We start from the raw sequence: 143,259 nt of genomic DNA on the forward strand, positions 1-143,259 counted from the left end.
CTAAGAAAATATTGTAAACAACTAAAAACTTTGGCAGGATTTGAGTAACACTTGTAATGTACTATAAACTAAGATGAAAATGGATTATTTTAAGAAAAATGGGGAAAATATATGATGCAGTTGAAAAAGAAAGGAAATGGAAACCATGGAAGGCTGGAGGGAAGTCCAAGGATTTAGGGAATCCTAAATGTCGATGATCATGTCCATTGTTTGAATTTAAATGTGTAGTGTAAAGCTGAATTAAAAAGTATTTAAAAAAACCTCTAAAGGTCATCATCCTTATGGAAACTTTGAACCTACCCTGAGCCCCATTGATACCTCCCTCCTGTATGTGTATGGCTGATTTGCTTACATTAGCAACAACACTTACAACCTGAGCATTGGATATAGAAGGAATGGCATAGCACTCATCACAACACTGCTTTTGAAAATGAATGCTTGCCACAAAGGCTGCTCCATTGCAGCAAATGGGGCATTGCCCCACCAACCTCATTCTTCCCTCAACCAGCCCCCAACTGCCTGCCTTCTTGCACCTAGTCCAGGGGATGGCACTGCTTATGGCAGCTTCCTTCTCCTTATTATCAGTCTTCCCAGTTGTAGAACATAACATGGAGGCGGATGGGGACCACAGCAGAATTGACTAGCTCTGCTCATCATTGGCTTTGGCTCCACCTCCTGTTGGGATCTCTTCCCCATGAGTTCCAAAAGTCCTTGATCTCCGATAATCCCTTTTGTGTTCATGGATGAAGCAAAGCAAGTTCTGTGTGTAAAATTTAACCTACTGCAGAAAGTAAAAAAAAAGTATTGATTGCTTGGCCCACTTTTTCTACTGCCCTTCCCCAGGCTGAAGTTTACTCAGAAAGAGAGTGGCCATCAAGCGGATAACGTTTCCCACCCCTGACACAAAGAAAGCATGCAATTGCATTAGTTGTAATAAACTAAGGCACATTTCTTAAGGACCTAGATTTTGATAAAAAATGTATCCAAAAGACAGCCCATTGGGGGGCATATTTAATATTCAGGTAATTCCAACTACACTGATGCCCTGATCCACAGTTTTTTATATATATATAATTTCCAAAAAATATATATTGCTTTTCCAAACATTTTAAACAGACAAACAAACAAACATAGATCTCAGCTGTATTGATCCAATCTTAGTAACATTGTTAAGTGACTTCCTCAAATCCCCCTGGCTGAGTTTCAGTGTATATCATTGTAACAGTTTTCCAAAACCTATTTCCTCATAAAATAAACTTAATCACTTAACATCTTTCTTTCTTTTCATTTTATCTTTAAACATATTATTCTCTAACATCACGTATTTAAATCCTAAGTAAGCCTATCTGATATTTGCAAGTTTTTTCCAATTACATTATCTTAGCGTATTTAAGTAAATAGTCTTTGAATTTCATCCATTCCTCCTGGTACTCCTCCTCCTTCTGGTTGCGGACTCTTCCAGCCAGGGGGACAAGCTCTGGAAAGTCCATAATCTTCATTGATCCACAGTTATAATCCAGATTCACACCCAGCATTACAGCACTATTGAGGATCATGACACAGGACAGGTGTGATCCTACTTCCACCTCTTCCCCATCCCCGCTTCTGTGCCTAACAGTAAGTTGGGAGATGGGAATTTAAAGAGGGTCTCAGATAATGTTTTTGGCATGTGGCCAAGGTGTGAAGAGAAAGTGGACCCCCCTGAGCTGACAGACCCACCCTATCATCTGGTCCAGAAACGGGTCCCTAGAACTCAGTAGGCATAAGCTCACCACAATGCTTTGATTAGTGGAATTAGTACACCAAGAAAGAACTAAACAACTGTTCCATTTCCCATGTCTGACATGACTCCAGTGCTATTGGGAAGAAGAGAGAATTTCATTTATTGGTTTATAGTCTTGTTAAAATATCAACAAAACATGAGATCACCATAACCTTTGCAAACACAGCACACGAGTACAATTTTGAAAGGTTGACAAAGCACATAATATGGATAATTACAAGGAGCGTTTGTTTCTTTTTGCATTGTCCACTTGGGGACATTTTGAAGATTAGAATATATAAACCCATGCCATTAAAAAGAGAGAGAATATTACAGAGACTCATCAGCACTTCTTCTAAAACTTCCTTGGTGAAAAGCCAGTGTTGTAGAGTGGTTAGAGCAGACCTCCCTGACCTGGTTCCATGAAGAGGATTTGGACTGCAATTCCCATCAGCCCCGGCCAATACAGTGCTCCAGTTGGAGTGGGTTTAGAGCATGATGCTTACACTGCGGATACCTGGATTTAAATTCCCACTCAATCCTAAAGTTCAGCAGATGACTTTAAAATGGGAGACCTCCCAGCAGAAAGAAAAAACACTGCATGGGTGATTTATATACCTGATGGGGAACTGTTACACTTTTCCTAAGTGCCTGGGAGTCTGTCCCTTTTTTCTTCTTGTGACTAGTGACTTCCCATACGCTGTTATCTAAGTGTGCCACTTACCCCAAGTCACACAGGAGCTCAAGAAACAGCAGAAATGGAAGGCCAGTTCTTGGAGGGAAATGAATATGACAAAAGTTATTGGCTTGTATCCATCAGTTCTATTCAGAGTAAACCCATGGAAAGCTATGAATATGACTAACTGAGGTCCAAGAATTTCAATGGTTCTGTTCTGAGTAGAACTGCATCTAACTGATTCAGCACATGAAGAAGACCAGAAAATATGGTGGTACACAGCCCTCCCAATCTTCCCTGTGCTTTCAATCCTTGGGGCTTCCAATTATGCCACCCCACCCTGGGCAAACCTGGAGACCATCACCATACCTCAATTCTATTCCTGAATTCGTTCACGGGCAGAATTTAAGGTAAAAAAAAATCCACCTCTAATCCCCCTAACATTCACTGTGAGAGGAAAGATCACAGTGGACCCAGGCTTTTGCAGACATGGATACTTGAACTACCTGATAAACTTAAAGAAAATAGAAGAGTTCAAATCACTCATTGGAAAAAGAAATTGTCAGTTTCTTCCAAATTCGTCTTAGGGCTCTGTGAACTTCTTGGTTTCTCAAGCTGTAGATGAGAGGGTTGAGCAAAGGAGTCAAGACTGTATAGAAAATGGAGAAGACTTTATTGAGGTCTCTCAGGGTCGGGGTGTCCGGCAGCATGTAGACAATGATTAAATCACTATAAAATAGGCAGACAACAATTAAATGAGAGGAGCAGGTTGAAAAGGCCTTTTTCCTTCCAGTGGTGGATGGGATCTTTAAGATGGTGGTGATGATGCAAGCGTAAGACGTGAGAGTCAATAGAAACGGGATGACGACAAAAATGAAATTAAAGAAAAGGACGAGGAATTCAATCATGCTTGTGTCACTGCATGACTTTTTTTCCAATGGGAAATAATCACATAAGTAATGATCTATGACACGGGGTTCGCAGAAGGATAGCTGAACCATGAAAATCAGCACAATGCTATTAGCCATCAAACCATTTACCCATGCTCCCGCCATGAGCTGAAAACATAGTTTTCTATGCATAATAGTGGCATAGAGCAAAGGACTGCATATTGCCAGGTAGCGGTCATAGGACATTACTGCCAAGAGAAACGTTTCTATCGCTACACAGCAGCCAAAGAAATAAAACTGGGCTATGCATCCACTAACAGAAATGTAACCGACACCAGTTAGTAAATCGGCCAACATTTTGGGCACGATGATTGAGCTATAGCAAGTCTCCAGGCAAGACAAATTCCCCAGGAAGAAGTACATGGGGGTGTGCAGGTGCTGATCTGCCCAAACCAGAAAAAAGATCAGCAGGTTCCCAGCTGTTGTCGCAATATAAACCATCAGGAAGAGCAAGAAAAGAAAAGGCTGCAGCTCAGGGAGATTCCCAAATCCCAAGAGGATGAATTCCGTGATGACTGTTTGGTTTCCTTCTTTTATATCCAACATTGTCTTTTTATCCAACAAATGTCACACCAACTTTAAAATCTAACCGGGAGGACATACGTTTTAGTGTAGGAGAAATATCAAGAACATTTTGTACATGAGCTCCTATTGTAACTGTGCAGTGTATTTTGAGTTAGGTTAGTCAATTTTGTTCCCCGCACTAGGAATGAAGCTATGGAATGTGATTGGTCTGAAGGTCACAACTTAGTTTAAATATGAAAGACCTGCAGTTGAAATCAACAATTGAAAGTGCAGGCATTCTGAGCTTGTTCCCTAGGCAAGGAGAAGGGCATTTATATCTACAACAAACTGTTGCAGTGTGGAATTCTCCTGTTCCGTGTTCTACCCGGCCATGCCATGCCTCGTTTCAGGATACTGAATTCCCTCCCCATGGTTTCCCATTCACCATCACCAATAGGCAGTCAGCATTCTAAGGCCACTGAATGAGTCCGGTCAAATATAAGGAGAGAATATATTTATTTACCCTTATTATCAGGTTAAAGTACATTCCAAGGTGTCATAGAATGAAGTCAGTGACTTCGAACCAAATTTAAGGATTATATTCTGTCCTACTCAGAGCAGACCCAGGGAAACCATGGACTTGGTTGTGCCCATTCCAGTGGCTCTACTGAGGGAATGATTTAGTTGGATATATTTCAATATTACTGGGACTTCATTCCCATATAAATCATTGGGTCTTAGTTAAATCATGATTGCGTTTTTCATGGATTTCAAAGAGCAACTTAGTCTAGAATAGATACAATCCATTATGATGATAAAAATAACATTAAAGAGCTGGATGTTCATGATAAATCATCATTCATGCACTCTATATGACATGGTATATTTTTTTCAAAAAATAAGCTCAGCCTCTTTAATTGGGATAAAAAGGGAGGAGAGCAACACGGTAAACTACATTAGCTTGAGAGCATAGTCTTCACTTTTTTTCTTTACTGACAGTCAATTTAAAAATCATTGAATTAATGAATTTGTTTCCCTTAAAGTTAAAGAGGGCATTGAAAGATGGTACAATGCTGCCAAGAATAGCAGTGTTCTAGAACTTACCTGTAGTAAGTCACTGTCACAATCACAGATGTCCCAGGATTCATTAGCACCATTTCTCCAAATCCTTTATAAAGAAACTGACATCTTCTCACCTATGGTGAATGAGTATTCATAATATAGCTTCCCATAAGCACTTAAAGGAAATGATCCTGGGAGAGTGGCTGCTAATTTGCTGGCTTTCTGAACTGTATGAATGATGCAACCAGCCTCCTAAACCCAAGAGAGATACCTAGGTTATTTACCGTTCCATGGGATTTCTACATTGCCCAAAGCCTAGTACTTCTGAGGGCTGGGCTTAAAATGTCCAGGTAATTAATTCTGGTAGTTCAAAATGTCTGATTTATACAGGGAAAAGGAGTTAGTATACCTGATCAGGCTGTAAGTGGAACTCTTAGTCAGGGACCATAGAACTGTGTCTTCTGTTTGAAAATTAAGATCTCCCTTTAAAATCTTATATCACTGTGACTACAGTATGTCTCACTCCTTTCTTGGTCCATGTTCTAGCAAAGCTATGGAGTTGAACCTTGAGATCAGAGAGTGAAAAGGGAATTCTAGTGGAGCTATGAGCGTCCCAACAATTGAAAATCTGTAGTGCACTACAGCACTATTAAGGATCGTGACATAGGACAGGTGTGATCCAACTTCTACCTCTTCCCCCACTCCACTTCTGTGCCTAACAGTAAGTTGGGAGAGGGGAATTTAAAGAGGGTTTCAGATAATGTTTTTGGCATGTGGCCCAGGTGTGAAGAGAAAGTGGACCCCCCCCCCCCTGAGCTGACAGACCCACCCTATCATCTGGTCCAAAAACGGGTTCCTAGAGCTCAGTGGGCATAAACTCACCACAGTGCTTCAATTAGTGGAATTAGTACTACTACACCACATCATACTCATTTCTTATTTGTATGAACTCAATTTTTTAGTGTGGCTTCCCCTGCACTTTAGAACTCCAAGCAGGTTCCTTCTGTGTACTCTTGTCAGTACCTGCTAAAAACATTCTTATTTAGACAAGCCTACCCAGATGCTTAGAAAATTGAGGTAATTTTAAACTGCTTTAGTATTTTAACTTTTGTGTGTTTAAGGTTGCAATTTTTTCTCGAGTTTATTGCTTGATCATTTCTGGAATCTGCTTTGAGGTTTTCGACAAACAAGTGGCATGTACATTTTATGAAATAAATAAATGTAATGAAATAATTGGGCTACTTAATTGTGCAGGTCCCCAATATGTAGCCATAATAGCTCCTTTCAGGCGTGGCACTGAACACATGGACATCATGGAGTCAGGGTTGGTAGGGATATTCCTGAGGCCCAATGGCCCAGCAGGCTGGGAATTTATCCTTGCCCTGGACACCCGGCCAAGCAACGCTATTGGTCAGTTGGTCTTGTGCTTAGGGGAACACCCTCTAATTCCTGCCATCATTGGCCAATTTGGTGGCAGGAGGACGATCTAGCCTGCAATCTAGCCAGTTCACAGAGGAGACCCGGGGTACACTTGCAAAGCTGCCCATCCAAGAAGAGGTAAACATACTTCCTGTTTCTCTCTCCACACATTCAGTGTATAGACGGAAAGGAAATGGTTTAAAAGGGGTACAGACAGCAGGGGATCTCCTTTAAATCAATGGTACTTGAGATTACAAAAAGCCAATGCATGCAAGTGTTCTTTTTCACACTATGTCACTGATTGTGTCAGGTGTGTATGTCATGCATAATATAATCAATGTATTAGAAGGCAGGGTCAAACACACAAGGGAATAGCTACTTGTATGAAGGGGAAGACTGAACTTGCTCCTCATATACAAATTTAAATAGTTGCAGATACTCCAGTCTAACTGGAATGGAGGGAAAGATGATTGAGAGCTAAATGATTATTACATGTAAACAAGACATGATGCTCACATCAGAAGTAAAGGATTCTGGAAAGAAATTTGCTTACACCTATGGAGGATAGCAAACAGAAGTGTCTCCTCCACAAGGGCAGAGCTGCAATGCTAGATTCCTGGCAGCTGCTTACTGGGAGGGGTAGAGATGAGGTTGGCAGAGGTTTATTCAGTGCAGGTGCATGGGCAGAACAAACTCTCCGCCACTTCACCACATCCTCCTGTCCTTCCTTGTAGGTAGCAGCAACACCATTTTCAGGAGGCTAGCATTGTGGCTCCACCAGGTGAATCACTTCTGATAGCAAAAAAATGTGTTGGAAAAGGAATGATACTGTTTGCCTCACCAGCATATTCCATCTCAGGTTTGCAAAAAATAAAAATAAAGACACACACACCCTTCTTTATATGTGACTGTGGCAGGCATGAATATACCAGCACTTTAATTTGTCTCATACCCACATATGCACAACCCTTCACACTTTGATTTATTTATTTATTTTGGCATAATTTCTATACACTTTCCTATTTATAAAATAATGCTTGCAACAAAAAGATGGGACCAATAATCAGCTAAGAACTACTATATACAAGTTGTCTATAAAGCCAAACCTACAACACTGGAAAAGCTATCTGCCATTACCAAGGAGGCAATCCAATGTGAATGCCTTTTGGGCATTACAACAGTATTAAGTAGGGTAATGTGTGTGTGATTTTTTCCCAAAGGAAAAAATAACATCCTCAACGAGGAGCAAAATCAACTTCTAGATAAACAAGCATATTAAACGATGGCCCTGCATTCTTTCCCAAATGCAACATTTAGTAAATGTTTTTCTGAAGGCTTCCTTGACCTCTCTATTTCTCAGGCTGTATATCAGGGGATTGAAGAAAGGTGTCAGGACTGTATAGAAGAGAGAGAAGACTTTGTTGAGGTCTCGCAGGGCATCTGTTTTGGGCAACATGTAGACAATCATGATTGTGCCATAGAAAATGGACACCACAGTGAGGTGTGAGGAACAGGTCGAGAAGGCTTTCTGCCTCCCACTGGTGGAGGGGATTCTCACAATGGTAGATATGATATAGACATAAGATGTCAGGGTCAACAAGAAGGGAGGCAAGGAACATACCGCAGCCAGGAAGGTGGTTAAAAGTTCAATCACTTGTGTGTCGCTACATGAGAGCTTTAATATTGGATTGAAATCGCAAAAGAAGTGGCTGATTTCACTGCGGCCACAGAACCTTAGCTGGTGCATTAAATATATAGTCACGTTAATAGCCAATGAACCGCTGATCCAAGATGCAGCTATTAGCTGGAGGCAAACTCTGCCATTCATCAGTACCGTATAGAGCAGTGGCTTACAAATTGCCACATACCTATCGTAGGACATTGCTGCTAGGAGATAACATTCTGAGGCTGCCAAGAAGCCAAAGAAGTAATATTGGATCATGCATCCAGTTACAGAAATGGTTCTTGGACCTCCATCAGAGAGATTGGCCAGCATCATGGGAAGGATGTTGGAGCTGTAGCAGGTCTCCAGGCAGGACAGGTTTCCCAGGAAGAAGTACATGGGGGTGTGAAGGTGGCGATCAGCCACAACAAGCACGACAATGAGAATATTCCCAAGCATGGTCACAATGTAGATCACTAAGAAGAGCAGGAAGAGAGGAAACCGAAGCTCTCCTAGATCTCCAAATCCCAGCAGAAGGAATTCAGTGAGGACTGTTTGATTTCTCAATTCTGCTTTTGCCATTGTATTAGCTTCACACCTGGAAAGATTAGATAAACTCTACTTCAGATGGGTGGAAAGGATTAATATACAATAGCCCTTTTCATCTGCACCCATAAGATTTAGATGTTGGCAGTTATACAGCAGGTATTAAACTAGAGAGAGGTAGAGAGAAGAGGATGGGAGGAGGTTTTCCAGGACAACTTTTCAAGTCATAAGTAAACACAGCTAGAGGGTTCAAACAAATCTTTTTCCTCTCCATCACTAGGATTTTTTAACAGGACCTAGGTTGACCATGATGCACATTATCCTTAATAATATATTTGCTTTTTAATTCTTCATTAATAGTAGCAAATACTAGGGATGGACAAACCTCACAATTTCAATTTCTCTTAGTTTTTCTTTTCTGTCTTATACTTGGTTCACATTTCCACACCGTGAAAACATTCACACAATTTTATTTTGTGCACATTTCACCTAACATACACTTGCCTGCACACAAGGCAACCAATCTAGAATGAGGCTGCCAGACTGATGACTGGGAGCGGCCACCAGGACCGTATAGCACCAGTCCTAAATGATCTATATTATCTCCCATTACATTTCCGAGCACAATTCAAAGTGTTGGTGCTAACCTTTAAAGCCCTAAATGGCCCTTGGCCCTGTATACCTGAAAAAACATCTCCACCCTCATCGTTCAGCCCAGTCATTGAATTCCAGGTCTGAGCATCTTCTGGCGGTTCTTTCACTGCGAGAAGTGAAGTTACAGGAAACCAGGCGGAAGGCCTTCTTGGTAGTTGCACCCACTCTGTGAAACACCCTCCCATCAGATGTCAAAGAGATGAACATTTATCTGGCATCTGAAGGCAGCCTGTATAGGGAAGTTTTTAATGTTTGGTGCTTTAATTTGCTGGAAGCAACTCAGAGTGGCTGGGGCAACCCAGTCAAATGGGTGGCATATAAATTATTATTATTATTATTATTATTATTATTATTATTATTATTAAGTCACAGGTTTAATCCCCATACATGACAACTGCTTATTCCTGCATTGCAGGAGGTTGGATTAGATTATCCTCAGGGTCCCTTCCAACTCTACAGTTCTATTATTCTATTATTTTATTTATGACACCTACATTTGTCCTTATGTACAAATGGCTTTTAATGCCCATTGTGCCTTTAGAGTTTCAATCCAAGCACATGGCAACCTCTTGCCAGCCATGTCCAGATGCTTCTGTTTCTTTCTTTTTTTTCCCCCCTTCCTCCTATCTCATTCTTACACATCAATGGAAAAGCCATTGGTTTGCTTACCTTATTCCTCATTATCGCTGTTTTCATGTCTCAGTTGACTGTAGTGTGTTTGCTTTGATTAATAACATTTTTAAAAATGTATAGATTGCAACATGCCCATAGTGCTGGAATTCAATTTACTTCTTCTGCTGTATCTCTGTTCTGAAAACAGCCTCTTCTCATTTTCCCCATCTTATTCCTGACCTCAGTTCATTCTTGAAATTAAAAAAGGCATTTTTGTTTTCAGTGTTTCTTCTCTCCATATATATTCCATCAGAATGATTATCCTTCTTGGTGCATTGCATCTCTCTCTTCCCACAGGGAAATCACAGTCTCCTTTGACATCATTTTAGTAATAGGTGTTTTAATGCTAGAAGCAGCAAACTACCGGTACTTATGTACTTAAGCATATTGCAATTAAACTACTGACTTCAAAGCTTGCTCTTTTTTAAAGAATATCATATAGGAACATAGAAAGCTGCCTCATAATGAGTCAGGCCATTGGTCAATTCAGTATTGTTTGTACTGACAGAAGCTCCCAAGGGTTTAAGGCAGAGAGATGCCATGCAATGAATCTAGGACCTTCTCTACTCTAGGAAGATGCTCTGTCACTGAGCTATGGCCCTTCCCCTTTGAGTTTCCCTGGAAGAAATCAGCAGTAAGCAAACAGAGTAAACAATGGCTCAAAACAGAAAGAGGCAAATTAATGTATTTTATGCTCTACTGTAAGTGGGCTTACAGGAATGTGCATACTGGAATTTGTCCTCACTTTGTACACATCATAGTGTGGCTGTGGCAGCATAAGTTGTTGAACCATGGGAGGGAAGAGAGTTGTGTGAATGAGCTAACCCTGTGCCCCTCCTTGTAAAATTATTGAAATGTATGAAACTGAAAATCATAATTAATATTATAATAAAAAATATAGTGGTACCTTGGGTTACGAACTTAATTCGTTCTGGAGGTCTGTTCTTAACCCGAAACCATTCTTAAGCTGAGGTGTGCTTTCGCTAATGGGGCCTCCCATTGCCGCCACACCGCCGGCGTGCAGTTTCTGTTCTCATCATGGGGCAAAGTTCTCAACCCGAGGTACTACTTCTGGGTTAGCGGAGTTTGTAACCCAAAGTGTTTGTAACCTGAAGCGTTTGTAACCCAAGGTACCACTGTAATAATTTTATGACAGAATAAAAAAAGGAAAGGACCCCTGACAGTTAAGTCCATTTGCAGACGACTCTGGGGTTGCGACACTCATCTTGCTTTACAGGCCGAGGGAGCCGGCGTTTGTCCACAGACAGTTTTTCTGGGTCATGTGGTCAGCATGACTAAGCTGCTTCTGGCGGAATGGAACACCGAAAGCAGAGCAGCGCACGGAAATGCCATTTACCTTCCCGCCTATTTATCTACTTGCCCCCCCTTTTTTGACATGCTTTCGAACTGCTAGGTTGGCAGGAGCTGGGACCAAGCAACTGGAGCTCACCCCATTGCAGGGATTTGAACCACCAACCTTCTGATCGGCAAGCCCAAGAGGCTCAGTGATTTAGACCACAGTCCACCTGCATCCAAAACACAGTACAAAACACAAGTACACACAACATACTGTGCAATAGTTCCTATCTCTGTGCGGTTCTGTGTCCTTGTTCATCATCAGTGAAATGGGTACCTTCATTTGTACAAGGAATTAAATGGAATGGAAACCAATGTGAGAACATGTTTTTCCCTGCTGCAGACTATAGGGACAAAACAATATAGTAAGGTAAAGGTAAAGGTACCCCTGCCCATATGGGCTAGTCTTGACAGACTCTAGGGTTGTGCGCCCATCTCACTTAAGAGGCCAGGGGCCAGCACTGTCCGGAGACACTTCTGGGTCATGTGGTCAGCTTGACATCACTGCTCTGGCGAGCCAGCGCAGCACACGGAACGCCGTTTACCTTCCCGCTAGTAAGCGGTCCCTATTTATCTACTGGACCATAAAGAAGGCTGATCGCCGAAGAATTGATGCTTTTGAATTATGGTGCTGGAGAAGACTCTTGAGAGTCCCATGGACTGCAAGAAGATCAAACGCATCCATTCTGAAGGAAATCAGCCCTGAGTGCTCACTGGAAGGACAGATCGTGAAGTTGAGGCTCCAGTACTTTGGCCACCTCATGAGAAGAGAAGACTCCCTGGAGAAGACACTGATGCTGGGAAAGATGGAGGGCACAAGGAGAAGGGGGCGACAGAGGACGAGATGGTTGGATAGTGTTTTCAAGGTTACCAGCATGAGTCTGACCAAACTGCGGGAAGTAGTGGAGGACAGAGGTGCCTGGCGTGCTCTGGTCCATGGGGTCACGAAGAGTCGGACACGACTAAACGACTAAACAACAACAAAATTTATCTACTTGCACCCGAGGGTGCTTTCGAACTGCTAGGTTGGCAGGCACTGGGACCGAGCGACAGGAGCGCACCCCGCTGCGGGGATTCGAACCGCCGACCTTTCGATTGGCAAGTCCTAGGCGCTGAGGCTTTAACCCACAGCGCCACCCACGTCCCTAACAATGTAGTATGATGGGGTAATTAAGCCCTCCTCATCAAGGGTTTCATAAGCTGGGCCAACTCATTTCCTCCCCAAGCTTTCCCCTAAAGTTTGTTATCCTTATGGAAACTTTGAACTTACCCTGAGCCCATTGATACCTCCCTCCTGAATGTGTGTGGCTGATTTGCTTACGTTAGCAACATTGGCCTGAGAATTGGCCATTGAAGGAATGGCATAGCACTCAACACAACACTGTTTTTGAAAATGAACGCTTGCCACGAAGGCTGCTCCATTGCAGCAAATGGGGCACTGCCCCACCAACCTCATTCTTCCCTCAACCAGCCCCCAACTGCCTGCCTTCTTGCACCTAGTCCAGGGAAAGGCACTGCTTATGGCAGCTTCCTTCTCCTTATTATCAGTCTTCCCAGTTGTAGAACATAACAGGGAGGCGGATGGGGACCAGAGCAGAATTAATTGGCTCTGCTCATCATTGGCTCTGACTCCACCTCCTGTTGGGATCTCTTCCCCATGAGTTCCAAAAGTCATCAGCCACCAATGTTCATTTGAAAATGTCATTTAGAACAACAGTGACGACAACAACAAAAATACTACTTCCTCATTCACAGTTAAATAGTGTCCAGGGGATAACCAGCCTTCCTCTGGAAAAGATATTAAAAAACATGGAGCAGAGCATTTAGAAATACAAGCATTCAAAGCTGCTCGATTCAATATCTGCACAAACCAAAAGAGGAAGTATTTACCACCTTCTTCTTGGGGAAAAAACCCATACGGTAAAGGAATAAGCCATTATCGCTAGTTTGATATCATAACAGTAGGTAAGAAACATTTCATTAACTGTCTCATACAGGAGTGTGATGTAAGAAGATAATGAACACTGTTGGAAACAGGATGCTGGATGAGGTGGGTTTTTGGTCTGGCCCAGCAGGGTGTCCTGTGTGTGTTTATCCTCTTATAAATGTCATATTTATTTCTCTCGAAAGCGTTTTCACATCAATGTTTTCCAGTACTGTTACCATAAAGACCATCGACCCAGCCTTTCTTTTGCTGTTGTCAGTAAAATTGCATTTTTCTTTTCTTTTTTATCTTTTCATTCTCTATTTGTAGCTACCTGCACTGAAAGCATGTTTAATGTTTTGTTTGATTTATGGCAGATGCATTCCATGAGTAGCATCCGAGAGAAAAACCAAACGATCATAACGCATTTCGTCCTGCTGGGGTTTAGCGATCTCCAGGATCTGCAGATATTCACCTTCCTGATCTTTCTGTCCATCTACCTTGTGACCATGGCTGGGAATATCCTCATTGTTGTTCTAGTCATTTCTGACCAGCACCTTCACACACCCATGTACTTCTTTGTGGGTAACCTATCCTGCTTAGAGACCTGCTACAGCTCAACCATTCTGCCAAGAATGCTAGCCAGCCTGCTATCCGGGGACAGAACCATTTCTGCAAAAGGATGCATGCTGCAGTTCTGGCTCTTTGCATTTCTAGCAGCAACAGAATGTTATCTCCTGGCGGTGATGTCTTATGATCGCTATCTTGCGGTTTGCAAACCGCTGCACTATGCAGCCCTTATGGACAACCGTCTCTGTGTCCAGTTAGTGCTCATATCTTGGCTAAGTGGCTCGTTAGTAGTCACCACAATTACACTAACAATGGCACAGTTCAGTTTTTGTGCTCCATACGAAATAGACCATTTCTTTTGTGATTTCATGCCATTGATACAACACCTCTGCAGCGGTGCCCATTTTCTTCTGTTGTCCAGTTTCATCACTACCTCTGTGTTTACCTTTCCACCATTTCTGCTGACCATTGCTTCGTACATTTACATCATCACTGCAATTCTGAGAATCCCATCTGCCACGGGGAGGAAGAAAGCCTTTTCCACCTGTTCCTCCCACCTCTCTGTAGTCACTATCTTTTACGGGGCATTAATAGTAGTGTACATGTTCCCAAATACAGACACGCTGAGCCAAATGAACAAAGTCTTCTCTCTCTTCTACACAGTCTTTACACCTCTGATCAATCCTCTGATATACAGCTTGAGGAACAAGGAGGTGAGCAAGTCTCTGAAAAGAGCCATCGACAAATGCGTGCCAACACAAAAGCTCACAATAATTTCTCATTAAAGTAAATGGGTGTGTGAGACACAGGGCACTTACACACAGTGGTTTATTGTAGATGTGGTGCTTCTCATGCAAGCATTTTTTCCCCAGCATCCACATGATTTTATCCTCACCAAAATGCCATGCCATATGCCCTCCATTTAATCTGTATTTACAGCTTCCATGTTTGTTTTTGTTTTGTTTTTTGTTACCTAATGGGCCTGAGTTTAAATGGGATTCTGATACATCTGGATTAAATTGGAAAATAATATTAGATGGTTTTTTAAAATAAAATAAAATATTGGGTTACAAAAATACCTGCATTATCTCTTTTTCAGGTCATAGAGCCATTTTACTTACCAGTTGCATTCAGTGTGAGACATTAATGTTGCATACAGTGTGATGTTGGGGGGAAAGAGAAAGGGGAGAGAGTGAGAGTAGTTCCATTGAAATTAATGAGCCTGAGTTAGTCATGGTGATTAATTTCAATGGGGGTCCTCAGAATAAAAAATAGATGAATGCAATCCACTGCTTTTTAAACCTCTCATTATTCTGTCTGCAAAAGAGGTCCTTGAAACTTTCGTGTCTGCATAATGACGAAAGGTAACGTCTCATTTCCACTGTGGATTATACTTCACCTCTGGTCTTTTGCTGTATGAAGGAAGCCTGGGGAGATTTGTTTCCCTCCCTATGTAACTTAAATTAAGCAAAGTAAAAATCAATGGGGAGTTTTGCATCCTTAACTAAACCTTTGAGAACTACTTGCTCAACATGATGTCTTATAACTTCCAGGAGACACTATACTGCAGCCTTCACCAATGGCTGGGGCTAATGAGAACTGTAGTCCAAAAGACCTGGCAGGAACCACATTGAATAAGGCTACTTTACAGCTAACAAGAAGTAGATCTTCCCTGTTCTGTTCATTCTTTGGGGTAGATTTGAATGATCCTTCACACACACACTCCAATCTGTTCAGGAAGAGATTGCTCAAAGCTCTTCCTCTTCCACCCAGCACCACTTCTGCTTCTATGCATGGGTACAAATTGTCTGACAACATGTGTTTTAACTGTGCAATCTCTCTCAGCATGATCCACTCTACAGTGTAGCTGTGAAGATACATTTGTATGTGTTTGGGTGGGTGCCTTGAGTCTGCTAAATTACTGGGTATAGTGGGTGTTGGTGTTTAATCACTGCTTGGAGTATTGAGATTGGCTGCCACACACTGAATTTAGAGGTGTCAAAATACAGGCCAACCAGTTTTTCCATTCTCAGGAAATCATCATGGAGAACAAAAGGAAGTTAATGGGAGATTAACCAAGCAGATACTCTGTGTCAGACAGTAGATGGGTGTGAGAGATAGCAGAGACAAAGCAGAGTTGGCTAGCATGTGGGCTAGAGAGAAAAAGTGTCAATCGGTTAAAGCCAGCAAGCTGAGCAGTGAGCCATGTTTGATTTGAGCTGGACAGTGAGCCATGTTTCATTTCTTTTTTGATCCAAGGCTGAATCAATGGGAGAAACTGGACCCTATTGGAGTGCAATGCTTTGAACCCCTCCATCATAGGCTCAGGTTGCATATATGTGTAAATAAGCCATACATAATAAATACACTACAGTCTCCGCTATGCTTCATTTCCAAAGGAAACACAAACCCTGACTAAGTGTCTGGACCCCTGCAATTTTGCACTACTCTGAGATTAGGGTGGCATGTAACGCACACACACAGTCACCTTGAGTTGCATGGATGAACAATGAGATAGAGATAAGATAGACTGATGGTTAGAATCCAATGGTCAGCAGCAGCTTGCAAATCACTGCAAAACCACGTGAGAGAAACTGAAGACACTTTGCCAAGATGCCAAAAGATGTTTTATGCACTGCATTTTTGTTAGATCATTTTAGGTATATAAAAGTAATTAAATTGTTGTAACACTGATAACACAGCTGACAAGTGGGGCTTAAATCTTGCTCAGTTTGCTGGAAAGAGATGCATAGAGCCATAGCAGGGGGATCCCTTTTTGCCAAGCTAGGTGAAGGAAAGCAGGGACTTCTCCATGCCCCTGATAAGAATTTGGCCCATTGAACCAAAAAATATTCCACAGCTCTAAGGGATAAAAATCCATGACTTCTGATGGAGACTTGCAAACCACCTTGCAAACCACTCATCAAAGTTTTATTCTCGTTGGAGCTTTGAAAAGAACCTTGGCTGCATGAATAAAATGGACCCAGGATGGTTCAGATACTCAATCATAGATATAAGACCAATGATGATGTTTCATTTTTATCCCACCTTTATCATGCTATAGCACAAGAATGACCATCAAATAGTGCAGCAACAAACACTGTTGTTGTTGACCTCCATCTATCTCAGGAGACAATGGAGGAGTGTGCCTTTGTGGGTGAAGCCAAACTGTTGGAGAATCACAGTGTCTGCTGTGGCTGTAGAGACTGATACATGAGAGACGTGTTTTGTTGCAGCTGGGGCAGATGAAGGAATCTGGTCGTGCTACTGCATTGTGGAAGAACTGATAAAACAGTCCAGTACAGACCCACAACTACTGCACTATTATTATTAAATCAACAACATGCTGCAGAATACACCAGTCTGGTGAGGCCCAAAGATTACTTGTAAGCTGCAGCCTACATCAACAATATGACCCTCATTCTATGTTTTGTTGAGGTGCACAGAATCACCACCCACTGGCGCACGAAGGTGGGGGGCGGAGGGAGCGGTCAGCCCAAGGTGCCATTCCTGGGGGGTGCCATGGCAGCAGGGCCCTCCCCGGATGCCCACCACTCGCCGTGCACCCTGGGAAGCACGATGCATGCCCCCCGCCCCACGACGTGCAACATGTGCCCCCCCACGATGTGCGCCAGTGACACCCGTGCCTGTTCGCCACTCCGGGTGCCAGAGCATGTCACTCCGCCACGGTTACCACCACCACAACAAACTTTTCTGCTAATTTGAAAGTTCCATACTGAAAAAGGCTTGAGAAGAATCAGAAGGATGAGGCAGGATCTTGGATTGTCCTTTCTTGATCCTTTTCATGATCTTCATCTCTGCTGTATTCTTTGGGCAGGATGTTTCCATGCTTTCCATTATCTAACCTTTTCAGCGCCCTGGAAGCTACAAGGCAATGAGGATCTGCGGGGAAAGAAGAAGCGAAATGTTAGATGCATGATTTATTTATTTATTTGGTCTCTTTGTTATTCATTGGTGTGTTGAAAGTTTGAAAGAATGCTTAGACAGAGGAGGAATTTTTTCACCAGAAGACCAGAGTGTCTGAATGAATTCCTGGAGGACAGAGCAGAGCTGACTGTACTATGAGGCAACAGGAGGCAGCCACATTGGATGACAGAATCTGGGCATCAGGAAAGAGTATTTTTTATCTTCAGTTTCTTAAATTTACTATAACCTACCAAGACAATTTCTGTGGTGAAAGACTGTGCTACATGATATACACACACACTTGCCAACTAAGAATAATGCTCCATGCATCTGATAGAGTCAAGTTTATGAAAACTCATGCCATAATTAATTTGTCATTCCTTAAAATGTCTCAGGACTCTTAGCTGTTTCTGTTTTTGCTGTAGCAGGCTACTGCTCTTATACTGTAACTACATTTTTATCCAATACCCCATTATTATTACTTTTTATTCCAAATGGTTTAAATTATAAATACAGCTCAAAAGTATTTTCCAAATGTTGGTATCCAGTTTCCTTGTCATATTCTGAAATAAGCACTGTATAATTATTCAAGTCTCATCTCCAAAACATAGCATTTCATCGATTTCTATCCTTTTCTGAACTTTGCTGTCTGATTCTGTTTTGAGACATGCACAGCTTGGGAATAAGATACCGGAACCAGGCACAGCTGTAAGCAATCTGGATCCAATAGCTGGGATATTGGAAGCACGCTGGGCTTCTCAATTAATTTCTTGCATAAGAAGAACTCTGCTGAGTCAAATCAAAAGCCTATCAAATCAAAAGTTTCCCAAAGCAGCCAACCAGATGATTTCATGTTCTTACCTGCAGGGTCACAGTAAGCCCTTTCCTGAGTCACATCAGTTTTAGACTTCCCAACAACTACTAAAAATGAAAGAAAGAGAATAATAATAATAATAATAATAATAATAATAAATAAGAGATATTCAAAGGGAAAGAGCTGTAATTTCTGCCTTATCATCTTAATGTACAAGATGGATTGAAACAGTTAAAAATAACTTTATTATTTTTTTTGGCTTCTGGTTATGATGGCAACAGGCCAGGCAGCCAGCTCCGGAGCTTCACAGATTTTAATTGAGGTTTAATTGATTTTCACTCCTTTTAAACCAAGCATTTTATTAACTATCAACTGTTCTTTTAATCTGGAAGCTGGGGAGCAGAAGAATGTGGAGCTGTGAGATAATAAATAATTAACAAGCTTGGAGCTTATCTGTTCTGTCAGCATCCCATTCAGCAAGTGGAAGCAAGGAAGGTGGCTGAATTTGACACTGTAACTATTAAGATTTTAACTTAGCCTTTTGAACCTAAAATGTCATCCAGAGGCAAGAAAAGAATCCAAATCAGTACCAGTAATGATACTGGGGCTCATAAATCCAGTAATTTTATATAAAATATTTTAACCTGCTTTTCATTCCAAGATCTCAGGGTGAGGAACAATAAAACCTCATCGCTGGCTGGGAGCAGCAGCACGTCCCTTAAATTACCATGAACTCATAATAGAAGGAAAACAAATAAGCATTAGTTTGGGGTGTCCTTCAGATGTTGTTGGGCTCGAAATCTTATCTTCTCCAGCCAACATTGCCAATGCTCAGGGATGATATGAGTTGTATCCCAACAACTTCTTGGGGGGGGGGGTGTCATAGGTTGCTTAGACACCCTAATACACATATCACTGTAGGTCAGTACATAATGCTATTTTTGTGCCTCTGCCTTCTTTCTAGGCTTATGCCATATCTTGCTGGTCTTAATTAGACCAGCGGTTACCATCTGCTGCTTGTTGCTTTGCTTTACTTCCACTTTGGTAGTGCAGAAGGTTCTGAACCATGAAGCTGGCTATCATGGACAGGCTTACTAGTATCAGCACAGTAGCTCCATTTTCCGTCTTTGTCATAGCTGCTTGTTGTTGCACACCAAAACTTCCTGGGCATGACTTCTTCATCTGTGCAAGTATAGAACGTCCTCCCGTTGTAAACAAAGGGGAACACACAGGGCTTTCCATGAGAGTTGCCGCCATGCTCTGTTTGGAGACAAGAAATATATGAGGCAAATATTATGACACCAGTTTAATGGAGAGTCTATGTGCTTCACAACACACTGGGACAAGCATATTTCAGCATATTTAGGACTGCACTGAATTATGACTGCAAAGTTTCATTGGTGTTTTGGCATAATAAGCAGCAGAGTGATATGGATTCATAGTTGCACCCAATATTCATAAATGGCTAAGCTGGGAGGACCATTACACACAATATTCTCCAAGAGATGGCTGATGTTCTCCAAATTCTCCAAAGGTTCAGGCTGAAGTTGAAAAATAATTTCTTCAAAAATTGACCAGACTTTTTTCCCTGAGAAAATAGGTAATACCTCATGTATCTTCTGCTAACTCCTTGGATATGTTAACTGCAATTCCTAAAAGATGTAGTTGTAAACAAGTCATAGAAACTAATGGTAATCTTATTACTTCTGCCAGAGATAAATTAGCATACAAATGAAAGAATATGGAAGATCTGCAGATAGATATCTGCTTAAAATGCCTGTTGGGTACATGTTACAATGAAGCTCAAAACACTGCGGCCTGGTTCCCACAAAAAGCAAACAGTAAGCCTGTTTCTTGGCTGTACCACTGCAGAGTAATTGAGCCCAAATTACATCATACTAAAATTAACCAAAGTCATTCAGCAAATTGCAGAAACCAGACTTGCATAGAAAGTTCCATTCTTGGGCAAGCTGTCTGAACTTGCATTGGATTCTCAAACCAAGGTGTTTCTGGATGATACAAATCTAGATATAATTAATTGAGTCCCTCTCTCGAATGGCTGTCTGCAACACTGCAAACACCACTTGTTTTCCAAAAATATTTTGGATAGGTCACACCACCAGCCTAATCTGTCTGTTAATTGTCTTGATGCAGCTCTTATTCTATTCATAGAATTAGCTTTTGTTTAATATATTTTTATCACATTGTTTCACATTGTTTTGAAATATATAATGTAAATTTACTGTGATGGTGATTACTACAACCACTACTACAACAACTGAATTGTGGTGCTTGGCAGCACAGAAATACATTTGCGACGTACAGGAACTCGTCTGCTCGTCCTGTAGGGTTTGAGCTTGTTTTGTTTCACCTCTTGTGGGTGAAACAAGAGGAGAGGAGCTTCAAAACTAAGAAGAGGAGAGCAGTTCTATGCACACTTCGCAGATCACTTTGCTCTGCAGTAGAGGGCCTACTGAAGATACCCTTTCATCAGGACTTCCTTTCCATATGGTATAGAAACCAGGCCTTTAGGGTAGTGATACCTATCCTTTGGAACTCTTCTCTTGTTAAATATTGGACTGTTGTCTTTCTGCTGCCTATTGAAGTGATTGTCTTTATCCCGGTCTGCATCTGTATCAAAACGTGTCACTATTGGTCTCCAGAGCCATAGCAGTCACTGTAAGTTCTCCCAATGGTTTGACTTCACCCCTGAAGTCATGGTCTCTGCCATGGTCTCCCGAGACAGACAAATGCCAACAATAACAATCTGCATTAGATTTCAAATTGTTCTTATATATAGGGGGGGGGGATTAATTATTTGTATAAATGACATTGTACATACGGAATTCTTTTTTTTAATTATTTTTATTGTGAAATTGCTTCAAGATCTTTTTAGGGAAGCTGCCCTGATGGGCAGAGTATAAATAATATTAGTAGTAGTCGTAGTAGTAGTAATTCAAAAATGAAGTCAAATAAATAAATCCCATTGAACTCAGTAGAATTTACTTCTTAGTAAATATGTGTGTGTGTGAGCATACGCTTCCTTCACTGAGATTTTCAAACTCTGGTGATGTGCTTACCTGTCTCATAGCAAGACTTCCAATGGTGGTCTTTGTCATAGGAACTGGTTGTAGCACACCACAACCAATGGAACCTGGATCCATCCTTGGTGCAGGTATGATATGTCTTGTTATTATAGATAAATGGGAAGACACAGGATGAAACGTCTGAAACAGTTAAAGAAAACGGGTAAAGACCATTGTGATTTAAATTTAGTAGATCATATTATTTTAATGTTGTTTTCCACAACTTTGTAGCCTACAAAAAGAGTATGGTGTTGAATTCCAGATATTAAAGAATTTTTGTAATTCTTGAACGTCAGTATCATTTATACTGAACACTGAATAATTCCTTCCTCTTCAAAAACTGGGGGGGGGGGGCACCATGAAACATGCAATGTAAACTTAGGAAGTCATAAGCGTTTGGGGGGGGTGGAGTTCACTGACTTTAGGAAGATAAGAAGCTGTTATACTGAGACAGACCACTGTTGCATCTAGATCAGCACTGACTAGTAGTCTCTCTCTCAAGGATTTCAGATGCAGGTTTCTCCCAGTTCTACCTGGAGATACTGGAAACTGGACCCAGAACATTCTGCATACAAATCAGATGCTTTACAGCTGAGCTATGACCCTTCCCAAATGACATTTCTCACAATTAATTAATATTGGAGCTGTGGGATAGTAAGCAGCATTTGTGTACCAATATATACAATGATATTGTGGACCTGGGAAAGGTATGGGAAAGTGCCTGCAAAATGATCCTTGGGGAGGGGGGACTCCTAAGTGTTTGGAGACCTTGAGGGAGAGAGAATAAACATTATGTATAATGTGGAAACACAGGATAGAGAGCAGTTTTAAATCTCTCCTTTATAATGCTACATAATACTCAGAGACACCCAATGAAAGTGATTGGCAGGAGTTTCAGGACAGATAAAATATTGTATCATTATATCAACCATAACTAATTTTACAAGGTGATAGCCATTAACTTCAATGACTTTGACAGGAGGAAAGCAGCACCAACTACTCTTAGCCATAACAATTAAATGCTTTCCGTCTGTGTTCCACTGTATACCAGTTGTTGGGGAGTACATGGATGGGGAAAAGGGGTTCTCTGCATGCGCCACCCATTGCCTTAAGAAAAACAATCGCCTGACCAAAACTGAATGGAGTATGCTGAATCAGACTTGGACTGATCCAGCAGTGGTGATTTTATGTTTTCATGCACTATCATTTGCAAATGACCAAAATAAAAAGTCTAATGTCATGCAGCCTTCTGCCTTATCAGGTCTCTTTGCCACCCCCTTCTGCCATGAAGGGGGAACTTCATGTGGGGCACTGGCATGGCACTGTCCTCACAGTGACTGCTGCTTTTTAGTCCTTCTCCTCTTCAGTCACTTCTCGCTCAAGAAGGCAGTGGGTGGGGATGAGAAGAAGCAGAGCAGAGCGTATACCTATATGGGCCACCAAAGGAACTGGAAGGAATGTGTCAAGAAGATACAACATGGTTCCTCAGAAGCCACAGCTGTCAGGCTCAGTAGCAAAAGAGACATTGCCTCATCAGCCCATAGCACAACTATTCAGCATTACATAACACTTCCTGCTCAGTATTGCCCTGATTCTTCTTTAAACTTTGCCCACTGGACTTGTTCCACAGCCCAGGCAAGGAAAGCATCTTCTGTACCTCGCACAAATGCTTCTTTTCCACTTCTACCCTATATATATTAACAGTACAATCCTATGCAATCTTACTCAATAGTAAACCTCACTAAATCCCCCAATAAACAGATGAGAACATGATGTTGCTCTTTAAATAAAAAAAAAAGATTTCGATACTCCATACAACTCAATGCCACCAGGAAAAAAAATCATTGTTTCTGAGTCAACATGTTCCCCACAGCTTCTCTCACAGGACAAGAGCTTCCAATCTTAAAGTAATGAAGCAGGAAAGAATAAAACAGAAGAAGGGAGATAGTTCCTGCTGTGCAGTGTTGGGGAGGCAGAAGGAAATTCTTACCTGGACGTGCTGAACTGAAGGGTAACAGGACCCAGGTACAAACTAGGAGTTGAGTGATGAACCACATAGTTGCTGATCACTCCAGAGTTTGAAATCCCTGTGCTTCTTTGTGGTGTCCTCTTTTTAGCACAGTCTCCACACACCCTTAATTATGGTTGCAAAACACTGCACTCCATAAATAGCCATGACACTCATACCAGACAAAGGAATCTCAAATACTAAATACTGGGACAAGAAACTCAAAATAGGTGTGTATGTGCCAATCAGCTGGGCTAGGCCATTTTTTTCCCCTTTCCTGTATCCCTGCACTGCTTTGGCATGAGATTTCCCACATACGTAATACTTCTGAAATTACAGTGAGCAAATCATTGGTGTTAGGTCTGAGCTATAATTAATTGCTAGCTGCAAAACCCTGAAGGCAACACCTCAGCTTCAGAAGAACTTCACTGTCATTCTGAATTGGCTGTTCTGAGAGTGGGGAGTAGGGCCTTTTTAAAAAAACTGGAACTCGCCAGAACTGAGTTCCAGCACCTCCCAGGTGGGCTCCATTGCCAATTTAAGAGAACAAGGGAGATGTTCCTTGTGAGTTCCAGTACCTCTTTTTCTAGAAAAATAGCACTGGTGGGGGGTGTTATATTCCGGACACACTGACTTTCCACACTCCCTTCAAAGACCTCTATCATTGCTGAAAATTATTAGCAGTTCCAAGACATGTAACCATGGGTGTAGCCAGGGGGATGGGGGTTAGCTGCCACTCCTAAATTAAGTAAACAAAAACACTTAACTGAAATTAGATATAATCAGAATATTTGAAATTGACATGCTTGCAGAGGTCACTTGGATGATGTTGTGGCACATTCTAACAACGCAGCTGGCAACACAACAGAGAGATACGGCATGGTTTCCACGAACTCATGGAAATATTTTCTGTTTCCATAAAATAAAAAAAAAGACTCTGCTTGTCTCTAGGGTTGGCATATTTCAAAAAGTAAAAACCAGGACACCAACAAAGTTGTTGAGCTTTTTTGCTTATGAAAGCACCGGAATTGTTGAGCAAAGAAACCGTGATTTTTTGATTGGTGTATCTCTCTTGCTCAGCCATGCGCCACTTGTACCGTATAGCGGTCATTCAGTACCTTGCAAAGAATAGAAATCTGGCTAAGGTCAACAGTGGCAGGGGAGTGTCTCAATGGGCTATGCTTACTGAGTGTGTACAGAAAATTTTTCAGCAAATCCAAGAAAACTTGTTCTATAACAAGCAATGCAATGATTGCAACAAGCTCGACATAATTAGAGTGAACTCAGTTCCCTCAACAACCCATTAATTAAAAACAGGAACTGGGTCCAATTTTGTTCTCAGAGCACCCTAGTGGAATGAAGTGAAGCTTGGAAAAGCAAACAGCATGAGAGATTTGTGTCCAGTTCTGTAAAAGTGTCTGGGATTTCAAATAACTTACTTTTAAAAAACTTTTTCCCCCCAAAATGAACAATTTCCTGCCCCGGTAATGCAGGCTTCTCTGAAACCATATTACTGACTCATGCAACAGTTCCAGGTAATCTTGTTGATCAACATCAAACTAATTCTTGTTATTAATCTAAGGGCTGTGTCACATATTACATTTTGTAAATGCACATTTAAAATGTTTTACATTCATATATACAAACATAAAGTAGGAATGCAATAAACATATGAGTCATAACCTGGGAGCCAGGATTAGCATGGTTCCCAGTTAACAATAAACTCAATATGCCATAAATTCTATGAAATGTTCTTTCTATTCATGATGCTTGGTCACAAATATGTGCAAATGAGAAACTATTATGCATACTGTGCATATGCTATTTTGTGCCACCAACATTTCTCATAAAGTGAAATTAGATGTAAATGTTGAGGTTTTTTATCAAATGAACCCATTTCAATCAAGGTTTAGGCCTGGTTTTGGCACAGGAACTGCTTTGATCACCCTATATGATGACCTCTGTCAGGAGAGAGATAGGGGAAATGTGTCTCTGTTAATTCTCATTGACCTCTCAGTGGCCTTCAATACCATCAACCATGATATCCTTCTGGAGTGGCTGTCCGAGTTAGGAGTGGATGACAGTATCAGTTTGCATTTCTTAGTACAGAAAGTATTGATCTGATGTGTAGAGATCTTTCCTGTTCTAATTAATTCAAGAGGCTTCTGGAAGCTTCTCAGTGTGAAAGAAACAAGCAGAAGGTTCCTGATGTTTGGGTTACTCCTTCAGAGAAGCTGAGCTTCAACTGGCTTCAACTGGTTCTGTTATCTCTTTCTGTCAAGGTCATGCTTTGGATGTTTGGGTGAAGTGTGTGATAGAACACACAAACTCTCACATATACAACCAGCCACATGTACATATTTTCATTCATCCTATGAAGACTATGCAATCTCATTGATGCAATTGTTTCTCCCGCACTTGTCATATTTCATAGTGATCACTCATTGTACATTTTTTTATGCTGCCCAGCAAACTAGAAGAAATGTTTTACTTTTGTAGCACAAAGATACAGTTTGACAAAGATTAATAATCTCCCACTGCCACATCTTATTTATTTGTAGGCCACCTCACAGGCTATAGCCCTCCCAAAGCAGATATATATATATATACGGTAAGTCACAGGATCATCATTCTTCTAAATTGTTTGCAGCACAATCCACTTAGCAAGGCTTCTTGTCGGCACACCCAATGACCTTTCTTTTACCCATCCACCTTTTGTGATCCAAACTGGATAACTGGAATCACTGACATTCATCGCCGCCACCTGGTTGAACTCCTGGAAAACGAGAACAGAGTAGTCAAAATACCATTGATGTTGAACAGTTCCAATGAAACTTATAGCCCAAATGATTAAAAAATGGAAAGGATTCTTCCAACTATCAAGTCCTGGGAAGTACAACAGATTTACTTCATAACATATATCTAGAACAAACCTGTGGACTCAGACACTGTGACCCAGAATTCTCTCCCCATGCTAAACATCAGTGACTCATCATAGCATTGCCTTTTAGCACTTCCACACCTTGCATTAGAGTCATATTGCAAGCACCATACATCAAGTTTTCAGCACCCATGGAGATTGGGCTTTTTCCAGATCCATTCCCGTTTGATCAACTAACGTCTACTGAATGCTCCGTACGCACTGTACAATGTCAACTCATTTCTGCAAATGTTAGTCATGTTCAGAGTAGACCCACTGAAATTAATGGGCATGGCTAATTTCAGTGGGTATACTCAGAGTACATGTTAGTGGGATATGACCCACTGCACTTCTGGGTGCATTTATACATAAAATCTTGAACAATGAAGAGAGTTTTGGCACTGTTAGCAAAAAACCATAGCCCACAAACAATCATGTCACCACAAGGGCGAAATTGCATGCCATGGTGACAGGTCCGCAATAAAACAAAGGAATAGGGGTGCCATCTGAAGTATCAAATGGGCAGGCAAGCAGGGCTTGCTAAATCAAACTAAAATTTCAGTCAGCTAGCAGCATTTTCTGGTCTTGACTGTGTGCCAAAATGTGACAGGCAGTGAGCCACATATACCTGAATTGGGTGGAAGTCAACCTATTCTTTTCTTTGATTTGGAGTCTGGTTGGAGGGTGTGACTTAACGACGCATCACACTTCTTTCTTTGATTTAGCAACCAAAATATCTACCTCAACACCCTTTGAAACACAATACAACATCAAACATTAAAAACTTCCTTGAACAGGGCTGCCTTCAGGTGTTATCTAAACTTAGTAGCACACTACCATTAGCATCATCTTACTTGTGTCAGCGCAGTAGCTCCACTTCTTGCCCTTATCATAGTTGCCTGTTGTTGCACACCAGAACCTGCCATGATCAGAATCCTCATTGGTGCAGGTAAAGAATTTCCGGCCCTTGTAGGTGAAGGGGAAGACACAGGCCTGGCCATTGGAGTTCCCTTCATATTCTACAGATGCAGGGAATACAAAAATAAGAAGGATCAAAAAGGAAAAAGTGTTTTAAAATTATGTATTGAAGAAGTGGACAAAGGCCAATCACTCAGGGACTGAGCAACCTTTCTAGGGTTGCCATATGTCCTCTTTTTCTAGGACATGTCCTCTTTTTCAAGATTAAAATTTCTGTCCTGGCAGATTTTTAAAATTTGGCAAAATGTCCAGGTTTTTTTGGTTTGGTTTTTTTGTTTACAGTAACCCAGGAATTTTTTTATAGTGCATTAGACTCAGATTTAAGGCACCCAGCTAAGCTAGGCTGCAGCAGAGAGTCACAACAGAGCAGAATTTTAAACTAGCTATATACTGTATAAATCCCTTCTTTTGTGGCTGAACTAAAAGGACACTGGCTCAGCTACAAGATCTTGGAGAAGGAGTCTGGGAGAGCAACAGTTAACATCCCCCTGCCCTTAAGGAGAGTCCGTATGTACACGTCAAATAGTTTAATAAATTGTTCTGTGCACATTTATGTTCACAAAGATGTGGACATGAGCTGAAATACTTACATGTGCCAAGTGAGGTAGCAATATGTATTATTATTATTATTATTTTGTTGTTGAAAGTTAAGAACATTGCTACTAGCAATATATCACAGCTTCTATAGCCTATATATAGTAGGGTATTTAAAATGAGAGTTGTCATAGCGATCGGTAGCTAAAAGTAGAAGTTGGCAAATGTGTCCTCTTTTTTGCTCTTCAAAATATGGCAACCCTAAAAGCTCAGACTATACTTTTGATTTCCATAATCGACTTCAAATGGTGGGTAGTGTTTTCGTTTAAACTATATGTAAATTCTCAGGTGGCGTGTCCATATTTGGTTCCAAGCCAACATTTCCCCAAGCATTTCTATCCCATGTTCTGTTTTCAGTCCTTTTTGTTCAGATGTTGCATGAGTCTACAAAACAATCAGATTGCAGCCCCCGTTATTTCCTCCTTAGGGGTAGGAGGAGACCACCAGTGCCCCCTATTCACCGAGAAGCCACTATAGAGGCAGCATTGAGGAGGCTGCCGAAGAGAGAGCAGATCTAGCCTCCAAGGAGCGCACCGCAGACATTGCTGCCCCTGGGGTGGCAGCAATGGACAGCATATTCATTGGAAGCTAGATTTCCTGCCCCTCTGGATCCTGCCACCTGAGGCAGTCACTTCAGCTTCCTTCATGGGTGGGCTAGTCCTGGCCTGGGTACAAGTACAGCACAAGCAATGGGGCTTCTGTAAATTGAAAATAAGGCCTAGTGATGGTTCAAAATTAATGGTGAACTTAAAGATACTTCATATGCAGATATAATATTATTATTATTATCCTTATTAGGGTTTTTTTGCCCCAATCAATCCCATATAGCAATCCCTAGTACAGTGGTACCTCGGGTTACATACGCTTCAGGTTACCCACTCCGCTAACCCAGAAATAGTGCTTCAGGTTAAGAACTTTGCTTCAGGATAAGAACAGAAATCGGGCTCCGGCGGCGCGGCAGCAGCGGGAGGCCCCATTAGCTAAAGTGGTGCTTCAGGTTAAGAACAGTTTCAGGTTAAGAACAGACCTCTGGAACGAATTAAGTACTTAACCTGAGGTACCACTGTAAACCACTGTTTTACATCTATACCAAACTTCCATGGAATAAGTTCCCTTATTCCTGAAAATAGTTGACAAGTTTCCTGCCACAACATGGCCTACCTTGAAGGGAACATGCCTTCCATTTACTGTCTTTGTCATAGTTCGCAGTTGTGGCACACCACAGCGTGTTATCTCCAGATCCATCCATGGTGCAGGCAGAGTAGGATTTCCCTTTGAAAACGAAGGGGAAGGTGCAAGGGCGTGGTTCTGAGGAAGAAATAAAAGGTTTGGGAATTGAAAAACTACATTAAGAGGGATTAGTGGGAAATGCACGGTAAGAAGAAAGCTGACTCAAGGTCCATATGCAATAGTTTTGCTGTTTCCAGACTCATGAGCACATGAGCCAGCATTGAAGGCAGAAGACCAAACTCTAGATGCATCCGAAAGTATTACCAAAATCATATCTTGAATGTACATCCTACACACCCCTGATTTTTCTCCATAAATGTACACCATGTAGGCTCCCACCAATGTGAATATTTAATTCTGAATAAAATTGCCAAAGAGGAGAAGATGTTTCCAGTCCATCACACAAAACAACCTTGTCTCTCTTCTGACCCACCCACCTCCTCTTATATGTTCCCCAATGGTAAAACAAAGGTATCTGACTTTTCTCTCTGGATTTCACCCCCTACCTGAAGGATTGCAGTAAGTCCATTTGGGGTTTGTATCGTAATTGCTGGTGAGGGAGCACCAGAGCTTTCCAGTAGATGCCCCACTTGTTGTGCATAATGAGTAGGATTTGCCTTTGTAGATGAAAGGAAAGACGCACGGCCCCTGAGAATTGGCAGAAAGTCCTGCAGAAAGGTGGAGACAGAGGGATGGTCATCTCATACAACAGGGGTTCCCTAATCCTGTCATTAATGTCCTATTTCCTATCCATTTTCTCTGTCCCACAACACATTCAAAATTACCAAACTAGAGACTAGATATTAAAAGCAGACTTGTAAATCAGCACTAATTCCTCTAGAAAGGTTCAGTAATTCTATGCCAGCCCCCTTTCTGTGGGCACAGTGAATTTGCTACATTTCTTGAGTTATTTTGCTCTACTCACACGATTCTCTGGTATTCATTGTGATCAAGAATATTTGCTTTAAAATATGAAACAGTGAAAAAAGGGCTCTGATGACTAATACATATTGATTGGTGGTTGAATTTTATTTTTATTTTATTTTCTGGTGTTGGTTTGAACCATGTTCACCTATTTCAAAAGATTGTATTTGTTTTGAACATTTTCTAATGCCAATCCACCTTCTCAACTTTACTTTTAAAAATCAATAAATATTAATTTTTAAGAATAATATTTGGGTTGATCTATGGGAGAGAGGGAGGATTGTGTCTTTGGTCAGCCCCCTCCATCTCCATGACATGAGTCACAAGACGTAGGGTGGATCTACACACAGGGGGGGAAATGCTATAAATAAGTAATAAATCAAATCATTATAACAAAAGAAAAAACATTATTTAAAACTGGATAGAAAAGTTTTGTGCTCTACAGTGCCATCTGGTGTTGGATGTTTATAACACATTTAAAACGCGGGGTTTTTGCTAATGTAGCTGAGTCCTATAATATTCCTTTTTCTATAACTTCTATCGTACCACTTATTCTCATATAAGCTCACAAAGCTATTATATACTGTGCACCAAGCCATTATATCATGTGTGACTAGTGGTTCATCTAACTAATCCTTTTTTCACTGTTCTGAAGACTATTTACTCAGTTCTCTATGGTCCTATCCAAACCTGTCATTTCAGATGTGTTGGCCTGAACCTAGAACTGTGCTCATGAATTCTAAGAATAAGCAAACTTTTCATAAGAAGATAGAAAGCTGACATAGGCTGGATCAACACACAGGGGGGGAACGCTATAAGTAAGTCATAAATTAAATCGTTATAACAAAAGAAAAGAAACTCTATGTGAAATTGCACAGATAAAGTTTTGTGCTCTACAGAGCCAACTGGTGTCACATGTTTATAACGTAGTTATAGCGTTGTAACATGAGTAATGTTACAACGCCATAACTGAGTCAGACGCTAGATCCATCTAGCTTAGTGTTATCTATTCTGACTGGCAAGGACTCTCTTCCAGCCCTACCTGGAGATTCTGGGGAATGAAATTTTGATGTTTTGCATGCAAAGCAAGTGCTCTCAACGTGGGGCCTTCCAGGTGTTTCACATCAGTCTGTCCCCAACAAGTATGGCTACTGGTCAGTGGTGATGGGAACTGCAGTTTAAAATGTCTGGAGGGCACCGGATTGGGGAATACTGAACTTCCCTCTCACTCTCCTTGGCCTACAAAGTGCCTTGACTAATTATTCACCCAGCCAACCACTCCTGTTATTCCAGGCCCCTGCATTATGCTCACTGGTATCGGCACAGTAGCTCCATTTCTCGTCCTTGTCATAGCTCCCTGTTGTCGCACACCAGAAGTTCCCTTTCTGCGAATCTAGATTGGTGCAGGTATAGAAGGTTTGGTTCTTGTACGCATAGGGGAAGACACAGGCTCGTCCACCATCATTACCTCCATACTCTAGACCCAAAGAGAGTAAGATTATATGCATTGAAACATACTAGTGATGATCACAAAATACAAAAAAACAAAACAAAATGGTGAACAAGTCACATATATTCAGGTAGGTAGCCGTGTTGGTCTGACGCAGTCGAAATATATTAAAAAATAAAAAAATTGTCCAGTGGCACCTTACGAGATCAACTACAGTGATACCTCGCAAGACGAATGCCTCGCAAGACGGAAAATTTGCAAGACGAAAGGGTTTTTTGTTTTTTGAGCTGCTTCGCAAGACGATTTTCCCTATGGGCCTGCTTCGCAAGATGGAAACGTCTTGCAAGTTTGTTTCCTTTTTCTTAACACTGTTAATACAGTTGTGACTTGACTTTGAGGAGCAACTCATAGCACGCAGTGTGGTAGCCTTTTTTGAGGTTTTAAAGACTTTGGTGATTTTTGAAGCTTTTCCAAAACTTTCCCGACACCGTGCTTCGCAAGACGAAAAAAATCGCAAGACGACAAAACTCGCGGAACGAATTAATTTCGTCTTGCGAGGCACCACTGTAAGTTTGTTCTTGGTATTTTGTGTGCATGCACACTGGTATTTCGTGTGCATGCACACTTCTTCAGATACCATATAGATACCATAAGTCACATATATATAAACCTTGCCAGGGATCTCCTTTGCAAAAACTTAGAAAGATAGCTACAAACCAAGGACAAAGGAATTGGTCAGGAGCCTGTGAGAGCAGGTGGCAATTACTCAATTGACAATAATGTTAAAGAAACAAGAAAGTATAAAGAAAGATTAAGTGCATGAGTTCAGTTATACTAGATATAAAACAAGACATGAAGATAGCTGGCATTTATGCCAATGTAATATCAGTAATGTTAGAAAAGATGACATGTGACTTTTATGGTCTATGCAGTCTTTATCAATTATTAGTAGGAAATATTTGTACAAAAGTGCCTCTTAGGTACATAGTTTGAACCATATTTTCAACTTAACATACTGGTGATGTGTTTCATTTCTTCAGAGATCTTGTTGCTTGAAGCAACTTTTCACTGATCCTTGGAAGGAGATTTGTAATAGTTCGGGTATAAGGAAGATAAAGCCATGGTTTTCCCAGTAGTGATGTATGGAAGTGAGAGCTGGACCATAAAGAAGGCTGATCGCCGAAGAATTTATGCTTTTGAATTATGGTGCTGGAGAAGACTCTTGAGAGTCCCATGGACTGCAAGAAGATCAAACGTATCCATTCTTAAGGAAATCAGCCCTGAGTGCTCACTGGAAGGACAGATCGTCAAGCTGAGGCTCCAATACTTTGGCCACCTCATGAGAAGAGAAGACTCCCTGGAAAAGACACTGATGCTGGGAAAGATGGAGGGCACAAGGAGAAGGGGGCGACAGAGGACGAGATGGTTGGATAGTGTTTTCGAGGTTACCAGCATGAGTTTGACCAAACTGCGGGAGGTAGTGGAGGACAGAGGTGCCTGGCGTGCTCTGGTCCATGGGGTCACGAAGAGTCAGACATGACTAAACGACTAAACAACAACATAAAAGCTACTGATGGTAGTCCCAAACCTGTTTAAGAGCACAGAAAGAGTTCAGCTGCATCAGACCAAAGGCCCATCTAATCCAACATTTTGTTTCCATGATGTCCAATCAGATGCCTATGGAAAGCCCACATCTAGCTTTAAAGTTCATGAGGAGGATCTGTTTACTTTATTTCAGTAAAATGGCTATGCATATGGGTGACATAGGAAACCAGAAATAGAAGAAAATACAGGTCACCTTTAGGGGAACATGCTTTCCATTGTAACATGTTTTTTGTGCCATGGTCAGTCGATGTGGCACACCACAGCTCATGATGGTCATCCTTGGTGCAAGAGGAATAGGATTTATTCTTGTAAATAAATGGGAAGACACAGGGATGATCAACTGAAATGGAAACAGGGGACAAAGGTGTAAGAATAAGAACTACAATTCATTAACTGGAAACAGTGTAGTTTTCATCCATGCATGTGCAACAGCTGTCTCGATTTCCACTTACTCAGCATTCAGTTTTCTAGTCATAATTGAAGCTGGTTTAAGAAAATCACACACCAAACAGCAGTATTTGTCAAGAAACTACAGCATCAGTATGGATAGTGGCTAATATCTTGTGAATGTGGCTTCAAAAACTAGCAGCGAGCAAGCAGTGGATGCAGAGCAAGCCACTGCTTCTCATGCTGTCTCCTGTGGTGAGCTGACATTCCCCCCTCCCCAGTGTGCCACAGACTGGTACCATATGTAGCCGCTGGAGCATCCCACCCAACCTGGGCTGTGGAAGAGGCACTTGGGGACCAGCAGCCATGCTTTCTTAGTCTATGTCTGAGTGCTTATTTGTTTGTTTATTTTGCCCAGCAGTTTCCCAGGAAAACCCCATCTTTACCACTAAATCGGATCAAATGGCAATTTGGGTTTTCCATGGATTGCCATTTGCTCCAATTCAGCGGTAAAGAGTGGGTTTTCAGGGGTGCCAGGTCCAAAAATAAGCAGTCAGATGCGTACCTGAAAATCCCAGAGCTGTGCCTAGAAATGTAGAGCAAAGGTAAGTATGGGTGAGCCTATTATTATTATTATTATTATTATTATTATTATTATTATTAATACCTCACTCATCTTGCTGGGTTTCCCCAGCAACTCTGGGTGGCTAACATCACATACTAAAAAATCAAACATTAAAAACTTCCCTAATGGTGAAAACTTCCCTTCAAGGGAGCTGTTCATGTTGAGTTCCAGCAGCTCTTTTTCTAGAAAAAGTAGCACTGGTAAGCCCATTAACTCAGTGGAGCTTACTGATGGGAGGACAGACTGTAAGTCATCTTTTCCCCACTAAGACAGGACCATAGCTAAACAGAAGTTGATGCAAGTGATGGCTAGCTGTAAGAGATCCTTTGAAAGCAGAGATCAATGATCCACTAGCCTCGTTAAGATGAATCAGAAACAATTCATGGAATATTTCTTACCCGTAGCTTCAGTCAACAATGGTAAGAGACCACAGGTGAACAAGAGGAATGCTATGACGGAGCCCATCTCTTCTCTAAGGGACTCTGACAGGCATGAGGCGGGTATTCTTTTTATAAGCCCCACTTAGACCTTTCCTTCCTTCAGCTACAGTTGTCTGATGTTTGCACAATCACAAGAAATGGCAGGTGTTTGTATTTCCCAACAGCAGCTCAGTGTGCCTGATCATTTTTTGTTTCCTCTTTGTACACAGTGATAAGAACAAAGGGAAGTGGGCCTTATCTTGCAATGAGTAAATAAGGAGGCTTCCTTAGAAAAGGATGACCTTTTCGCTGACAAGTATAGTGAGGAAATAATTACACTGTTTGAAGGAAGGGACGGTTTAGCTCTGTCGCAATATAGATTGCAATATAGATTGCCTGAGCAGCTTTGGCTTTAGATTCCAATAAAGATTGCTTGAGCAGGTTTGGCTTGTGACACTGGTCAAGTAAAGAATAAGAGAAGCCACGTAGGCCCAAAAGACAGGGAAATGGGTGAGGAACGTGCTTAACGTGATTATCCTCCTAAGGTGTACCTATAGGTTGGCAATTGGTGATTGGTGGAAGGAAGGTGTACCTATAGGTTGGCAATTGGTGATTGGTGGAAGGAAGGCGTATCTATAGGTTGGCAATTGGTGATTGGTGGAAGGAAGGTGTATCTATAGGTTGGCAATTGGTGATTGGTGGAGAAATGTGTACCTACAGTATAAGAATGCCTGCCAAATGCCATGTATTTACAGCCAGTTTTCAGGAGCTATCCTGCTGGTTGTCTCTGTGTACAGATTATCTCTGTGCACAGATTTCAATAAACTCTTTTTCTCCAAAGAAGATTTTGCTTTCCTGGTACTTTTGTTCCCTCCAAGGTCCGGGGATGGCGAGGCTGATGGATCCCTAGGTAAATAAGGCTTCATTTCAATTATGTAAAATTAATAACATTTGTAAATTACATAAATTATATAGCAGACAAATAAGACAAATAATTTCATATTCGGCAAAAACTAAACCACAACAGATGGAAACAAGATGACCTTGACAGGTCAGAATAGAAATTGCTTGTTCTTACATCCCTAAGCAGGGGTAGGGAAGCTCAGGCCTGGCCTCCAGGGACCCAGCTATACAGCTGCAAATAAAATGTTTTAAGTGTGTTTTAAGTGTAATATACAGTGTGACATTAGAGGGCAATGATGAGCCTTATTGAAAATTCAATGTATTTTTTTAAAAATGCTTTTTAAAAAGCATTTTCAGAACGGTTTTTATATGTGTCTAGATTCCACCCAGGTCTCTCTCTCTGGCCCTCAGGATGTTCCTTAAGTCATACACCCTGCCGAGGCTTGAACGCTCCTTGAGTGTTTTGGCCTGGGCTGGATCTACATTGATCTGTAAAAATGTTATTAAATATGACGTTATATCATTCTCAATGCAATTTTCTATTGTTGAAGGCTCACTGCTCTACAGTGCCTTCTGGTGTCACATTTTATTAACACATTTTTAACATTATAAACAACCAGTGTAGATCTGTCGCTGGCTGGAATGTGTCATTGAACTCTGATAATACCTCTTGCTTGCCAGAGTGGAGGAAAGAAAGGGGTGCTTGAATATTTATAGAACCTAGTCCACTCTATAAAAGTAAAAATTACAATAATTGCTGCTTGTGCTTTTGCCTCTGGCCCTGCCCACCAAGGGCATGTGGCCCCCAAAGTTTACCCAGAAGGGAATGTGGCCCTTGCATTACAAAGTGTTCCCCATCTCTGTGATACGGAGCTGATTTAGTGAAGATGGGAGAAGATTCTGATGATAAGAGATGGTGAACCTAGCTTATCATACTGAGTTTGCACAACCTCTAACTTCTTCTTTCAAGTCTTTAGATAGCAATCAACACATGGCATGTTCTGCCATGTAAGGCTCGTAGCTTGGCCTGGTGCAATGATGTTCTGTATCTGCCGAAGCATGAGTCATTTCTCTTGATAATTTAACAGCAACAGAGCAGTCTCTGAGTTGTTCTATGTTTGTGTTGTGTAAAATTGGTTATCAAAATTTTACAGCACTCACATAATATACAGCCTCTCCAAGTGTCCCTATTTTCCAGGGACAGTCCCAAATTTACAGAAACTGTCCTGGTTTCTGGTTTCATCCCAGAATGTCCCTATTTTCCTTAGGACACCCCTATTTTCATCAAAAAAAAATGTTGAAGTGTATGGTAGGACACCCCAATTTTCATTGGAGAAATGTTGGGAGGGTAGAGTTATGCGACCCCCCCCCCCGGCCAAGAAGATAGGTAACTACAGTGGTACCTTGGGTTACATACGCTTCAGGTTAGAGACGCTTCAGGTTACAGACTCCGCTAACCCAGAAATATTACCTCAGGGTTAAGAACTTTGCTTCAGGATGAGAACAGAAATTGTGCAGCAGCAGCGCAGCAGCAGCAGGAGGCTCCATTAGCTAAAGTGGTGCATCAGGTTTCAGTTTCAGGTTAAGAACAGACCTCCAGAACGAATTAAGTTCTTAACCCGAGGTTAAGAAGTTTCTTAATGTTTACTGTTTGACTATGTTTGTATATATGTTGGAAGCCACCAAGAGTGGCTGGAGCAACCCAGTCAGATGGGCAGGGTATAAAAAATAAAATTATTATTATTATTATGGAATAAAGGTAAAGGTACAGGTACCCCTGCCTGTACGGGCCAGTCTTGACAGACTCTAGGGTTGTGCGCCCATCTCACTCAAGAGGCCGGGGGCCAGCGCTGTCCGCAGACACTTCCGGGTCACGTGGCCAGCGTGACATCGCTGCTCTGGCGAGCCAGAGCCGCACACGGAAACGCCGTTTACCTTCCCGCTAGTAAGCGGTCCCTATTTATCTACTATGCTTTGTTTGCTGTGCAAAATCAACAAGGTAATGGAAGGTGATAATATGCAAATGATCAGCTTAAGGCAAGGCAGGGATATGGATCAGTGGGAGAGTTTGTCAGGGTGCGATATACCATGGTAAGCAGGAACAGATATTCAGACCGCAAAAGGGGGAAAGTTAAAGTCCATTGTATGGAGTACAAAGCAATGAAGTATTGTTGCATATACAGTGGTACCTCTAGTTAAGAACTTAATTCATTCAAGAGGTCTGTTTTTAACCTGAAACGGTTCTTAATTAGAGGTGTGCTTTCGCTAATGGGGCCTCTTGCTGCTGCTGCGCTGCCAGGACACGATTTCCGTACTCATCCTGGGGCAAAGTTCTCAACTGGAGGTAACTCTTCCAGGTTAGTGGAGTTTTGTAACCTGAGGTGTTTGTAACTCGAGGTACCGCTGTAATTGCAAACTGATTGGAGAGGGATCCACAATGATTTATTATTGCAGTGGGGCTATCCACATGCTTATTTGAAAAGCCAGCAAACTGCTATTGACCACAGCAGCAAAGTACTGCTTGGTAGTGCTTTTCCTCATCACTATTTTTTTCCATATAGTTTAATGAGGCACAGTCTTTGCTTCTCCTGGTAGCTCAGTTTTTAGAACCATGGGCTGATCTTGCCAAAAGTTAGCACTGGGCATCTTTATAAACAATTCTTTAGAAACAGGTTATATTTGTCTCTAGCTTTAGTCTCCATCTCAGAAACAGGAAACCTCTTATCATCATTTTGCATCTTTCAAACAGGATGCTTTTTAAAATCGCTTCAACCCCATTGTGGAATAATTGCCTTCCAAGCTGACCTGACATGAGCAACAATTTTACTCTGAATATGTGTTTAGCTTTATGCTTTATGTGACCCCACAGTGAAAAAACAAAAACAAAGACATTTTATACAGTATCATGCTGTGTAGGTAGCAGATCTGGCATGATCTAAAGAAATCATGCAATTTTTGCAAGCTCAAGGGAATGGAAGACACTAGCATAAGATGTTTGTATCTTTCACCCGCTGTTTGGTTGTTTTAACTGTATCTTGTTTTGAAACTGTTTTGTGGGTCTATGGACTGAAATAAAGATATTTAATTTGACTAGCATAAGAAGCGAAAGAGGTTGCAGAAAAAGGAGGGGGGAAACCAGAAGGAAAATGGGTGAGAACATGCGGTGGTGTCAATTGAAGTTGAGCTTTGCAGAACTATGTATATAACAGACCATATGATGATCTGCTTATTCCATTAGTGCCCTGCACTGACCAAAAAAGTCCAGGACTCACTTCATCTGAAGACGGCTGAATGTGTCATTTTGACTGCAGTGAACCACCTTTAAACAGGAATTATATCCCATGTTGTGACTGAAGTTTTGTAGGAATTTTCTTTTTGAATTGTTGCATGGCAGCCTTGTAGACGTGTACTTCATTGCTTTGTACTCCATACAATGGACTTTAACTTTCCCCCTTTTGTGGTCTGAATATCTGTTCCTGCTTACCATGGTATATCGCACCCTGACAAACTCTCCCACTGATCCATATCCCTGCCTTGCCTTAAGCTGATCATTTGCATATTATCACCTTCCATTACCTTGTTGATTTTGTACAGCAAACAAAGCATAGCTGATGCATATATTTGGCAGAACAGACAGAAAGCATCACATAGCCGTTTTCAAATGGTTGAACGGAGCCCGACAAAGGAAAGGAAGCGCTTCTGATGAACTGTTGTGTTGTTTTAGACCACATGACATTTCCTACAGGCTTTCAAACCTCAAGTAGGTTACTGAAGAGCATAAGACTCTGCCATACTGAACAGGATTGTTCTGTAGCCAGTGTGTGTGTGTGTGTGTGTGTGTGTGTGTGTGTGTGTGTGTTGATATCGCCAAAGATGGCATTCTAATCTGAGTGTCCTGATCCCAACCACGCTTAATATTTTAAAAAGTCACCCAACAAGAAGTTATCCAGAAGATCATGAGCCAGAACCTTCAAAACTATAAAGAAAGATTCCTACAAACCTAGTTTGGCCCCTGTGGGAGTGTTTCTTCAGTGGGGCTATGTGATCCAGTGCTAGGCCCCACTGTGCCTCAGAAATCAGCACACCTCTTAAGAGAGGACTGGGAGCCCATAACTGAAATCCTACAGTAGTTTAAAAATGAACTGTCAGAAGAGTGGGCCCAGGAAATCAATCCCCTTAAGAAAAAGATCGAGAAAATGAGGGGGAAACTATATGACATTAAGAAAACTGCAGAGGCAGCCTGGAACTAGGGATGAAATATAAATCTGTAATAAAAGCTGTTAATAAAGCTACCGCAGCTTCCGAATGGCTGCAGGAACTTCCTGCAGCCAATCAGAAGCCATGCCTTGTATTCCAAACAAGGTAGAACTGTACAGTGGTACCTTCGGTTACATACGCTTCAGGTTACAGACTCCGCTAACCCAGAAATAGTGCTTCAGGTTAAGAACTTTGCTTCAGGATGAGAACAGAAATCGTGCCCCGGCAGCGCGGCAGCCGCAGGAGGCCCCATTAGCTAAAGTGGTGCTTCAGGTTAAGAACAGTTTCAGGTTAAGAACAGACCTCTGGAACGAATTAAGTACTTAACCCAGGTACCACTGTATGTTGATACATAGAGAGAATAATTCTCTATTTCAGGTCAGATGTAATCCTTTTCTAAGGAAGCCTCCTTATTTACTCATTACAAGATAAGACCCACTTCTCTTTGTTCTTAGCATTGTGTAGAAAGAAGAAATAAAAAATGATCAGGCACACTGAGCTGCTGTTGGGAAATACAAACATCTGCCAACTGTAGTTGAAGGAAGGAAAGGTCTAAGTGGGGCTTATAAAAAGAATACCCGTCTCATGCCTGTCAGAGTCCCTTAGAGAAGAGATGGGCTCCGTCATGGCATTCCTCTTGCTCACCTGTGGTCTCTTACCATTGTGTTGTTGTTTTTTAAGATTTTTATTGATACAGCAAGAAAAAAGAAAAAAACACAAATACCAAATTACACACAGGAATAACCATAGACACATAATTTTCTTAGCAAACAATAAAACATATATTGGTCTTAACACTAAAGACCCAACCTCCTTCTATTCCATATTTCGATTTCATATTACTTATTGCCAATACACACTTTTATCATAATTAAACTTTTTCTTAATATATCTAATTTCTTATATCTACCTTGCAACTATTACTGAAGTTCCTCGAATGCTGCAACAGAATTTAAACTACTATATTTATTTTTCAGATATTCTTTGAAAACCTCCCATTTTGAAACAAATTCCTGTTTTGATTTATTCTTTATTTTTTCTGATAGACCATCTAATTCGGCATATTCGGTCAGCTTTTGGATCCAATCTTGTATAGAGGGGATTTCATTACTCTTCCAATTTGCTGTGATCAGAACTCTTGCTGCCACCATCACATATAAAAAGATACACTTCCTCTTTTGCAGAATATCCAAATCTGTTATTCCCAGGAGGTAGGCCTCTGGTTTTTTATTGAAACAGATCTTTAGTATTTTTTGCAGTTCTGCATGGATACTCTCCCAGAAAGCCACTCCCGACATAAGGAGGGGGTGGGGTTGCGGGCTCATGCCCCCAACATGTGCGCGGGGCTGGCTTCAGCCCCGCGCGACCTGGGCAATCCTCGGCTGGCCTGGGGGGCGTGGCCTGGGTCACTTAAGGTCGGCGCGGCCCCGGGATCTCCCCTTTTCGTCGTCGCACCAGCTGTGGTTTCCCACCCACCCACCCTCTAGGTTTTCCCTCTGACCTTGCTATGGACCTTGGTTGGTCGCCGTAAGGGGCCTGGTAGGAATTTTTCCACTTGGTTAATTGGCACTGAAGAAAACCATTTGGTTTTTTCCCCTACCTCGTAGCAAATCGTCACAACGTCCTTGGTTTGGCAGTTAGGCATTGGTAGGGGCATTATTATGCAGATAAGTTGGGGGGGAGGAGCGCCATCACCTCCCCCAAATATTTAAGGGTAGTCCGGTAAAGGCTTCCAGGGGGCGTTGCCTCGTCCGAAACCTATGGAGGCTAGGGCCTAAAGCGCCCGCCCGAGCGGTGACCCCTCGGGGTGTGCCTAGGGATGTGCATCTCAGGGGCTCCCCCTGCTGGTGTTAACCCTTTCCGGTTCTCATGCCGGATAGTCTGATAGGACCAGTGCCTAAAGCCAATACCGCTCTTACCTGTAACCAATAAAGTTGTGGCCATTTTTCGCCCATTAACCTAAAATAACGTTGTCCTGTGTCTTCATTTATTCCAACTGGTGGGAGGTGGGAATCGCCATGCAATACCTGTATCTTACTCCATATCCACCACATATGATAGAAAGTTCCTGAGTCTCCGCATCTCCAACAATTACTGGACACATTTCTATACATTTTCGAAAGTTTCCACAGTGTTAGATACCATCGGTGTTGCATTTTTTGAAAGTTCTCTCTAATCGTGTAACAATTTGTGAATTTCCAATTGATCTTCCATAAGTTTTCCCATTGGGCCATGGTTATTGAATGGCCAAATTCCTGGGACCACCTCACCATTGCCACTGTTACCTCCTCCTCCTTGACTGTCCAGCAATTCACTAGAGTTTCCAGGAGGGAGTTTTTAATTTTTTATTTTTTTTTAAGGATTTCTAAACCTCAGCATTTTTTTTATTTACCAATGCAAATAACTTACAAGAAATGAGAGCAGACAAACAGAGCATTTGTCCCACTGTTGGTTTAAGGAGAAGTTGCACTCATGGTCTCAGTTTGACCACTTGATCAGGTCAATGCCATGGCCAAAGGTTAGGAAGCAGAATAGTCTGATAGGGGGGCAGTGAGCGAGCAAGATCCAATCAGATTTAACAGATCTGCCTGCCCAGAGCATCTGTTTGCTGCATTTGGGGGATATTTGGAAAGAATGTTCGCTATTCTCACGTGGATGTTCATCACCTTAATAACTCCAGGATCGTGACAGATGAATCCTACTAGCACACTCAGTCAGGACCTAATCAGGACTCAGTCACAGGATCTATCTTTGGTGCCAGGAATCTACCCTGGAATGTGCAAAGAAATGGCACAGATGTCCTTGAGCATGAAAAGGGATGTGAACAGCCACGCATATACACATATATGGGCCTTTGAGAACAGAAAGGAGTAGCTTTTAAACAGCCTGAGAATCAGCACTTTCTTTTCTTTTCTCCCAAATTAATCACCAAGGCCACAAGGGGATGTACAGATTCCATGTTTGCTGCCTCTGCATATCAGTTATTTATTTATTTATTTATTTATTTATTTATTTATTCATGCATGCAAACTTCACTCATTTCCCATGCAAGCTGTACTGTGCATGGAATCACTAGAACCAGGGTTATGCTGTGGAAGTATGAGAACAGTGCAGTAAACCTGATGTAGCTAAACCTGCTCAGTACTTGATAGATTACCTGAAAACCATGACTGCCTTGAGTTCTGTGGAAGGAAGGTAGAATTAGGGATTGGGGTGGTGGGGTCAATTCACTTTGTTTTTAAAAAGTGATTCTACCTAGTTCACATATTCTGAAATAATACATAAACTGAAACGCAACTATTCTTAAAAATGGGCACTTCTCTGAATTCTGCAAAAGCAGTTCTTCAGCAAAGTAATGTTTCCAAAAACGCATCTACTAAGTTAAATGTGCATAAGCATGCATATATTAGTGAAAATAGCACAAACAAATGCATTTTATTGAGGAGAATATCAAAACTAGGGGGCAAAAGCTTTGTGAAAAATGTGTGTGTTGTGTTATTTTTAAAAAGAATTGTTCATCTATGCACACCGCAAAAAAGGCATACAAGTCAGACACTAAGAAATAAGAGTTTGATCTCTGCATGAGCTTGGGTACCAGGCTCAGTTTTCAGGTGCTTGTAGCCACTTTGTGCTGTCCCCCCCCCCCCTTTCAAACAAAGTTTCCAGTTCAGTTCCAACTTCCAAACAGGGTTCTAACATTTGGTGGAGAATGCAGTTATTGATCACACTACCTTGCATACTCTGGGAGCAGAAAAAATCTCTTTTCCCTCTCTTTAATTGCATCCCCATTAAGGAATTCAACACATAAAGGTTCCAATCCCCCAAACATTTGCTGGAGAATGAGAAACAGTAAGCAGAACCAGCTTTCTGCAAACAGAGGAACAGACATTGTGAGCAAGCACACTGGAGCTGAAGAGGGTAGACTGGGAGTCTGCAGGCATATTGTGGGAACTAAAGTGGGACTAGATCAGGAGTAGCCTGTTGTTGTTGTTGTTGTTGTTGTTGTTGTTGTTGTTGTTGTTGTTGTTGTTGTTGACAACAACTCCCATTTTCCCTGACCATCAAGCACACTGGCTCTAGCTGATGAGAATTGTAGACCAACAATATCTGGATGGCACCATGTTGGCTACCCATAGAAAAATACTGACAGGAATGAAGCTCCCAGTGTCAGAGTTTTTCCACTTCATTCATAGCTTCTCTGTCTTGGTGGTTCACAGTTTACAAAGCTACTCTATTGTGAATTTGCAAGGATAGACTTTATTAAGTATTCAGGTGAAATAAACCACTTAGTGTTACAGGAGGACACATTTACAACAACCCGGGTCAATCATCCACCCACAATCATCTGAAAGTTGCACATTTCTTGTGTACATCTGTAACATCACTCACACGTCATCAAAATGTAAACTATGCAATGGTACACAGAGGTCAATTATATAGGTGCCCAGAACAGAGCAGCCTCATCAGTTCTTGATAATAGTGTTCATTTCATGCTAGCTAGATTACACAGTACACTCTCCCTTTATATAGCAAAATTTAAATATTTCAGATTTGATCCCAAATGAACCCTTTTCCTTCAAACAGTTTATTCCAATTAGCAGAGGCTAGAGAATAGCAGCTATAGGGGAGGAGATGCTGTAGGCAGTACTCCCTTCTTTTTTCTCCCTTGTCTATTCACACCACTCCAAGCCTACCCTATTTACACTCTTCTGCCCAACCATAATAATCTGTAGCTGATTAATGATAACCCAGATGCGAACCCATATGTTCATTGTTAAGGGAGTGAAATCATGGCCGTACAGAAAATGCACAATTATATTACTGCTTGATTTTAATTACTAATTTTAATGAATATGCTTTTATATGACTTAGTGCTACCTTGTGTATAATCCAAAAGACTACAGCTGTCAGACAAGACAAGAATAGATTTTGTTTTTCAGCAACTGAGCACAGAGCTGCTCATCATGTGAGTAAAGGACGGAGGAGGAGTTTGTGTATCAGTTAGGAAATCTAGGATGAAAGTGACGACAGTGTTAGATATGCTGGTGGTGCTTCTGAACTGCTGTTCATTGGTGATGAGGGCAAAACATCTTCAGAGACTGGGTCCCTATGACTTTATCCATAGTTGTAGCATAGGTGGAAACAGGATAGGCCCAGATGAAAACTAGCCACTTTCCACTAGTGAAACAGTGTAGTGGGAATCACAGATGTCCAAGATATTGGTTGATTGGTTTTGGTAATCTGGTGGGAAAAGATACATGCTGGTTAGTTACCAACAACACCTAAAGTCAGAGCCAATAGGCATGTAGCAAGTCCAATAAAGCTAGAAGGCAAAGGGTTCATGAGCTGATTTCATGAATACTCCAAAGGGCAGCATTCTCAGGCATAAGGAGCCCTGGGGCATGTCGTTTCCAGAGTACCCAGTGTGTGCATTAAGTATTCGGGCAACATAGGAAACTGGATTTCACAGAATTATTGGTGCCTGGGGTGTTGCTACTTTAGCCTTGAAGGAGCCAAGGAGAAAAGGTCTTACAGAAAGGTTTCCAGAAATGTCACTTGGTAACCAGAAAAAGAAGAGGGTGCAAGTCAGTGTGTCTTGATGCCATGGGGAGGCTGGATGTAGAGGAGTGGTGGGAGGCACTAGCTGGGGAACCCCCAAGGGAAGAAGGTTTGGAGCCAGGGGAGTGGTGGTGGGATGACGATGAGTGGTCAGAGGGAGAAAAGGGAGAAGAATGGGAGGAGGAGATGTTGGAAGCTGAAGAGGTGACAGGGTTTGTCGAGCAGGTAGAGTCTGTAGCAGACAGCAGGCCAGAAGCAGAAGCTAGAGAGGAGCAGGTCAAAGAGGCAGAGATCAGGCAGGCTGCTTAAGAAGCCAAAGGGCCTCCCCTTCCTGCTGTGACCAGCTCTCCTTCCCCCTGGTCTCCCAGGGCAAAGGAGACACACACACATCAAGAAAGTCTTAAACTGCTTGGGAAGGATCTGGGGGGGGCGGGGAGGATTAGACAACTGTGGGAAGACGGGGACCTTCAGTTCTCACAACTGCCTCATTGGGGCAAGATCTACCAGGAAGAGTTGATGTGCTCACTAGACCTGGCCTCCTGAGCTGTTTGTTTCTTGGAATAAAGAGTTAAGTTCACTGGTGCTGTGTATGTTTATTACTGACCTGCTCCTGGCACTTCCCCTGGCACTTGATGAGAGAGGCATTCTGACTCTTTTGTGTGCTTATTTATGTGATTGGAAGCATGGCCAGGTCCAAATTTAAAAATTAGGAAAATAAACCAAGCTGTTATCCATATGTGGCTTGGGGAGGTAGGAATCACCTTGACTTGCTAAGCCTAATTCTAAGTGAAGGGAAAGGAAGTTTGCTCATCACCAGTTTTTCCCCAAATTAACTCTTGATCATTCATTGTCTACTGAAGTGCTAAGCAGTATTGCATGTTAAAAGAGACAGGGCCCAAAGCAAGGGTGGAGAACCTCAGAACACTCTCTATTTACCGTATTTTTTGCTCTATATTCTCACTTTTTCCCTCCTAAAAAGTAAGGGGAAATGTGTGTGTGTCTTATGGAGTGAATGCAGGCTGCACAGCTATCCCAGAAGCCAGAACAGCAAGAGGGATTGCTGCTTTCACTGCGCAGCGATCCCTCTTGCTGTTCTGGCTTCTGAGATTCAGAATTTTTTTTTCTTGTTTTCCTCCTCCAAAAACTAGGTGCATCTTGTGGTCTGGTGCGTCTTATAGAGCGAAAAATACGGTAGCCCTCAGGACTCTCCCCAGGCCTCACACTCTTTGTGAGACACAGCCCTCACCAGCCCTGCTTTGCACCTTCCTTGGATGTTTTTGCCGGGCTCCAGTGTATCATCAGACTCTGATAATGCTTCTTGGTTGATGGGAAGGAGGATAGAGAAGGGTGTGAGAGTGTGAAGGAGCCAGACTACTGTACAGAGGTAAAATTTGCATTTATTGCTGAACCCACAGCTGCTCCTGGCCCCGCCCACCACTGTCATGTGTTCTATGGAATGTTGCCCAGAAGGGAATGTGTCCCTCAAGCTGAAAAATGTTCCCAGATTGAGAGACAAATAAAAATGACATGGAAACATGAAACACATTTACCTTACTGATAGTTGCCGGTCTCGCTTGGCTGATAATCTTCTTGTTTTTTCAAATCTGTTGAACATAAGGTAAAGTTTTGTTGGGGGGGGGGGATTTAAGCTGTAAAAGGAAACCAGGACTTCAGGGGAACCTAAATATAGATACAAAACTGCACAGAATGGAAAACTGAAAGCTTTCTTATCTGTGACGCTTCCACTGTTGCTCTTGCTGCCCATGCCCACTATAAAGTACTTTATGAAGCACCAAGAAGGATTCATTCCTACCTGAAGGTTCGCAGTATTTCCACTGGCGATCTATATTATAGTTGCTGGTGAGAGAGCACCAGTACTTCCAGTTTACTGTCCCAACTGATGTACAGCTTGTGTAAGACTTGCCATTGTAGGTGAAAGGAAAGACACAGCTCTTCGTAGATTCTCCATCTTGCCCCGTGAGGGTTGGGAGTGGAATGTGAGAGAAAATCATGAGATGAGCACCTCTAGCAAAGGAATAAGGAGGCTAGGAAGCTATCTTAATAATACTTCTGATTATTTAGAAGTTATTTGCTCCCAAATAACTGTGCATTGAATTGCAGCCTACAGCATATTACTTCAACACATTAGGATCAAAATCTGCTTGGCGGCATGGGCTTCCAAGTAAACATGCATAAGATCAGGCTGCATGTCTGAAACCAACTTTCTCCTACACCCCCACCTGGGCAGCTTTCTGCTAACCTGGTAATAAAACTTCCCCACTTCTCAAATTTGTGTCAGCACAGAAGCTCCATAGCTTTTGCTCATCGTAGTTTGGAGTAGTGGAACACCAGTATCCCCCATTCTTCTCGCCGTTGTCATCCTCATTGGTGCAGGCATCAAATGTCTGGTTGTTGAAGGTGAAAGGGAACCAGCAGGGCTGGCCATTTGAGTTCCCTCCATACTCTGCAGACAGGGGGGACACAAAAAATAACATGCCGTAGAGTTTTGTCGTGTTGTCAAAGAGGACTGTATGAAGGATATGGGCAATGCCTCTGCATTCAAGGACTAGATAAAGACAGACACTTAATGAATTAGGCCAAGGCCCACCTCCTCCAACATCCTGTTTCCACAGTGGCCAGCAAGATGCCTATGGGAAGCCCATACAAGAAATGAGTGCAACAGGAACCTCCCCACTTCCGATTCACAGCAGCTACTAAACACAGGCATTGGAGGTGGAACACTGCCATTGTAGCTGGTAGTCTCTGGGAGCCTTATTCTCCATAATTTGTCTAACCCCCTTTTTAAAGCCAGCCACGTTGGTGGTCATCGCTACATTTTGTGGGATTGCAATTATATCCAATTAAAACTCATTTTAAATCCTGTGATCTGCAGAGTCACCATCCAGGAAGGCCACTTTAGGAAGACACCATACAAGGAGCAGATTAATGCCCATATGGCTCTGGGCAACTGGAAACAACAGAACATGTATTTTTTCACTGCCAATACTATACAGATGTACAAGCTAGGTTCACGTTGTCCAGGCATAGGCAAACTTGGCCCTCCAGATGTTTTGGAACTAGAACTCCCATCATCCCTAGCTAACAGGACCAGTGGTCAAGGATGATGGGAATTGTAGTCCCAAAATAGCTGGAGGGCCGTGTTTGCCTATGCCTGATCTTGCCTATACAACATAAATTCCCAGGTCATACAGAACAACCTTATACCTCCCTGCTACTTCAAGATGAAAACCCAGATGTTACATACTCAGTTGATAGATTCTGCACTGCCATGATGAATATTCATCAAAGGGTGGTTTGCACCACAAACTAGGCCCAAAATGAGCGCTCACAACTTACAACTTACGCCCTTTGCAGGATCCTGGGGACCTACCGGCTGCTTGGGCTGGCCTGCCTCTCAGTGCTATTCTTTGGAGGTTCCCGCCAAACCTCAGTCATTTAGCACTGCCGGAGGTGGGGCCAGTCGCATAAATAGGAGGTGAAGCCGGCAGCAGCCAGGCAATCAGCTCAGGACTCTACCTTGGAGGGAACATCCTTTCCAACTGCTGTCTTTGTCATAGTCTGGAGTTGTGGCACACCACAGCTGCCCATCAAAACTTCCTTCTTTGGTGCACGAGGAGTATGACTTGTTCCTAAACTTGAAGGGAAAGACGCAGGAGGCAGGTTCTGAAGAGAAACAGAGTGGAGAGGTGAGTCATTAACTGAAGCAACATAAATAGGGGATTGGTGTGATATTCATATTCCGTTGCATTTTGTGTGCATGCTAGCCAGCTGTAAGGGGAATTGGCCAAATTCTGCAGATAGATGATAGATAGATAGATAGATAGATAGATAGATGATATAGATGATAGATAGATAGATGATAGATAGATAGATAGATAGATAGATAGATAGATAGATAGATGAAATGGATTGAATCCAGGTTATGTCAGTTGTACTCGGGTACCACTGAAATCCACTTAAGTCACGAATTTGTCTCATTGATTGCAGTAGGATTTTATTATAAAATGACACCTTAGATATAATGTGCATTCAGATGTGGGAATTATTGTATTCGGTTTCCTGTTTACAATGTTGGCACTTCTGTCCCTTTCCCAACATTCTTTGTACACTGCATTACCTGTAGAGTTATGGAACGGTGTCTTCCTGAGGGATATTACTGCATGTTGCACTAGATTTCGTTCACATTGTGTCCCACAACAGTGTGTGCCATCAGACGGGTCATCAGCCCTTAATCCTCATGTGTGCTTCTTTTCTCTCAAGGCCAGGAAAGAATTGGATTCAGAAATACAGCCCCAGATTTCATCACATGCGTGGAGGTAGTTTGTTACATAAAAACCATGGGGAAAATTATAGCACATAACTCCCATGATTTTCCAGTTTAATTGGGTTGAATAAAGTACTTCCTGAATTCAGCCAATATTGTGAGGACCAACCCTACTTTTAACCTGGCCTGGGACTTCATCGTGAAGGACAGGTATGCAATAATTAATAATAATGATGATGATGATGGCCAGGTGTTCAGCCCTTATTTGGGACAAGGAAGAGAAACATTTCTGGTCTGTCACCCTGAACAGCCTTTCCCACATATTTCCCTATTTTGCTTACTTGAGGGTTCACAGTATGCCCACGTCGGATTTTCATCGTAGTTGGTGACAAGAGAGCACCAGAGCTTCCCATCGAATCTCCCATCTGTTGTGCAAGCTTTGTACCACTTGCCTTGGAAGACGAAAGGGAACCTGCAGGGCCCTGTAGCTAAATTTGCATCTAGTCCTGGAAGAAGTGGAGAAGAGAGAGAAGGAGGAGCTTCCTTAATAACCCACAATGCTTCTTTGTCCTGCTGAATGCGCTCAGCAATCAGATTCCTATGCCTGATTAAATCATGGAACAACTACCCACATCACCATCCATCTAAAGTTTTAAAAATGCTATCCTATGCACAGTGCTATTTTTCTAGAAGAAGAGATGCCAGAACTCACCATGTAAGCCTCCCATGTTCTCTTATAATGGCAATGGAGCCCACCTGAGAGGTGCCAGAACTGAGTTCCACCACGTTCCGGCTGAAAAGAAGCCCTGTCTATGCATATCTGCTCAGAGGTAAGTCCCTTTTAGGTCAATCAGACTATAAAACAAGGCTGGGGAACTTCAGGGCTGGGGACTGAATGCACCCCCAGGCCTTTCCCCAGGTCATACTCCCTCCCTAGTGTCACTGCTCACCAGCCCTGCTTTGACCCCTCCTTGAGTGTTTTGGGATAGCTAGAATGTGTCCTTGAACTCTGATAACGCTTCTTGCATGACTGAATGAAGGACAGAGAGGGCTGTGTAAGTGTAAGGTAATATGGACATTCTTTGCTGTGCTCACTTTTCCTTCTGACTCCTCTCATCACTACCGTGTGGCCCTGGGAACGTTACCTAGAAGGGAATGTGGCCCTCAGATGGAGGTGGAATCCTCAACTCTGGTACAGCAGAAGGAGAGAAAGAATTGCAGGGACTCTGCACTGGGGTGTAGCTATTGGCTCCATCACCCCCCACCCCCCGCCATCGCATCCGCCGCCTGGAGTGCGACTGGCGCAGGACTGATCCACCCTACAGGGGGGATGTGAGTGGTGCTGCATTGATCCACTGGGGGGTTCATCACACACGCCCCAGGGATGGCATCTGGGGCAAACTGCCCCCCCCCTGCAATGCCACTGCTCCGCACTGATAATCTGACTATTGACTGTTGCAAGCCACTCTGAAAGCTTTTACCACACACCCCTCTTCAATCAAGCATGGGGTAAAACATGTTTTAAGTAAATAAAGAAAAATACTCCCAAAACAGTGTGTATAGGATTGCCGCTCATGTTCCATTGATTCCAATGGGAGAAAATTAAACATATGCCTAACCCTCCAACATTTCTCCAATGAAAATAGGGACACCCTAAGGAAAAGCGGGGCATTCCAGGAGCAGATCAAATAAAAAACCAGAATGGCTTCTGTAAATCTAGGACTTTCCCTGGAAAATAGTGACACTTGGAGGGTCTGTAATCCACCCACTAAAATAAATGGAAAAACTGCTTAATTTTGGGTGGCTCTGACACCCTTAATTTCACACTTCCATTTTGTAATGTGACTGCCTGGCCAATGCTGATGCTGATGTCAAAGTGAAAGCAAAGCAAAGGAGAGTTTACAAAGAGCATTTGCAGAGAATGGAATTTACAAGGGAATATTCTCAGTAATGTGTACCCCAAAAAAATCATTCATTGTGCTTAATCTACAACCAACCATCTTCCAAGCCCTGTGACGCAACCCAACCCTGGCTTCTAATCCAACAGGCCCCCAGTTTACATACTGGTGTCAGCACAGAAGCTCCACTGCTTGTTCTTATCATAGCTTCCTGTTGTAGCACACCAGTAGCGCCCTTTTATTTCGAATTTGTTAGTGCAGGTGTAGTAAGTATGGCCTTTGTAGCTGAAGGGGAAAACACATTCTGCTCCATTCGAGTTGCCTCCATATTCTAGGCAAAAGACAAAAACAGAGTTTGTGCATGTTTATGCCAATAAATCATTAGTAACGCTTTTCTTGCTTCTTTCTTATATTATCCTTTTTTAAAAAAATAGTCACACCCTATCGCAGGGGCAGGGAACTGGATGCAGCCAGCAGCCAGATTCTTACCTGCCCCAAACACTGTGGGCTATTTTGACAGGTAGGCAAGACAAATCAAACCAGGCAGACAAAGGCTTCAGGATCTGTATATGCTGCTGATCAACTGCCCACCACCAAACCCCATTTCCTTTGCCTGCTGGGATTGAAATCCAACCACTCAGGCAAAGACACATAGTGCTTATATAGACACTGCCTCACAGATACGTATCATTAACGAGAATTAAACCTATTTACTTCCTGAATAGGGAGGTCAGAGGGTTACTATATGTTACACAAAAGTATAAATGTGTCATTGCCCCTTTACTGGGGGAGGCACATTTGAGTAGAGTGACTGAGAGCAGAAAAGCAGTGATAGAGTATGTTGACCCCTATCTCCATATTGCCTAGACACACACACACGTTCAAACATGTTTGCATGGGCCGATATGCAGTATCAACACTGCAAGAGGGGAAAACAGCTAATGGTGAGCAATTTGGAGTAGGAAGATGGTTAATCACTCCCTGCAAAGCTGCTCTTCTTAACAATAGGATGAGATTGAGACTGTAATGAACTTTGTTAATCTTTTTGGTCACCTCCAGAGCAAAATATCTTGCAGGAGGGATTCATGTCCACATCAGGAATTCAGGTTTGCACAGTTGAAGTAGCTTAAAGCCTCTTTAAAATACATACATACATACATACATACATACATACATACATACTTTTACAAGTAGTAAAGTGGCAGAGAAATGCCCTGAACAGTCTGGGATAAACAAATGTCTAATGGTAAGACATATACAGTGGTACCTTGGGTTAAGTACTTAATTCGTTCTGGAGGTCCGTACTTACCCTGAAACTGTTCTTAACCTGAAGCACCACTTTAGCTAATGGGGCCTCCTGCTGCCACCGCACCGCCAGAGCATGATTTCTGTTCTCATCCTGAAGCAAAGTTCTTAACCTGAAGACTATTTCTGGGTTAAAAAGGTAAAGGTACCCCTGCCCGTACGGGCCAGACTTGACAGACTCTAGGGTTGTGCGCCCATCTCACTCAAGAGGCCGGGGGCCAGCGCTGTCCGGAGACACTTCCGGGTCACATGGCCAGTGTGACATCGCTGCTCTGGCGAGCCAGAGCCACACACGGAAACGCCGTTTACCTTCCCGCTAGTAAGCGGTCCCTATTTATCTACTTGCACCCGGGAGTGCTTTCGAACTGCTAGGTTGGCAGGCGCTGGGACCGAACAACGGGAGCGCACCCCGCCGCGGGGATTCGAACCGCCGACCTTTCGATCGGCAAGCCCTAGGCGCTGAGGCTTTTACCCACAGTGCCACCCGCGTCCCCTATTTCTGGGTTAGCAGAGTGTGTAACCTGAAGCGTATGTAACCTGAAGCGTATGTAACCCGAGGTACCACTGTAAATGTTGTGCAAGCAAATCAGCATGAATGCTTGCTGTTGTATAACCTCCCCACAAACAGATCAGAACAAATGTTCCATCGGAGGAATATTTACAAGAGGGCAAATGGGCAACTGCCCAAAGGAGCTAATTTGAAGAGGGGGCAATGAGCATTCCTGGACATTGTGAGGATTAGAACTCCCTTTAGGATGGTGCAAGAGGACTTTTTGCAAGCTCAGAAAATGGAATAACATCTTTAAGAGGAGGAGGGAGAGGTGGTGGTGGTAGAGTAAGGGGAATCCCTGTCCCACTGGCCTGCTGGTGATGCTTGCTAGCCATAGGATTGCCACCCCCATTGGATTCCACTGCCTGAGGTTGCTGCTTCCGTCTACCTCATGAGCAGGCCAGCCCTGCTAGGACCTTTTTGGATCGATTTCAACTCATAGAACACTTCAGTGTGTAAATAAACATAGTCTGCAGGACGACATATTAACACGCAAATGAATGTTACCGGAAGGACTGTATGCCTCTCACCTCTAAGAGCACATGGCTTCAATTTACGATCCTTGTCATAGTTTTCAGTTGTGGCACACCACAGCTGTTGGTCAGGGCTGCCATCAGTGGTGCACGAAGAGTAGTATCTGCCATTGAAAAGGAAGGGGAGAACACAGCCTGGAGGGGCTGGAAGGGAGACAAAGGGGAAGGGAAAATAAGGAAAGTTGCACCACACTCAGCAGAAACTGTGTGAAAAGAAAAATACAGAAGAGATGGCCATCTGTCATGGATGTTCCTTGGGTGTCCAGGAGCTAGGTTTGATTCAGTTCTCATTTAAAGGCAAATCTACCAAATTCACACTTTTCAAAACAATGTGCCTTCAAAATTCTCATGTCTCCAAATTTTGCAGTGGAATTCTCTAACTGAATAATGTGTACAAAAATGCATGGTGCACTATGGACCCCTTTAGGGCCTGGCATGCACACTGCAGGGGAGCATTCAACGGCAGCATACTTTACTAATTTGGTTAATTTGGTTAAACTACTTGTTATATATAACCTTTCTTCCACTTTCTTCCACACCTTTCATTTGGGTGTGGGAGCAAAAAAAAAGCACCCCAGTGGCAAAAAAAAAAATCAATCAACTTTGCCAGAATTTATTTTGACCCAGGTGCTTCTGTTTTGCTTTGCTTTGGTTTCAGTATTAAAAAATGTCAGTGATGAATTGGCTAAAATCTAGGAACATTGTTTGCTACTGTGCAGGTTTCAATAAATAAGGAGAAGCCCCTTTTCTTGGAAGAAGGAAATATCACTTTTTATTTAATATGGGGCTCCTTTGTAAAATACTGGGTGGACCATGATAACCTGAGTTACAGAGAGCTTTATTTGATGTAATGGATCAGATGTGGAATTGGGGGGGGGGGGACAGAGACATGGTGTTTTATTTGGATGGCAAATTACTTATTTCCTCAGCATGCCCGATTATGATAACATTACTAGTTATGTAATTACCGGTAATCTGTCGTTTTTCAATATGTCAATTTGTGTGTTTTAATATTCAATACAAAAATAAAAGATAAATCAACTGCAAGGGCTTTGTTGAAAGTAGGACTCCGTGATATTAAATAAAAGAATTCCTTCCAGTAGCACCTTAGAGACCAACTAAGTTTGTTATTGGTATGAGCTTTCATGTGCATGCACACTTCTTCAGATCTGTAACTAGATCCATGATATTAGGCACTTTTGATGTACACTTTTTGGCACCAGCTTTTTTTAAAAAAATGCTTAAGCAAGTCTGCCCATACAGGTAATCCCATTTGATATGATGTAATATAGACCATATTTTTCTGTGTATAAGACTATACATTTTCCTACATTCTTGAAGTTTAAAAGAAGGCGTCGTCTTATACATGGATAGTGCATAGTGCATTTTCTTAATTTTGAGTACCCAAAAATAGGTGGCGTCTTATACACAGGGGCATGTTATACACAGAAAACTACAGTAATATGTGTTTCATAATGCATATTTTTTAAAACTCTTGGCTTTATGGGGGGAATAGGGTGGCTTATTTTCAGTATTTATTTTATCAATAATATTAATGCATATTTTATGTAAACCACTTAGAGGCTTTCATGATTAAGTGGTATAAATCTCATTAAATAAATAAGAAAGTAAAAGGACACACACACCAACCCAGCAGAAAGGGGCCAAAGAATTGACAGGTGGAATGGTTCTTACCTTCAGATGCCACAAGTAGTGGCAGGAGAGCCCAGGTGCGTGTGAGGAAAGCTATGACAGGAGCCATCTCTACTCTCAGTCAGGGAATCTGACAGGCGTGAAGAAACCACATCATGCTCACTCTTTATATAGGCCCTGCCCGGCCACATCTTCCTCCCACAACTACAACAGAAGGAGATGTTCAAAACCCTGCTATGTTAAACCTGACCTTTTCAAACAGCATTAGACCGCTCCCATTTTTGCTTCACTTCTGCACGAGCTGATACAGTACAGGAAAAAGCTTTTGCTTGGGATTGCCAAATGGCTAAAGGGAAGAAAATTGCCATTGCCTGCTCCTATCTCTTTAACAGAGGCTACACAGACTGAAACTAACAAGTGAAGTTTTCATCCCTGAGAGCTAAACACAATGACCTGGAAATTGCTGCTGATCTAGCCAGCATATCGGTTACATTTCACATACTTAGACCATACTTAGACGGTGATACATGTCCAACAACATAGTCCTTTAAATAAGTTGGGTGCTTGGAAACTCTGCCTGACCACTGGGGACTGGTAGCCAAGTCTGGGGGGCCACCCAATTCTTGCTGAGGCTGTGGTGCGACCCTAGGTGGCGCTGAAACAAAGTCCCCTGGATCCGCTGCTGTGGGTGGAGCCTCCGCAAGTGGAGTGGTCTGAGTCTGTGGTAAGTCTGGCAGACCCTCTGAAGTGGCTTGGTTCGGCTCCACGCTGGCAGTTTGCGAGAGAAGTGGAGCCTCACCATCTGTAAGTGTCTCTTCCGGAGCCACGAGTGCAGTTGGGGGCACCACGGTAGTGTCCAAGTCCCCAACCCTGCGCCTAAGCTGGTCTATGTGCAGGCGCCACAAGCATCCGTCTTCAAGTGCCACCTGGTACGAGCGAGGTCCAGTGACTTCCACTACTGTGACTGGCACCCAAGGAATGTCCCCCACAGAGTTCCGGGCAAAGACCTGGTTTCCTGGAACAAATGACCGTGACGCATTGGCACAGCCTGGGGGTTCGGCCACGGCAAAGTCCAGGTGCAGCCGGTCGAGCGGGGACCTGAGGCGGCGGCCCATAAGCAGTTCGGCAGGACTCCGCCCTGTGGCCGCAGGAGGGGTGATGTGTTGCACGAACAAGTATTCGGTGACCCGCTCATGCCAGTCTCCCCGGTCCAGGCGCACCAGTGCCTGTTTTGCCGAGCGCACCATTCTCTCCACTTGCCCATTGCTGGATGGATGAAATGGTGCCGTTAGGGCATGGCGGATGCCCAGTCCCAAAAGATACCGCTCAAAAGTGCCTGACGTGAACTGCGGTCCATTGTCGGAGACAAGGACATCAGGACACCCATGCGTCGCAAAGAGGCCTCGCAGCACCCGGATGACGGCCTCGGTAGTGGTGGAGGGCATCAGGGCCACCTCCAGCCATTTGGAATAGGCGTCCACCACTACCATAAAGATCCGGCCGTGAAAGGGGCCGGCCAGATCAATGTGCACCCTCGACCAGGGTGTCTTGGGCATCTCCCAGGTGTGTCCCTTAGCTGCCGGTGGTGCAGGCCTTGATTCTTGGCACGCTTGACAGGCGGACACCCAGCCAGTGATGGCATCGTCCATGTTAGGCCACCAGACGTAACACCAAGCCAACGCCTTCATTTTGATGATTCCCAGGTGGCCAACGTGCAGAGCCTCTAGGGCGCGTTGACGGAGTCTTTGGGGAATCACGACGCAGTCTCCCCACAGCAGACAGCCGCAATGAGCCGAGAGTTCATGTTGTCTGGTTGCGAACGATTGGAACTCCAATGCAAAAGGCCCTTGTGGCCACCCCCTCCACACCCAGTTGAGCACACGGCTGATGGTGCAATCCTGGGCAGATGCGGAGGCCACAGTGGCAGCCGATACAAGCGCTGCCGAAAGATCCTCAATTAGGAGGAGCGATGAAGCAGGAGCCGGGTCTTCCACAAACGCTGGAAGAGGGCAACGGCTGAGGGCGTCGGCATGGCCCATTGATTTCCCCGGGCGATGGACAAGCCGGTAGTGGTAGGCAGCCAGGAAAACAGTCCATCGCAGCATGCGTGGCGAGAGGACCGGTGGAGTTGGACGATTACCGGCGAGGAGGCCCAGGAGCGGCTTGTGGTCAGTGATGAGGTCAAAAGTCCTGCCGTAGAGGTATTCATGGAACCTCTTCACTCTTGCTTTGCCTTCCCTCCCAGTGCTTCCATCCCCACTCAGTTCCCAAGGCCTCCACCACCGTCCAGGCCATGTGACACACACAACTCTGTCCTCTTAACACTTCACAACTGCTCATCACCTCACTCTGCCACCTGCTTCAGGTAATACCATGCGCTGGAGAACTGGTGTCTGACTGGTGCTTGTTTTGTCTTGCTTCCTACCAGGCAACAGGTATCATTGGGTGAGGTGGCCACGGAAATAAACTCTTCAAGTTCCTGTTATCTCTTCATTGCCCTTTCCAAAGCAATCTGCCAAATCTACTGTGAGAGTCCCAAAACAGAGAATTTATTCCTCTGCCCCCACAAGCTCACTCAAGGTTAATAATGATGGTTGCAAAGAACAACAGTGTACTATTAAAGTCCTTAATTATTATGAAATAATATGTATATACTGGTCACTTAGTCCAAGGTTTTGTTATTAATTTTCCATTACCATGATTGACATCAATTGAAGCATTCCTCTGGGACAGCCTTTTTGTTGTTATTGTGACAATTGCAGGGGCAAAATGGATTAATCCCTCTCTCCCAACATGCTGTGGTTCTGATTCTAATTTTTTGAAGGGGGAGTGGCTGTGCCTGCTATTTACCATTCAAAAGATAAGCCACAAATCCAAAAATGACACATATAAATGATACATATGTTACTTAGTCCCAAATCTCCTTGCATTCAGTGGGATTTGGGGTGACCTTGAAGCTCATTTGGGCCAGTCCCTATCTCTCAGACTACCTACCTACCTCACAGGGTTGTTGTGAGGATAAAGAAGGGAGACCAAGTACTCTACCCTGAGATCCTGGGGGGAAAGTAGAATATAAATATAACAATACTCACCCCCATCGTTCTGCCCAGACACTGAAATCCAGCTCCGAGGGCCTTCTGGCGGTTCCCTCACTGTGAGAGGTGAGGTTACAGGGAACCAGGCAGAGGCAGTGGCGTAGCGTGGGGGGTGCAGGGGGGGCCGGCCGCACCGGGCGCAACATCTGGGGTTAGGGCAAATCCACAGGTTAGGGGGCGCAAATCCACGGGTTAGGGGGCGCAAATCCACGGGTTAGGGGGCGCAAATTACTTGCCTTGCCCCGGGTGCTGACAACCCACGCTACGCCACTGGGCAGAGGGCCTTCTCGGTGGTGGCACCCGCCCTGTGGAATGCCCTCCCATCAGATGTCAAGGAAATAAACAACTATCTGACTTTTAGAAGACATCTGAAGGCAGCCCTGTTTAGAGAAGTTTTTAATGTTTGATGTTTGATTCTGTTTTCAGTCTGTTGGGAGCTGCCCAGAGTTATTATTACTTAAAGACATTTCTGAAGCAGCGCCTTTCTTACTCACTTTCCCCCCGATTCTTACACCTCTCAGCAAGTTCACCATGTTTCCCATCTGAATTTTCTAACTGTTCAACTGGCCCCAAGAACCCCACTGTCCAATCAGACCTTGCTGTTACACAAACCAATCACACATTAGAGCAAAGCAACCAATCATATAGAAGTTCCATTGTTTGTCCAACCAATGGGAATGGTGTGTTATACAATCATGCATTAGAAGAAAACCACCAATCGTATAGAAGTTTCATTGTTTGTCCAGCCTATGGGAATGGTGTTTTATTGGGTGCTATATCCAGACCCTAAAGAACACCCAGGGCCAGCCCTGCCAGTAGTGAGGTGCCTGCCTCGGGCAGCTGATTTTAAGGTTTATGAAAGGGCAACAAATTGTTACCTATTTAATTTTATTACTGTTGTATTTTCACAACCAGAGACAGGGAGAGAGGTTTGTAGGATATTTCTGCCTCAGATTAAAAATAACTCAACTGCACTAAGGTACAGTGGGACTGGAGAGCAAATGGGAGGTTTTCCTAACTGTTCTCCAAACTGCTAAGATACCTGCTCTATCTCACTTTTTGGGAGTCAGTGCATACATAGGAGGGAAGAGTTAAATTCTCAGAAGGAACATGGGCTAACTACCTACGAAGAAGCTCTTGAAACAGGGTTTATCACTGCTGTCAAACAGAACAAAAGCCACGCTTAGAAGGTAATCGACCGGTAACTTTTGTAGATAATTCTATGGAAGATAGGGTGTCTTTGTTCACTAATGCAGAAAAAGTTGTGATAACAAGACTTATACAGGTGACCCAAAACAAGCAGTGATAATTTCATGAGTGAGAGGAGCAGGAGGAGCTGGCTCACTCACCCCATCCCTCCTATTGTGACTCACACCACCCTCCCCACACCACTGTCCATGTGTTACAGGTTGTATCTGCAGTCCGAATGTATATAGGCTCATCCCAAGAGTTGGAACTCTGAAAACATAAGGTTCCACCTCATGGGGCCAGACTTTGTGTGTTTGACAGGCTGCCCCACTGCACTCAACCAATGGATGGCATGGGGAGTGGCTGGTACAGGGCCTGGGTGAGGGTTAAGGTGTGGTGCCCTCACTATGGAAATTTGGCAGCCCAACTCTTTATTGGTTTTTTAGAAGATCAGTAAAGACCATAATGTACCAGTGTGCATTTGGGGACCCTATTATAAACCAAACCACTGGTGAACCCAGAGGTCTGTGACTGGATCTCTCATACCATCCAAAACTCTAAATAGGGAAAGTTCTATTAATCCTTTCCACCAAAACCATTATACCAATCTAAATCCACCCTGCCACAACCTGCTATTTACAGTGCAGGATAAAATGTATTAGAGACATTAGAAAAGCACCCTACCCCAGGGAGTGCATACTAGGTAATTTCGATTTAAAATTCAAAGTGGATTAATTTCTCCCTCGTGCATATTTGAGGCATGGTAAGATTCCTACAAAAGAGGCTCTTTCCCAACTTTTTGTGGAAATGGGCCTTCTTCCCCAATGCCCCCTCCCACAGATCACATAATTATGTAACTAGTTCTCTTTCATAACTGAACTTTGAATTGCTGTGCCAGGTGATAAGTGAATGTTTACCAGGACGTGGTAAATGCCAGAAGTGATGGGATCTGGCACTGACCAGTTCTTGGAGGGTTTTCAATTTTTCATCATTCTCCAAGGATCTGTCAACTGGTGTCATGGGAATATAAGAGTCCGGTTATGCAAGTTGTGAAGAAATGGTTCCATGTCAGAAAAACCCTAAGCGTGTCTGCTCAGAAGTAGTAGAGAAAGGTGAGAAAGTGTGTTTCTTTCTATAATATCAGAACACAGGAACATGCGCTGAAGCTGAATGTTGGAAGAGTCAGGACACACAAAAATGAAGTATTCATTCACATAGCATATAATCAAATAATGTGATTCACTCGCATGAGATGTAGTGATGGCCAGCAACTTGAATGGATTTATAAGATAGCCTTATCCTTCATGAATTTGTCTAACTCTCAGTAGCTACTAGGCATGATGGCAATGTTCTGCCTCCACTATCAGAGGCAGTAAGCTGCTGAAAACCAGGTGCTATTATTTTAAAGAATGAAATCAAGGACGCATTTGAAATGTTGTAATAGTGGGTGACTTCTACTACCTTCATATAGACTGGCCAGTGGCATAGCATTGATTGCTAGCAGTTGGGGCACGCGCACCTGCCAGGCAGAGTGTGCCAGCCGAGCCCACAACGCCAAGGCTGCCAGAGCAACCCCACCCCCACTAGAGCAAAGTGGGGCTGTGATGAGCTGCCTGCCCTCCCGTGCAGGGGGAGCCCAGCCAGTTAATGCGGCCCTTGGCAGGCAGTAAGAAGCACTGAGCTGTTCTGCACTGGGGGTGCCTACATGGGGGTCACCTGGTTCATGCCCCCTCAAAAATTGTGTGCCAGGGACCGTGGCCTCTCTGGCATTCCCCACACTACATCACTGAGACTGGCTACATATGTGTTCCAATCAAGGCAAACAGGTTGAATTGTTAAAGGGAACTGCCTTTCCTACTCTGTCTACAGTTATGCCTATACACTGGCTGTTGGATTATGACATCATAACATGTCACACTGTGCTTATACCCACTGATTCCTGATTGGCTGACTCCAATCATTTATGAGGTCACAGAAGGTGTGTTAAATAGCTCCTTAGGAAATTCATTGTTGGTGGAGATACAAGGTTACATTTCACCCAGAACTGATGCCAGGCTGGTGATGGTAACTTTTTTCCACGCTATCCCCCCAGTTCTTGTACCCCTGAATATCTTTCAACCTCACTTCCGAAGAAGCAGCTGAATTCACAATCCCAGTGGTCTCCCACCAAATGGAAAACTTGGTAGCATTGCTCCTAAAGCTTCCCAATACTTGGAGAAAAGGTGATTTTGCATAGGAATTCAAATAAGCTGAATTCCTCAAGTGTTTCTATCTTAAGTGTGCTTCACATCATCAACTTAGAAAGCTACTTCTGTTCCTTCCTAGCAATCACTGCTGAGAACAAAGGAGAGTGTCAGCTGTTCCTTTGCACTGAGCAAATGCACGTGTAATAGGTGCCACATTGAAAAGGATATTCTAGCCAACTATTTCCAGTCCAGTATTCAGAAGTAGTTCATCTCTAAGCCAGCAATGGTTTAATACCAAACAACAATAGATTCCCATGCCAACTCCTTTATCAGAATTATGAATCTAAAGTCCATAACTGATTGTGGTGGTCCTTAAGTAAGGAGCAGGCATGTGAGAACTCAGTCCTTTGTCTCTGCTTTATACAGGGTAAGTGCAAGGCAGCAATGATGGGTGGGTCAGGATGAGCAGATCTAATGACAGGTGTCTGGTTGATATGCAGTAGATCAGCAAGGATATGTGGCTCTCAGAGTTGTTTTAACAATAAGGACAATGAAATGACTCCTCACCTTGCTCCTTCGATTGTTGAAATGTAGAATGCTGGGAAAGCAGATTTTGAGTGAAAAGACTGAGCCCAGCTCAGTTCTGAGCAGTAGCTCAGAAGCACCATGCTCTTTAATTCTAAGTAAGTCAGACTTTTGCATCTGACTCCAGTTGGTGGATCACTTTTAGTAGAATATGCAAGCTTCAAGCCTGCTTTCTCCTGCACTAGGGTTGTTGCACACCACAACTGCTAAGAAACACCTTGGACAGGAAGATTTTCAGAAAGATCAAAGTGGAAGGGGGGGTAGAAGGAGAAGGCATACAGATTGGAAGTCTGAGAGATTTTTTATTCCCAGCTACAAAACTCATCAAAGTAGGAAAAAGACAGCTGGACTTGGTTCATTTGTTGGTCTTCTTTTTTGTTGACATCCTCATCATTCAGAGTCAGGAACATCCAAACTAAAACTACAAACATCTCAGCAAGACCAGGTAGTTGGTTAGTCAGCTCCTTTGGAAACAAACTGAAAAGAGAGCTAAATATATAGGAAGAGTCTCAGCATGTGGGTTAAGATAAAATCTCTTTGCCTCGTCCTACACATGAGACAAAACACATGAACCAGCAACCCCACATGACATGTCTGCTACTAGACTTTACTGCCAATTCATCTCTGCTTGTCTGGAAGCATCCCTCAGTTCCACTGTGATCCATCCCCACCTGAACTTCCTCTGCTTGAATCAGCACAGAATCCATCTGTTGTCAGTGTCAGCATTGCTAGTGAGGGAACACCAGCTCCTTTTATCTGAGCGTCCTGCTTTGGTGCAGCTGTCGTATGACTTGCCACGAAAGATGAAGGGGAAGACGCAGTCCAATTCTGAATGGAAAGAAAGAAAGAAAAAGCGGATTGAAGAGGTTAACCTGAGGGATGGGCAAATCTATCAATTTTGGTTACTCTCACTGTTTAAGTGCAAATTTCTCCTAATACAGTGGTACCTCAGGTTAAGGACTTGTATTGAGTGTATTGTGAAGGACAGAGTGTGGTGTCTTGTAGGAGGAATAGACCAGAATTTTACTGGGAGGCAGAGGTTGAGCCAGGAAAAGTAGGAGCTAGAAAGGAAGAGCATACTTGGGACTCAAATCTAGTCTGGAGGGGAAAGATTCTTCTAAGGAAAAGAAGAAACCCCCCAGCCCCGTGAAGGGAGGGAATGTGGAGAGCCCTTTGGTTTATTATTTAAATTACCTCAGGAGCAGGATTGTTAAAGGGGGTGGATAATTGAAAGAAAGTACAGTGGTACCTCGGGTTAAGTATTCAATTCGTTCTGGAGGTCCGTACTTAACCTGAAACTGTTCTTAACCTGAAGCACCACTTTAGCTAATGGAGCCTCCTGCTGCTGCCGCGCCACCGGAGCATGATTTCTGTTCTCATCCTGAAGCAAAGTTCTTAACCTGAAGCACTATTTCTGGGTTAGCAGAGTCTGTAACCTGAAGCGTATGTAACCTGAAGTGTATGTAACCTGAGGTACCACTGTACAGTTCTACCTTGTTTGGAATACAAGGCATGGCTTCTGATTGACTGCAGGAAGTTCCTGCAGCCATTCGGAAGCTGCGGAAGCCGTGCCGGACATTCGGCTTCCAAAGAACGTTCGCAAACCGGGGACTTCCGGGTTGGCGCCATCGCCGAATGGCGGACTCCCTCCGAGCTCCGGAGGGAGCCTGCTCGGCAGGGGTTGGGTCCTCCCGCGCCGGCGACGCGGGGACCCTCAAAAACCATGGGCGCTGAAACCCATGGACATGGTGACTCGGCTGGCACCTTTAAGCCCCCCCTCGACCCGCGAAGGAGCCTTTTTAAAGGCTACGGAACGGGTGACAGGGGGGTGGTGCTTTGAGTAATCCGCTTCCCCTGCCGAGCGAAGCCGCATGCCATTCGACGGAGAGCGCTGACTTCTTCCATTGGAAATTCGGACTTAAAGTATAACCCGTGAGTAATTGGAACTTGGATTAAAAAGGACAAAATTTATAAAAAATTTGGAACGAGCGGGGAGGGCGTAAAAAGGAAGTCAGCCCCCCCCCCCTGTTGTAGAGGAGTTAAAGCAAAGGACTTAACATCTAAGATCGAGTGCAACCCTATTTTGAAAAAGTTATTAAATTTCGCGATGGAAAATTATAAGACTGAGCTGGAGGAGAATAGTGGAAGTGAATTAAAAAGCAACCCCCCCACGGAACCTGGGAGCGTTTTAGCTAGAGCGCCTGGAGAAGACAAGGAGAGGTTTTGACAGCTGTCAAAGAGCTGTCAAAGCAGAAGAACAAAAAAGAACTTTGGTGTAAGGACTTTACCGGTTACATTTGTTATAATTTGGATTTAGAATGTTTAAAACAAGGAATACTAAGTTACTATGATTGCTGGTTGTGATCTGGAAGGGAACTGAGTTATTGCAATTCACCTAGAGGAGCTGAGGGATATTACAAGTTGTCAGCACTGAATTTGAACAGAACTCTTTATCTCCTGGGAAACTGCAGAAATGGAACACTATTTTGGCTACAGAGGCTTACACATGTAAAGCAGACAATGGATTTATCTACCGATGTTTGGTTCCTGAATAACAGAGCCTTTGCAGAGGAATTTAGAGACTTTCTGAATTGGAACATCTGTGCAGGAAAATAGGAAAAGAAAAGGAGGGGGAAAAGAGGAGACAGATCAACAAGAACAACAAGAACAATCGACAATTGGATAAAGCTGGAAGCGGGAACATTTGGAACATCCAGAAAAAGTATAAAGAAGTAAAACTGGAGTTTTCACTCCCAAGTATAAAAAAGTCTGGATGGGAAAAATGGGCCCTTTCGAGATAGACTCCTTCCAAGATTGGATATACAAAATTAAAAATGACTGGTAAAGGACTATGGTTTAAAAAAAAAATATGGAGCTACAGGAAGACATCAGACTCGAGAAATATTGGGGACGCAACCGGGGAAAGGGGGAGGGAAATTTGGAATCCAAAGGGTGTAAAACTACATTTTATTTTATTATATTTTAATCTATTATGTATATTAAAGGGGAGAATGCGTGGAAGGGACTAAGTCGATTTTAGGAGGTGGGCTAATATTTTTAAATTGGGATAATGACACTAAGTTTAAAATCTGGGATAAGAAATTGCTGAACTTATTTGTAAGAATTGGAATGCAAGAGGGGGGAGGGAGGGGAAGTCCTGGAAAGATGATATGGAAAATAAGACTCTAAATTGGGATGTTTTGTTTTTGATATTGTTATAATTGGAAATGCCTAATAAATATTATTAAAAAAACAAAAACAAAGAACGTTCGCAAACCGGAACACTCACTTCCAGGTTTGTGGCATTTCGGGAAATAAAATGTACAAGTGCCAAGGTGTTTGGCTTCCAAGCTACGACTGCATACACAATTTTGAAAAGTGTATCTTTCTCTTAAGATAACAAATTGGTTGTTTTATTTTCACTAGTATATTTTTGTCATCCCTACTTAAGTTTCACACTTTTAGTCTGCCATTCCCCATAATTTCTACCTATGACAACATTATTCAGTGATTTAAAAACCCCTTGTGTTTCAGATGAAAGTTAAGGCACAATCTTGTGCTCCAAAAGCACCAGGAAATTGTAAGGCATGACAAATGCCTTAACTTCCATGCCAAGTAAGAAGTAAAGATTTTGTATGGTCTCAACTCATAGGCTCCATGCACCCACACTTCGACCTGGTCTTTAGTCTGACCTACAAATAGGAACATAAACAACCCCCACTCCACCCTTGATTTTTTATTTGCCCTCCCAATCTGCTTACGGTTGCAGAATCTCCACTTCAAGCCAGTTTGGTAGTCTGGGGTGGTGGCACACCAAGCTTTTCCTTCATGTTTATCCAGGGTGGTGCAGCTTTCATAAGGTTTCCCCTTATAGATAAAAGGGAAGACACAGCCTGTTTCTGAATAGAAAAGAAGGGGGGAAGAGAGAGTTGGAGTAAGACCACATTTGCATCTCAGACTGCAAATTACTTTAAACAAGCACCATGCCCTCCAGGAATCCCAGGGACCCCAATTATGGGAACATGTTATGCTGAGTTTTCTTAATTCCTTGCAGAATTCCCTCTCTTAGGTTGCTTCCAGGTGACCTGCTTACTGAGCATTTATCCAGATTTGCTTGAAGAAAGCTTACACAGACGTTAGACTATGGCTGGTCTTTATTGAACATTCATTCCAAATTGTTCACAAGGAGGTTAGACAATCTTGATTTGCTTCCACAAAGTTTATACAAAGGCTAACTTAGAGCTTATTTGTTTGTGGAAAGGTTATACAGCAACGAGCATTCATCCTGATTCACACTTTTCACTGCATTTCCCCATTACTTTCCTAACTGCAGAAATTCCAGGTTGGTCCTTTTTGGGGTTCTGGGATCATAGCCATTGCCAGAAAGTGTCTGGTGCCTCTTAGAAACTAGAGCTCCTGTCATTCCTTGGTGACACCATAACAATTAAACTAATTTTAAACCAGAAACAATATTAAGTCACCAACAGATGGCAGCACAAATCAAGAGAACAATGGCATTCACATGGCAAGTATGTTGTTTTCTTCTTCAGTGAGCCTTAGAATAACTGGTTGTGTTCCTGTTAATGCTTGCCTTTTAAAAGGCTTAACCTTGAACTAAAACTCCCTCTTTGTTGATGCCTTTAATATTGGCTCTCCAGATGTTGTTGGACTACAACTCCCATTATCCCCGAATATTTGGCCAAGCTGGCTCTGGATGATGGGTATTGTAGTCCTAACAACATATTGGGACCCAAAGTCAAAGAACACTGCCATAGGAGAAAATAGCTAGATTCCTGCCACGCTGCCTTTCTTCACAGCCACAAAATTTCTTCTTTCTCATGCATGTATGTTACTTTCACAGGCTTTGCTGCCCTATACAGAGTAGTTACTCTTCAGTTTTACATGGACATAAATGGGTTTTTTAATGACAGTGTCATAATAAGGTACTGAGCAAGCCAAATGAGGAAGCACTCGCTAATCCCAACCCTTCCTTAACACAGAAGGGAGGAGTATTTGCAGCAGATGTTCTACTTTAGAGGGCCGTTCATAATTCTGGATACAAGATAGAACAAGGAAGATTATTCTTGTATAAATGAAAGCTATAGTGGTGAACAATTTGCCACATGTATAAATGTATGCGGCCCAGTTTGCTCGTTATATTTTGTTGCAGTAAGGTTACCACAAAGTGATTTTTGCACATGCACCTTTGGTGATGAAAATGGGGGATAGGGGTAGAGTTGGCACTTATATTGCCCTATCACACATTTAAACCTCCAGCACACACAAACAATGAAAACCTCATAGTCAAAATGTGAAAATAATGTGATCAAAAATGAGTGTGGTCACCAAATACATTGGGATTATGTCCCCCATCTAGATGTGATATAAGCAGATCAAGCATCATTAATGAGCTTATCTACTAACAGATAAATGTTGATGCTCTCCTTTGGAAAGCTGTAGACTTTGGTGACTCATCAGCAATTGCATCCCAAGAGAAAAGGGGGCATGAATTTCCATTTTAACTGCAGTAAAGAATGAGCCTCAGAGAAAAGGTGTGTCTCTCCACTTTTCTCCTCTGCCTGTCTCTTACCTGTGATGGTGCAAAACATTGATTTCTTATCTGCATCATAGTTGGCAGTGGTGGCACACCAGAGCTTCCCATCAGTCCGTCCATCTTCTGTGCAGCTGCTGTAATTCTTGCCATCAAATATGAATGGAAAGATGCATTTGGGAGGTTCCTTGCTTATATCTGGTCCTGTTTCAAGGAGGAAGGGCGGGGAGAGGCTAATTTTCGGCTAATTATATACACGTTTATGATGCCTGTCCTCCAGGGCCAACTTTACCAGGGGGTGCAGGGCACCCAGGCGCCGAATTCTGGGGGGTGCCAACCAGTCCCTCATGATCGGCAGCAGTGAAAGGTAACGGAGCATAAGTCCCCGCCCACCTCCACCATCGCTCTGTTACTCCGTAGCGTCAAATATTCCCGATGAGTCAGGAAACAAAAGGAGTTTTTTCCGCTGCATTGTTGTTACAGGTGAACTTTGAGTTCACTCCCCCTAAACTAAATTTGGGGGCTCTGGGTGGATCTTTGCACCCCAGCGGCACATATGCTAAAGACGGCCCTGCTGTCCTCCTTTGTCTGCAGAGTACGCTCCTCCGTAATCCTCCACAGTTCGGTGCTTTTGCATGATCAGACAAAGAGGAACACCCTTCTCCTAAACTAACCCAAACACTTTTGCTGTCCTCTTCCTACCTGTGACATTGCAGTACATCCATTTCTCATCCTTGTCATAGTTGCTGGTGGTGGCGCACCAGTGTTTCCCATCACTCATGCCCTCTGTAGTACATGTGCTGTAGGAGTTACCCTTGTAGATGAAAGGGAAGGTGCAAGATGGACTCTCTACCTTCAGATCTGGACCTAGGTTTTAAAATTAGAAATAAGGTGGGTGGAGGGATATGTGGGCAATCCATATCATAATTGATGCCACACAGAGAGAATATGATACCAGCCAATCCAAATACCCGTACACAACACCCGAGAAGCTGAATTTTGCTGCATATTTGGGCCCCAAAAACTATTTTGTTCCCTTATATTTAAGTAAGTAATTCTCCCTTTACTACTTTTTGCTAGATAACAGCGCTTTACTAGATATTTTATTTTTAATATATTTTTATTAAAGATTTCTTGGTTTACAAAAGTATGTCAATGTCTCTTTTTTAAGTTACATTTCCTACAAGTCAGTTTCATTTGTTGAGACATTAGTGTTACATTAGGAAGAAAAGGGGGGAGAGGTAGATGTGGCCAGGGTGAGTGGGGGATAGAGTCGGGTAGCAATGTTTTTATTTTATGTGTGGGGTATTATGTCAGCAAACTAGGCCCCTAAAGACCTTCGAAAACCTCCTCCTAACAACAAAGGGATATGGCAAATGGATAGTATCCGCAATATACAAAATACTACTCCACAACCCCCCTAGACGTAATCAAAAAACAATGGGAGGATGACATAGGCTATGATATTAACCCCACTCAGTGGACCAGAATGTGGTTTAAACCTCCCTTTAAATCCATATCAACAAAAAAGAAAGAACTCACAGGTGGTACCAAACACCACTGAAACTAGCACAAATACGCCCAGGAACCTCACCACAATGCTGGAGAAGATGCACCTCCACAGGGACATACCTCCACATGTGGTGGGAATGCCCCAAAATCCAACTATTCTGGACAAGAGCCATACGAGAAATATGTAAAATAACTAAGCAAGTATTAGAAGTGCTTTAGTAGATAGAGAATCCCCACAAGTCAGAAGTTGAGGTCTCTGAATAAATATGACATGCTGAGGGAACAACTAGACACACATATATGGCTGTCTTTTAACGTTGGAGTCACTAATTTTTTGGATCAGATCAATGCAGTTCAGTTTTTGTGGTTTTGATTTTTTTGTAAACTAAAGCCCTCTTCATGTTTTCTCCACATGATGTAGTCTCCTACAGGTATAATGTAAAGTGGGACCATGCCCCCAATATCATACCTCCTGCTCGTTCTTCCCTCTCAACACCCACATGTTAAATATGGATGTCTAGAAAGAATTGTAGTTGTTGTTCCCGAGTAGGTGCTCCACACAATTGTATGGGGCAGCTATACATAAGCAAGACCGTGGGCCAGATGTGGTTCTTCAAACCTCTCTGACTGACCCTTGAAACTTTCCCCAGGTCACACCTTCTTTCACCCAAACCACGTTCCTTGAGTATTTTTACCAAGCTAGAATGTGTACTTGAACTCTGATAATACCTCTCACTTGGCTGGCTAAAGGATAGGAAAGGGCACATGAATATGTGAAATGGAAATCACTAATCTGCATTCAGGAGTGCCTGGCGTGCTCTGGTCCATGGGGTCACGAAGAGTCGGACACGACTAAACGACTAAACAACAACAACAATCTGCATTCATTCTGTGCCCCTCTGAATCTCCCTGCTGGAAGCTGGTCTCTATTTTCTTTTCCTAGCTTTAGACTTCCTCAGGCCCTTACCTGAGTCCTCCTCACAGAACATCCATTTCTTGTCGACATCATAGTTGCTGGTGGTGGAACACCACAGCTTCCCATCATTCCGCCCACTTGCAGTGCAATTCATATACAACTTGCCCTCAAAGATGAATGGAAAGGCACATTTGGGAGCTTCCTTGCTTATATCTGGTCCTGTTTCAAGAAGGAAGTGGGGGGGGAGAGAAGAATGTTGTAGTTTTAAGCTAATTATATACACTTCTATGATGTTCGTCCTTTGTCTGCAGAGTACTCTCCTTTTTAATCCTCCAGTGCTGCTTGCTTTTGCTTGATCTGACAAAGAGGAACACCCTTCTCCTAAACCAACACAAATACTTTTTGCTGTTCTCTTCCTACCTGTGACATTGCAGTACACCCATTTATTATCCACATCATAGTTGCTGGTGGTGGCACACCAGAGTTTCCCATCACTCATGCCTTCTGAAGTGCATGTGCTGTAGGATTGGCCCTTGTAGATGAAAGGGAAGACACATGTTGGACTCTCTACCTCTGGATCTGGCCCTGGATGTTAACATAAAAAGAAGTGGGTTCAAACATTTGTGGAGCACCCAAGGAAATATCTTGTGGCAGATTACAGATAGAGAAGATACAACATCCACAGACACCAAGAGCTGCAAGCAGAATCCAGGAAAACGTGGAATGTTGCTTCTTATGTACCACTAAGGACACAAGAAGGTATTATTTTCCAACCTGCCCTGTATTCATTGCATGTAGCACTGTTTCCATTCTGCTTCACTTCATCTTCCACCAAAAACTACATTATGTTATTGTTCAATGTGGCAAAATTTACGTAAGTTTTATCATTAATGATGCTGATTATGTTATCATTATGTTATCCCACTCCATTCATTTCAATGCAAATGGAGGGAACTATCATAAAGCATCATTTGCAGTCTCAAAACAGAAACAATAGCAAATACTGATTTTATTCACTGGATTTTTTTTCATGGGATGAATAAAAGAACATTGATTTCCACTCCCATTTCCATTTTTACTGAAATTCTCTAACATCCATAGGTGCTGCCCAAATATTTATCTCCTTCCCTTACTCCCATTACTGCTTTGGCACCTGGTGACAGGAACTCATTAGAGGAATGCAGTGGGATCAGTGTGGAAGACCTGGAGACTATTGTGATGACATACAAACATAACAATTTGTCCCAAGAGTTGCCAACATATTTAACCAACTTTTAGCAATGGCAATCACTAATCTGCATTCATTCTGTGCCCCTCTGTATCTCACTGCTGGAGGTTTGTCTCTGTTTTCTTCTCCAAGCTTTTGACTTCCTCAGGCCCTTACCTGAGTCCTCCTCGCAGAACTTCCATTTCTTGTCGACATCATAGTTGCTGGTGGTGGAACACCACAACCTCCCATCATTCCGCCCACTTGCAGTGCAGTGGACATACAATTTTCCCTCAAAGATGAATGGAAAGGTGCAAGGTGGACTTTCCACACTCTTGTCAGGTCCTGTCATTAAACAAATAGATTATGTATTCTTAAAGTAGAAATGTTCTCTCAGACATCTTAACTTATTTTCTTGTTCTGTGATACAAGTCCTATATATTTTAAAGCTCAAATGAAGGACAGAAAGTCTGTGTCTGTCTAGTGATGGTGTCTGTCTGGTGGGGTACTGCTCCTGTCCACTTGCCAGAACCAGGGTGAGATAGGACAGCACAGCAGTGAGGGTGTAGAAAGCATTGGGTTAGCAGAAGCCAATGCAGACACACATACAGTAGGGTCCACTACCCTTGCCATAGGTGCCAACTCCCTGGGGCCCTGGGTGCCCAAGCACCCCAAAAATTACCCATGAAGGGGCCAGGCACCCACAAATTTCAGTGACAGGGCCATGCAAGCTGCATGGCACCCATGGCCTCATGTACCCACAGTTGCAGGGCCAAGCTGACACTCCTGGCCCTTGCCAAACCAGTGACCTTGCTACCATGCTGCTCCACCCCACTCCACTCCCAGCAAGCAACAGCACTGCCATAGCCAGGAAAGCAACACCCCACCGCGTGTACCACATATGAGTTATTTTTAAAATCCATACAATACAATGCAAATTACAAAACAGAACAGTTCAATAGCTGTTTAAGGGTGTTAGTGTAATTCACATAGAAATAAAAAGGTTTAAAATCCATTTGAAAGTTAACAAAGATGGGGCCGTAAGTATCCCCTTCAGAACAGTTAAAAGAAATTACGGGGTCATCAATGATTAAGCCCCAGTTTCTAGTGCCTACCAGCCTAATGGGCCTTGACAGCGAGCCTTTGAGCAAGCTCCTTGAGGCTTATCTTAAGAACTGGGAAGGTTCCTATGAGCACAGATGGTCCTTCAAATAATCTGGTTGAAATTATTTAGGGGCTTTAAAGATCAATGCCACAATTTTTTTAAAAAACAAATTCCCAAAACAAATAGACAACCAATATAACTGCAACAGTGTCTGTACAATATGTTCTGAATGCCTCCCCCCACTCCTATAATTTCCATGTTCAAAAATCCATGGAGAATTTATCAAGTGTGAAATAGAAGGGTCAGCTGCCCTTTGAATGGAAGAATTCCCCACCCCTGACCTAAATGAACACAAACTACTCATGTCCTTCTCCTCTTACCTGTGTCATTACAGTACATCCACTTCTTATCTAAATCATAGTTGCTGGTGGTAGCACACCAGCATTTCCCATTGCTCATGCCGTCGGTAGTACATGCACTGTAGGGCTTGCCATTATAAATGAATGGAAATACACAGGAAGGACCCTCTCCATTTGAGTCTGGCCCTGAATTTGAAAGGAAAAAGAAAATGAGTGCAAGCAGGGCTTTTTTAAGCTGGAACTCACCGTAACTCAGTTCCAGCACCTCTCAGGTGGGTGCCATTTCCATTATAAGAAAACAAGGGAGGCTTCCTGGTGAGTTCCAGCACCTCTTTTTCTTGCACTCGGGGCAAGGATTTGTGGACCTCTCAAAGCAGAAGCAGTTATCATCTTAGGTTACTTATAGGGAAGATTTTCTATCAGCACACAACCTTCACACTTTCACTCCAGAGTGGAATACATACAATCTGAGATGTACTCGCCTCTGTTCTAAGCAAGGAACAGGACAATGATTTGTTTGATGGTCATCCATGATGAGCTGAGGCTCTTACATCCATGAGCAGAGAAAAAAGTACCTCTAGGCCCTATCATAGGAGGGGGCTGGGAAAACACTGAGAGAGTTTTTTTTAAAAAAAATGAAATCAGATGGGGCTGAAATGACATTAAAGTAGATGTGAAGTGAAACTCCCTGTGAAAAACATTCCATAGTCAGTGTGTTACCCCAGTGTGTTACCACTGTGAAGGCCCCAACCCTTACGTCTGATGGCAACTCCTCCCGAATTAACCTATATTGTGCTGCTTTTCTTTTTATTATTCTTGTATAAACTTGCTTTATGTGTTTTTATCATTGTATGATTGTATTGTTGCAACCTGTCCCACGACCTTATGGTGAAGGGGAAGGTAAGAAATGTTATAAATAAATCCATGCCCACCACCATATTATCCTGCATTCCCAAAGCCCTTTACGCTCCTGTCATTATAGGGTGGGATTCAGATATGCCCTAACCCAGACAACTGCCCAGTTCCTGTAAGAAACATAAAGTGTTACGTCCATTCAGTAACCTCTGGATTATTTGTAGATAGGAAGAAAATAAAAACGCATCAGGTCACTGACAAAATACATTGGGTTAAAAAAAATTAAAGGAGGGTTGAGCAGGTAGGATTGGGACCGAAAGCTGGTACTCTTCCAGCTAGCAAGGATAAAGATTATATTCTGAAGTTAGATGTAGCCTATCTAGTGAGACTATCATCCATGATATCATGAGAAGAGAAGACTCCCTGGAGAAGACCCTGATGCTGGGAAAGATGGAGGGCACAAGGAGAAGGGGGCGACAGAGGACGAGATGGCTGGATAGTGTTTTCGAGGTTACCAGCATGAGTTTGACCAAACTGCGGGAGGTAGTGGAGGACAGAGGTGCCTGGCGTGCTCTGGTCCATGGGGTCACAAAGAGTCGGACACGACTAAACGACTAAACAACAAAAATCATCCACTGAACAGCTTGTGTGCTGTCATGCTATTGCTTCCTTTAAAACACTGTAATTTTAATGAAATCTTAGCATTTCACTAAACAAGAGGAAACCAATGCGTTCAGAGCTCTTGAGGAACTGAGGAAGTATCTTGGCCCACACCAGTTTGACCATCTGGTACCAATGGGAATGATTAACCTTCACTTCCTCTGTTTTCTCTGAGCTTACCTGAGTCCTGGCAGAACTTCCATTTCTTGTCAGCTTCATAGTTGCTTGTGGTGGCACACCAGAGATTCCCATCACTCCGCCCATCTGCAGTGCAGCTGAGGTAAAACTTGCCCTTGTAGGTGAATGGGAAGACACAAGGCGGGCTTTCCACACTCTCATCAGGCCCTGGTTTTTGAACAGATAGAAGGAAGAAATGTTCTTAAAGAATGGAACACTTTCACACATGCCTTCATTATTCTATTTGCTTCTTCTCCAAGACTTGCTAATTCCATCTCATTTTCCTAATCAGCTTAGCCAATGGTGAGGGATGATGGGAAGTTGAAGAAGACTGGGGTAGACATGGAGGAGAAGCAGTTTATTATGCAGTTCTCACATTGTATGGGCAATCTATCCAGAAAATAAATTGTATTGAGGAGTTAGTGATCTAACATAGTTGCCTTTCCTGCCTCCGTTCCTTCCCCTTCTTATCTCTTGTTAGCTCTTTGATGGCTGAGAAGTGGGATCATCTTTAGAGTAGTCCTGGTTGCAGGCAAGCCCCCAGCCCGGTTCCTCCCCCCACCCTGGCATGGGCGGAGTAATGCTTTCATGCCATGGTGGCATCACAATCACCCCAAACCTATTGGCCAATCATTTTTTAGCAGGGGGATTGTGAGGAGTTTAAAAGCAGCAGCGCGACGTGGCTACACACCTGATTCACACTGCCAAACACCCGCACACCCGCCCTGTAATTTATGTGTTCTCTGGCCTTGCTATGGACATTGGTTGGTTGCCTGTCTTGGGACAGGGGCCAGGTAGGAATTTTTCCATTTGGCAAATTGGCACGGGCCACTTGGTTTTTGCCTACCTCTTAGCAATCGTCACAACATTGTAAGGCTTGGCGGTTAGGCATTGGCTCATTGAATTGTGGGGGACCTAGCCATCACCTGCCCCTCCATTGACCAAGGGTATTCCATTAAAGGAAGCCAGGGCCTGGTTCCTGTCCAAAGTCTGCTTGAGGGGCTAGGGCCATGCCAGCCCTCTGGGAACACCGAGGAAAGCTATAGGCGGGTTCCCCCGATATGGCTTCCTATTGGAGTGGCTTACCCTTATTGATTACCTGCAAAGTGGGCAGGAGTCCGATGTAGTCTATGCCAATACTGCTCACATTTCTGTAATTCAATAAAGTTGTGGCCTATAATTTTGCCAGTAACCTTAAACTAAATATTCTGTGTCTGTGTGAATTTATTTTAACAAGGGGCTGGTCTGGGGGCCTTGCCACGCAACAGCCTTTAATGCCCTAATCTGTGGAAGGAAGTGATAGTGCTGGGTACCTTCACCTTCTTTGGTGTTAGACATTGTTTGGAGAACGTGAGGCCTTGGGAGAGGTGGCAAATGAATAATCTGCATGTAGCCAGGCGAGCAAGCCACACAGGCTAAAGGGCTAGCTATCTATTAATCAGATGGTGTTGAGCAGAGTCTAAGAAGCTCATGCATGGACTGATGGCCTAAGGCTACCTGAGGGAGTCGCTTTGCCACTTCTTGAGGGCTTCCAAGTGTCAGATTGAGGTGCTTGCTTGGTATGTACAGTGGTACCTCAGTCTCGGGATACGAACTCTGCAAAACTGGAAGTAGGTGTTCCGGTTAGCGAACTTTGCCTCTGAAGCCGAATGGAAGCCGAATGGTGGAAGGGCACCGGTGGCGGGAGGCCTCAGTAGGGAAAGCATGCCTTGGTTTAAGAACGCTTTGGTTTAAGAACGGACTTCTGGAACAGACTAAGTTCATAAACCGAGGTACCACTGTATAGATTACTTGCTGTTTAGAATAAAATCTTTAATCTTCTCACTCACTTGTGTTTTGTATTACTTCTGGATCTCATTTAAAAGAACCACCTTGCATTTGGCAAGACATAAATTTATAACGTCCCTTTTCCATCCAAATCTGGAAGCTCCAAGTGAATGGAAATGTTATAATGCATGTAATGAACAATGAAGCAAAACATTGTATGAAATTACAAAAAAAAAAAGAAAAGAAAGCAATGCATTGCACTAATCAAACTACAACATCACATAAATGTCACATGATAATGCCTAACTATATCACCAAAAGGACACAAAAACGCAAATGATTGCCAAAACTACGTGACACAGCCAGGGCTAGCCCACCCAAGAGCCAGTGATGGCAGAACCTGACTACTCCAGAAAGGAAAAAGGCTCATAGCTCAGTGGTAGGCCAACTGCTTTGCATGCAGATGACTCCAGAATGAACCTCTAGCAACTGCAAGCAAGGTTGCCTGCCTGAAACCCTGAAGAGCTGCTGCCAAGTGATATAGAAAACACTGAGCTAGTATTTCAAATGGTCTTACTCAATATATGTAGAAGCTTCCTATGTTGTGTTGTTCTCTTCCTGTGTCATTACAGAACATCCATTAGTTTTAGGCTAATTCTATACACCTCTATGACGTCTGTCCTTCTTTGTCTCCAGAGTGCCCTCTTCCTTAAACCTCCACAGTTCCTTGCTTTTGCATGATCAGACAAAGAGGAACCTAAACCAGGCATGGCCAAACTTGGCCCTCCAGCTGTTTTGGGAATACAGTTCCCATCATCCCTGACCATTGGTGCTGTTAGTGAGGGATGATGGGAGTTGTAGTCTCAAAATAGCTGGAGGGCCAAGTTTGGCCATGCCTGTCCTAAACCAACACAAACACATTTTGCTGTTCTCTTTCTACCTGTCACATTGCAGTACATCCATTTCTTATCCACATCATAGTTGCTGGTGGTGCCACACCAGAGTTTCCCATCACTCATGCCTTCTGAAGTGCATGTGCTGTAGGATAGGCCCTTGTAGATGAAAGGGAAGGCACACGTTGGACTCTCTACCTCTGGATCTGGCCCTGGATGTTAACATAAAAAGAAGTGGGTTCAAACATTTGTGGAGCACCCAAGAAAATATCTCGTGTCAGATTACAGATAGAGAAGATATAACATCCACAGACACCAAGAGCTGCAAGCGGAATCCAGGAAAAAGTGGAATGTTGCTTCTTAAGTACCACTAGGGATGCAAGAAGGTGCTATTCATTGCATGCAGCACTGTTTCCATTCTGCTTCAGTTCATCTTCCACCAAAAAGTACATTATGTTATTGTTCACTGTGGCAAAATTGTGTAATTTACATAAATTATATAATGAATGACGCAGATTATGTTGTATTTACATTATCCCATTCCATTCATTTCAATGCAAATAGAGGGAAATGTCATAAAGTATCATTTGCAGTCTACATATGCCCTTCTCCTCTTACCTGTGTCATTACAGTACATCCACTTCTTATCTAAATCATAGTTGCTGGTGGTAGCACACCAGCATTTCCCATCACTCATGCCATCAGTGGTACATGCACTGTAGGATTTGCCATTATAAATGAATGGAAATACACAAGAAGGACCCTCTCCATTTGAGTCTGGCCCTGAATTTGAAAGGAAAAAGAAAATGAGTGCAAGCAGGGCTTTTTTTAAGCTGGAACTCACTGGAACTCAGTTCCATCAACTCTCAGGTGGGTACCATTGCCATTATAAGAAAACAAAGGGGGCTTCCGGGTGAGTTCCAGCACCTCTTTTTCTAGAAAAATAGCACTGGGGTCAACGATTTGTGGACCTCTTAGAGCAGAAGCAGTTATCACCTTAGGTTACTTAGAGAAAGATTTTCTATCAGCACACAACCTGCACACTTTCACTCCAGAGTGGAATGCATACAATTTGAGATGTACTCGCCTCTGTTCTAAGCAAGGAACAGGACAATGATTTGTTTGATGGTCATCCATGATGAGCTGAAGCTCTTACATCCATGAACAGAGAAAAAGGTTGCTCTAGGGCATTTCTTTTCAGCTTCATAGTTGCTTCATAGTTTCAGCTTCATAGTGGCACACCAGAGTCTCCCATCACTCCGCCCATCTGCAGGAGAACACCCTTCTCCTAAACCAACACAAACACTTTTTACTGTTCTCTTCCTACCTGTGACATTGCAATACACCCATTTCTTATCCACATCATAGTTGCTTGTGGTGGCACACCAAAGATTCCCATCACTCATGCCTTCTGAAGTGCATGTGCTGTAGGATAGGCCCTTGTAAATGAAGGGGAAAACACACGTTGGACTCTCTGCCTTTGAATCTGGGCCTGGATGTTAATATAAAAGAAGTGAGTTTAAACATCTGCAGAGCACCCAAGAAAATAGCTTGTGTCAGATTATAGATAGAGAAGATATAACATCCACAGACACCCAGAGCTGCAAGCAGCATCCAGGAAAACGTGGAATGTTGTTTCTCAAGCAACAAAGAGGAACACCCTTCTCCTACACCAACCCAAACACTTTTGCTGTCCTCTTCCTACCTGTGACATTGCAGTATATCCATTTCTTATCCGTGTCATAGTTGCTGGTGGTGGCACACCAGTGTTTCCCATCACTCATGCCCTCTGTAGTACATGTGCTATAGGAGTTGCCCTTGTAGATGAAAGGGAAGGTGCAAGATGGACTCTCTACCTTCACATCTGGACCTAGGTTTTAAAATTAGAAATAAGGTGGATGGATATGTGGGCAATCCATATCATAACTGATGCCATAGAGAGAGGAAATGATATCAGCCAATTTAGTATACTAAAAACCTCTTCATGTTTTCTCCACATGATGTAGTCTTCTACAGGTATAATGAAAAGTGAGGCCATGCCCCCATACCATACCTCCTGCTCGTTCTTCTGCCTCAACACCCACATGGATGTCTAGAAAGAGTTGTAGTTGTTGTTCCCAGGTAGGTGCTCCACACAATTGTATGGGGCAGCTATACATAAGCAAGACTGTGGGCCAGATGTGGTCCTCCAAACCTCTCTGTCTGACCCTTGAAACTTTCCCCAGGACATACCCTCTTTCACCCAAGCCACACCCCTTGAGTATTTTTACCAAGCTGGAATATGTACTTCAACTCTGATAATGCCTCTCACTTGGCTGGATGGAGGATAGAGAAGGGTACATGAACATGTGCAAAAACTAGCCTATCTTACAATAGAGAAAAATTACATTCATTGCTCTACCCACTTTTGCTTCTGGTTTCATTCGCCACTGGAAGGTTGCCCAGAAAGTAACGAGGAACTCTGTCTGAAAAGGATTCTCCATCCCTGCCAAGGGGGTGGTCCAGAAAAGGCACAGCCTCAGGGATATGGCCAGCAGCACAACCTGATCTACCTGTAGGAGCCCTACACACATGTTGTTGTTTTTAATGTGACTTATGAATCTACAAAATAAAATAAATAGATATGGCCCCTGCTTGGCTTGTTTCTTCCTCCTGCCTTTAGCTTCTCTTACCTGGCTCTTCCGGACATAACTTCAGCTTCTTGTCTGTATCATAGTCGCCTGTGGTGGCACACCATGGCTTCTTATCTCTCCGCCCATCTGTGGTGCAGCTGTAGTAAAACTGTCTCTTAAAGATGAATGGGAAGATGCAAGGTGGACTTTCCGCAACCTCGTCAGGGCCTGATTTTTTTACCATGCAAAAGAAATATACAGTATGTCAGGGAGGGATTGGAGTTAATCAGAGATATCCTTGTGCTAGAGAAACCATCAGCCTCAACTTTCCATCCCTCTCTGAATCAGGACAATATATTTCAAGATATATAAAAGCAGCCCTTTTCACATAAGGAAAATAAAGAAGAGCCCTGTTGGATCAGGCCAAAAGCCCAACAAGATCCTGTTTAAACAGTGGCCTGGTATTCAGGGGTGTGGCAGGGTGGGTGGAGAATGAATTAACTTTGGTGAGCACAACACACTGGTTAAACCAGGCATATGAACTGCCTCTGACAGTAGTTGTATTGCTAGGAATGGTTGGACAGAAGAAGAAAAATCATTCTAATTGGCCTGTTTGGATTTCCATACATTCATGGCCACATATTATGGCCATATTAGAGCCTCACCTCTTACATCTCATATGTGAAAAAGGAAGTGAATGGCAGAAATTGGGAAAATTCAGTATTTCTCACCTATCCACCACTTTTCTTGTTGAAATTGGGCATGCCCTTTCTACAGGATTGAAATAGTTCTATGTTTGAACACAGGGGGACTCTGCCATAAACATCCAGTTTGGCTTGCACTTTTGGAAAAAGGATTCTGTGGGATGTGCCGCCTTCTTACAAGCATTTCACAGAAAGCTGCCTCCATCTTGTTCTGTATTGTGTAATCTACCTGGCATCCCATCTCTCACCACTAAACTTTTTCCTGCCCCTCCCATCCTTCCTACCTGAAGGCTCGCAGTATGTCCATTGCAAGTCCGCATTATAGTCTGCTGTGAGAGAGCACCAGGGCTTCTTCTGGGACATCCCATGTGTTGTGCAGGACTCATAGAGCTTGCCGTTGTACATGAAAGGAAAGGCACAAAGGTCCTTGGGCTCAGCAGCTGCATCTGAGCAGGAATGGGGAGGCAAAGTTCACAAGACCAAAAGAGAAGATCATTATGCATGCTTGTAGTCCCGTATCCCAGCATGGATTGCACTGTGCGCATCATGAATTTTCTGCCACGGAATCAAACTATGATTTGATGTGCTGTTAGAAACCTTCCTATAGACTGGGGCATTGAGTTGTGTGCATTGTCAAAGGGAAAGGGTTGTCAAGGTGAAAGGCAAGCTACGAACAAAGTCATGTACAGGTCAGAATTTGATAGCCGTCATGATACTGTTCCTGAGTTGGATGTGGGAACAACCAGGGCATTTGAGTCTGCTGCAGGCTGTGTGGCACAGATTAGAACCTTTCTGCCCATTTGCTTCCCTGGTGACTCTGCAGGGTGATGGTAAAGATTCACCTGTTAATTAACGTATACGAGGGCATAGGGAAGCCACTGTGCAACTCAAACCCTTTGCCAGTTTCAATACCTGTGTTGTCTGGCTATATGCCCCAGTGCTTGGATGTTGATTGTCAGTTCACACATGAGTAAAAATAACTTTTTGTGTAGTTGTGTGCAGAAGAAGTGATGTACTTATTCTCTTCTCACTCAGTTGTATTACTATTATTATTATTATTATTATTATTATTATTATTATTATTATTATATGCCCTGCCCTTCCCTCAAAAGGAGCCCAGTGTACTTTTCATACCCATTTGGATCCCTTCCAACAAACCGAACACAAACATATATGCTGCTTTCCTCCTACCTGTGACAGTACAGTACACCCATTTCTTATCAACGTCATAATTACTGCTGTTTGCACACCACAGTTTCCCATCACTCATGCCTTCACTAGTGCATGTGCTGTAGGACTTGCCCTTGTAGATGAAGGGGAAGACACATAATGGGTTTTCTGAAGCTGGAGCTGGCCCTGGTTTTTAAAATAAAAAGAAGGCAAATGTGAGGATTTGTAGACCACCTAGAGTAGGAACATATGAAACTGTGTTGTGCTGAATTGGACCAAGGGGTGGAAGAGAAATTTAGTTTTGCTTGCATTTTAATAAGTAATCTGCACTTCTCAAAACAATACGAGAACCGAAACAAATCTATCTTTCAAAATTCACACTTCCCTGAATTTTGTAATACAGTCCTCCAACCAATGTGTATATCAAACCAAATATATTAGTGAAAATTGCATCCAAGCATGCATTAAATTATGTGGAATTGCTTTCAAAAAATATGCTATTTACTAAAAAATTGCTTCAGAAGATAAATTTGGTCAAAATGCTGATGGATTTTCATGAATATACCTCAAATTCACAATGGCAACAGTATTAAGAATTATTTAAAATATAGGTCAGTTAAGACAAATAAAAATCATCAGTATAAACTACAGCTAAATGGGGTTCTATCTTCTTAATTAGCTCCTCAAGAAAATGGGGTGAAACAAAGATGGAATGTTAAAAGAACCATTTTTCATGCTGAGATTCCTCCCCTCCATATTTTTGGCAATTTCCAGGTGCCATTTCCTTTCTCTTAGAGTGCCCCTGGAGCATCAAAAGCAATTTCTTCAACCATAAAAACAGTGTCATGCAAAAATTCCTAGCCTAGGCCAAGTCTTCCTAGGGCCAAATTAGGTATGAAGTAGTACTTCAACACAAGACTCCTACAGTCACATAGAAAGGAGAGGTGAGGGGGGGTGACTGACAGAAAGGATGCACAGTTTGGAGCACACAGCCCTCCCCATAACTTCTCTCCCTGAGTGCTTCTCTCCTCCACTGCACTTTGATGCTGTAATTGTCCTCAGCTGGCGGATGGAGGAAGCTTGCAGAAAGAGGTTGAGGGAACTAAGAGGTAGGCTTGAGTGGTGAGGTTCAGAAACTCTGATCCTGCCCACCCCTTTAGGAAATCTCCCCTTTCTATATGATTGGAGCAGTCCTGTGGTGAAACAGACCTAACTGTTGTCATCACCTCTAGCTGGATCACAGAAAAGTGTTCCTGGTGGGATCCTGCCTCTTCCCTACCAAGCTTACAGCTTTCAAAAGAATGTAAGGAAAGCCTGCTGGATCACACCAACGGCCCATCTGGTTCAGCATCCTGTTTTCCCAGTGGCCAACCAGATGCCCGGGGGAAACCCATAACCCAGACCCAAGCCCAACAGCATTTTCCCCTCCTATGGCTTCCAGCAATAGGGATTCAGTAGCAGTACTGCCTCCACCCATAGAGGCAGAGAGTAGCCATCGTGGTTAGCAGTCATTTCTCTTACCTGAGGGCTCACAGTAAGTCCACTTCAAGTCAATGTCATAGTTGTTGGTAAGGGAGCACCAGGGCTTTTTGTTAGAAATCCCATCTGTTGTGCATGCCGAGTAGGATGTACTGTTGTAGGTGAAAGGAAAGACACACGGGCCCTTGGGATTGGCATCTAGTCCTGAGGAGGGGAGACAAAGACAGTGTTCCCCCTACCCTTTAGGGAAATGTTGGTACAAGAAGCATAAATACAAGTGTACTCCAGTGGATAGTGTGTTCAACTTGGATTTCTGGGTAAAACACTCAACTCAGCCTATTCTCAAGAGCATAAAGCAGGGGTGGGAAACTGATGGCCCTCTAGATGTTGCTGGACTACAACTCCCATCTTTCCTTGACCATTAAGTCATGTTCTCTGGGACTGATAGGAGTTGGAGTCCAACAACAATAACAGAATCATAGGTCAACCACCCCTGCCATGGACTGTTCTGCACACATCTGCTTCCTTTTCCCAAAATGCATGCCACTATAAAGGATTCTTTTTCTCCCAAACAACAATTTGGCAAGTCGTCACAAAACGCACACACACACACACTTTTTAGAAATCACCTATTCTTCTGATTGTGTATCGTTCTAACCAGTGTTTTTTTCTGGGGGGACGCAGGGGTACGCATACCCCTAAACATTTTGTGAATCTAAGTTTGGCCTCATTGAGGGGCAGTATTTCAATATGAGTAGGAAAATGAGAGTAGCCCTAAACATATTCTTTTTAGAAAAAAGCACTGGTTCTAACAGATTATAAGCTCGTATTTTATGTTGTTGTAACTTGCCCTGGGACCTTATAGTAAAGACCAGGTAAGACATTTGAATCATAACAACAATGGGTTTGAAGTACAGTAGCCGAAACAACAACATTGCTGAATGGTAATGGAAAGCAAAAATGCAGTCAGTGATAACTAAAGCTCAAATGTATAATTCAGTAGGCATATATTTTACCATAGTAGATAGGTGGTGTCAAGAGGGATGGGTGTGGTTGAGGAGGAAAGAGAGAAAAGCCAAGGGGCTCACCGATACCTTGTGCCCCAGGGCCCCCAGAAACCTGGAGCTGGCCCTGCCTGACGCTGACCTTGCCCTCTGAGTCTTCTCTTAATCATGAAAAAACATTTTCTTTCCCCAGGTCTCCCTTAATATTGTAACTGATGACTCAGAAGTCTTTATCTCCCATTTCCCTCTGGAGTACCAATACTAATAGCAGTCATGGTCCCTCAGTTTTCTTACTGATGTCAGCACAGAAGCTCCATTCAAGGTCCTTGTCATAGTTTCTCGTGGTGGCACACCAGAATACACCTTTCTCCTCATCAGTGCAGGTGTAGAATGTCCGATTCTTGTAGATGAAGGGGAAAGTGCAGGGCTTGCCTCCAGAGTTGCCACCGTACTCTGAAAATGTGGAAGGAACAAGCCACAATGTGAAGAACAGTAGTGCCAGTGGCATGGGGGAAAGTGGCACTGCTCACTTGACTTCTCAGTGCGGCACATCACTGCTGCTTACCAAGAAGGTGGGAGGTAGGCCAGGCAGCAGAGAAGAAGAAGAAGAAGAGTTTGGATTCGATATCCCGCTTTATCATTACCCTAAGGAGTCTCAAAGCGGCTAACATTCTCCTTTCCCTTCCTCCCCCACAACAAACACTCTGTGAGGTGAATGGGGCTGAGAGACTTCAAGAAGTGTGACTAGCCCAAGGTCACCCAGCAGCTGCATGTGGAGGAGCGGAGACGCAAACCCGGTTTCCCAGATTACGAGACTACCGCTCTTAACCACTACACCACACTGGAGACCTTACATATCCATATATTTGTGAAATTCCATAAATACAAAATATTCATGGGAAATGCTTTGAGAAGTGTGTCTATTGGGGAATTCTCTTTTTTTTTTATAAGATTTTTATTAGGGTTTTTACATTACAAAATAGAAAAAGAAAAAAGAAAAAATACAAAATAAAAATAGTTAAAAACAATCAATCTTTTCATCACATTATTTTTCATTTACTTGTTTCCCGGACCTCCTCATACCTCCCTTTTTTGTATTCCAATTCAATTTATTAGCTCAGCAGTTTCTTTCCCTCTTTATTCTACCCTGATCTTTAATCTTAAGTTATTATAACCTTGAATTTTTACTTATAAAAAACCATTTTTTCATATTCTTTTATACCATTTCTATTGGGGAATTCTCAGACAAAAATAAAAGTCAAAATTGGTAGAAATTTCTACTAAAATGCTGGCAAAACTTGCATGAGAGAGAAAATTTGCAAACTGATGTGGAAATGTATAGAACTGAACTTAATGGCTGAGAAAAATGAGAAACTGAAATGAACAAGGTTCACCCATCACTATTAAGGCATCATATAAAGTTTGAGTCACTGTTCAGGAAAAAGAAAATAATTCTAGCAGTATTATGGACTACCCACCTTGGAGAGAACAGCGCTTCCATTGGCCATCCTTGTCATAGTTAGGAGTTGTGCCACACCACAACTGTTCATCAATAGCTCCATCCTTCGTGCATGATGAGTAGGATTTACCATCAAAAATGAAAGGGAAGCTGCAAGATGGAGAACCTTAAAGGAAAAGTAAGAAATTGAGAGGCTGTCAGTATAAGCTAATCTAAGAATCATGGCCAAGTAAAAGTAGCAGGGTATTGCCCTGTTCACTTGAGTATGGGAAAAGGTTCTCCACATTCATCTCTGCTGCAAGTGTGGGGTTCCTCCTGCCTTGAGATCAAGGACACCCCTATTTACGTAAAACTTCATCTGGATATCAGGGGAGTATTGCAATCAATTGATGCATTGAAATGAATGTAATTGGCAATGAAAACATTTACATTTTTTAAGGAAAAGCACCTGAAAACATGTTTAAAAGAAAAACTGTATTATAAATAAAATGTGTGTTAGAAATCCCAACTATATTGGCTTCTAGTTAAAATGTGCATATTTATTCAGTTGGATTCCTTTTATTGGATTTCTTATTTTTTTCACTTCTTGGCCACCAGGAACCCTCAGCACAGCTAATGATAGGAGCAACAACATTTGATATAAATTTTGACTAGTGAAACAATTTCCTAAAAACGATTCTAAATGTACATTTCACCAAGCCAGTTTCTGACAGTTCAGCAGCATTACTACAGTTAAGACAATCCAGCAAATGGGATTGATCATGGCAGAATAAAACAGAATCATGGCAGAATAAAACAGAAGCTGTACAAGTCCTCACGATTAGCTGAATGGTGTCTGAATGGTGCAACATTTTTTAAAGTGTTCCTAGTGGTTAGGTACCATTTGAACTCTGGGCTGGCACTGTATCTGGTCTCCCCAACAGCAAGCATCAGGTTTTATCATATTCATTTATAATTGGGCCAGACCTGTTAAGCCTCACATCACCTGAACTGCAACTTATCACTTGAGATATGTTTCCTGGCAGTATGCCAGAGGTCAGCCAGGTCAGGCACACTAGCTGAGGGCCCACTGACCTGGGGTGACCCAATCATTATCTCAGTATAAAAGGGGAAAAGTACTCTGGGAATGTATGGGAGAAGCTTTACTGAAGAGGCAAATACAATCTGATACAGCGAAATTCCCATCAACCACCCCATTTCTTTCCATGGATTAAATCTAGAAAGCTCAGCCCATATGAATAATTTTGCCCCTTCCTGCCACAGTCCTGTTAGGAGACAGTTAGCAGGGAGAGAAGCTCAAGAGTGCATACAGAGCTAGGGTAGCCAGTTTAAAAAGGTAAAGGGACCTCTGACCATAAGGTCCAGTCGTGGCCGACTCTGGGGTTGTGGCGCTCATCTCGCTTTTTTGGCCGAGGGAGCCAGCATACAGCTTCCGGGTCATGTGGCCAGCATGACTAAGCCGCTTCTGGCGAACCAGAGGAGCGCACGAAAACGCCGTTTACCTTCCTGCTGGAGCGGTACTTATTTATCTACTTGCACTTTGATGTGCTTTCGAACTGCTAGGTTAGCAGGAGCAGGGACCAAGCAACAGGAGCTCACCCCGTGGCAGGGATTCGAACCACCGACCTTCTGATTGGCAAGTCCTAGGCTCTGTGGTTTAACCCACAGCGCCACCCGCGTCCCGGGTAGCCAGTTTAGGTATCACCAAAACACAGAGCAAAAAGGACAGAATAGACAAAGTTTGCACATGTTTACATATTGGCATGCAACTTAAAATTTAGAAAATTATTACTAGGATTTAAAATGGAAATACAGTACACCTCACCAAAGTATGGAAAATTGGCAAGAGTACCTGTCCCAGGGCTAACTGTTGATGGCCGACTTCAAGGCCCTGCTATCTAGTGATTCTTCTTCTCTAAGACAGTAAATTCGGACATGGTGACACCTTACACAGAACCAGCCCAAGTTACTGTGATGTGGAAGCAGAGCAGCAAATGATGCTCCCCTCTAAGTCAAGGGACACAGTCTCCAAACCTATTTTGTCACCTGTAGCAGAAAACCCCATCAACACATCTCCCCATCATAAAACCCAATCATAATAAATAACTAACAGTTTGCTGCCTCCTCATGACAAACCCCAGATTTGCTGTTTGAGGGGGCTACATCACTCTGGCAGTCCTCAGCAATAGCCCTCTAAAGACACAGCTCGAGAACCTAGAAGCATCTCTTGGCATCAGGATTACCTTTCTCTACTGTATGGACTGTATGGAGATTGCAGCCTAATACAAGGAATCCCAGGATAGCAAACATCTCAGCTCGTCAGTAAGTCCATAAGAAGTGAAATATGATGTGTTCCCTTCTCTATATAATCTCTATTTGGCCGCTCCCCACATCAACTAGCCTGCCAAAACTTATATTCCCTCCCTCCTAGAGGAACAGCTGCAAATAAATAATTTTCCTCCTCCTCTCCTACAGAGCACCTGTGGCTTTTTGCCATTTTCTCCAGGAACTGTCAGGTCACCTCAGACCAATGATTATGGGTGGAATAATAGGATGGATTGAGATCCCTTAATTTCCCAATAGCTACATTGAGCCACTCTGTAGCCTGGGATGGGAAAGAGGTGGCGCTCCCAATGTTGTTGGACTTCAACTTCCATCAACCTCCACCAGCTTGACAAATGGTCTGGGTTCATGGACACTATAGGTCAACAAGCTCTGAAGGGCCACGGGGTCCCCAGTCACCGCTCCAGCCATTCCTGTATCCTATCAAGAGCAATCTTCTGACTGCCAAAAGGCCATCTGCCAGGTATCATAAATGTTATGCCATACAACTGAGCTATATTACTAAAGCACATCATGAATGCCATTTCTTGTGTGAATATATATATCTTCTGTTGCAATGCAACTTGAGAAAGAGACTGCTTTTGACCATTTCAAAAGGAGAGACTGAAACTCTCAGGTTGTTTCAGTGATGGCAGGCAATGCTTGGTGTGGGGAGGGAAGAAGGGGCAGGTTTATAAATGTTAAAATGGTTCTTGACAGCTTTGGGAATATCGGCTTAATACTGTGAAAGAGCATTGCCACTAGCATGAGAGTGCCAGTTATGTTGTCCCTTTCTTTTAAGAACATAAACACATTGTTCCACTGCCTCATCTGTGTGGTTCGCTAATAATATAAGAAGCAAACGTGTTTACAAATGTGAGTCTAGGCCAGGAGTCAGCAAACTTTCTCAGCAGGGGGCTGGTCCACTGTCCCCCAGACCTTGTGGGGGGCCAGGCTATATTTAGGGGGGGGAATGAATGAATTCCTATGCCCCACAAAAAACCCAGAGATGTATTTTAAATAAAAGGACACATTCTACTCATGTAAAAACACGCTGATTCCTGGACCATCCGCGGGCCAGACTTAAAAGGTGATTGGGCGGATCCGGCGTCCGGGCCTTAGTTTGCCTACCGATAGTCTAGGTAAACAGATAGTATTGCCTGGATACCGAAACAGAAACTCAGGTGTGAAATAGCAAAAGAAAAGCACTGTTAAATCATGCCATCATAGCCCAGTGTCCTGTACAGTGGTACCTCGGGTTACAAACACCTTGGGTTACAAACACTTTGGGTTACAGACTCCGCTAACCCAGAAGTATTACCTCAGGTTAAGAACTTTACCTCAGGATGAGAACAGAAATTGTGCGCTGGTGGCACAGCGGCAGTGAGAGGCCCCATTAGCTAAAGTGGTATCTCAGTTTAAGAACGGTTTCAGGTTAAGAACGGACCTCTGGAATGATTTAAGTTCGTAACCAGAGGTACCACTATGCTCAACAGGTGCCAACAAGATGTCTGTGGGAAATATGGAAGCAGGACTTGAGTGCAAAAGCAGTCTCCCCACCTGTGGTTCCCTGCAAGTGGTATTTGTGCTGAAATCCCTTTATCCATCTAGAGAGTTTCTGTATGTCCTGCCAGTGTGTGTGTGTTGGATGCAATATAGTTCTATAGTGACATTTCCATTAAAAGCCCTTGTAATCTTTCACACACAATGGCCAACCAGATGCCTCTAAGAATCCCAAAAGCAGGCCATGAGGGCAAGAGCTGTGTCTCATGCTTTTGTTCCCCAGCAATTAATATTCAGAGATATTCTGCCTGTGATGCTGGAAGTAGCCTAAAGCCATCAGAACCAGTAGCCATTAACCCTCATCAGACATTAAAAACGTGTGCTCAGATAGACAGAGGAAGGGAAGCAGCACCCTTTCTCCTTCCTCTCTCCTGAACTTCCTGTGCTAAGCATGAAAGGCTGCAGGGAGATTTTAACTGGACTTGATTAGAATTCCCTCTTCTACTGAGAACCCTGATTGTGCAGGAGGATAAATATAGCTAAAAGTGTCATGGGAGGTAGTGGCGTAGCATGGGTTGTCAGCACCCAGGGCAAGGCAAGTAATTTGTGCCCCCTAACCCGTGGATTTGCGCCCCCTAACCCGATTACAGCAGATGTTGTGCCCGGGGCGGCCGGGCCCCCCTGCACCCCCCACGCTACGCCACTGATGGCAGGGTAGGGACGATATGCATCTGTTCAGATGACTACTAATCATGATAGCTATGTGCTACCTCCATCTTCAGAAGCATCTCAATACCAGTTGCTGGAAACCCAGGGTAGGGTGAGTGCTGCTGTGTTCAGGTCCTGCTTCCTTTCCACATGCATATGGTTGAGAACAGGATGCTGGGCTAGCTGGATCATTGGCCTGATCCAGCTGGCTCTTCTTATGTTCCAGTGCAGATGACTGTGAGGCTTAAGTGCTTTACAACTTGCACTTGAGTGCTCTGTTTTCACTACATGACACGATCTAGGCTGCAGTAGGAACCCACCTGAGCATTCAATCAACTGACTGCAAGGAGCATTTCCTGGCCATCAGGGTCTATAAAGGATTAGCTTCAGAACTTTCTTCTTGGCCTGAACATTACATCCCTTGCCCACTTCCTGCCTGATCTAAGTTCGTGCTCTACTTTTCTGCCCACTACTTTGTATTTTGTCCTGCCTCTTGGATAAACACCTGTGCCTGACCCACTTGGACTGGCATTGTCGAGATCGGGCGTGTTCAGGGTAGTATGGCCATAGACTGGACTGGCATTGTCAAGCAACAGCTCTCCAAGGTCACAGAGCCTGACTTCCTGCAACCTTTGCAGAGGACTAACTTTACAGTTAACTCTTACTACAGTCAGCATTACAAATACAGTGGTGCCCCGCAAGACGGAAAACCCGCTAGATGAAAGGGTTTTCCGTTTTGGAGGCGCTTCGCAAAACGAATTTCCCTATGGGCTTCCTTCGCAAGACGAAAGCCCATAGGGAAATCTCCGGGACAGCGGGGAAGCGCAGCGCGTCTTCCCCACTGTCCTCGGACCTCCTCCGAAGGCTGGCGGCGGGGCGGAGAGACCTCCTCCCGCCGCCAGCCTTCGTTTCTCCGCTATCCCGGACGGCTTTTGAACGCAGACGGGGGGGAGCAAAGACTTTCGCCCCCCGCCGGCCTTCAGAAGAGGTCCAGGACCTCTTCTGAAGGCCGGTGGGGGGCGAAAGTCTTTGCTCCCCCCTGCCTGCCTTCCCGGGGGCTTTTAAATCACCCCGGGACAGCAGAGAAGTCCTCCGCTGTCCCGGGGCAATTTTAAAATGCTGGCGGGCGGCAGCGAAGGCTTCGCTGCCGCCCGCCAGCATTTTAAAATCGCCCCGGACAGCGGAGAAGTCCTCCGCTGTCCCAGGGTTTTTTAAAATGCTGGCGGGCGGCAGCGGAGGCTTCGCTGCCGCCCGCCAGCATTTTAAGATCGCCCCAGGACAGCGGAGAAGTCTCCGCTGTCCCGGGGTTTTTTAAAATGCTGGGGGTGGGAAGAAAAGCCCTTGTCCCCCCCCCCAGCCTTCAGAAGAGGTCGGGGGACAGACTGTCCCCGGACCTGGTCTGAAGGCGGTTTCCATAGGAACGCATTGATTCATTTTCAATGCATTCCTATGGGAAACCATGCTTCGCAAGACGGAAAAATCGCAAGACGACAAAACTTGCGGAACGAATTAATTTCATCTTGCGAGGCACCACTGTAATGCTGATTTACTCACATACACAAACACAACTTATATCTTAGAGGAAGTCCTTGCTTGAGTGGAACACTTTCTGCTCAAAGAACAGAACTTCCCCCTCCTCATCCCTTGCACACACACACCCAAAAAACCCCTGCTCTGGCAGTTTCCCCAGCCCTCCAGAACAAATTTGGGAAGTTCTGGGGGGCACTCAATGGGAGGAGATGGAGGACAGGTTTTGTTGCATTTGTGAAAGTCACTCTACTCATAATGACTTTGCTGGATTCAACCCACACACCAGTTTAGCAAATGTGGATTTGTAATCATTTACCTTCACGGCTGTTAAACTGAGAGGAATCAACACAGTTTCAATTTAGCTAGTTTACAAACTGGTCAGCTGACCAAAAAAAAGGGCTGAAGGGAGCAAGAAGTGAATATGTATGGAGCCTGAAAGAACCAAGCTGCTTTGCACACCAGAAATGAATAAATGCATTATCCATTCAGAAGGGGAGTTGTCCAAAAAAAACAACAACAACAACAAAGAAGGTCCCCTCCACCCACCATGTTCCAACCCATCTGGATCTCCAACCAGCAGGTCAGAGTGATAAATGGACAGCCTGAAGACAAGTTGAAGGCCACACAAACACAAAAGGTGATAAATGGGTCGTTTCTCCTTCTCTTCCTTCACCACCCACAGGTGTGGAGTGCTTTTGTTTGTGATGCTCTCACAGGTCGCTCTGGGAATTGAAACGCTGTGGAAGAACTCTGGGCCTCTTCAAATAAAGCTGACAAAAAGCGAAACTAATTGTGTTTCATGGCCTTCTCAGTCCACTGCTCTTCCATACGTTTCAGCACAAAACAGCTGTAGAGATGAAATACTCACACAGGTAACTTACATTAGGCTTGGTAAGCGAGATGAGTGCCGCAACCCCAGAGTCAGTCACGACTGAACCTAATGATCAGGGGTCCCTTTACCTTTACCTTTTTATGCACCAAATGAGAAATAATTAGATTTTTTTTAAATGGTTCTCGTATGTTGCAAACCCTTAAGACTTTCAAAGAGGGTGAAGTTGTTTGGGAAGCAGCTCTCAATGAGACTTGTGACACCATAAGAGACCTGGCTACTAGGGTAAGTCTTTCTTTTTCTTTTTAAAGGTACTCTTGACAGAATTGTTCAAACAATATTGTTCAGTGGACTTTTGGCAAGGATACAAGCAGGATGTCAGGAACTGTATGTTTTTCTCAAACACGAACAATTCTCATATGAATTGTGTACTGATCTCTGAATGGCTGCCTAAATTAAAAGACTCAAACCTAGGGACAATAGGCATACTAGACCATGGGGAAGTTATAACAAGGCTTCAGTTGGATCCTGACAGAGAAACAAGCAGAACCTGCCAATTAAATCCAGTGCTGCTTCTCAGAGCAATTACACTTGAAAGGGTCAAGGAGGGTTTGCAACAGTGTTTCATTAACTACATCCCTACTCTGCAGCAATGCTATGGGATACAATGGAGTTAGTTCCAAGAAGGACATTAATTAATCAACCAATCAAGCATGAGGTTCAAAGGAGTAGAAGCTGGGAGGAACTACAGAAGGAAATATATGAGTAAGAGGAGGCACATGAACAATCTGGGAGCTGGTAAGATACAGTACAGTACAATCTTTTGCCTAGAAAAGTATGCTAAACCCATACATACACACAAACACACACACACACACACCTTACACTCCATTCTATAGTCCATTCTGCCAACACCATTTCATTCCCAACTAATTCTTCTGCATGAGTAGGCCAGGGTTAGGGTTAGGGTCTGAATCTGTAAATTGATTCCATTGAAACATACTGCATTTTAGTGATCCCAAGGCAAGAAGCTTAGGTTTTTAGGGATGTTGTGGTTTTGGGTCTTGGTTTGGATACTGATCCTCCAGGCACTTGTCTGGATATCATCCATATGTAAAACAGAAGACAGAGACAAAGACTTCCAAGCATGCTAAAATGTTTATTTGTGAATCAAACAATGTGGGGAAAATCTCAATCTTAGTGCAAACATGCAACCATTCCATCGCTCTCATGCGGGCAATAGTGGGCACTGCAGCTCCTCGTGAATCCACAGGTCTAAGCTGCCAGATGTGGTGAGCACGGGGTGGGTGACATCAGAAGTAGTCGAGAAGAAAAGACAGGAAGCATTTGGGATTTGCTTTGAACATTTATTGATGCAAGAGCAAAGCATATGACTACAGACACCAGGGTCAAGCAGGGGTGAGGGTAGGGGAAGAGACTTGATTCTAAGGGAAATCTAGCCTGAGAAACCAGTCAGCTGACGAGCAGGTGCTCATTGGCTGGGGCAGGAGCAAAGGGTGAAGAGCGCCCTCCACACTCTGTCTGTGTCCAGACTGTGAGTGCCCATCCACTGGCTGGTGGGCGGGGACGGGCCATGGAAGGTGCTCTTCACCCCCACACCCCACCCATGCCTAGCGCACAGGGGCCAACAATCAGTGGGTGGGAGCGGGGTGACCCCGGAGGTGAAGAACATCCTCTGCACTGACCCAGGGGACTCGTGCACCGGGCACATGCCTAGTTTGCACCTCCCAAGATTCTGTGCCCAGGGCCAGGGCCCCCCTTGTCATCATCCCCCCCCACACACACTAGGCCACTGACTGTGGGTCCTCATGACTGCCCAGTGCTCCAAAGTGAAGGGAATACCAGAAGCAGCGAGGAAGATAAGAATATATTGTGGTGTGCTCTGAACAATTATTTATTGAACAGAATGGCAGAGAACTAAATAAACAACAAAAGATAACATATAACATGCAATGTTCAATCAACTAAGTCTGGGATTGGAGGAGGTACCTTGCTTATCTGGGCAATATATAGCCCAGGAGGCCAAGTGGCAAATATCAGGTGCCACAGCTGTTCTCCCACTACCTTTCTGTCTCTACCTCATCGCCTAAGCAGGGGTTTCTGTCACCCGACTGGTTGTCATCGAAACATTTAATGCAGCCTCTGTTGCTACTGTAGCACCGGAATAGGGGGGCACCCTGGATGTGTTCCCAAGCCCCCACCACAGCCTCATGCTCTTTCACTGTATCCTTCACGTAAACAGTCTCAAAAACAAAAGCCCTGGAATCCTCACTGTATCTGTTAAAAAGGGGGTTGACCATCTGGACAATGTTTCTCGCATCACTCTCATTAAGGCAACGTTCTACACAAGGAGATAATTTGCTAAAGAAGATCAGGCAACTATTTTGGTCTTTATTGGATAGGATCCTTTCTACAGGGCTATTCTGGCCTCCAGTCAGCAAGCGCCATTCCGCGTGCTCTTTACTACGGGTAAATCTTGGCCTAGCTGCAATGACATCTCCTATTGGCTTTGGGACATATATTCCATTCCTGTGGTCAAGAGCATTCTTCATCTGCTGCATTTTGCTCCTGGGCAAAACTGTCTCCAAGATCGTTGGTGTAGGTTCTATGCAGCATGCATGATCCAGTCTTATAGCCACAGCATAATGGATGTTTTTAATGCCATACCTAGGAATGAGCACCAAAAAATGATGGGAATGAGTGGCACTGAATGAGCAAAAACTAACATTGAGTATTCCAAACTGAACTTTCATGTTTGGCAGCTGAATAGAAAGGCATTGTTAGAGGGAAGGATTTTTTTTTATTGGGATGTGATGGTTGTGATGACTGATAAACAAATTCTAACTGGCATCTGCTAATATACCAGGACAGAGATGGGTTTTACAACAAAGATTCTCAAAAAATTAAGTGAGGTTTAGTTAGCGTCACGGCTGTTACTGGGCAGGAAAACAATATTGTGGTTTTTTTATTTTTTAAAAAAGTTATCCTGCAACGAGCAGATAGTCTTGCCAACAAACTATTATATGCAATATGTGTATTTTTACATCTCCATTATGTCTGGGTGTGCAGTGTGCTTCCAACAACTCTGTGAGGTAGGTTAGGCTGCAAGTTGATTCAGTTCCCAGAGCTATAAAGGTACACATGACATGCTTACAACATTATTTGTGGCATATCAGGAGTGTGGAAGCAAAAGTTGATGCCTATAGTGCAAGCACTAAAGATTGAGAACAACATTGAGAACAACAACATATGTTATTATAATAATACATTCTTTCAGCATAACCTTCCAAAATCCACACACATATTGGCATTCCCACCACATGTGGAAATAGGAGGCAAAACAGAAGTCAAGGGTGCTTTTCTTAATATTTGCAAAACAACTGCTGGTTAGTTTATCAGTAGGGCTGAATCAGTTGGGAAGGAGGCTTTTATGCTCACAAATGCTAATTAAGAACCCACAGGTGTGTGTATGTGTGGGCAGCCAGTTTATGTCAACAATTTCTTCCTCTGTGCCCTTGCAAGAGCTTGTGCTTATTTTATAATGACCTGTTGAGTTAAGCTAAGGGGTTTAGGGACATGCTCTGAATTCCAGATCAACCAAGCACCCCGCCAACAATAGTCCCAGGGCTCCTCTTCCTTGACCTAGTCTTTCAGATCAAGACATCACAATCAGTATCAAACTGTATTTTGGTCACAGACCAGCATAAGATAAAACCATATTTCAATGAATGTCCATCATGGAAGCGCAGAATCTAGCAACTGAGGATATAACATCTGGATTTTCAGAGACATCGCAATGTTGCAATGAATTCTCCTTAACTTAGGTTGCTTCTCCAGGCTGCAGCAAATTGTCCTTTGGGCTTTTAAGTTTTATGTCAGCTGTGGGCACTGGATTGTATTGTAACCTTGAATTCTCAAACACCCATGGGCATGGGCATGTTAACAGCCCCAATGTGGACACTACAGCCCCACATGACTTTGCACATCTCTTCTGTAGGCGTGGGTGATTATTCACACTATAGGGTACAGCAGAGGAAGAAGAAGCAAACAGACAAGAAGCTTTTGTGATATGCTCCAAAGATTTTATTGATTCAACAGCAAAGCAAAGGACTACAAAGATCATATGTAATGCTCAATCTTGAGAAAACAAGAATATGGGAATGAGGAAGGGGTGACTTTGGTTCTTAGGCCAGCTGGCAAAATGCTAAGTGCCACAACTGCAATCCCTAGGTGGCACTACTCTAGCATTGGCTTTCCCTAATTGGCCAAGCAGGGACTGCCGTTATCAAATTGGTCATGGTTAAAACATTTGATGCAGGCTCTATTACCTGCATAGCACCGAAATAGTGGGGCATTCTGGATGCGTTGCCAGGCCCTCAACACAACCTTATCTTCTCTTTCTGCATCCCTTGCGTAAATGGACTCAAAAACAAAAGCCCTGGCATCTTCATTGAACCTGTTAAAAAGGGGGATGACCACCTGTACAATGTTTCTCATGCTATTCTCATTGAGACATCGGTTCACACAGGGGGATAATTTGCTAAAGAAGATCAGGCAACTATTTTGGTCCTTATTGGCTAGGATCCTTTCTACTGGGCTATTCTGGCCTCCGTTCAGTAAGCGCCATTCAGCATGCACTGCTGAATGTGTCAGAAACATTGGCCTGGCTGCAACAACATCCCCTATCAGATGTGGGTTATACATTCCATTTGGCCGCATAATCTTCCTTTTCATCTGAATCATTTCGTGTCTAGGTAAAGCAGCCTGTAAATTCCGCCGTGTAGGATTTCTGCAGTATGTGTTATCCAGTCTTACAGCCACAGCATAATGGTTATAGGGGAGGCCAAACCTAAGAAAAACCAAAGGAAAGCTGAGAATGAGTGGTGCTGAACTATTCCAAACCAGGTTCCTCCTTTTGGCCCATGTTGGCTTGATTTTTTATTATAGTCTCAGATGCAGTCATTTGAATGGAGAGGCAGAGAAGTTCCAGTTCTACTGCAATATCTATGATGACCTATTTATAGATAGAAGCCACAACTTAATGTTACAGCAGATAGCCAGTGGTTTTTTTGGGGGGGATGGGACGTCAATAACCCAAGATGATGGAGTTTATCATGTTAATTGGAATTAGATTTGCTAAGCAAAACCAGGAGTGCCATGAGAGCCAGACCAGTGGGTGCAGATCAGGGGTTCCATGCATCCTAGAGGGGGAATACCCTTTTCCTTTAAATACTGTGCTAGTAAAAGCACCATATTTGCTTGCAAAAGAAGAAGACTCCCAGCACATCAGCACTTTCCAGGACACCCATATGACTATGTGCTGCATAATCCCACGGGCGTCCCAGGAAGTGAAGCCAGACATTGTGCTGCTCTGAGTGCACAAGGTTTTTTAAAAATAAAGACCACCTCAGCTATGGCACCGCTAATGTGTTTGGGGCACACTGGCTGAGGCTTGTAGCCAGCAAGGCCTGCATAATGCCCAGTTAGTTCCTTCCCAAATCACCCTGTTTCTACTGCAGTGCCCTTTCTCCCAGAGGTAGGATGGTGGAGGAATGCGATTCAGTCCACATTTAAAGGTGAACCTACCAAATTTTCACTTTCCAAAATAGTTTGAAAACCAAAATAAGCCCCCCCCCCCCGAAATTCACACTTCTCCAAATTATGCATTGTACTTTTCGAGCAAAGTAATTTGCACAAATGACCATTGAGATTGCTACAGCCCATTAAAGGGCAGCTTTGTTTTCATGAACTTGGGGGATAAGTGCGTTAAACAGGTTTTCTAGGAAGTGAAAAGACCTCACTGCTAAACCCCCAATAGAAAGCAGAAAGGCAAGAAAGGGTATAGGTGTAAAACAGATGGGAAATGTTCGACTTCATTGCTATGAGAGTTTGGAGGACCTGTTCTGAAAGGAGAAGAAAATGACCATTACAACGTTAGAAGTACTATATAAATGGAAGAACCACTAACCTTTTAAAGTGCTGTGGAATTTAGGTATGCCTTCAGTGTTTACTGTTATGTCCTACCCATATAAGAACAGATTATTTCCTTAACAAGTTCATTTTGAAGTGGATATCTAACTTAAGAGGGTGATTGGAGGAGAAAGTTAGTTCCATAGGAGGGGATTATTGTTTTTGTTTGTTATTATGGTGTACATTTTTGTGGTTTTATATTGAAACCTGCCCTGTGGTCCTTCCATGAAGGACAGAATAGAAATTTCATTAATTAATTAATTATGCATATATTATGGTACAGTATGCATAAAAATGCATGTACATTGTAAAAATAACATTAAAATCATTGTATTAGGGGATTTTCTTTTTGCAAAAATGTGTATGTTAGGAAAAACTGCATAAAAATATGTGAATATAAATTTGCGCTAAATGCTGGTGATTTTTCTTGGAAATATGGAAAACTGAAGAGTGGAAAGATGAGAACCAGAAATAAACCTGCTCACCCATCCCTATGCAGTGCTTCCCTCTACAGGCATCTTACTGTACAAGTTTTTATGTGCCTTGCAATATTCACAGTCATAATGATATTGCCTTCCCCACATCTTCACCCTAATAGCACTTAAAGATGACAAAATGTGAAAGCACGCATGCCAGAACAAAACCACATGGGCAGACCTTTGAAAGCAAACATATAACACACACACATTTCCCCTCTGCACAAATATACATACACAGACAGAATCTTATTCATTTATCTTAGGCCACCTTGTAGCAGCATCAGCATCAAGGGAAGCTCATAACATGAAGCAAAGCAATCTCCTCCATGTTGTATGAAATAATCAAAACGTAAATTATTAAGTGCTCGCTTCGGCAGCACATATACTAAAATGTAAATTATTATGAGTAGGAAAGCAAAATGCTTTATTTGGCCAGAATACCAACATTCTTGCTTGTTTTAGTCCCATGATTTTGTTTTGAGGGGTTTTTCGAAATGTGTTGAACACTTGCTTGGAAAGCCCCAGAAAAATCCAAAACATTACTCACTCTCTGATGTAGTCAATGATTGCCTTCAGCTTGTCTGGATCTATAGACCCAAAGGCTCCACTTGTCAAACACAGCAGGAAAGTCACACTCAACAGGCTGAAACCCAATCGACTTCTGGACACCTGTCAGAAGAAAACAAAAAGAGAGGGCACTCAGAGTAGCGTCATTGGCTAGGTGTTTCCAGCCACTCTGCTCCACCCCCTGCCTTTGGAAGGGTCATAGGACGCTGCTGCCTGAAAGGTGACTGTCTTTGGGAAGCTGAGAGTCCAGAAAATTGATCTAACTGGCTAGCAGTAGTGGGTGGAGACCCTGAGACTGGTAGAGGTTGCCAGAGCTAGACTGCAGAATCTAGGCAGTACCGTTCAGATAGGGGTGTAGCTGGACCATCAGCCCAAACTGATAGAAGACACTCCATGCCAATGAGGCTTCTTATGACTCAAGTGACAAGAGTGGCTCCAGAAATACCCCAAGCTATGCATTTCCAGTTTTATACACCTACGCCTTAATTAGCTACATGAGGGTGCAATGCAATCTGGATATAAGATATGCCTATCAGATATTTTCCCAGTTCTAAAACGATTACATTGTACTTTAATTTTATTACTGTAAATCTTGAATATTTGTCTGAATTTAATCGTCTTACATCTTGTGAGCTGTTAATTGTTTTGAGCTGATTGGAGCTCATCCTTGTTGTCAGGAAAGCAGCACATAGATATTAAATCAAAATCCTAATGTTGTAGAATTATACTGTTGTTGTTTTCTTTTCAATGAAGTTCAATGAAGCATTATCATCATTCCTACTTGTTTTGTAAGTAGGAATGATGATAATGTCTTATTGGTATGAATGTTATATTTATTCATAACATGTATTATATGCCACAATAATAACAGAAGCTTGATAGAGGCATATCAGATAAATTGTAACAGAGTTACTCACTGTCGGCTCCATGGTAGGAAAGTAGCTTGTCTCCCAGCCAAAGACGGTCTTCCTCCCACTTACAGCAATAATTCACCAGCTCTTTATATAGGTATTCTGTTTCTCTTAGGAAAGGTTGGATACCCCTCCTTGTATATAGAACTGCCAATCACAAAACAGAGAGGTGGTCAGGGTTTTTTTAAAAAAAAACACACCTGACCAATTACAGGAAGAAATTGTCACGAGGCAGGGAGGATCTGCAACTCTTTCTGTTCTTGGTAAGAGAACTGAAAGAGAAACCCTATGGTCACATCATCCCTCTGCAACGTGTAATGACTGTGAAGGGAACCCAAATATTGTTTGCTAAGCTCTTTGGACTGCAAATACATTTGCATCAGCATTTTGGGAAGATTCTTGGTACTGAAACCAGCACCATTACAAAACAGTGCATCAGTTGCTGACTTGCCTCTCTACAGCAGTGTACTTCAGCCTTGGGTCCCTGGATGTTGCTGGACTACAACTCCCATTACCCCTAGGCTTCTTGGTCAATGGTCAGCGATTACAGTGGTACCTCAGGTTATATACGCTTCAGGTTACATACGTTTCAGGTTACAGACTCCGCTAGCCCAGAAATAGTGCTTCAGGTTAAGAACTTTGCTTCAGAATGAGAACAGAAATTTTGCTCTGGCAGCGCGGCGGCAGCAGGAGGCCCCATTAGCTAAAGTGGTGCTTCAGGTTAAGAACAGTTTCAGGTTAAGTACGGGCCTCCGGAACAAATTAAGTACTTAACCCGAGGTACCACTGTACATCAATACCAGCAAGAAAGAAAAATGGGAGGCATCTAAGGAAACTAGTGTGGATGCATAAGGAGCTTTCAGATGAGCTGAGAGTTAAGAAGGGGATGTATAAGAAATGGAAGAAAGGGAAAATCACAAGGAGCCAACAGTTGCACGGGGAAGTCAGGTGATAGTTCTTTCACTTGTGCAGTAAACCACTTGATGTTTAAGGCATGAGATTCACATCCTCTCTTGTGTGGTTGTGTATTCCCACAACTCACGCATATGGAAGTCCTACCACAGAGATAGGGAACCTGTAGTCCTCTAGATGTTGTTAGACTACAACTTCCATAATCCCTGACCATTGGCTGTCCTGGCTGAGGCTGATAAGAGCTGTAGCCCAATGATAGTGATACAGTCATAGGTTCCCTATGCCTGTCCTATCACATTACTTCTGTGCTCTGTACTTTGTAATGTAAAAACCTGTGCTCCTACACAAACAAGTAGAATTGGTCCGTGCAAGATTCTGCCTCAGTATCCATGCCACAATCCTGGCCTCCACTCCATCCAACCAAGGATTTCACCAAACATCCACTTGTAACCGGAAATGTTGTGGATCAGCAAAATCCCTCTCACTACTTGGCAGGATGATAGCCTGCTTACCTTATCATGATATGTACACTGTGCTAAGTTACTGTTTCTTAGGTAGTCATCTGTACTCAGCCCAGCATAAGCCTTCTTCTGCAACAATCATTCATTCACGCACTCAGTGGCATAGCTTCATGCACCTCTTCTACTGCCTGCTAGAGCCTTCTGAAGTCTCTAGCACATCTCATCATCCATACATAAAGTTCAACAAAAGATTCACATTGTATTGGGGGGGGACCCTTTTCAGCCCAAGGGTCATTGCTTTTCAGGGGTCACATCCCAGTGGTACCTATGGGTGTGGCTATAATAATATAATAATAATAATTTATTATTTATACCCCGCCCATCTGGCTGAGTTTCCCCAGCCACTCTGGGCGGCTCCCAATCAGTGTTAAAAACAGTACAGCATTACATATTAAAAACTTCCCTGAACAGGGCTGCCTTAAGATGTCTTCTGAATATCAGGTAATTATTTATCTCTTTGACATCTAATGGGAGGGCGTTCCACAGGGCGGGCGCCACTACCGAGAAGGCCCTCTGTCTGGTTCCCTGTAGCCTCACTTCTCGCAATGAGGGAACCGCCAGAAGGCCCTCGGCGCTGGATCTCAGTGTCCGGGCTGAATGATGGGGGTGGAGACGCTCCTTCAGGTATAGAGACAACAGCGGGCGGAGCAATGGATGTGACTCTTCCATGCGGACAGTAAGCTACATTTCAGCCCAGCAAAAGCCAGAGGTTTCTACTTCCCACATAACATCTCTTCATCCTCTATCAAGCAAACAAGAGGCATTGTCACAGTTCAAGGAAGCACTCCAAAAAGGCCAAAGCATTTGAGAGGGGATGAAGGAGGGACTGGGTAGAGTCCCATTGGCCAAATAGAGAGGCTTGAAGGGTCTGGGGTTCCCCATCCCTGTCTCAGGGTATTTATCTATGACAGCTGGGGTGGGGGAGGAATTTGTACATTTTTTGCACTTTCCAAAACAGTATGTGAGCCAAAGCACAGCTATCTTTTGAACTTTGTGTTTGTCCTAATTTTGTGATGCAGTTTTCCAGTCAAACAATGCTTACAAAGATTATTAAGGAAGGTATGCATAAAAATGAAAGTCTGTGTGTGGGGGATGTAAAACACAATAGCAGTCAATTACAACATTCCTAGAGTGTACATGTTTAGACATGGGGAGGGATGTTTGTCCAGCCAGCAGGTAAACTTCCTGTTTCCCTCTGGGCTGGGACAGACTTCCTCCGCATGTGACTAGAGGTGGGTGTGGCCTCACCTGTGCAGGTAATGATAAAAGCACAGGGCAGGGGCAGCCATCTCTCTCTCTTACTTCTCTTCCTTTGAACAAGCAACATCTACTGAGTGAAAGATGCCCTCTTGGCTCCCAGCCAAGAGAGGACAAAGGGACTATCTTCTTATAAGATAGATTCCAAATGTATGTTACTTCATTAAGCCTAAGTCTGCCTTCTGGGATCTGATTGTGAACAGATTGTGGGTAAACTCTTTTTATCCTTTTGTAAAGGACTGTGTCGTGTCTTCTATTTTGAGAGGGAATAAGGGGAAATTACCAGAATAGTCATTACACAGGCTAAAGTGAGCCTGAGCAAATGCTGCCGTTGCAAACAAAATAAAGGGGAATGTTTTACTCTGCTGATATTGGAAACTTGTTAACACAAGTTGGATAAGGATATAATCAGACAATATATCCTCTCCTGCATTCCTGAACATTCCCACAGTGTGTTTGTGTAAAAATTGCTTGCAGCAGTGTGCGCATTTCTCAAAACTGCATATAAAAATGTGCTTATTGTGAGACATCTATACTAATATGCTGGTGAATTTTCATGAGTTTTCAAGTGTATACTTAGGCTTGTGGTGCTAATACCAGAGACAGCAAAAAACAAGAAGCTATTTTGGTAAGATCTCAATATTTATTCATTCATCAGCAAAGCAGTAAAGTATATGCATCATATACAAAGGTTAAGTTGGTTAAAGCAGCGGAAGCCTTGACTCTATTGGCAATCTACACAGGAGCCCACTTGACAATCATGTGGTCCCACAACTACCTGCCATAAGGTGCATCATCACCATCTTTCTGGCTCTAATCAAGTAAGCATGGACTGTCAGCGTTTTGGTTGTTGTCAAAGCATTGAATACAGCCTCGGTTGTCATTGTAGCACCGGAATAGGGGGGAATTCCGGATCCTTTCCCAGGCCTTCACCACAACCTCCTTCTCCTCCTGTGTGTCCCTCCGATAAACAGTCTCAAAAACAAAAGCCCTGGCATCTTCATTGTACCTGTTAAAAAGAGGGTTCACCATCTGTACAATGTTTCTCATGTCATTCTCATTGAGACATTGGTTCACACAGGGGGAGAATTTGCTAAAGAAGATCAGGCAACTATTTTGGTCCTTATTGGCTAGGATCCTTTCTACTGGGCTATTCTGGCCTCCAGTCAGTAAGCACCATTCAGCATGCACTGCTGAATTTCCCAGAAACATTGGCCTGGCTGCAACAACATCCCCTATCTGACCTGGGTTATACATTCCATTTTCCTGCATAATAGCCGTATGCATCTGAGCCATTTTGTCTGTAGGTAAAGCAGTCTCTAAATTCTGCCGTGTAGGATTTCTGCAGTATGTGTTATCCAGTCTTACAGCCACAGCATAATGGTTATAGGGGAGGCCATACCTAAGAAAAAACAAAGGAAAGCTGAGAATGAGTGATGCTGAACTATTCCAAACCAGGTTCCTCCTTTTGGCCCATGTTGGCTTGATTTTTTATTACAGTCTCAGTTGCAGTCATTTGAATGGAGAGGCAGAGAAGTTCCAGTTCTACTGCAATATCTATGATGACCTATTTATAGATAGAAGCCACAACTTAATGTTACAGCAGATAGCCAGGGGTTTTTTGGGGGGATGGGACGTCAATAACCCAAGATGATGGAGTTTATGATGTTAATTGGAATTAGATTTGCTAAGCAAAACCAGGAGTGCCATGAGAGCCAGACCAGTGGGTGCAGATCACGGGTTCCATACATCCTAGAGGGGGAATACCCTTTTCTTTTAAATACTGTGCTAGTAAAAGCACCATATTTGCTTGCAACAGAAGAAGGCTCTCAGCACATCAGCATTTTCCAGGACACCCATATGACTATGTGCTGCATAATCCCATGGGCATCCCAGGAAGTGAAGCCAGACATTGTGCTGCTCTGAGTGCACAAGGTTTTTTAAAAATAAAGACCACCTCAGCTATGGCACCGCTAATGTGTTTGGGGCACACTGGCTGAGGCTTGTAGCCAGCAGGGTCTGCATAATGCCCAGTTAGTTCCTTCCCAAATCACCCTGTTTCTCCTGCAGTGCCCTTTCTCCCAGAGGTAGGATGGTGGAGGAATGCGATTCAGTCCACATTTAAAGGTGAACCTACCAAATTTTCACTTTCCAAAATAGTTTGAAAACCAAAATAAGCCCCCCCCAAAAAAAAAATTCACACTTCTCCAAATTATGCAATGTACTTCTTGAGCAAGGGACGCAGGTGGCGCTGTGGGTTAAACCACAGAGCCTAGGACTTGCCGATCGGAAGGTTGGCGGTTTGAATCCCCGCGACGGGGTGAGCGCCCATTGTTCGTTCCCAGCTCCTGCAAACCTAGTGGTTCGAAAGCACATCAAAGTGCAAGTAGATAAATAGGTACCGCTGCAGCGGAAAGGTGAACGGCCTTTCCAAAACAATTTGAAAAGCAAAATAAGCCCCCCCCCCCGAAATTCACACTTCTCCAAATTATGCATTGTACTTTTCGAGCAAAGTAATTTGCACAAATGACCATTGACTTTGCTACAGCCCATTAAAGGACAGCTTTGTTTTCATGAACTTGGGGGATAAGTGTGTTAACAGGTTTTCTAGGAAGTGAAAAGACCTCACTGCTAAAGCCCCAATAGAAAGCAGAAAGACAAGAAAGGCTATAGGTGTAAAACCGATGGGAAATGTTCGACTTCATTGCTATGAGAGTTTGGAGGACCTGTTCTGAAAGCAGAAGAAAATGACCATTACAACGTTAGAAGTACTATATAAATGGAAGAACCACTAACCTTTTAAAGTGCTGTAGAACTTAGGTATGCCTTCAGTGTTTACTGTTATGTCCTACCCATATAAGAACAAATTACTTCCTTAACAAGCTCATTTGGAAATGGATATCTAACTTAAGAGGGTGATTGGAGGTGAAAGTTAGTTCCATAGGAGGGGATTATTGTTTTTGTTTGTTATTATGGTGTATATTTTTGTGTTTTTATAACCTGCCCTGTGGTCCTTGGATGAAGGACAGAATAGAAATTTCATTAATTAATTAATTAATTAATTATGCATATATTAAGGTACAGTATGCATAAAAATGCATGTACGTTGTAAAAATAACATAAAAATCATTGTCTTAGGGAGGAATTTTTTGCAAAAATGTGTATGTTAGGAAAAACTGCATAAAAACTTGTGAATATAAATTTCCACTAAATGCTGGTGATTTTTCTTGGAAATGTGGAAAACTGAAGAGTGGAAAGATGAGAACCTGAAATAAACCTGCTCACCCATCCTTATGCAGTGCTTCCCTGTACAGGCATCTCAATGTACAAGTTTTTATGTACCTTGCAATATTCACAGTCATAATGATATTGCCTTCAATTTGTTTTGAGGGGTTTTTCGAAATGTGTTGAACACTTGCTTGGAAAGCCCCAGAAAAATCCAAAACATTACTCACTCTCTGATGTAGTCAATGATTGCCTTCAAGTTGTTTGGATCTATAGACCCAAAGGCTCCACTTGTCAAACACAGCAGGAATGTCACACTCAACAGGCTGAAACCCAACCGACTTCTGGACACCTGTCAGAAGAAAACAAAAAGAGAGGGCACTCAGAGTAGCGTCATTGGCTAGGTGTTTCCAGCCACTCTGCTCCACCCCCTGCCTTTGGAAGGGTCATAGGAAGCTGCTGCCTGAATGGTGACTGTCTTTGGGAAGCTGAGAGTCCAGAAAATTGATCTAACTGGCAAGCAGTAGTGGGTGGAGACCCTGAGACTGGTAGAGGTTGCCAGAACTAGACTGCAGAAGCTAGGCTATACCGTTCAGATAGGGGTGTAGCTGGACCATCAGCCCAAACTGATAGAAGACACTCCATGCCAATGAGGCTTTTTATGACTCAAGTGACAAGAGTGGCTCCAGAAATATCCCCAAGCTATGCATTTCCAGTTTCATGCACCTACTCCTTAATTAGCTACATGAGGGTGCAATGCTATCTGGATATAAGATATACCTATCATATATTTTCTCAGTTCTAAAACGATTACATTGTACTTTAATTTTATTACTGTCAATCTTGAATATTTGTCTTTGAATTTAATCGTCTTACATCTTGTGAGCTGTTAATTGTTTTGAGCTGCTTGGAGCTCATCCTTGTTGTCAGGAAAGCAGCACACAGATATTAAATCAAAATCCTAATGTTGTAGAATTATACTGTTGTTGTTGTTTTCTTTTCAATGAAGCATTTTCATCATTCCTACTTGTTTTGTAAGTAGGAATGATGATAATGTCTTATTGGTATGAATGTTATATTTATTAATAACATGTATTATATGCCACAATAATAACAGAAGCTTGATAGAGGCATATCAGATAAATTCTAACAGAGTTACTCACTGTCGGCTCCATGGTAGGAAAGTAGCTTGTCTCCCAGCCAAAGATGGTCTTCCTCCCACTTACAGCAATAATTCACCAGCTCTTTATATAGGTATTCTGTTTCTCTTAGGAAAGGTTGGATACCCCTCCTTGTATATAGAACTGCCAATCACAAAACAGAGAGTTGGTCAGGTTTTTTTTTAAAAAAAAACACCTGACCAATTACAGGAAGAAATTGTCACGAGGCAGGGAGGATCTGCAACTCTTTCTGTTCTTGGTAAGAGAAATGATAGAGAAACCCTATGGTCACATCATCCCTCTGCAACGTGTAATGACTGTGAAGGGAACCCAAATATTGTTTGCTAAGCTCTTTGGACTGCAAATACATTTGCATCAGCATTTTGGGAAGATTCTTGGTACTGAAACCAGCACCATTACAAAACAGTGCATCAGTTGCTGACTAGGGGGGAATTCCGGATCCTTTCTCAGGCCCCCACCACAACCTCCTTCTGTGTGTCCTTCCCATAAACAGTCTCAAAAACAAAAGCCCTGAAATCTTGAGGGAACCTGATAAAAAGGGGGCTGGCCATCTCCACAATCCAGTTCTCGTCTTCCTTGTTGAGACAGTGGTCTGTACAAGGAGATAATTTGCTAAAGAATATCAGACAACCATTTTTACCCTTATTTTCCAAGATCCTTTCTACTGGACTATTCTGGCCTCCAATCAGCAGGCGCCATTCAGCATGTTCTGTATCCTTTTTCATAGCCATAGTATAAATAGAAATTCAGTACATCTCACAATAGTGGAGAAGACTGTGACTAGTTGATCTCTGGGCTTGCTCACTCTGCTGTCCAAGTTCTAAGTATTGATGGGCAACTTCCAAGCCATTGCTTGCCCTTCTCGTGGTTCTTTATCTTTAAATAATACTTGGACCAAACTGCCCTACAATTAAAGGCTGCCTTCAGACAGATAACTGTTTATAACCTTCCCCTCCAAACCTCCAAATCTGAAGCTGCCAGCCCGCTCCCCTTTAAATCCAGTGGGAGAAAAGGGAGAAAGAAAGTGTGTGTGTGCGCGCGCGCGCAAAAAACACATACAACAAAAACCATAATAACGCTAATAACACAATCTGACAATTCAGATTTAAACACTGATATACCTATGACTACACCTTTTTAACAATATTTCCCCACCTCTCCTCCCCCTACTTCCCACCACTGTCTGCCTTATCACTTAAATATTCCTTCCAGGTTTCTTCATATTTATCCACTCTTAATTTGCGTTGACATGCAATTCATTCGTATGTAGCTAGTCTGTCCATATTATCCATCCATGTGCTCAATAGAATCTTTTTGCGGCTCTTCCAATTCATCAAAACAAGTTTTTTTGCTTCTAATATGGCATGGTACATCCTTTTTTTTTTTACCCCTTGTAATCTCCCACGTTTCCGGAATATAATTTAGAATTAAATTCAATTCCCCTAAATAACAATTTATTTTTATTACTCTTGCTATAAATGTCCTCACCTCGCACCAAAATGATCTTATCATCGGGCAATTAATCATCATATGTACTAGTTCGCATTTTTACTCCCACATCTCCAGCAGTTGTCTGCACTTGTTATTTTCTTCTGGTATAGTTTTGCTGGAGTCCAGTGGACTCTGAATATTATTTTCTGCTGAATAAGTCTTAGTCTTAGATCCATAGTGGCTATCTCTGTTGATTTTATACTTGACTCCCATATATCATTTGTTATCTGTACCCCTAACTCTTCGTTTTTGTCTATCATATTCTAAATCATATTTCTTCCTGTTGAGTAGGGTTTTATATAGTGTAAGTGTAGAGCTCTTTGTTTTTGTTGCAGAGATTAAATCTTGTAGCAGCATGGGTGTTTCCGATGCTTCTAGAGCGTCAGGGCCAAACTGCCTTTCCAACATATGTTTCAATTGGATGTATTGCCATTGTGTTTCACTGGTTAATCCATACTTTACTTATATTCCACAAATTTGTAATTTTCATCAATTAATTGATTCAATGTCAAAATACCTTTTTTCATCCAATTTTGCCAAATTATTACTTGATTTCCAATTTTTAATTTTGGGTTGGCCCATATTGTTAATTTCTCCTTATTATTTTTATTTATATTCATTCAAATTTTTATAGGTGCTTTCATAGTCTCCAGGATAATAGGATATTTCATAAATTTGGAGCCGAGTTTAGTCCACCCTACAAGAGGTTCAAAGAAACTACATTCGAGAGTAGCCCAACTGGGATTCCTGCTAGCTCTCCAATCGTTAGTCTTACTCAGCATGTAGGCCTGGTGATATAGTTCCAGATCTGGGAGACCAAAGCCACCTTCCTTAGTTGGAAGTTGCATTTTATGTAGTGATATTTTTAGTGGCTTTGTACCCCATAGGCACGATCTAAATAGTTGATTTGTTTTTTGGAAGTAAAATTTGGGAACATGTATTGGTAATCCTCTAAGAATGTATAAAAGCTTTGGAACGACATTCATTTTGAGGGCATTAATCTTCTTCTTTTATAGAGCCATTCCACCTCTCTTGGGGGGGGGGAGCCTCTCCTACAGTTTCAAATTGCAAAACAGGAATGAGTTGAGTTCCTAGGAAGGATCTGAAGCACGTCACTACATGTAAAAAGAATGGTGGAACAGGAACTGTGTGATAAAACATAAAAGACAGTTGACAATCAAGGAGGGTGGCCAATTACTAATGCAAATTCCACCAAAGAAAAGGAACTGGTATTTCTGGAGAAGTGTATAAATTGCCACGTGTCGTCTGCTTAACCTTGAGGTGATCTTTCGTTTTGTTTTTTGGCATGGAGCCTATTCATTCCATGGAAGTCAGGGAGAGTGAAAGATCCGAGGTCATGTATACAGTCAAATATTATGACAGACTCCTTCTGTAAACAGCTTTGTGGGATTTCTAAGGAAATTGTGTAAGTGGTGCTTTTCTCTTTCTTCCTCTGTCTGCACTGTGGCAACAGGGGGCAATCTGGGGGCAGAAGTTCACAGCCCCACTTAACAGAATGAGCTGGAGGTCACAAACTGCAGAAGGGCTGGGTTGTGGCATTCTCTTTCTTTTGGTGTAAAGATTTTTATTAAAGTTTTTCATAATACAGTAAGATATAGAAAACTAATGTATTTTTTTATTTTAAAAAAGCTACAAAAAGTACAAATAGAATAAGGTGTCCTCTCTTAAAGGTAGTTCTTAACGCTTGCCACCCACAGAAGGTAGTAGCCACTTTCTCCTCCTAGCCTCTCACCCTGGAAGACCAACATTTTCCTGCCTCCCATCCAGGGTCTCTCCATCAACCATCTATCACTCCTGGACCCTAATAAAAGCCCTGAGTAGAGGATGTCAGAGAAGAGAGAGAATGAAGAAAAGAGAAAAGAAAGAGGAAGAATCAGGAAGAAGAAAGAAAAGAGAGGCAGGGGGAGAGAGAAAGAGAAAGGGAAAGGAAACAATTTAAAATTAAAAAAGGGACTTCTTATTTTCCATCTGCCGGTTGCATTAAAACAAAATGATAACATACAAATCTCCTCCACTTTCTGTTAAACAATATTTCTTTGAAGTCCAATTGTCTCAAAATCATTCATTTCCTTGTCCACAAATGAAAAGATACATTGCATCAACAGCAGTACAGTGGTACCTCAGGTTAAGTACTTAATTCGTTCTGGAGATCCGTTCTTAAACTGAAACTGTTCTTAACCTGAAGCACCACTTTAGCTAATGGGGCCTCCTGCTGCTGCCGCACCGATGGAGCACGATTTCTGTTCTCATCCTGAAGCAAAGTTCTTAACCTGAAGCACTATTTCTGGGTTAGCAGAGTCTGTAACCTGAAGCGTATGTAACCTGAAGCGTATGTAACCTGAAGCGTATGTAACCTGAAGCGTATGTAACCCAAGGTACCACTGTACTGGTTTTCCGGGTTTATACAAAGACAGGATGAAAGAAGAAGAAATACTAATGAGGGCATGGGGAGAACTGAGGTGTGTGCTAAATCTAAGTCAGCTGTGCTCTGTTCATTTCTGCCAAAAGGAATATGAGCTAAGTTCTCCAATGGAAGCATCCATGATTTAATTCTTAGAATACCCCCTACAACCATGATCACCTGTACAATAAATATAATGGGGAAACACAGAGTAGTTGTGGGGCACACGTTCACACATTCCCATAAATCCTTGCCACTGTCCTTTTTAATGAAATATAGATTACAGTGTACCGTAAAGACATGCTTTTATATTGTCTCATTTTTTTCTCCTTATTAGCTGTTCCCTGCTGTTCAGCTCGGGCCTCAGCACAATGATGTAGCATTTAGGGAAAAATATGCAACCCAGTAATCCAGCACCAGAGGACAAGATGGAGAAGATTTCCACAACCACCATGTATTTTCCCTTGGTGCTGAAGTAGGTTGGAATAAAGGTCAACCAAACACTGCAAAACACCAACATGCTGAAAGTGATAAATTTGGCCTCATTGAAACTGTCAGGCAACTTCCTGGCTAGGAAAGCTACAATGAAGCTGGCAAAGGCTAGGAAGCCTATATAGCCCAAGACACAGTAGAACATGGTAGCTGAACCTTCATTACATTCTAGTATTATCTCTCCATGCACTGAGTGCATGTCTCTATCTGGGAAGGGAGGAGAAGTAAATAACCAAAGAGCACAAATGCCTGCTTGAATGAAGGAGCAGGAAAGGACCATAGAATTTGCCAGCCCTTTCCCCACACATTTCCTCATCTTGGCCCCTGGCTTGGTTGCCATGAATGCCAGGACCACAGTGAGGGTTTTTGCCAACACAGATGAAAGAGCCACAGAAAAGATGATGCCAAAAGTAATTTGTCGAAAAAGGCAGATGATCTTTCCAGGTTGTCCGATGAAGAGTAAGGAGCAGAGGAAGCAAAGGAGGAGGGAGATGAGGAGGATGCTGGTAAGGGTTGCGTTGTTGGCTTTGACTATGGGACTGTCTTTGTGCTTCATAAAAATTCCAAGAACTAAACTTGTGATCAAAGAGAAATAAATAGCAGTGGTAGCTAAAATACTCCCTAAAGTTTCTTTATAAGAAAGGTAAACTAGAATCTTGGGAATGCATTCAATTTGGTTGTTGTTGGGATACTGGTCTTCTGGACAACCGATGCAGGCATCCATGTCTGAAAAAAAGGAGGAGCTGTTTAAGTACAGTGGAACCTCTACTTACCGCCATAATCCGTTCCGGCAGCCCGTCCTTTAGGCAAAACAGGTCACTGGTAGAAGCGCCATTGTGCGCATGTGCAGACGGCAGCAGCTGCTTCTGCGCGTGCGCAAATGGCAGAAGCCACTTCTATGTGTGCACAAATCACGGCAAACCCGGTATTTACTTCCGGCTTTGCTGCGGTCGCAACTTAGAGGCGGTCGTAAGTAGAAAATGTAAAAATGTTAACCAACATCTTCCTTATGTTTATGTTCTTGCAGTTCTTTCACCAACGCTAGGAGAAAGGACTCCCATAATTTTAAAGAGAAAGTGAGAATGTTTGGTGATCACACTGATCTGGTAATGGCTAAATGTTTCTGTGTAACCCAAGATTTTTGTGATGCAGACCTCTTCTCAAGTCATGAACATAGAAGGTTGTCCTTGGAAATGCTGTTATTTATCAATCTTAATCCTCATGTGTAATTTACAAAATGGTTATAGGTGTTATTGCAATAATGTAGGTGGAGCACTTTAAACATTCAATAAGTACTTTTCACATGCCAAAGTGTTATTATTGCTTTTATTTCTAATTTTTACAGTTGTATTTATTTGCGTATGGAGAACCCTTTAATCCCAAAGCATGATATGAAGGCACATTACTGTCACAGAGCAAGCTGGTCACAATGTTCAAAGCTAGAGTTAACCTTGATTAGAAAAAAACACAATCTTCACATACTTGGCTGAGTTTCATTACCTAATGAGTACAGCAGCTCATTCCCTGTGGGTCTTACTCCATGAAACCAGTTACCAAGACTAAAGGTCATCCCCCTCACCCAGCCATCTATGTCTCCTCCCAGGGTTTTTTCCTAGCAATTGGAGACTGTGCCTGTGTTCTGCTGCTCCCATTTTGTGCCTCTTCTGGTTTTCAGAGTTGGGGGAATGAGAGCGTGGAGGGGGAGACACCTGTGATTCTTCCCTAACCTGACTCATCTCTGCCTCTTGACCTCCCTCCTCCTACTCACCAATTTTAGCTTCCGCCTCTGATTATTGACTTCTCTCCACTAGGGCATGCTGTTTTATGTTCCCTGTGTCTTTTAAAAAATGTATTGATTATTCCTCCTACCCTTCTGGTGTGAGATCTTCCCTTCCGGACAACGAGCACAATCATAGCAGCAAAATCTCTCTCCTTCTTTCTTCTTCCTGCTGTAGCCAGGATAGCAATTGTCATTGCACACAGAAATTGGCAGCACCTGTACAGAAACATGAAGGATTAGCAACAAAACCAGTCATCAATTCAATGCAATTTGCTTCCTTGGAGAAAAAGAAACCTATTGCATGCCCTATAGGCCACAACAGGAACTCCTGGAACTCAGCCAACAATATTGCTAGTCCATCTAGGATTACACCAAGCCAGGTGGAACAGTATATTCTTCCTTGGGACCTCTTCTTCTGACCTACCTAATGCACAGATATGCTACACTGTTGCCAACATGAATACATTGGACTACAAATGGAAGGCCGAGGGGCAATGCTTGAACATCACATTTTACAGCTTCCTCCCTCCCAAATCCATGTTTAGATACCTGCCAAGTCATGATGATATTCTATGCTCCTTGACAGTAAAATTATTGTCCAGCCTAGGATCCTCCAGTCCAGTTCTAGCAATTCCCAGTGGGGTGAATGAGACAGAGCCACTTTGGCAAGCAGAAATAGCATGAGCTGATATTGCTCTCCAAGCACATTGTCACCATACATCTAAGTTGTCAGTTTTTACACCTCTGTAGAGATGCTCTCTTTACATATAACCAGAATTTTAAAGAATCAGTGGGAGGGTGAAAGCTGTACTTTCTTTATCTTTCTCATTCAATTTGCTCTGCGTCAAAACAAGCACCTGCAAAAGGTACGTAGTCTCAAGTGCTGGGATGATGGGAGTTGTGTATTCTACCAACCAAGATGACAAAGTCTCTTTGAGATGAGACCTTGTTCATGGAATAAAGAGATTCTGTGAGATTTTAGAAGAATTAAAACTAATGCAATAAGATGCTTTCAAAGGCATTAACAATGCCTTTTTGAAAATTGAGCATACTGACTCTTATTTACTCAATCATTTGATGCCATGTCTCACCTGATTAAAGCTTTGGTGCCAGACAATCTGGTCATCATGAATGGTTAACTCTTTGCCTCGAGGAGCCTGGGGTTCCAGTCTTCCAACTTTTACTCTAGCCACTGAGCCATTGGGAAACATCATCCAGTTTGTGACATCAAAACTGGCCACTAATTCTCCATTTACATCAAAGTACACAATGTCTCCAGCACTGTTATTGAATACAGTGTTACCTAGAAAGTGATGCACCTAATTTGGAAGAGTATATTGACAAAGAGATACTTACGTAGGCCTCAAAAGTAATTTAATATTTAGCATTCTTAAAATTCTGTCCTGCTCTTTTTTGGTTATGAGTTCACTATTTCTAGCTGTCATTTCTCTCTATTAGACTAAAAAGGCTTGACCTATTGTTGATAAAACTGCCATTAGTCTATCATGAGTATGGTGCTACTTGTAAAAATGAATAGCCCCCCCCCCCCATTCCCTAACACTTCCCAACTGTTGGTATGTAATCAATAATAATGATGATATCATCATCATCATCATCATCATCTTATTTGTATTCCACCCATCTAGCTGGGTTGCCCCAGCCATTCTGGGAAGCTTCCAACACATACAACCATAATCAAATGTCAAACATTAAAAACATCTTGATACAGGGCTGCCTTCAAATGTCTTCTACAAGTTGTGTTTATCTCCTTGACGTCGGATAGCAGGGCATTCCACAGGGAGGGCACCATTGTCGAAAAGGCCTTCTGACTGGTTCCCTGTAATTTTACTTCTTGCAGTGAGGGAACCACCTCAAGGCCCTTGGAGGTGAACCTCAGTGTCTGGGCTGAAAAATTGGGCTGGAGATTGGGTATAAATGATGATGATGATATAATATTATACAGGATCAAGGCTGTTAAGGGCTTTCAAGCTCATCACCAACACTTTAAATTGTGCTCAGAAACATACTGGGAGCCAATGGAGATCCTTTAGGACCAGGTGGCCACTCCCAGTCACCAATCTAGCTGTCTCATTCTGAATTAGTTGTAGTTTTTGAGTTGCCTTTATCTCTGGGCCATAAACTAGTCTGTTTCGTTGCCATTGTGTTTAATTGTCATTACCTGCCAGGGTTGTACATTCTGAAATGCTAGTTTCCCTCTTTCTTCCATTCTTCTATATCTGGAGCTCTGTGTGTACATGGCATGCAAAGCATGTGCCACAGCATAGACAGCATTGTAGATGTTGTAACTGTGGCCAGTCATGTGCATTTCAAACAGATTTCCAGGAAGATTCTCTAGCTTCTCCTTTCCAGTGCAACTCTTCTTCCCCTCCTCCTCCTGTCCATTAGACTTCTTTAATGAGCAGCTGAATGCCTGTTCCCAGAAGTCCTGGATAAAACCATCTCCTTTGGCCCAGGAAGGTCTTATTCCTTCACTGAACTTTTGAAATCCCAATGGCTGATCTGAATGAACAGTGAAGGATATGGAACCATGAAAGGTTTGCATATCCCAATTCTTTTGAACAGACAGTGATTCAAAATCCCAGTGGGAGGTAACAACCCACACTTTGCCAAGAGGTGGCAGTGACAAGAAAGGTGCTAGAAAGAGCAACACTCTCAAAACCTGAAAGGATGGAGGTTCTCCATATATAAAGAATACACTGACTTTTCTCTCCCTGAGAATCTCATATTTGTACTGCTGCTGTATAAGCAAGTCTATCAGTTCATCCATATAACTCCATTTTGGTATTCTTACTATGAAGGCATAACATATGCCATTCTGGGAAAGCAGTGGCACCATTGTATGCAGAAAGCGGTCCCCTTTGTCATCAGCCACAGCCAAGAGCCCAACCCATGTCCATCCGAAATGCTGAAATAACCGCACAGCTCCCATGTGTTGATGGGCTTCATTGGGTACCATCTGGTACAAAAATGGAAGTAGCATTTTGCCATGTTGTCCTGTGAAAAATGATCCATAAGGAAGCTGAAAGAAAACGTATAATAATTTTTCACATAACAAAAAGGTCTGTCTTTGTATCCTAGAGCTGAAAAAGGTCCCGTAGGCAATCAAGTGCAAAATCTAGCATGATGCAGGAAATCAATATATATCACCCCACGATATATGACTTTTTGTGGCTCTGCCTGAAGAACTCCAGGGGTACTCTAAGCGAACCCCAACTTTGGCATGCACACACCCTCAATCTCAATTTTAGATCTTCTCAATTTGGAGCCCCCTTGGCTTGGTGTCCTGTGAGGGGAAACCATCCACCCTGCCCTAAATCTGGCACTGCTCCAGCAAGGACCCTTTGGTAATTGGTTCTATATTTGAACTACATTTAGCATTAAGAAGAATCTCCAAATGCTGCTCCAAAATCTTGTCCTACCCTTTGGATCAGCAGGTGACATTTTGTTTCCCTCTTCAATATCACAGCTATTCAGAAGTTTTGTACTTGAAGAGGGATGTAAGGTTCATGTCCCCCCACCCACCCACACATTTTAATCTCCTCTTCCCCGGGCTAAATATACCCAATTCCTCCAACCTTTTGTCATAGGCATTTCTCCCCATTCTCCTGACCATCTTCACCGTCTTCCTCTGAAGCTGTTTCAAGTTATCTTTATCTATGATAAAGTTCAGCACTGAAGACTAAACATAATACTAAACTTGAGGTGTACTAATTAAATAAGATTCAGCTTTTACTTCTCAATATATAGCACTTTGGTTGCATCGATGCAGCTTAAATTGCATTAAGACTTTCCCGCAGCTGCATCACAGTGGTAACTGATAGTTAGCTCTTGGTCTACTACAGCGGTTCCCAAACTTTTTATGTGGTGGGAGTCTTTTCAAGAGAGAAATTCATCATGGAGCAGTATTGTCACCCTTATGCATGTGCATTCGGGGCTCTTTTTTCCTTTATTTTATTTATTTTTCTTTCCAAGCTCTTCACGGAGCACTTGGTGATGCTTCATGGAGCAACAAGTGCTCTGCAGAGCACAGTTTGGGAACCATTGGTCTACTATATTATTGAGATCTCTTTCAGGTGTGTTGTTGTTCTGCCAGTTGTCCCCTATCCAAAGGTTTGCTTTTGAATTTTTTTCTGCCTTAGTTTGGCACTTTGTTTATCTGTATTTTGTTAGTTTCAGAGCAGTTTTCCATTCTTTATTTATCAATCAGCCTAATGATATTACCATACAGTCTGCATTGAACCAGATTTCTAATTAAACTTTTTTAACTTTTTGAATGCTGTGCTGAAATCAAGACTAGGGATACAGGAAATAATCAGTTTGTTTCTAACCCATATTCATTGCAATCAGCACTGTTTCCATGCCACTGCCACTAAGAACTACATTCATATCTCTGTCTGCTGTGCCCAAATTTTATGCAATTAACTATGTCATTAATGATGTCATTACATCATTTCAATGCAATGCCCATTTCATTTCAATGTAAAGCAAACATCAGAAAAAATTATATGTGTGTGTGTGTGTGTGTCATCTGTTACACATCATTTGGGGACTGAAAACAACAACAATGAATAAAGATCATATGTGCTTGCATGATTTCCATTCCTGACCACAAATGAACATGTAAACTGAGGCAATTTCCATTTCCATGTGTGCCACTTTTGTGGTATCTCTAGAGCTTACCTGCGGAATCTTGTGGATTGCTGAAATAACGGCCATATTGGCAGAGATTTCAGAGACAGATCCTCCAATTAAAGCTATCAGCTTGTTCTGGCCATCACAAGAGAAGTTGGGGACAAACTTCTGTTTGGAAAGCAGGCTAAGGCTAGCTTTATAAGTCATTCTTGCGGTGAAGTAGCTATTGAGGATATAGAAGCCCATGGAGGCATTTGATAAAATGCTAGGATTCTCATTGATCTCTTTGACAGCAAATGCTAAAGCCAGAATGTGCTGGTAGTTCTTAGGCACTGAACTGTAAAAAGAGGTACAGCCTGTTTAATAAAGCAGCAGTAAAGCAGCAGTAAAAATACATTTGTACACTTCATCAACATTCATCTGCAAACTACTGATATTGAGATGTAACTCAATGCCACAGAAGTTGAAAACGCAAAGGTAAAACAAAGTTAGCAGAAAGTCCGATATATGAAACAGATATTCTTCTGATGAATAGTTGAATGATCAGAATGTTTGGGGATTATTCAAGAGCTTAACATGCTGCTCCTTACATTTGTTAGGTTCACTTTCTTTACAACAATAATTCACTCCTTTTGCACACAAACACAAGTGCTAGCCCAAAATAGATTTGACGTATATAATGTACGGTACTTCCTAGCTTTTGAAAGCAACCTCTGAGAAGAGACAAGCAAGCCTCTTCTGTTGTCTCTCCAGTAACTTTCTTGGTATTCACTAATGCCTGACCATGCAAGTACTCTATCCATGGGTCTGGGGTGTGCCTCCAAGCCCTGCCTCAATGACCTGTGTGCATTGCCTCAAATGCTCAGCCCTTAACATTCCCTGTGTTGAGTGGGGAAGCTCTGCAGGAGACATGTTATTCATGTTTGCTTGAATGTGAGTAGAACACCTCTCACTATCATGGGCTGTGCTTTATTAATCAACATAGGGACTGGGAAGGCATGCGAGGACATTGGGAGTGGGCCTTGAATGTGTGCCTCTCCCTTGTCCACCCATTGAACCTTTATGTGTCTATGAACATGCCTTAAAAACCTCTGTAGCAACCATTTCAATCATTGAAGAAATATCAGTGCAAGCAACTAATGGATCATTTAATCTCCTAAAGCCAGGGACACATTGCTGTAATTTAAATGCATCTACCATTTGCAGATGAAATGAGAGAAGATATTGCAAGCAAAAGGTGCCAAGGGGAGACTTCCAACCGTCCATAAACTCAGCTGCATTTGAAAACCATAATCCAGTTATGTCAAGAGAGTGCAAAGTGCCTGAGGGACAATTCAGAAATTACTTTTCAAGAAACATATACTATGATATTTCACTTGTGCAGTTTAAAAAATATTAATAATACATGGTGACAAGACTATTCTTAAAAACATATTCTTCACACACATACTCTCATTAGGGAGTCAGATTTGATTGTGGGCCCCTCTCCATGGTGTTTTAATTTCCAAACATAAACCCTAGATTGTCCCTGTGTAAGGTAGCTAGCTATGTGTTGCAGCTTCAGACAATAAATAATGCCTTAATGGTACTTAATTATGTGCTCTCAGATACTGAGAACTGAACTATTATAGAATGAGAGATCAAGGGGGGGGGGTGAGAGAGAAAAGGAAGGAAGGAAGGAAGGAAGGAAGGAAGGAAGGAAGGAAGGAAGGAAATCTTACATGGATTCCTCAATCAAGGCCTGTGCTGGCTGTTCCAAGAAGGAGAGGTTGTTATAAAGGAAATAGACTTGAGAAACAATTCCCCCAATCACAAAATCTCCTGAATGGTAAAATTCATGGGGAATAGGATGGGGATCATCATATATGGAACAATTAATAGAATGAGTCTTGCATACAGTATGACACAGCATTATAAGCAGCAATGTCACCACCAACATGATTCTGTTGACAAAAAGTCCTCTCCAAATGTAGATTTCCATGTTTCCATCTACAGCATCCTGTAAGGCTAGGACCAGCTTTGCCACAGTCTCCCTTGAATTTTGGTTGATTCCGTTGCTACATTGGGTCTTTTAGGGAATTTGTGTGCCCGTCTTATAGTTAAAAGTAGCTCCTTGTCAATCTGTGTTCCTGTACATAATTTTCTTTTTATTGCCTTACTGTATTCTCAAAGGGAGACTGAGAAGTACACATTTTCCTTTTCTTAAAAAATAGCCATACACGCCTCTTCATGTACAGGTATCTATTATTTTGCTTTAAAGTGTAAAAAAAAAGTGTAACCTTGGGGATTTTCAGTCAGCTTGTCCAAATGAGGGTGAGACAGTGTGCAGCAATGAATGTGCAAATCAATAACTAATCAATGTGGCCTAATTTTTCACAGTAAGAAACTGGGAAGTGGAAGATGAAATGGGCAAGAAGAGAGGATAAGAACTGGGATTCACATAGTTTATATTGGGGTGGGGGTTAAAATCATGACAGAAAAATCTTGTGGAAGCAATGGCAGCATATAAAGGGGAAATGATCATAGGGAAAAAATGGCACCGCCTTACCTATGCCTAGATCCTGTTCTTAACAATATGTGTGGTTGTCCTCAGGTGTTGCTTGTTGATCTTGCGAATGGGCTTCGGTTGTCAATTGTGTAGGAAGACTTTTAAAAAAACAGTAATTATGATTCTATCTTCCCCAGTGTGTTGCTGGTCTTTGAAGTTTGTTACCGCTAGGAGTTCCTCTCAAATTATAGAACAGTTATTTTCTTCTTAGAGGGATAATAACTAGTTTGTGGAAATTTGCCTGGTAACCCCAGGTTACCTTTGCCCAGGACTATATTTAAGTTTAACCACAGATCACTCAAAATTAGTATAATGTGAAAGCTGAGGTTTAACTTCATTTACAGCCTGGAGAATTTGAGGCTCAGCATTATGTTGGTATATAGCTCTTCATGTTGTCGGGGGGGGGGCGGGTTGTATGTATTTCTCCTAACGTACCATTATTAATGCAAGTTTGCCTAACATTTTTGCAATGCAATGTTCCACAATATAATGCATAATGTATATTCTCTTCACTAATATATGTATGCACACTTCAGTCTAGTCTATGCATTATTACACACATTAATTGAATTGCAAAATTCAGAGACACACACATTTGGAAGGATAGTTGTGTTTTGCTTGCATATTGCGTCAGAAAGTGTGGATTAGATAGGTTGACCTTTAAATGCAAACTAAACTAAATTTCTCCTCTATCCCTGGGTAAGACTCACAATCCTTGTTCTACCCATATTCTACTCTGGCACTCACTGTGCTCCTAGAAGGTTGCTCATATGGGAATATGGCCCATGGGCCAAAAATCCCTGTTCCCAGTGGAATTGTGGCAAGGAAGCAGTTGTGGCATGGCATGACCATGGTGGAGGGGAGGTCCTCCCCCTAGCCTCAGCATGACAGATGGGGTCATTTCCTGCCTCTTCCATCATGCAGGATGCCACACCTATGACCCCTGGAGGGGGAAAAGACATCATGCCAGTATAGTTGCAGCATCTTTTTCAGCTAACATAGCAACATGGAAGGAGGAGAGGAATCTAGAAGCTTTTTCCATTCTCAAAGGAGCTACAGCTGCTGTATGGTCCCCTGTCCTGGTCCACAAGATGAATGTTCCTATTTGGGAACTGGACGTAGTTACAGGCAGCATAGGGCAGGGTGTCTATGAACAGTCTTGAGATGAATGCCAAATCCAGGTGGGCCGAGCCTCCGCTGAAAAGAAAGTAGTTGTTCCCCAGTGTAAGCATTTGTTGCTGAACCCTCATGAAATACAACCAAGACCATTATTCCCAGTGAAGTACATCTAAGACCTGGCTAAAGAGATGAGCTTACATTATTTTATCTTTATTTTTATTAGTTGCTCTTCGTATTCAGTTCTGGCCTTGGGATAATGATCTACTAAACATACCCAAATTCTCATGAGATCCCTAGCATCAGTATTTGCGTGTGAAGACCCCCAAACCCCCTCCAAAATAAATCACACAGGACACAGAATATTTGTTTAAGATTTTTGGCATTAATTTTGGCCACAATTTTATTGATTACAGCATGTGTGAGTGGTTGCTTAGCATTGGTTCAGACTACCTGAACCTGCACTGGCAGGAACAGGACTCACAACTGGAACCTCCAGAGGTCAGTAAGTGAAAACATACTGGGGGAGCACAGAGGTGGATTTCTGCCTCTTAGTTTACCCCAGATGCTCCTAGGAACTCTGACATGGCCCTACCCCTGAGAGGGGATCAGACAGAGTAAATTGAGCCCCTGGATTCCATTAACGGAATTCTCTAGAGCAGCAACAAAAATGAAGGGCAGGCACAGCCAATCCATAATCCCCTCCACCAAAAATGAACCAATGCCTAACTGCCAACCTTACAAAGTTGTGATGATTTGCTACATGGTAGGCAAAAACCAAATGGCACCAGCCAATCAACCAAGTGGCAAAATTCCTACCGGGCCCCTGCTCCAAAAACAGACCACCCCTAGGCAGGCATAGCAAGGCCAAAAACACAACCTTAAATTACAGGGAGGGAGAGAGGGAGATCCGTTGCACAATGCGAAAAGGAAAGTACTTCGCCTTGTGCAGCCCCTGAAATAGCCCCTTAGTTGCCAATCAAACCCGAACCAACAGAAAATTTTCCCCAGCAACAAAGGGGCAACCAATGAGGTGAGGAGGTCATCCAAATGGGTCTGCCCCAGCAACAAGAAGGCAGTTTGGTGAGCTCACCACAACAAGTGGCTCTCCATGATTTGGAGGACACGATTTCCAGTGAAGGGTATATAAGAGCACAAAGAAGGGATGAACTTAGATTACTTCACTTCTTCACCCTTATTAGATGTTCCCTGCTATTCAGCTCAGGCCTCAGCACAATGATGTAGCACTTTGGGGAAAAGATGCAACCCAGTAATCCAGCACCAGAGGACAAGATGGAGAAGATCTCCACAGCCACCATGTATTTTCCTTTGGTACTCAAGTAAGTTGGAATAAAAGTTAACCAAACACTGCAAAACACCAACATGCTGAAAGTGATAAATTTGGCCTCATTGAAACTGTCTGGTAACTTCCTGGCTAGGAAAGCCACAACGAAACTGAGAATGGAAAGGAAACCCATATATCCCAACACACATGAAAAGATAGCAGGTGAACCCTCATTACATTCTAATATAATTTCCCCACTCGATGAGTACATGTCCATATCTGGAAATGGCGGAGAAGTAAGTAGCCAAACTATACAAATAGCTGCTTGAATGCAGGAACAGGAAAAGACCATAGAGTTTGCTAGTCTTTTTCCCACCCATTTCCTCATCTCGGATCCTGGTTTAGTTGCCATGAATGCCAGGACTACAGTGATAGTTTTTGCCAACACAGAGGAAAGGGCAACAGAAAAGATTAAACCAAAAGCTGTTTGTCGCAGAAGGCAGATGGCCTTTCCAGGCTGTCCAATGAAAAGCAAGGAACAAAGGAAGCAAAGGAGGAGGGAAATGAGGAGGATGTAGGTGAGGGTCTGGTTGTTGGCTTTGACAATGGGAGTGGCCTTGTGCTTGATAAACGTTCCAAGGATTAAACTTGTAATCAAAGAAAAGGAAATAGCCAGAATAGTTAAGATGATCCCTAAATCTTCTTTATAAGACAGATAGCTTAGGACCTTGAGAATGCATTGAGTTTGGTCAATATTGGGGTGCTGGATTTCTGGACATTTGAAACAGGCATCCATGTCTGAAATAAAATGAAGATATAATAAGTATTTCAAGATGCCGAACTACATCTTTCTGTAAGAATCAGTTACAACAATCAATGAATTTTGTATGCTTTTGATTTTGTTTTTACTAGCTCTAGAAAGAACGAAAATAGAAATTGCATCTTTTTGCGTACCCATGGTTCTGAATTTGCACATCGTTCTGTGCTGTAGTAATGTAACGGCTATGTGTTTTTCTGTATCCCAGTAATTCCATAATTCAGGGTGATTCATGAGAAGGAGAGGGAAGATATTGGGATCAAAGTTAAGGAGCTACTGGCAGGTTTTTTGGAAAAGGTGGTTAAATATATGGAGGCAGAATTGGGTGGTTTGTGAAAGAGCCTTTTTTGTGGTGGCTCCAAAATGGGAAAACTCCCTCCTCACAGAGATTTATTTGGCACTAAAACTTTATATATTTATATGTATATTATGGTTTCTTTGTAATTGTATTTTTAGTCTATGTAATTTGCCCCGGGACCTTAAGATGAAGTAGGGGCAAGAAATACCAGGAACAAACAAACAAAAAGGAATTGGGTATTGGGTTTTTTGCTTCCTATGTATTTTGCTGGTATTTTATGCTCCCTGTGTCTTTTGTGAAATTTATTGGTTATCCCTTATACCTTTCTGATTAGAGATCATCCCTTCTGGACATGGAGCACAATCATAACAGCAGAATTTCTCTTCCTCTTTCTTTTTCCTGCTATAGCCAGGATAGCAGTTATCATTGCATACAGAAACTGGCATCACCTGCATGGAAATATGAAGGTGTGGTTAGCAGCAAGGCATCTTCTTTGCTTCATTGAAGACCAAAGAAGAGACCAAACTCTAAACTGTTTTTCATGTATCCATGGGCCACAACTGCAACTCCCAGAACTTGGCCAACAATATTGTTAACTCAGGCAACCCAAAATGCACAAACCAATCAACCCTGAGCATCCCATAGTTTCAGGCACTGGTACTAACTATCCCAGTAGACAAGGCTGGTGCTTGTATGAAGTAAAAGGGTAAAGGTACCCCTGACCGTTAGGTCCAGTCGCGGACGACTCTGGGGTTGCGGCACTCATCTCGCTCTATAGGCCGAGGGAGCCTCTGGGTCAAGTGGCCAGCATGACTAAGCCACTTCTGTTGAACCAGAGCAGCACACGGAAACGCCATTTACCTTCCCGCCGGAGCGGTACCTATTTATCTACTTGCACTTTGACGTGCTTTCGAACTGCTAGGTTGGCAGGAGCTGGGACTGAGCAACGGGAGCTCACCCTGTCGCGGGGATTCGAACAGCCGACCTTCTGATCGGCAAGTCCTAGGTTCTGCGGTTTAACCGACAGCGCCACCCGCGTCCCCCTTGTATGAAGTAGGGTGAACCAATTTACCTCAGGCGGCAGATCCAACCAACTCCCCTTCCCATCCTTTCCCTCACTATTGCACTGCTGCCACCCCTTCTGCAACTTTGCCCATGCCGGCACCACCACTGCCGCAACAGTGCTCTTGCCCTCACCACTAATGCTGCCCCCTCGCTGCTGCTGCTGCTGCTGCTGTTGCTGCTGCTGCTTTGTTGTGGCAGCAGCATGGGTGCAGCCACAGGCGAGGGTGCAGTTGTGGTGGTGGACGGCATGGGTGGCACCCATGTGGGTGAGAAGGGACCCTGAATCTGCAGGGGGTGGGGTATGGCAGCATCAACAGTGGGAAGCAGCAGTGGGGAGGCATTTTGCATACAGAAGCAAAATGTTCCAGACCGCCCTTGCCAGCATAGGTGTCGGTTATATGGACTCCATTCTTAGACCATATGCCACCAAAACTCCAAGGCATTTGTGGGACTTCCTGAGAAACTCAGCCAACTATATTGTTAATCCAGCCTAATCCAGTCAATAGAGTCTGCCCTTTTATGGGACCTCTTCTTCCATCTCACCAAAAATACAAATGTGCCTCTGGAGATCTGGAGGCTTTCAATATTTATGCAAGCATGCATAAATATTTATGCATTAAAAAATATATATACTACAAAGTCATCAACGGAGTGTGCAATCTATGCAATTTATTTAAATGTCTAGCATAGGCTTATCAGCATAAGAGATTGTTGCCTATGTTCTGCTGTCTATGGCTCTAGGGATGCTTCTACCATAACCAGAGCTTCAGTGCACAAATACCAACTACTGTCGACCATTGGACAACACACTGAAAAACAGCAAAAGAAAAACATACAAACAGAAAGATTCAGGAATTCTGCATAGATCTCTCCAGATGGTTTGAACACTGGATTATTATTCTGCACAGAGTTCTGTTGCCTCTCCAGACATGCTGAGATGACCAGCAAATGGCACCAGTTTATGACACAGTCTTAGCTGTGCTGAATGCTCTGCCATTCGCAGACTAAAAAGCAGCCCTGATATTCTAATTAAAGATGGTGGCAAAAAAAGGAGCTGTTGCCATCATGAACATGTGGGACTACAAATAGGAGGCTTAGAGGCGACTCTCTACCCACATATTTTACAGGCTGCTATTTTCAGTCTTCAGTGAAAAATACTGGAATGAATGGCCAAATCTGTTGAGTCATTACATTGGAAAAATAGATCTGAGCCAGACACATTTGATTCCATCAATTTAAAATAGTTTCTTTACAAAAATTAGAAGGAATTCTGGTTTGCTTTATTTAAAAATAATGCTAACTAGCGCAATTCATCAGCTGAAGAGAATGATGAACTGGCCAAGACTGAATATTTCACTTTTATATACTCACCTGATTAAAGCTTTGATGCCACACGATTTGACTCGCATTAATGATTAACTCTTTGCCTGGAGGAGCCTGAGGTTCCAGTCTTCCAACTTTCACTCTAACCACTGAACCATTGGGAAACATCAGCCAGTTTGTAACATCAAAACCTGTAACTAATTCTCCATTTTCATCAAAATGCACAGTGTCTCCAACACTGTTGTTGAATATGGTTCTTCTTAGAAAGTAATGGACCTAGTTTGAAAAAGAATGTTAACAAGGGAATAACAGTTTCTTGAAATAATTTTAATATTTAGACCTCTTAGAAGTCTTGCCCTTTTTCAGACAGTATATTTATTCATTTTTATAAGAGTATTAATAAATCAACAACTCATGTCCTGACCAGAGACGAATGGCTGGTGAAGATGATGGACTATGCCAAAATGGCAAAATTTACCAGGAAAATCAGAAACCAGGAAGAGAGAAACTTTAATAAGGAATGGGGGGAAATTACAAACTACCTAAGAGAACATTGTAAACAACTAAAAACTTTGGCAGGATTTGAGTAACGCTTGTAATGTACAAAAAAACTAAGGTAAAAATGGATTATTTTAAGAAAAATAGAGAAAATATATGATGCAGTTGAAAAAGATTGAAAATGGAAACCATGGAAAGGTGAAGGAAGTCTAAGGATTCAGAGAATCCTAAATGCTGATGGTTATGTCTAATGTTTCAAATTAAATGTCTAGTGTAAAACTGAATAAAAAAGATCATAAAAATAAATAAATAAATAAATCACCAACTCATAAATTCATGGCTATGCACCATAAAATTGTTAAAATATCATAACATTTTAAAATCATAAAGCACAGAACTAATGACCAACATTTCTGTTCCGTTTCTATTTCTGGCTGTAATTTCTCTCTGTTAGATTCCAGATAATGGGGGAAATCACCATAATATTATGTGGTTTGCACTATGTATCAAAATTCTCTCTCTCTCTCTCTCTCTCTCACACACACACACACACATCAAAAAAACCCTGATGCAACTGTTTTATGTAAGTTCAAGAATTCATATTATGTTTGGGGCATAAACTAGCCTATTTTGTTATTATTGCTAAATTATGGAATTGTAATTACCTGCCATGGTTGCATATTCTGAAATGCATGTCTCCCGACCAACCTTTTAAGTTTGGAGCTGGATTTATATATAGCATTCAAAGCATGTGCCACAGCATAGACAGCATTGTAGATATTGTAGCTGTGGCCAGTCATGCTCATTTCAAACAATATTCCAGAAATGCTCTCCAACTTTTCAGACCCAGTGCAACTTTTTTTTCCGTCTTCCTCCTCCTCCTCCTGCTCCCATTTAGACATTTTTAATGAACAGGCGAATGCCTGTTTCCAGAAGTCCTTGATAAACCCATCTTCTTTGTTCCAGTAAGGTCTTATCTTCTGAATGAACTTTTGGAATCCTGATGGCTCATTTGAGTGAACTGCGAAGGATATGGAACCATGAAAGGCTTGTATGTCCCAAATCTTTTGAACAGAGAGAGATGCAAAATCCCAGTGGGATGTAATAATCCATACTTTACTGAAAGGTGGCAGTGACAAGAAAGGTGCTAGAAAGAGCAACACTCTCAAAACCTGAAAGGATGGAGGTTCTCCATATACAAAGACTGCAGTGGCTTTTTTCTCCGTGATAATGTGAAAGCTTCTCAGCCGCTGTATAAGCAAGGCTATCAACTCATCCACAAAAGAACGTTTTGGTATTCTTACTATGAAGGCATAACAGATATTGTTTTGGGAAAGCAGTGGCACCATTGTCTGTAAAAAGCGGTCCCCTTTGTCATCATTCACAGCCAAGAGCCCAACCCACGTCCATCCAAAATGCTGAAATAACTGCACAGCTCCCACGTATTGCTGGGCTTCATTGGGTACCATCTGGTACAAAAAGGGGAACAGCCTTTTGGTACATTTTGCTTTCAAAAATGACCCATAAGTGATCTGAAATAAAGAATATAAGTAACCTTCACATAAAATAAAAGAGTGTGTTAAATATTGCTATCTAAGAGTTAGAATCTACTAGGCCATCAGGAGTTAACAAAAACAGTTGTTAAGCCTCTTCTTAACCATCACCTATTACCCTTTAGTAATTCATTCTCTCTTCGAATTGGGCTTACCATTAATACATTTCTCATAATTTTCAACCCAATATTGTCCTGACTCCTTGAGCAAGAGAGTGCAAGTCTTTGCCCTCTTTGATGTGATTACCATTCAGATATTTGGCATTTGAAGAGTGCTTAAAATGTCCACCTCCCACAAAAAGTCTCACATTCTCTCTCTCTCTCTCTCTCTCTCTCTCTCTCTCCCTCCCTCCCTCCCTCCCTCCCTCTCTCTCTCTCTCTAATTTTTATTAAATTTTCTGTTTTACAATTTAAAGTACTCATTTTTACATCCTTAAGATATCAATGACTTCTCTTCTCTTTCCATGGTTTATTTTGCATATCATAAATCCCTGCATATTTTACAAAAACTATACCATTCAGTATTCCATTATTACATCGATCAAAACTTATTTGCACTGTTGAATTCATCTTAATGCTGCTAGCGTTTTCAGCTGTACACAGTTATTTCCCATATATTCAATAAACATTTTCCAATCTTCTCTAAACATATGTTATTCTTGTTCTCTTATTCTATATGTTAAGTCTGCAAGCTGTGCATATTCTGTCAATTTAAGTTGCCACTCTTCTTTAGTTGGGACTTCGCTCATTTTCCATTTGGGGGCTAACAAAACATGGGCCGCAGTAGTGGCATACATAAATAACCTTTTTTGACACCTGGGAATTTCACCTGGGAGCACTTTCAAACATTTTTTTCAGTTCATTATGTATCATTTCCCATAATTCTCCTATTCTCACGGTTAACTATACCCAGTTTCCTCGACCTTCTCCCATTCCCATCTCCCTTTAAGAAAGATCCAGGTAGACTGAAACAGGTTCAAAAGAGGACAATGAAGAAAAGGGCAGCACTTTACTGCCCATGACCTGAAAACTATCAATCTATTACTGCAATGCAAAATAGCATTAGTCTTTCATCTGATAATTATTTTACCATTATGACCTACCTCTAGTATGTTTGCTAACAAAAATAAAATAGGGGAACTTTTCAAATGTTTGATTGAAATTGTTGTGAAACCTACAAACCTCTATACTGACAGCTTACCTGTGGAGTCTTGTGGACTGCTGAAATGATTGCCACGTTGGCAGAGATTTCAGAGACACATCCTGCAATGAAAGCAATCAGATTGCTCTGGTTGTCACACTTGAAGTTTGGGGTAAATCTATGGTGTGCAGAAAGCAGGCTCAGGGTGGCCTTATAGGTCATCCTTGCAGAATAGTAGCTATCGAGGATGCGGAACCCCAGAGACATATTTGATAAGATGTTGGGATTCTCATTGATCTCTTTGACAGCAAATGCTAATGCCAGAATATGCTGGTAGTTCTTAGGTACTGATCTGTAATAAGAGCTACAGTTGTTTAATGGAGTAATCAGAAAAACAAGGGGAGAAAGGATTTTTCCCACTTGTTCTGTTCCACTGTGCCCTGTTCCGCTGCCCATTCCACCTTGGTGTCCACCGATGGGGCATATATGAAGCCTGTTCAGGCTGAAAGAGGCAGTCTGCATAGCACTTCTGAATCATGCACGCACTTGGTGCCTTGGGAGGGGAGAGCCACCCTATTTAAGGGCTGAATGGCTGCCTCTCTCCCTCTTCTTTTCCTTAGAGCCACACCCTCTGCCCCTCCCTGTCTCTCAATTTGATTTGTAGTTGCTTCAGAGCTGAATACAGTGGTACCTTGGTTCTCGAATGTAATCCGTTCCAGAAGTCCATTCAACTTCCAATACATTCAAAAACCAAGGTGCGGCTTCTGACACCCCAGAAACAATAGCCGACAGCTGCATCGGACATTTGGCTTCCGAAAAACGTTCGAAAACCAGAACACTTACTTCCAGGTTTTCAGCGTTCGGGAGCCAAAATGTTTGAGTACCAAGGCATTCGAGAACCAAGGTTCTGCTGTAGTAACTGTTGGCTGACCCACCTTGTCTGTGAGCTGTGGTTTGATATATTTTTTCCTGAATAATGGGGTGATAAGCAGTAGATGGTCTCAGGGACGGATCTACTATGAAAAAAGCACTCTGTAACAGTTTCAATCAAACAAGAAATATACAATAAGTTAAAGTCAATTGAAGCAAAAGATAACGGATCATTTGTATGAATCGTAATGTTGCTTAATGATGAGCTCTCAGTCATTGCGATCTGAACTATTATAGAATATGAGGCAAAAGGGGGAAATGCCTTACATTGGTTCATCAATCAATATATGTGCTGGCTGCTCCGTGAAAGAGAGGTTGTTATAGAGGAAGAAGACTTGAGAAACAATCCCACCAATGACAAACTCTCCTGGTTGGTAAAATTCATGAGGAATAGGATGAGGATCATCAAATATGGAACAATTAATAGAATGGATCTTGCATACAGTATGACACAGCATTACAAGCAGCAACATCACCACCAGCACAATTCGGTTGACAAAAGGTCCCCTCCGAACATAGATTCCCATGTTCCTATCTACAGCATCATTTGAGACTATGACCAGTTTTGATACAATCTTCCTTAAATTGTGGTTGGTTCTGCTGCTACACTTGGTTATAGCTTGATCTGTGAGATAATATGTGTGCCAGTACTCTAGTCATATATTTATTAATGGCTCATTGTACACCAGTGTCGTTGAACAGATTGTTTTCTTTATCTCTTCACTTTATCATCCAGCACTGAGTGACAACTATACTTTTTTCTATTAAATCTAGTCATATGTTTACCCTCTTCATCTATGGATATAAATAACTTTGTCCTTTGCATACCAAGGTAGAAAGGCTTTCTCAGAGAATTATCTATCAGCTTGCCCCCCAAAAAAATACAAAGTATATGAAAGAGAAGTAGTGGATTAGCAGGAAGCAGGAAGGGAAATAGAAGATGAACAGAGTAATTACCAAGAATGTGAAACAGGGATACTCATGGTTTACATTTGTGGCTTAAGGATCATGGTGGAGTCAGCCAGTGGAAGTGTACACCATCATTTAAAGGGGACATCATCGTAGAAACAATGACAGAGTCCTGCCTATACCTACATCGGCATCTGAATAACAGAAGGGTTTTATAGCTTTTTCCAAATTCTGATTGTTGTTCTTGCTAATGGGCTATGGAAATCCATTATGTCAGAGGATGGAAACCAGTAATTTTGACAATGATAGGGGTGATTAGCCCTCAAAGTATGATTGGCTTTTTAAGTTGCATCATGTTTGATGAAGCTGCTAGGAATTTTCCCCCTGTAGAATGATTAATTTCCTCTTAGAGAGCTATTAACTAAGTCATTGGACATTCCCCCAGTGGCTCCCGGCTATTAAGCATCCTTCTGTTATTCTTATACAGTCATACCTCTTGTTACGTTTGCTTCAGGTTAAATCTTTTCAGGTTGCGTCCCGCGGCAACCCGGAAGTACTTCCGGGTTTCACCACTCGCGCATGCACAGGTGTTCAAAATGATGTCACGTGCATGCACAGAAGCGGCGAATCGCGACCCACGCAGATGTGGGTTGCATTCTGCTTATGTTGTGAACGGGGCTCCGAAATGGATCCCGTTCACAACCAGAGGTACCACTGTATGTATTTACTTATGAAGTACTACTGCTTCTGGATGAAGCAAACAGAAACACAATTTGCTTACAATCTGACTTTTGACAGGTTGCATGGGAATAAAGGCAAGAGTCGTGGCCATTGCTCTGTGACCCACACAGACTTTTATCCATAATTTAAGTAGCACTCAAAGCAAAAAAAGTTTGGGGGGGGGCTGAAACCCTAGAAATTAATAAATACTAGTGAAGGAACAGGTTACCCAAGCCTGAACACAGAGCGACCCGAACCAGGCCCCAATAACTCCCGCATTCCTTCTTCAGGGGTCCATTAGCTAAAATCCATTAACTTGAGCACTTGAGCCAATGTATAACAGGAACCCAGCTGTACAAACAAAGCCTCTCCTTTATCAGTCCAGGAAGGCTTAGTGATGGATGGCCTTGTCAGTTCCGAGTGGAGCGAGTGGAGACGGGATGGAAGATCTGGGTCTTATCTTGTAGGTTGTAAATATCCTGGCCACTCTGACGCACAGACTTTGCCTGTCAGGCCTGTCAGCCCCCACTCCCGGAGACGGCGCCAGGGGAAACTCCTATAGCTGGGTGACCTTCTTGCCCTAAGATAAGCACACAGGAACCGGAATATCTGTTTATGCTCAAGGATGCTCAAGGAGATCAACTTACTCACGAGGCAGGATTCCTGGGGAAGGGGCAAAGGGGGTCTGGAGGGAATATATACTGTATGAAAATTCTCTTTCAGTGTGCTTGCTGTGAACTGACCACGCAAGTGCCTTTCTGCTGCTCTGGAGAGCAGAAATAAAAAACTCTTTCTCTGAACCAACCTCTGTGTCTTTTGACTCCTTCCTCCCTCTCCGGAAGCAACGCTCACCCAACCAATCGGTAAAGCCTAAGAAGGCTACACTAGGATTTTGATTATTTGGGTTATGAAGGGAGAATGCAAGCTGCAGAGTAATTCCTGGGCTAGCCTATGCAAAATGACCTGGCTCAACTGGGGCCATTAAGGAACAATAGAGGGCCATTGAGAGACATTGCAAGACAAGAGAAGAATCCCTGCCTCCTGCCCTGAGGTGTAAACAGAGACTGGGTTTGGAAGGTGGCCAGGGTAACTGGGTGTAAGCTGACAGGAAAATAAAGTTTTGATTTAGGTAGGTAGACATGTTGGTCTGACACAGTCGAAATATAAAAATAATAAAAAATAAATAAAAATAAATTGTGCAGTAGCACCTTAGAGACCAACTTAGTGCCTGCTGAGCCAGGAATGAGTCCACTGAGTTGGCGATCATCCTAAATTGCTCATCTCAGTGGATCTACACTTGGAGGAACATACCAAAGCTTCCTCATACTGAGCCAAGCCATTAGTCCACCTAGATCAGGGTTGTCTACACTATGATTTCAGCCCTAGCTAGAGATGCCAGGGATTGAACTTGGGACCTTCTGCATGTAACGAAGAAGCTGTACCATTGACCTATGACCCTTTCCAAAAGGAAATCCATGAATGTCGAAAGTGTGTTTTCTTTCTCCAGAGATGGGAAATTTTTCATCGTAGTCTCTCTCAGACCTGTCCTACAGCCTTTTTTTTTTTTTTTTACTGAAGGGCTATAGGCTGAAGTCTTTAATGGCAAGTTATGCTTCCAGACAACGCTATCCAGTGCATAGTAAATACTTCCTTTCATGAATGACAAACAGGTGTTCTCCAGCAATGCCATAGAGGCTTTGAGCTGAGTCCCCTGTAATTACCATAAGGACGGGAGTTAACTCTGGAACTTGCAGAGTCCTCTCTGGAAATCTAGTGACTAATAAGAAAAGAAATAATATGCTTTGTGAAGGGCGGTATAAATACTCCCATGCACTCCAGTACCAGGGTCTCAGGAGCAACAAGGCTCCATCAGGCTGATTTCTGGTACTCTGTGTTTGATAATGATGGATTTGGTCTTATCTGCAAACAGAATGATCATTTGGGTCAGTCAAAACAGTCTGGTGCAATTACAGGGATTATAAAGATTGAGATTTCCCTGTTTGCATCTCCTGCAACCTGTGTTCATATCATACATTTGTACTCAGGATGTTGATGTTAGTATTAATGTTGCTGCTTCTACTGCCTCACACAGCATGCCAAAACCAGAAGGTTCAATGTGGGATGCAGCACTCCCAGCCTTCTCTTCCCGGATATTATCAGTCAGGAGATTTCATCTTTGGATGCATTGTTCCAGTTGCCTTCAACAAACATTCTCGTGGGCCACAACAATTACCTAAAAAGTTTGTATAAAGAAAAAATTCTCCCTGGTACTCTACTTCTGTCTAGACGGTTGGAGAGCCAGGGCGATCTAATTAAAGACTAGCTCTAGATTGCATTCTGTAGCTGAAAGGGAATAGATGCAACAGTACACCTTTGCAAACCTGGCTTGAACACTGCAAAGTAATTTCACTTTGAAAACGTGATCATGCATTAGGAAGAGATAAGGAGGGAAACTGCACAGGAATCTCATGATCTGTGTGTGAATAGAAAAACAAGTAGCCTCCAGACAATGTGTGCTGCAGGCAGCATTGATTAAAGAGGGGAATTGCAAGGAAGAAGGTCTTTTCCTCCTGGGTAAAAAGTCACTTGGCATATATTGAGGCTTTAAATGATTCTTCTTCATTCTTTTTGCATCTCCATCCTCTTCAAGCTCTCTTCCCTATTGGACTTTCTTTCATTCCAGGATGAAGTGAATAGAAATATGACTAACCTCCAGGCAATTGCTTACTAGAATGTGGGGTTGGCAACATTAATTAAAGAGGCATTTTTTCCTGTAAAGGTGTCCATGTACAAAAAAGCTACCATGTATTGCGAGTTGGAGACATTATCTGACTTATATTTGCATTGCATCCTCTTCCTATTCTTAGTTCTCTTCCCTGTCAGCTTGATTTCATCCCAGGATTGTCTCACGCTGTTGAGAATCCTGTGAACCTACTGTAAATCCGGTGTATTTGAACTCCACAAACCAAGCTGCCTCCCCCCAAAAAATTGGATGACAGTGCAGTTCCAAAAAAAAAAAAAAAAATCGCCCCACCCTGCTTTATTTCAGTATCATCAGGAGCCGAACCCTCACATCTAAATCTCCTTTATGTAATGATGCAAAATAGTATTATAGGGTGGAGGTGGGAAGAGGGGTGTAATTTAGGAAAGTAAGAAGAGCTTTAAGTTTGTGTGCATTCATTTTAGTACACCCTGTGGCAAATAATTTGCCTTAATTGAATAGAGCATGTTTCACCTTGGTTGATCCAATTTACATCCTATGCCCTTTTAAAAAAAATTTTTGGGGGGGAGGAGAGGGTTGGGTTGTTTTTGTTTTTATTAGGTATTTTGCGGTTTTATATCTTGATTTTATTCTGTGAACTGAGACCCCCAGGAATAGGGTGGTATATAAATTCAAAGAATAAAACTAATACTAATACTAATAATGTCAGTTAATATAGGCTTGTGGACTGATATGCTGTCTTATTCCTGTTTTACTTACTACAGTTTAAAGAAACATAGTGTATATTTTCACGAATGACAAAAAAAATCAAAAATTAGAAAGTGTAGGATATGTTTAAGACACAAAATGTTGATCTCTTTTTAGCATAGCGGCTGAGAACTACCAGCAGATGCCTAGGAAGAGAAAGGGATAGAAGCTGCACAGGCATCTAATGATCTATATGTGTGAATAGGCAAAGGCTTATTAGAATGTGTTGCAGGCAACAATAATTAAAGAGGAGGCCTTTTAAAAAAATCCATAATACAGGTTCGGAAAGTGTATAAGATGTTTATGAAACAAAATGTCAATCTCTTTTAAGCATAATAACTGAGAACTACCAGCACATCCTGGCTTTGGCATTTGCTGTAAAGGAGATCAATGAAAATCCCCAGATCCTACCCAATATTACACTTGGATTCGGCATCCAGGACAGCTATTTGAATCCAAATTTGATTTCTCGTGCCGTAATGGAATTTATTTCTCCCAAAAACAATTTTCTCCCCTATTACAACTGTGATATCCAGAACAATCTACTGGCAGTCATTGGGGAACTGACATCTGAATTCTCCCACTCAATATCAAATGTTTTCAATATTTACAAGATTCCACAGGTAAATCACCTCATTTCTAAATAGCATGCAGGCTTCCTCTACCTTTCATTCTAGAAATGCACTAATCCCAATTATGTAGATTTGTCCAGAAATGGGGGAGATATTAAATTCACATGTAAAGGCAAACTTTCCGAAACAAGATCTGAACTAAAAAATAAAATAAAATACAGCCAGCTTTTGAAATTTATGTTTCTCCTGATTTTGCAATGCATATAGAAATGCATATGCTGGTGTAAAAGTGTGTGTATGAGTGCATATATATTAGAGAATTGCATTGCAATAAGGGAATATTGCTAAAAGGTCTATATTTTGAGAAATTCACAAATGTTGTTGAATTTTCATCACAAACAGATGTGAAAATATAGAGTACAGAAGGGAAGACTGGAAAAGTAAGATACTGAGAGAAGCTGAAATTGCCACGTTCCCTCATTCCTGTTTGACATTGGCATCTGCCTAGGGCTAAGGAACAGAACTGCAGTTAAGACAATGCCTTTCCCACTTGAATGAAAGTGCAACCATTTCCCCATTATGTCAGCACTTTTACAACATAGCATGGATGGATGGATGAAGGTGTGACAAGCATGGCGGCACTTTTTCCTCTCATGCCATTGGGCCCACTCTCACTTAGATAAATACACACACACACACCCACGAACAACCCTTTACCTGAAGGTTTCTTTTCCTTTACTCTTAAAATTCTAGCCCTGAGTAGCCTGTGGGGGACCTTTGTGAGGGGATAATTAGTAAGTTGGAGTCTCAGACAGGTTTTCTTTAAATAAGCAATAAAGATTTATTTAAGGCAAGATAGTATAAAAGATAGTATATAAAACAAATGGGTTAAATGTAGGTTACTTCAGGAATACAGTACAATTTTGCTTTAATTCATCCTCAGTTGTTTTTGCGTTATAGGTTTGGCTCCTTTATACGGTGATACAGTGGTACCTCGGGTTACATACGCTTCAGGTTACATATGCTTCAGGTTATAGACTCCGCTAACCCAGAAGTAGTACCTCGGGTTAAGAACTTTGCTTCAGGATGAGAATAGAAATCGTGCTCCGGCAGCGCGGCGGCAGCAGGAAGGCCCATTAGCTAAAGTGGTGCTTCAGGTTAAGAACAGTTTCAGGTTAAGAACAGACCTCCAGAACGAATTGAATACTTAACCCGAGGTACCACTGTACTTTCTTTCAATTATCCACCCCCTTTAACAATCCTGCTCCTGAGGTAATTTAAATAATAAACCAAAGGGCTCTCCACATTCCCTCCCTTCACGGGGCTGGGGGGGTTTCTTCTTTTCCTTAGAAGAATCTTTCCCCTCCAGACTAGATTTGAGTCCCAAGTATGCTCTTCCTTTCCAGCTCCTACTTTTCCTGGCTCAACCTCCGCCTCCCAGTAAAATTCTGGTCTATTCCTCCTACAAGACACCACACTCTGTCCTTCACAATACACTCAGAGTGGAAGTTGTTTTCCCCCCAGAACCAACTCTTTCTCCCATTCACTCTTTATACCTCAACCTGTCTCCCAACCTCTCCAGCCTCAATTGCAACCTACCTCAACCAACCATCTCAACAATCTCTCTCTTTTCACATCCTCTCCTTTTAAACTCTCCCTCCTAGAACCACGGCCAATCAGAGGCTGCCATTTGTTTACCATTTGCTGGCAGTGAAAGAAAGGGGGGGACACACTTGTTGATCCAACCTGTCCTGCAAAACCAACTGTTTCATCACAGAAGGCTAATAAAATTAAGTTATTTTCTTCCCCTTCCCCAAGATAACATCTGTATTGTTGTCTTTCCATTTATATGCTATCCAACCTACAAGGAAATATTCATACAACAGTGTGGCATAAGAATTCAGCAAAATGTAATGCTTCCCAAAGAGAACATTTTAGAAGAATTTAGAAGAAACTTTTTTAAAACTCCATTAAAATGTTGGGACAATCAGTATGGCTAGCATATGGAATAAATGTCATTTTAAAATACAGTATTGTACAAATGCACCCCCTTCTCATAAACAGATAATGTTGTACTATTTTATTGTTGTTAGCCGCCCTGAGCCCGGCTTCGGCTGGGGAGGGTGGGATATAAATAAAATTTATTATTATTATTATTACATGAATGTCATTAAAAACATATTTCTCTCTATCCCCACCTTGCATCTTTAGCTGATGTATAATTCTGGTTCAGTGATCATGGATAATCCAAAACTCTTTTCCTTCTACGAAATGGTTCCAAATAGATCCCTTCAGTACAAAGGGATTCTCCAATTACTTCATCACTTCAAGTGGAGATGGGTTGGATTCATTGAAGAGAACGGGGAAATTTTAGAGTGGTTCAGACAGAACATGGTTCCTGAATTTTCCAAGCGTGGCATCTGTTTTGCTGTCATGGAATCCTTCAGCAGCTTGTTTTATGATGCTGTGAAGGGGGATTTTGTCAGAGGTGTCCTGCAATTTTATGATAAGGTCATGAACAACAAAGCCAATGTTTTGGTCGTCTGTGGGGATGTTACGTCCATGATCTTACTGAGATGGTTGTTAAGCCCAGAAATCAAAAAACAAAAGTCCAAAGGCAAAGTCTGGATTCTGACAGTCATGATGGAGTTAAAATCCTTTCCTATGGAACAACGGTGGGACATACAAGACTTTCATGGTGCTATTGCACTTTCCCTTCACTCTAATGAAATTTGGGGATTTCGACCATTCATTCAGGAGAGAAAGCCTTCCACCACTGAAACAGATGGTTTTATCAAAGACTTTTGGGCTCAGGCATTTGGCTGTTCATTCCAGGATTCTGCTTCAGGCAACGTGAGTGCTGATATCTGCACTGGAGAGGAAAAGCTAGAGAACCTTCCTGGGCATGTCTTCCCAATGAATGTAACTGGCTACAGCTACAGCATCTACAATGGCGTCTATGCTGTGGCACATGCTTTACATGCCCTGCACTCATCCATATCCAACAGTAAGAGTATGATGCTGGGAAAGAGAAGAAAGTTTCATGAAGAGCAGCCTTGGCAGGTAGTGGACTCAACTTCTTAAGGGGAAGGGGGTAATGCATTACCATGGTTAAATAAATTCCCAAGAGTTAAGTACCAAAGGTACATCATTCTATAGAAATTTTATTTTAAGTCATAACGCAGTGTATATGTTAACCCTTCAGTTCATATGTGTTCCTACTGTTCCATTTGTATATTGTACCCAAAATTTCTCGCCCATTTAATTATGCATTCTTTAACTTGTTCTTCTTGCATTTCACTTTTCAACAATAATTTATACACTTTTGCAATAATATATTCATCATATGTACACAACTGTATTTTGAAATTTGTCCTTTTTTTTGTTCTCTACCAAAGGTCTTTTTATCTATCTAAAATCTCTCAGTTAGTTGTAAATGAGCAAACCATTGGAGACTGTAACTTTCTCTTGCTAGTTGTTCACTTGTTTTAATTTTACAGTCCCCTCGATTCCACTCTAATAATTCTCTCTTTTTTGGTAATTTTTTTTATTAAGGTTTCTAGAGAAAAATACCAAACTTAATAACTTAATATCTGGCTCCGGTGGGGGGGTTGCTCCGGCGGCAACAGCAACAAGGGCTGGGCTGGCGTGGTGGACTCTGTTCACTCTCTGTGTGGGCTCTGCAGATGTCCGTCCGCCCCCCTCCCCCAGTTGCCCTGCCCCCAGTGCCTGCAACCTGCCCTATGCTGATGCTGGGAGCTGTACAGTTCCTTGTACTCCAGTTGCAACTTTTCCACGACATTTTTCTCTTTTCCTTTTCAATCCAGCTCCACCACTTTCTGAAATCCGTGTCGTTTAACAACAGTGCTGGCGAAAAGGTGTCCTTTGACCAGAAAGGGGAGCTTGTTCAAGGATTTGACATTGTAAATTGGGTCACATTTCCCAATCAGTCTTTCATTCGTGCAAAGGTTGGGAAGATGGATCCCTGGGCACTTCCAGATGAACAATTTGCGATCAGCGAGGTTTCCATAGTATGGCACAGCTGGTTTAACCAGGTGGGGTTTAAACGCAGATCTTTTGGGAAGTGTCCCAATTTTGGAAGTTGGAAGAGTTTTCTCTGTCTAAACAATGAATCCTTAACATGTCTTAAGTACTGGATTTAGTCTCAAGACAAACTGTAATATGCAAATGCCTTTATCACACAGATAAAGGACTCGGTATCTTTGTTGCTGTTGTTACTTACAGTCCTTAAAGTTGTCCATGCTACACATTTAATGAGGCGGTTCTCAAAATCAGCCACAAATTTTGAAATGCAAAACAAATGTGATTTCCCCCCCCCCCTTAACCTTTAAATTGTATGGTGTATAAGCAATACTAGTTTTCCTGCACATGATAGTAAGCTACAGCTTAGGATCCCAGGTAACAAGGCCTCTAAATACAAAAAATACCCAAAACCTAAACCAGCAAGACAGACTCCAGATCAGACATTTTCATCCAGTGGAACCTTGGTTCTCGAACAGCTTAGTTGATGAACAAATCGGCTCCCAAACGCCAAAAACCTGGAAGTAAGTGTTCCAGTTTTCAAACGTTTTTCAGAAGCCAGACATCCGATTCAGCTGTCGGCTATTGTTTCTGGGGTGCCTGCGCCAGTCAGAAGCCGTGCCTTGGTTTTCGAATGTTTCAGGAGTCAAACAGACTTCTGGAACAGATTAAGTACGAGAACCAAGATTCCACTGTTTATCCTAAGTAGGAAACCATAAGGTATTTTCATTTAAAGGTATTTCATAGTCAAATACAGTACCTTTATTGCAAGATATGTTTGTTAGAGCATTCCTCGCATTCTCACCTGTGTACTAGTGCATACGAAATTACAATTTGTTTTTATTATGTTATTATTTCTTGAGCGGAGAGGCTGTAGTTCAGTGGCAGAGAATCTGCCTTGCATTTAGAAACTTCCAGGTTCAATCCTTGGCATCTTGAGAGGAGACGCCCTGTTTGAAGCCCTGAAGAACTGCTACCAGGCAGTGTATCTTTATGGGCTAGAATCCTTCACACTCTACTATCACCACATACCTTTAGTACTTCTGATGCACTGCAAGGATTTGGACTGAGTGCCAATGACTTCTTGTATGCATAATGTGCAGCAATCCTCAAGCAGGGTACCAGCAAGGCAAAACACATGCAGTGGCAGATACATTATCGAGACAGGGTCTTGGGATCCAGGATCTGATTTGAACTGGTGTCAGGAAGGCATGGCCAACAGGTTTTTCTCTACTCTCCCAATCCCTGGTGATGAGTCTTGGAGAGAGCCTGGGACAGATGTCACCTTCCCATGTCAGATGTCTGGAATTGAGCTCAAGTGCTGTGGAGTTGAAGGGAGGGAGGCCTCAAATGCTGCTGATCATGCTTAGGATAATAGAAAAATCCAAAGCAGGTTGATTCCTGAACAGGACTATTCCAGGACTATTCTTCTGAAGCTTAACATTCTCCTCTTCCACTGGTGAATAGGTACAGCCCCTTTCTGTCTGCAGTGCCAGCTGCCAGCCTGGTTACAGTATGAAAAAGAAGGAAGGGGAGCCCTTCTGCTGCTATGATTGCATCCCATGCCCCAAAGGGTGGATATCTGACCATGAAGGTGAGGGTTCTAGTGCACAGACACATCAGAAGACTGGTGAGGATCCAAACGAACATGCATGCAAGAACATCAGTGCACACACAGAGCTTCTTGGGTGCATAACCTCAGTGTGAGAAATGATCTTTCATGCTTCCTTGTTCTACTAAGTCAGTGTTTCCCAAATGTTTTTGGGCAACGGCACACCTGTTTACTGAAAAAAAATCTCGCGGCACACCACCATTAAAGCCCCGCCCCGTGACGTCAGCGCGCAGCGTCACGCCGGGAGGGACGCACAAAAGTGAAAGTTTTTTCCCTCCCCCTTGCTGGGGAACCTCCAAGCTTTGGGGGTGGGAGGAGGCAGCAGAGCGAGGGACTGAGGGACGGCGGCAACTGAGGCGGCGGCGGCTGAGGCAGAGCTGGGAAGGGGGTTTCCAGGGGACACGGCAGCTCCTCGAAAGGCTTCTCTCAGCTGCGCT

The 143,259-nt window shown here is 42.7% G+C and overlaps 10 protein-coding genes across 10 annotated transcripts; 1 reads left to right on the forward strand and 9 right to left on the reverse strand.

Moving 5' to 3' along the window:
- Positions 1 to 2,977: 2,977 nt before the first annotated feature.
- LOC144325367 (olfactory receptor 8G1-like) lies at positions 2,978 to 3,934 on the reverse strand. The gene has a single exon (XM_077918291.1). It carries the CDS (start codon positions 3,932 to 3,934, stop codon positions 2,978 to 2,980), a length of 957 nt encoding a protein of 318 aa, XP_077774417.1.
- A 3,697-nt stretch (positions 3,935 to 7,631) lies between these two features.
- Positions 7,632 to 8,618, reverse strand: LOC114582109 (olfactory receptor 2AP1-like). Its single transcript, XM_028702894.2, has one exon. The coding sequence runs from the start codon at positions 8,616 to 8,618 to the stop codon at positions 7,632 to 7,634; it is 987 nt and encodes a 328-aa protein (XP_028558727.2).
- Positions 8,619 to 13,544: 4,926 nt separating this feature from the next.
- Positions 13,545 to 14,543, forward strand: LOC114582106 (olfactory receptor 10A4-like). Its single transcript, XM_028702889.2, has one exon. The coding sequence runs from the start codon at positions 13,566 to 13,568 to the stop codon at positions 14,541 to 14,543; it is 978 nt and encodes a 325-aa protein (XP_028558722.2). The 5' UTR covers positions 13,545 to 13,565.
- A 1,745-nt stretch (positions 14,544 to 16,288) lies between these two features.
- On the reverse strand, positions 16,289 to 24,485 carry LOC144325116 (epididymal sperm-binding protein 1-like). Its single transcript, XM_077917233.1, has 5 exons — positions 23,576 to 24,485; positions 21,580 to 21,726; positions 19,595 to 19,759; positions 18,547 to 18,606; positions 16,289 to 17,661 (listed from the first exon to the last, which is right to left on the reverse strand). The coding sequence occupies exons 1-5, from the start codon at positions 23,640 to 23,642 to the stop codon at positions 17,516 to 17,518; spliced, it is 585 nt and encodes a 194-aa protein (XP_077773359.1). The 5' UTR covers positions 23,643 to 24,485; the 3' UTR covers positions 16,289 to 17,515.
- Positions 24,486 to 26,120: 1,635 nt separating this feature from the next.
- On the reverse strand, positions 26,121 to 34,839 carry ELSPBP1 (epididymal sperm binding protein 1). Its single transcript, XM_028703536.2, has 7 exons — positions 34,705 to 34,839; positions 33,488 to 33,634; positions 31,552 to 31,716; positions 29,822 to 29,983; positions 29,247 to 29,393; positions 27,368 to 27,532; positions 26,121 to 26,369 (listed from the first exon to the last, which is right to left on the reverse strand). The coding sequence occupies exons 1-7, from the start codon at positions 34,769 to 34,771 to the stop codon at positions 26,335 to 26,337; spliced, it is 888 nt and encodes a 295-aa protein (XP_028559369.2). The 5' UTR covers positions 34,772 to 34,839; the 3' UTR covers positions 26,121 to 26,334.
- A 10,210-nt stretch (positions 34,840 to 45,049) lies between these two features.
- Positions 45,050 to 88,906, reverse strand: LOC114582104 (uncharacterized). Its single transcript, XM_077918292.1, has 28 exons — positions 88,804 to 88,906; positions 86,172 to 86,318; positions 84,988 to 85,146; positions 83,732 to 83,893; positions 82,232 to 82,378; positions 81,325 to 81,486; positions 80,397 to 80,564; positions 79,430 to 79,594; positions 79,052 to 79,216; positions 78,343 to 78,507; positions 77,772 to 77,936; positions 75,068 to 75,232; positions 73,394 to 73,558; positions 72,086 to 72,253; positions 71,122 to 71,286; positions 70,753 to 70,920; positions 68,976 to 69,140; positions 68,313 to 68,477; positions 66,484 to 66,621; positions 65,257 to 65,322; positions 63,416 to 63,550; positions 54,013 to 54,159; positions 51,794 to 51,958; positions 50,071 to 50,235; positions 48,982 to 49,128; positions 47,713 to 47,908; positions 47,258 to 47,427; positions 45,050 to 45,126 (listed from the first exon to the last, which is right to left on the reverse strand). The coding sequence occupies exons 1-28, from the start codon at positions 88,904 to 88,906 to the stop codon at positions 45,050 to 45,052; spliced, it is 4,275 nt and encodes a 1,424-aa protein (XP_077774418.1).
- Positions 88,907 to 95,099: 6,193 nt separating this feature from the next.
- Positions 95,100 to 95,818, reverse strand: LOC114582100 (uncharacterized). The gene has a single exon (XM_028702882.2). It carries the CDS (start codon positions 95,816 to 95,818, stop codon positions 95,126 to 95,128), a length of 693 nt encoding a protein of 230 aa, XP_028558715.2. The 3' UTR covers positions 95,100 to 95,125.
- Positions 95,819 to 97,125: 1,307 nt separating this feature from the next.
- LOC114583659 (uncharacterized) lies at positions 97,126 to 101,106 on the reverse strand. The gene is made up of 3 exons (XM_077916687.1): positions 100,999 to 101,106; positions 100,062 to 100,183; positions 97,126 to 97,914 (listed from the first exon to the last, which is right to left on the reverse strand). The coding sequence occupies exons 1-3, from the start codon at positions 101,008 to 101,010 to the stop codon at positions 97,323 to 97,325; spliced, it is 726 nt and encodes a 241-aa protein (XP_077772813.1). The 5' UTR covers positions 101,011 to 101,106; the 3' UTR covers positions 97,126 to 97,322.
- Positions 101,107 to 104,341: 3,235 nt separating this feature from the next.
- LOC144325019 (uncharacterized) lies at positions 104,342 to 108,206 on the reverse strand. Its single transcript, XM_077916688.1, has 3 exons — positions 108,071 to 108,206; positions 107,138 to 107,259; positions 104,342 to 105,084 (listed from the first exon to the last, which is right to left on the reverse strand). Exons 1-3 carry the CDS (start codon positions 108,080 to 108,082, stop codon positions 104,496 to 104,498), a joined length of 723 nt encoding a protein of 240 aa, XP_077772814.1. The 5' UTR covers positions 108,083 to 108,206; the 3' UTR covers positions 104,342 to 104,495.
- Positions 108,207 to 123,771: 15,565 nt separating this feature from the next.
- Positions 123,772 to 132,026, reverse strand: LOC114582095 (vomeronasal type-2 receptor 26-like). The gene is made up of 6 exons (XM_077918293.1): positions 131,767 to 132,026; positions 130,630 to 130,921; positions 128,542 to 129,408; positions 127,427 to 127,654; positions 125,313 to 125,439; positions 123,772 to 124,673 (listed from the first exon to the last, which is right to left on the reverse strand). Exons 1-6 carry the CDS (start codon positions 132,024 to 132,026, stop codon positions 123,772 to 123,774), a joined length of 2,676 nt encoding a protein of 891 aa, XP_077774419.1.
- Between the last annotated feature and the right edge of the window lie 11,233 nt (positions 132,027 to 143,259).

Source organism: Podarcis muralis, chromosome 13 (assembly GCF_964188315.1).
Source record: "Podarcis muralis chromosome 13, rPodMur119.hap1.1, whole genome shotgun sequence".
NCBI classification, from domain to species: Eukaryota; Metazoa; Chordata; class Lepidosauria; order Squamata; family Lacertidae; genus Podarcis; species Podarcis muralis.

Excerpts from the sequence above, each read along its gene's own strand:
- LOC144325019 (XM_077916688.1), bottom strand. Across the intron at positions 105,085-107,137 it reads ATCATTGACTACATCAGAGA|GTATGGCCTCCCCTATAACC; the intron begins GTGAGTAATGTT and ends GTTTTTTCTTAG.
- LOC144325367 (XM_077918291.1), bottom strand. The coding sequence starts at position 3,934 with ATGTTGGATATAAAAGAAGGAAACCAAACAGTCATCACGGAATTCATC.
- LOC114582095 (XM_077918293.1), bottom strand. The coding sequence starts at position 132,026 with ATGGGAATCTATGTTCGGAGGGGACCTTTTGTCAACCGAATTGTGCTG. Across the intron at positions 125,440-127,426 it reads GGCATCAAAGCTTTAATCAG|GTGATGCCAGTTTCTGTATG; the intron begins GTGAGTATATAA and ends ATTTCCATGCAG. Across the intron at positions 124,674-125,312 it reads GATGATCTCTAATCAGAAAG|ACATGGATGCCTGTTTCAAA; the intron begins GTATAAGGGATA and ends ATTTTATTTCAG.
- LOC114582104 (XM_077918292.1), bottom strand. The coding sequence starts at position 88,906 with ATGGCTGGAGCGGTGACTGGGGACCCCGTGGCCCTTCAGAGCTTGTTG. Across the intron at positions 86,319-88,803 it reads GCTGGTGGAGGTTGATGGAA|GTTCTCCATCTTGCAGCTTC; the intron begins GTTGAAGTCCAA and ends TTTTCCTTTAAG. Across the intron at positions 81,487-82,231 it reads GGTGTACTGTACTGTCACAG|ATGCAGCTGCTGAGCCCAAG; the intron begins GTAGGAGGAAAG and ends ATTCCTGCTCAG.
- LOC114582106 (XM_028702889.2), top strand. The coding sequence starts at position 13,566 with ATGCATTCCATGAGTAGCATCCGAGAGAAAAACCAAACGATCATAACG.
- LOC114582109 (XM_028702894.2), bottom strand. The coding sequence starts at position 8,618 with ATGGCAAAAGCAGAATTGAGAAATCAAACAGTCCTCACTGAATTCCTT.
- LOC114583659 (XM_077916687.1), bottom strand. Across the intron at positions 97,915-100,061 it reads ATCATTGACTACATCAGAGA|GTTTGGCCTCCCCTATAACC; the intron begins GTGAGTAATGTT and ends GGTTTTTCTTAG.
- LOC144325116 (XM_077917233.1), bottom strand. The coding sequence starts at position 23,642 with ATGTGGTTCATCACTCAACTCCTAGTTTGTACCTGGGTCCTGTTACCC. Across the intron at positions 19,760-21,579 it reads GAAGTCTTGCTATGAGACAG|AGCATGGCGGCAACTCTCAT; the intron begins GTAAGCACATCA and ends GTCTCCAAACAG. Across the intron at positions 17,662-18,546 it reads GGCTTACTGTGACCCTGCAG|ATCCTCATTGCCTTGTAGCT; the intron begins GTAAGAACATGA and ends CTTTCCCCGCAG.
- ELSPBP1 (XM_028703536.2), bottom strand. The coding sequence starts at position 34,771 with ATGGGCTCCGTCATAGCATTCCTCTTGTTCACCTGTGGTCTCTTACCA. Across the intron at positions 33,635-34,704 it reads ATTGTTGACTGAAGCTACGG|TTGATCATCCCTGTGTCTTC; the intron begins GTAAGAAATATT and ends TTTCCATTTCAG. Across the intron at positions 31,717-33,487 it reads GAAAGCATGTTCCCCTAAAG|AGTATGGAGGTAATGATGGT; the intron begins GTGACCTGTATT and ends CTTTGGGTCTAG.
- LOC114582100 (XM_028702882.2), bottom strand. The coding sequence starts at position 95,818 with ATGAAAGTTCAGTTTGGAATACTCAATGTTAGTTTTTGCTCATTCAGT.